General features: G+C 52.3%; 3 protein-coding genes across 17 annotated transcripts; 1 reads left to right on the forward strand and 2 right to left on the reverse strand.

Annotated features, from left to right (window-relative positions):
* Positions 1 to 6,265: 6,265 nt before the first annotated feature.
* On the forward strand, positions 6,266 to 17,399 carry MAFF (MAF bZIP transcription factor F). The gene is given in 4 exon segments (XM_032492239.1): positions 6,266 to 6,518; positions 14,923 to 14,988; positions 15,558 to 15,644; positions 15,646 to 17,399. Coding segments are annotated over 3 exon segments (501 nt in total). The 5' UTR covers positions 6,266 to 6,518; positions 14,923 to 14,952; the 3' UTR covers positions 16,024 to 17,399.
* A 1,675-nt stretch (positions 17,400 to 19,074) lies between these two features.
* TMEM184B (transmembrane protein 184B) lies at positions 19,075 to 63,600 on the reverse strand. 4 transcript variants are annotated; one of them, XM_032492233.1, is made up of 10 exons: positions 63,457 to 63,600; positions 40,757 to 40,993; positions 39,067 to 39,232; positions 29,113 to 29,203; positions 28,537 to 28,612; positions 25,744 to 25,835; positions 24,736 to 24,905; positions 24,092 to 24,286; positions 22,447 to 22,467; positions 19,075 to 21,530 (listed from the first exon to the last, which is right to left on the reverse strand). In XM_032492233.1, the coding sequence occupies exons 2-10, from the start codon at positions 40,946 to 40,948 to the stop codon at positions 21,289 to 21,291; spliced, it is 1,245 nt and encodes a 414-aa protein (XP_032348124.1). In that variant the 5' UTR covers positions 40,949 to 40,993; positions 63,457 to 63,600; the 3' UTR covers positions 19,075 to 21,288. The 4 variants fall into 4 exon arrangements, with proteins under 4 accessions (XP_032348124.1, XP_032348126.1, XP_032348125.1 ...); XM_032492235.1 differs by lacking the exon at positions 63,457 to 63,600 and adding an exon at positions 39,733 to 39,873 and having other exon boundaries at positions 40,757 to 40,891; XM_032492234.1 differs by lacking the exon at positions 22,447 to 22,467.
* A 10,587-nt stretch (positions 63,601 to 74,187) lies between these two features.
* LOC102514263 (casein kinase I) lies at positions 74,188 to 108,102 on the reverse strand. Of its 12 annotated transcripts, none has more exons than XM_032492245.1 (12): positions 96,887 to 97,177; positions 93,416 to 93,503; positions 85,407 to 85,517; positions 85,151 to 85,299; positions 83,680 to 83,908; positions 82,936 to 83,106; positions 81,513 to 81,661; positions 78,207 to 78,267; positions 77,203 to 77,395; positions 76,968 to 77,107; positions 76,201 to 76,266; positions 74,188 to 75,222 (listed from the first exon to the last, which is right to left on the reverse strand). In XM_032492245.1, the coding sequence occupies exons 2-11, from the start codon at positions 93,489 to 93,491 to the stop codon at positions 76,250 to 76,252; spliced, it is 1,296 nt and encodes a 431-aa protein (XP_032348136.1). In that variant the 5' UTR covers positions 93,492 to 93,503; positions 96,887 to 97,177; the 3' UTR covers positions 74,188 to 75,222; positions 76,201 to 76,249. The 12 variants fall into 12 exon arrangements, 11 of the variants coding, with proteins under 11 accessions (XP_032348136.1, XP_032348137.1, XP_032348135.1 ...); XM_032492246.1 differs by having other exon boundaries at positions 74,188 to 75,225; XM_032492244.1 differs by having other exon boundaries at positions 74,188 to 75,367.
* Between the last annotated feature and the right edge of the window lie 23,356 nt (positions 108,103 to 131,458).

The following is a 131,458-nucleotide window of genomic DNA, read 5'->3' on the forward strand; positions in this document are numbered from 1 at the left end:
ACAAGATCAAGGCCAAAGCTCTGAGCATCACTGATCACTGAGGGGTCAAGAGGAACCAGGGATGGAGACTGAAATAGTAGGAGGGAAGCCCGAGCCTTGGAATCCAGGGGCAGAGTGTATCAAAAGGAGGGGAGAGAGCAACTCGGTCCAGTGCTGCCAAAGTACAAGACAGATTAGGATGGAAAGTGGATCCTGGATTAACAATAAAGAGGTCGCTGGGACTCCGCAAGAGCCCCTTCAGAGGACTGTGGGGGCCGAAGCAAGACTGTGAGGGGCTGGGAGGTGAGCAGGAAGGGAAGGCTCTGAGGCAGTGAGTAGAGATGAGGTTTGGTCCATAAAAGGGAAGAAAAGACAAGGGTAGGGCTGGGGTGACGGAGGGGTGAAGTTGGGGTGGTGTTAGAGATGCCAGCCACTTGGGGAAATTTCGGGGCTGAGAGAGAGGACGGGGGGGCTAGAGGGTGGACATGAGGGTCTGGGAAAGAGGAGAGGTGGCTTTGGGGCAAAAGAGGGACAGCTTCTGCCGGGACTGAGAGGGAGGGGTGGACAGTGCAGGGAGCTGAATCGATGGCCCCGCCCCTTCCCAGCGGAGGTGAGGCTAGAGCGCTGGTTGGAGAAGGGAGCGGGTAGATTAGGGACCCTGAGCGCCTGGTTGTCATTAGAGACTGACTTCGTAGTGGATGGTTGTTGCTGTGGGGGCTGTGTTCATAGTGGTTGTTTCTTTCTGAAGCCCAGAGCAGCCGGCGGGGGGTGGGGCAGGGGGTGTAGGAGGGCAGCAAACAAACTGGAGGTGCCCAAGGTCATGGGTTTACAGGCTGGGGGCCTGGAAAGGACTAGACTGGGAACGGCAGATTTCCAAGTATATTGAAGCTGTTGAGGGTGGGAGGGGGAACGTTTTTAGAGGGAACAGATGATATGGGAGCGGGAGAAAAATCAGAATCTATGCAGTTTTAAGTTTCAGGGCCCTAAAATATCAGTTTGCAAACAGAGAACATGAACAGACAATTCGCTAAAGAAGAACCCCAAGTGATGAACAAAAGTAGGGGGATGTATTCAAGCCTACTCGTATTCAGAGAAATGTAAATTTAAATAAGATAGCGTCATTAGCCTAGAAAATTAGCAGAACTAAAAAATGGGAACACCTAATGCTGACAAAGTGGCAGTGAGACACTCATATTCACACAGAGGTGGTGAGGGCCTTTATTCACTGGGGCACCCTGAGCAAATGGCATCGCCTCTCTGAGCCTCAATCTCCTCCTCTGCAAAGTGGGGATAATAAAGACACTCGCCTGATAGCATTTTGTGAAATAAGGAGTCACAAAGAAAGTATCTCACAGACGGGACAACAGTAGTTAGTGTGGTTGTCTGGATTTGTTCACACCCATTTTTCTCCCTGCTGGACAATCTCTAGCCCAGACCCAGGACCCCTGCAGACAGACACCCAGTGCAGGGACACCCTCTGCCAGCCCCTCCCCAGTTTGTCTTATGATTTAAAAATAGGAGGGAAGAAGAGAAGGAGGAAGACACAAATCCCCCCCACAGGAGGAACGACCCATGTGAAACAGCACATCTCTTGCCAGCAAAGCCCAGGGGTTATGCCTGGCGGGGGCCGGGGAGAGGACATGGCCCTTGAAACAGACCAGCCTGAGCGCAAGTCCTCCTTTGCTAGGGACTGGGTGTGTGATTTTGGGCAAGTTCCCTCACCTCTCAGAGTCTCAGTTTCCTCACCTGCAACATAGCAATGCTAATACCTAACTCCTAAAATTGGGGGAGAGGATTCAGGGCAATCAGGCAGGCACACCACAGCCGAAAACTGGGGGGTACTTCCTGGGCAGGTAGTGAACCCGTAAATCAGTCCATTTCTTTAGCTTTAAAAATGGAGCTGATCATTCGTGCACCACCATTTCCTCTCACTAGGGAGGACTATTGTGAGAAGGAAAAGTTGAGTTTATGAAGATATTAAAATATGATAAAAGTACAGATAAATGTTGGAGTGATTGGTTTACTTAGCAGTGGGAGAAAAGAGCTGGAGAAATATATATGATGCAAATCGGTCTTAGGCACTTGGCTCAGTGCCTGGCTCAAAAGAAGCATCTCATAAATGTAATAGGAAAAGGACAGTCAGAAGTAATACGCAGTAATAAGACCAGTAAGGGGCATGTGATGGGTGGAAGCGATAGGACTAGATAACCTGCTGATGGAGGCTGCCCTGCAGAGGGGGACAGGGTAGGCTCACAGGTGCAGGGACAGGAGTTGATGGCGGCCTGGAAATCAAATCTCAGGGCAGGAAAGGCCTCCAGAGAATACCCAACAGGGAAACCGTAAAGCCCACCCTGGTCTCCTCTGGCGAGGCCCAGCTCCTAGCTGTTTTACAAAGCAGGATATGCTGCAGAGTCAACTTTCATTTGAAGAACGTTTACTGTGGCTAGAGATTGTTTAGAAACCACTGACCTAATCCTATGCTCTCACTCTGCAATTGGGGAAACTGAGGCCTGGACTGAGGAACGCCCCACTCTGGGATCAGCCAGAGGTGTGATCTGAGCTGCACATCCTAGCTTGGCTCAAGCCTGCTTACTGAACAGCTACTAGTGGGCAGGGCACTTAAAGTGGGCCAGGCTCCCGCGGGGACCTGCTTGGGTGCTGTGTGGTGTTTTGGACCCTCGGGCAAGTGAACAGGGACCAGCTGGGCCGGTTAGAGGTCTGTGGGACTGTGCTGGCAGAGGGTGGCTCCCTCCCTAGAAACTGACAACAAGGCCCCTCCCTGTTGACAGGAGGTGGGTTCTCTGGGCAGGGTGACATCACCACTGGCTTTGTGTCACTCACCTGGGGAGGAAGCAGGTTTCTCAGAGGGAGTGTGCCAGGGGCCCCCAAATTTATTGATCTTTTATTCCATATAAGGCACTGTGCCAAATGCTTCTGAGTGTGAACCCAGTAAATTGTTTTACAATCCATGAAGCAGGCACGATTAATAAACCCAGTTTACAAAGGAGACTGAGATGGGAGAGTTTAAGTCACTCAGCTGGTCAGGGGTGAAGCTGAGATTTGAGTCTACAGGCTAACTTGAGAGCCTTTACTTTAACCAAACAAACAAAACCCTACTTCTTTACTAAAACAAAAATTGCAGGAATGATAGAGAATTTCTATATGCTCTTCACTCAGATTCCCTAATTGTCAATATTTTATCACATCTTTGTAATTCCCTCTCTCCTGATCTTGTTTTGAACCATTTGAGAGTAAACTGCAGACAGATGCCCCTTACCTCTAAGCACTTCAGTGTGTGTTTCCTAAAAAGCAGGGACATTCTCATACATGACCACAGGACAATGATCAAAATCAAGAAATTAACAGCGATACGATACCATTATCTAGTCTACAGACCTTGTTCAGATTTTACCTTCACGGCAAAAGAGAATTCTGGATCACACATTGTGTTCAGTCATCTCTTTCAGCTCCTTTAATCTGAAACAGTTCTCCTTTCTTTATCTTTCATGATCCTGTCATTTTTTTTAAGCGTACAGTTCCAGTTGTTTTGTAGAATTTCTCTCAATTTAGGTTTGTCTTTTGTTTCTTCACAAAGAGATTCATTGTATCAGTTTATGGCAAGAACACCACAGAAGTGACGCTGTGTCCTTTTCCGCACAACAAGTGTCAATTTATCCCGTTCCTGGTGATGTAACTTTGGTCACTTAGTGAAGGTGGTATCTGCCAGGTTTCCTCACTGTAGAGTTATTATCTTTCTATTGGTAATTAATAATTGTCCATAGAGCAATACGTTGAAGCCATGTAATATCTCATTTCTCACCAAATTTTCCTATACATTGATGATTCTTGTTGGAATCTATTATTACTATGGTGGTCCTAATGGTCATTTTCTAATTCTATCATTCTTTCTACTTGAGGGAGGAACTTTCTCTTCTCCTTTCTTATTTATTCATATTAATATGGATCCATGGCTTCTTCTTTTACTCAATAGGCTATAAGCCATGATTACTGCTATTTCTTCTGATGCTCAGATTGTCCATATTTGGCCATTAGGAACCCCTTCAAGCCAGAGAGCTCCCACCTTTAAATAGACATTGCACCATGTCCCTTGACCTTGGCCAGGAAGGGAGCGACATCCCTGGGGAGCAGTCCCTGCTGGGTGGATACTGATGCACTGAGCCCCTAAAGCAGGCAGGAGGGAGATGGGAGAGAGCATGGTGTCCAGGGGGTGTTGTGCAGATCCCCAGGGGATTTGTTCACTAGTTGAGCATCTACTATGGCTTTGGAAAAGCTCATAGAAAATGGAAGATAGAGAAAACAATCACAGTTGTGCAGTTTTTAAAACTGCGAGTCTTTGTACCCCAAGAGGTAACATGAGTGGCTCTCTTCAATATGTAAATGGAAAGCAAGGGACAATTTTTTGAGGAGAACTATTTGAGTGCCAGACAAAGCTGCTATAACATTTGATCACTTGGGAAGCTAGTGCGACAATTTGCATGTGAAACCCAAGACTTTTGGGATGTAAGTGATGTCACAATCTCAGGTGACCCAAGGCCCAGAGGCAAGGACGTGTAACAAGGGGTCTGAAATGAAATTATACTACATGAAGGGTAGGGGGAGCCTTATGGGTGACCAGGGCTCCACACAAAGATTCTGGTTGGGGAGGTCCTATGCCATACTCAGTAAAACAAGGTAGGTCCTGTGATGTCAGTTTCACAGAAGAGATGGCTCTTGGAGTGACAGCAGGCATTTCAGACAATGCAAACGCCATGAGCAAAGAGAAGAATGAACTGAGACAGCCTTCCATTTTGCCCTCAAAGCCACCTCTTTTGAGTGGAGCTCCAGGTCCTGAATATATCCCTTACATTTATTCTGGGCCTCACCGAGGTGGGCATAGCCCCAAATGTCTGGATCAGGAATTAGTCAGGCCTAGATTCAAATTCCAGTTCTTGTACTTCCTGTCTGGGTAACTTTGGAAAGTCACTTTACCTCTCTGAGCTTCCACTCTTCTATTTCCTCAACATATATTTATTGAGGGCTTACTATGTATCAAGCACTGTTCTAGGCACAGGACATGGAGTGGTCAACAAGATAGACAAGGTTCTACCTTCATGAAACTTACATTGGTTTGGAGAAAGACACTGAATAGTAAGCAAATACATAAGCAAGATAATACCCTTTGGAGATATTAAAGTAATATAAAAACACATTTCAGTGGTGGGGGTGCCTTTAGCCAGGACTGTTAGGAAAGGCCTCTCTGAGGCCATGACATCTGAGCTGACCTGAAGGATGACAGGGAAAAGAAGTGGAAATAGCAAGTGCAAAGGACCTGTGGCAGGAATGAGCTTGATGTGTTTGAGGAACAGTAAGGGCAGTGTGGCTGAAGAGTAGTAGTGAGGGGGGAGTTACAGGAGGTGAGGCTGCAGAGCTGGGTAGAGGCCAGATGGCTTAGGCCCTGTAGGCCACAGGGAGGAGTATAGTTTATATTCTAAATGCAAAGGGAAACCTTTGAGGGTGTTAAGCCACAGGGTGGGATAGCGTGAAACAATCTGATCCTTGTTTTGAGAAATACATTTTCTGGTATGTGAAGAAAGCCTTTAGGGGCAAAGTGAGGAAGCTATCAGGAGGCTGCAGCCTTTGTCCAGGTAAGTTGATGGTCCCTGGACAAGGTGGTATGGCCAGGGGTGACAGAAGAGGTCAAATGCAGGGTAGTGTTGGAGGTAGAATCAACCTGACTCATGAGGTGAGGAGGAAGAAGAAAGGGATGGAGCAAGTCTCCTAGGTCTGGACTTGAACAGCTGAGATGGGGGAGCCTGGGGGTGTGGGTTGCTGAGGTAGGGTTGACGCTCTGTAGTTAGGTTGTGGCCCTGCAGGTGTGTGGTCCCCATCTGGTACCCACATGGAGGCACTGAGGGGGGCAGTCAGATAGTCTGGAACCCAGAGAAGCTGTTTGCTCTGGAAATACAAATTTGGGGCTCCGGAGCTTAGATATAGCATTTAAAACCACGAGACTAGATGAGATCATCAAGGCACAGGGTGTAGGTCGAAAGGAGAAGACGCCCAGGACTGTAAAATGAGACAAATGAAACCTTCACCCGAGCGACTCTGGTGCAGTGTCACGTGAATGCCCGCAGCCAGCGCTCCAACTGGGATTGAAAGTCCGGGGGAGGGGCCTGGTGTGGGCGGGGCCTATCCGGGGCGGAGTTTTCCGGGGGCGGGGCTGAGGAGTCGGGAGGCCGCTCCGAGGCCTGGGGGGAGCGGCCGAGGCGATGACGTCACCGCATGACTGGGTTTTTATGAATGAAAGGAATCCTGTGAGTGAGTAATTCCGGGAAGCTCGCCTTACAACTCGGCGCGGCCCCCTGCGCTACCCGCCCCACAACAAAACTCGGCGCGGCGCTCCCCAGAGCCCGGCTCCGAGCGACCCGCGGTCGGAACCGGAGGGGAAGACGGACGAAGGCGCCGGCCGCGACAGCAGCCGGGACAGCAGTGGGACCCGCGCGTGCCAGGGACGCCAGGCGAAGCAGGCCGAGAGGCGGGTGAGGGTCGCGGGGCCCGGAACGGGACGGGCGCGCGGGGCCCGGAGGCGACAGGGTCTCCGCGACCCGGGAAACTGGCTGGGGCGGGACGCCAGGGCGCGCTCTTTCGATGCTACCATAGATCTCTCGCCCTGACCGCTGGAGTAGGGTGGGGGTCGGGGTGGGGGGTGGTGCAGAGGTCCGGCGGGACCGAGACGCGGCCGAAGCAAGCTTGTCGGGCTTTGGGGATGATGGGCCTCTTTTGGAGGCGCGGGCCGGGAGGCGGCGAAGCCGGCAGGAAAGAGTAGCGCGGGCTGGCGAGCTTCAGCGTCCGCCCAGGCGGGGCTGGGGGCGGTGTGTACATGTACGTGACTCGGTGAGAACAGTCCCTGGACGGGTGCCCGCGGGCTGTGCGTGCGCGGTTTGTTTACGTCCGAGGGCGTGCGTGCATGTGTGTGTGTGTGTGTGTGTTCCCTGGCCAGCGTCCTGTGTATCCTAACCGCTGCATGCGTGCGCCGTGTACCTTGAAGTGTGCGTCCGCGCGCGCTCCCAGGCGGGTGAAGACCCTGGGGCCTGTGTTCCAGCCGAGCGTACCTCGAAGAGAGCGTGCCCACAGGAATAAACACGGAATAGGGACGGAGCGAGGGAAGCGGCCCAGTCCGTAGTCAAAAGGGGTCTAGGAATTCTGGCCCGGACTGTCGCCTTCCTACCAGCCGGCGGCGGCGGAGCCTTTGCTCTCCCCGGAGTTTCCCAGGACCGTGGTCATGTGACCGCGGTGTTGTCCCCCGCCCAGAGCCGGCGCCTTCAGCCACAGGGTGGGGCAAAATATCAAAGATCCCACCGGGCTTGACTGGGGGACGAGGTGAGGGGGCCACCCCGGGCCCCAGCAACCCTGGTGGGTCTGGCAACAAAGTGGGCTGGTGCCCAGGTCCTTGTCCCCAGGTTTTCCGGCTCCCGGAGGATTGCAGATCCTCCCCTCTGGACGCTCCTTCACCGCCAGGGTTGCCCAACCCCTCAGTCTCAGGAGAACAGGAAGGGCCAGAAAAACCCACGGCAAAGGTCGGAGGTAGGAAGGGATACCAGGCTTCCTTCCTCTCTTCGGTGGCTACTCCTCTGGCTGGTCTGGGTTCTAGGGGTTGTACCTGCTGGGTCTGGGAGGGTGAGAACCGAAGGCTGGGGTGGAGCTGGTTTCTGCCCTCCTGGTGGTTTCAGTTCACAGATGGGACTAGTCAGACAGACCTACTCATGGCTGGACCTGAGGAACTAGTTGAAGGCCCGGACCAGCGATGGTCAACAGGCAAAGGGACAGCTGTTCTTGGTGTATGAAGGGCTAATGTAAGAGGGGTGGGGCCCAGACCTCGACCCGCCCCCTCTGAGGGATGGGCTAGGGTCCAGAGATTCTTAGGTCCTATTCTGCCCTCCCTGTCCTCCCACCCACAGGGCTATACAGTCATTGAGGGGTAGGGGGAATTGAGTTTGCTGGGGTGGGGAACCAGGTGATCTTTTAACTTTGACTCTTTGAGCCCTGGTGAGCTCTCCTACCACAGCTGGGAAACTCCATGTCCCCATCTGCAGTATTCCCATCTGCGGCAGGAATTAGGCAACATCCAAGCTGGGGGTGGATTAGGGGGCATATGGCAGCCTCCACAAACAGCCTATTTTCGAGGGGAACTCTGGGAAAGAAAATAGAGCCAGAAGCCCCAGGCTAGGCCAGAGATGTCCAGGAATATGTGGGGTTCAGGTAAAGGAGGTGGCTGCCAGAAGCAAGGAATCATGCAGGCCCATCCTCAAAGCTGGGCAGGAAACATCCCTGAGGAGGGCTAGGGATCAGGGGACAAGAAGAAGCGGCTGGTTGACTCAGTCATAGATGGGAAGGCTAGTACTTAAAGGTTTAACCTCCCACTGAATCATCATCCCTGGGCCTTCAGTAGGGCTCCCTTGGCCTCCATGCCTCCCTCAGTCCTGATGCTTTTAGCTTTCATTGCCATGGAGCCTGTCGAGAACTAGATACTGGGGATAAGATGGTGAGCAAATCAGACCCAGAGCCTCCCATCTGGGAGCTTACAGTCGAGGAGGGGAGACTATGGTAAAGGGGGAGCCACTAAACTAAAGGCAAAAACCACAACTGAGATGGGAGGCATGAGGGGGAAGTCACCGTGGTTTGAAAGATTGTAACAGAGCTCCAACTTAGCCAGAGCAATCAAGGAAGGCTTCCCCGAGGAGACCAGTGAGCCAGGTTGTAAGATCAAGCCATGATGGTCTGTGTAGCCCCTGAGGGCAGGGGCTTTGATTCAATTTGGAGCCTTCAGGGCCCAGCATCCAGCCTGGCATCTACAGAGTAGGTGCTTCTTGGATGTTTGCTGATTGAATGAATGAGTGAGCACTGGGTCAGTGTCCTGGTAGACCTCCACAACACCTGGAGAAAAAGGCCTGGAAGCCCCGGGAGGCAAGAAGCCTGGGCACGGGCTATAGGATTCTTGAAGCAGTCTCCAAAAGCTTGTAGATCCTTCAGGGCCCAGGTGACATCTTCCTTCACACACACACACACACACACACCCCATGTATCCCTTTGGGAAATGTGCAGGGACTCTAGAGTTTACTGTCTACTCATTCATTTGTTGTCAGCACGAGGATCCTAGGAGAGATTGGGAGAGAACAGGTCCCACCATATGGGGTGGAGGGGAGGCTGGGTTTTGAAATGGGCCAAACGTGGTCAGGTTTGTCAGTTCTTGTCAGTCATGATGCCTCTGACAGCTTTTGGGGGAGGATAGATGGTGGAGGCAGGCAAGACTGCCCAGTGAGGAGGTGGCTTTGGCCATGGTTCAGCTGAAAGAAGTGGTCCCTGGCTAAGCAGGTGGAGTAGAGGGATGGTCAAGGCTGATAGTCTCTGAGTTTGTGTTCTCATGCCCCTGGCCCCAGGAAGCCTTCCTTGATTTCTTTTCCCTTCCTCCAGGGCCTCTACTCTGCTGGTGGTCTTGGAGCTCCAATCCAGGCTGGAATGTGACACTCTAAACTCTGAGATTGTCAGTGCTAGGAGGTATTTTAGGCTTGCTGGTTTGGTGTGTTGGGAACCTGAGGCTCAGAGAGAGGGAGTAGTATACCTGAAGATACTACTAGCGAGTGTGAGCAGGTGGTAGAACCAGAGCTGGACCCCTCAGGCTCCTTCTTCCCCACAGTGCTGGGTTCTCCCAGCTTTGCTTCCCTTCGAGCAGGGAGGAGGCTACACCAGTGCTGACTGCCAAGGCCCAGGAAAACACATTTTTTCCCTCTGTCCTCACAGAGGAAGCAGAATGGCTCAGCAGCCAGAGAGGAGCCCATGCCAGTGGGTGGGCCGTCTACAGGATGTCTCTGTAGTGGACTAGGGGGTCAGGGATGTGGCTGCTGACTGGGCAAGGCAGCTATCAATCCCCCGAGAGTAAGTTCATTCTCCGTCCTCCCAAGGAATTTTAGGAACCTACCGACCCTGGAGGTCAGTTCTGCTGGCCTCAAAAGAGAAGGGAAGAAGCACGGGTAGGGGGTCGGGGCCGGCTGGTTGCTGGCATTGAAGAAAGAGCCCTGGGCAGGGGTCGGGACTCCTGGATTCCAGCCCATTACTGCCACCAAACAGCTGCCTGCTTGCTTCAGTTACAGAACAAGGAGGTTGGATCAGCTGATGTCTCAGGTCCAAGGTCTACCAGACTGGCCAAGGCCCCGTGCCCCTTGGCTGACCAGCCCCTGGCCTGAAGTTGGAGGCTGAGAGCCTGAGGTTATTGGAAAGTTCCCCCTTCTCGTGACTTTCCCTCTGTGACTGCCTGACTTTGCTGAGCTAGGACAGTCCCGGGCAAACGTGGGCGCCTCAGCTGACATCCAGTGTGCCCTTGAGGGGGCTGAGGCGAGAACAGGAAGAGAAGGAGGGAAGGAGGGAAAAATAGGTTCAAAGCTTCCCTAGGGCCCCAAAGTACTTAGAACCACAGCCAGTGGAGCGGGCGGGACCCTCAGCCATTATACAGAATGGCCAACATTATATAGATGGCCAACAGTTTCCTCTTGCGCCTACTCTGGAAGACTGTGTTGAAAGGATTCCGAGGTTGTGTCCAAGCTCAGTGGGAAAAAGTGCTGTGATCGAGATTACTGATGCCTGAGTGAGCATGGAAGGAGGGGTGACGGTGAGATAAACCAACCATTTTCCCCTTCTGATCTTGCCTAAGCCCCTTGTATTTTACATAGCTATGATTGTCCCCATTTTGTTTTTTTGAGGAAACCAAGGTCCTGGGAGGAAAAATGACTTGTGTGAGGGGCCAGGCCTCCAAGGTTCTGCATCAGCCACAGCACCCAGTGCTCAGCACCCAACAGGCTCAGTCTACGTAAGGAGAGGCTTCCCCTCTCCCATCAGGTCTCTTTGTGTAGCCCAGACTGCCTGGGTGTCACCTAACATCCCAGATGACTGGATAGGTGGCAAGGGGGCCTGAATCTCTGGATATTCGTTTGCATATCCCTGGCAGACCCAACATAAATGCTGGCACATCAGGGCTGGGCAGCCTTGGAGACTGGCAAGTCCAGCCTTCTCTTCACAGGGGTAGGGAAACAGGGCCAAGAGAGGGTACCCCATGAGGGCCACACTGAGAGGAGACATGTGGCTCAGTGTGGCCTCAGTTTTGGGCTCCACCCCCTGTTAGCTGTGTGACCTTGGACTACCCTATTGACCTCTCTGGCCATTACCTCCCAGGGCTGACAAGAGAACCAGGGTGATGATGGTGTGAAAAGGATCAGGAGTCAGTCCTGGGGCCTTTACAGGTGTTCAGAATTCCTCCTGATTTGGGGGGAGGCAGCCATTCACCTGCTGTGTGACTTCAGGCAAGAGATGCCCCTCTCTGGTCTCCACTTCCCCTTGGGTAAAGAAAGGAGGCAGGAGCCGGTTGGTCTCTAAGGGCCTTTCTTGTGAGACCCTGGCCAGGCAGACGACGCTGAGTCAAAGTGAAGTCCCAGGAATTGCTACAGGCCTGACCCTTCATGGACAGACTCAGCAATTCTAATAACCTTCCAGACACTCACTGACCTCTCTTGTTTACCACTTGTTTCCACCAAAACCCTGTGAGTCAGATACTCTTCCCATCCTACAGATGGAGACCCAGAGAGGTAGAGTGACTTGCCCATGGTCACACAGCCTGGAGAAAACAGAGATGGGACTCAAACCCAGGCGGGACCCTTAATCCCATGCTCCTTTCCTTGTTTCCCACGTCCCATCTGGGAGCCAGTCTTGAGGCTACAATCCTTCTGCTCCCTTCCCAGCCTCCTGGCGTCTGCATACCAGTCCCTGCCATGCAGAAGCAAGGAGGCAGATGGAAAGGAGGAAGAATTGGAGGCAGGGCCAGGAAGTTTTTCTCTTGACAGTATTCAGTGGGGCTTGAACTTGGCACTCAGTTCAGACCCTGACAAGCTGGGTGGTGGACAGTGTCATAGATTCCACCCATCCATACCTGCTCCCTGCTAGGCCCTCAGCATCCAGAGCTGCCTCAGCCTGGTTCCTTCCTTTGGCACTTCCTGTCTGGTGAGGAGACAAGGAAACAGACCATTACAATGTAGGGGAGAACTCATGGGGTGGGCAGGCCAAACAAGTCCCTGGAGTCAGGGAGGGCTTCCTGGAGGAAGAGTTGTCTATGCCTAGGGCAAAAGGTTGAGTAGTAGTAGGAGTCTGCCAGATTAAAGTGGGGGTGGGGGAAGAAGTATCACAAGGTTTGGGATGGCTCAAAGGCAAGAAAGCGTGGGGTGAGAGGAAGTGAAAGAAATTCCTCGTGGCTGGAGTGCAGAATGGAGGTGGGCAGTGATGGGAAGTGAGCCTGAGGGTGCCACACAAGCGGACCATAACTCTGTGCCCAGAATAATAGGGACCCACACAAGGTTTGCATCTGGGTGGTGACATGGTCAGATTCACGCAGTGGAAAGAGCGTCCAGCTGCTGAGTGGAGCATGCGCTAAGGCCGGCAGGGAGGTGTACTGGGACCTCTGAGGTGTGTGTATGTGTGTTGGGGGAAGGTGGCCATTTAAGAGGCCTGTCCTGAAGGGTAGGATTGGTGGGGGTGGTGTATGAGGGTCTCTAGGTAGTATCTGTGAAAGGTTAGGGTCCTGACTTGGGACTACTGGGGCCTCAGTTTCCCCCAGTTACACAAGAAGCTTGAGGGGCTCTGAGGACCCTCTCAGCCCAAGGGCCAGGGGGCTGCCCTCTGTCAGGGGATCTCTTGAAGTGCCAGCTTCCCTTTCCTGCCTCTCTTCTTGCTTCCCTCTGGGGTGACAGACCCACTGGCTCTGTGGGCCGGGAGGAGCTGGGGTGGGGGGCAGTTCCTGAGAGGCCCCAGACTGTTCCCATGTTGGCCTGAGTCACACTGAGAAGTCAATTACCATTACTTGAGCATCTGCTATGTGCCAGGCACTGCTCTAAGCACTCGGGATACAGCAATGGACAACAAGAGCTCCTCTGTTGTGAGCTGACATTCTAATGGGGGGACAGATACTGAACAAATACATAAAATATATGTGAGTAATAACAGTTCTATACAGTGAGAGATGCTAGAGAGACATGAGGTAGGGAAGGGAGACAGGGAGTGCATGTGTGTGTGTGTGTGTGTGTGTGTGTGTGTGTGTGTGTGTGTCGGGGCTGGGAATTCTAAACTGAATGAAAACATGAGATTTGAAGAGAGACCTGAAGGAAGTGAGGAAGCAAGCTTCGTGGCTATCTACAGGAAGAGAATACCAGGCAGAGGGAACAGCCAGTGCAAAGGTCCCGGGGGAGCATGTGTGGTGTGTTTGAGGAACAGCAGGTGTAGCTGGAGCAGAGTGAGGGAGGGGAAGCGAAGCGGGAGCTGAAGTCAGAGGCATCTGCTGAGGCCACATCGTGCAGTGCCTCGTGGGCCACTGTGATGATTTTGGCTTTAATCCGAGTGAGATGGAAGCCAAGGGAGGGTCCTGAGGAAGAAGTAAATGATCTGACTTAATACACAGCTACTCTATGTCACCCATGGGGAAACAGAGGCACAGAGAAGTTAACTGATTTGCCAAAATCCTACAGCTACCGAGGGGGACAACTTCTGAAAGGCCCCAGTGGTTCTGGTGCCAAAGTCCATGTACTTTCCATTTCTCTAGTGTCTCCAAGAGACTCTTGGGCTGGCAGGGATGGGTCAGACGCTGAGCTGAGGCTGAGAGGCCAGCCCCAGAGACAGCTGATGGAACCGGGGTGTGGACCCGGGTTTTACTCCCTCCTGCTCTCTATCAAACTGGGTATTGCTAATGAGAACTGGCAGGATGCTGAGTCTCAGATTACAAAGCGCTTTCCTGCCCTGTTTTCCTTTGCTCCTCACCACCACTGCCTCCCCATAAGGATTATCAGATGAGGAAACTCAGGCTGAAAATGAATGGAGGAGAAGAGCAGATCATCTGGGGACAGAGAGGACTGCTGTTTAAAGGGGGCTCACAGAGACAGTCCCCTTCCCAGCCCAGAGCAATGACCATTGGCCCCTAGAATGTGCCTTCCTTGTCTCCTGCCAAGCACATGTGTGGGTGCTCAATAAGTATCTGCTGAGTGAACATGGGGCTTTCAGGCCCATGGAGGAGGCATTGAGCGCCAGTGTGCCCCTCATTGGTCTAGGTATGGCAGTCTTGTCTGCCAGGGCAGTGTGAATTAGTGCTGGGAAGCCTCCATGTGGCGGAAGCTTTTCTAGAACACAGGTCTGGATGAGGGAGCCCTGGGTAGGGGGAGGGGAGGGGACTGGTTTATATTATATTTTAATGAGGTGCTGGTTGGACTTTGTGAACAAAGTCATTGACTAGTACACATATTTGTGCATTTCTCTGAATGTAGGTTACACTTTAATGAAAACTTAAAAAAAAAATAAAATAAAATCCCCATGTGGAAGAATGGATGGGGGAGGGGGGATCCATTCATTTGGTGCATATTTTTACTTGTGAGCACCTACTATGTGCCAGACACTGATTCAGGCATACTGATGCAGTGGTAGGACAGGCAAGTCCTTGCCCCTCATGGGCTTACATTTTGGTGGAGGAGGTGTGGGAGGAAGAGACAGACCACAAGCAAGTCATCAAACACAAAATGATTGCAGAAGGTGACTTGTATGTGGGTTAGTAAATGGGGTTATGCGATATGGCACAAGGAGTGTTTTAGCCAGATAGTTCGAACTCTTTGAAGAGGTGGCATTGAGGAAAGACCTAAATGATGAAGAGTCACTATGGGAAGATAAAAGGGAAGAGAACAAGAAAGAGAGTAGTAAGTGCAAAGGTCCTGAGGCTGGAATTCAATGAGGCCACTGTGGCTGGACCACTGGGACAGAGGAAAGTGATAAGAGTTCTAAGACAGCATGGGGCTTGAATGCCAAGATAGTGAGTTTGGATTTGAAGTGGAAAAAAATAAACTTACCTTGGCCTCTTCTCTTCCCTAGGTCTCAATCCAGAGGACACCTTCTGCAAACATGTCTGTGGATCCTTTATCCAGCAAAGCCCTGAAGGTGAGAAGGCAGCCTTTACTATCTCCAGTCCTCTCCTCCCTCCCTGCCCAGGCTGACTCCCATCCGAACGTCCCCTTCAGTTTCTGGAATCCCCAGGAGTGGCTAAGCAGGCATCAGACACTCATGAAGCCAACAGAAGGGCTGGGAACCAGGAGGCCTGGGCTGGAGCCATAGGCTGTGTGCCCCGGGGCAGGGCACTTCCCTCTCTAGATCTGCTTCCCCACTGGGACAATGTCCACTTGGCTTAAAAGGTGCTTTCCTGGGTTTTTCTGGCAGAGTGCAGGGCCGGTAGCTGGGTTAGAATCTGGGCTGAGCTCTGGGGTGGCTCCTTTTGTGTTCAGATCAGGGTTTGGCCGGGTTTCCCCTTTCGGGATTTTTGCTCCCCTTCGGAGCCTTGGAGCAAGTCCAGCCACCACCTCAGTGTCGCTGGCGGTGAAGGGGGAGCACTAGTGATGGAGAGGAAGCCGTCCCCAGCGCCTGCTGCACGCCAGGTCCAGGGCTCAGGGCCCCAAGTCCTGGGTGCGACCCTGGGCCTCAGTTTCCCCATGAGCCCAACCTGCTGCCCGCAGATCAAGCGCGAGCTGAGCGAGAACACGCCGCACCTGTCGGACGAGGCGCTGATGGGGCTGTCGGTGCGCGAGCTGAACAGGCACCTAGCGCGGGCTCTCGGCGGAGGAGGTGACCCGGCTCAAGCAGCGGCGCCGCACGCTCAAGAACCGTGGCTACGCGGCCAGCTGCCGCGTGAAGCGCGTGTGCCAGAAGGAGGAGTTGCAGAAGCAGAAGTCGGAGCTGGAGCGCGAGGTGGACAAGCTGGCGCGCGAGAACGCCGCCATGCGCTTGGAGCTCGACGCGCTGCGCGGCAAGTGCGAGGCCCTGCAGGGCTTCGCGCGCTCAGTGGCCGCCGCCCGCGGCCCTGCGGCGCTCGTGGCACCGGCCAGCGTCATCACCATCGTCAAGTCCGCCCCGAGCCCAGGGCCAGGCCCCGCCTCCGGCCCGGGCCCCGCCCCCGGCCCCGCCCCCGCCGCCTGCTCCTAGTGCCCGCAGAGCCCCGCCCGCTCCGCCCACGCCCATTCTCCAAACCACGCCCCTCTGTCCCCAGCTGCCTTCCCTAAGTGCCTAAGCAGAATCTCTGTCCCCAGGTGCCATTTCTCTGCAGCCACCAGCCCCTGTGGTGAACATACGTTCCATCCCCAGAGGCTGTCTTCCTCGTGCAGCCCCTGAAACTGGGCCCTAATGGCCCTGGGGAGGGGTAACTTTGGTGAGAAAGGAGGTAAGGTAGGGTCGGGGTCTGCGGTCTCCTTTGGCCGAAGTTTCAGCCATCTTAGTTTGGGAGGATGGGATACAGAGTGAATTAGAGAAGGGCAGTAGATAGGAAGAGTGCCACCGCTCATTTTGTAATTGTTTGCTCAGATTGTGCCAATGGCCCTTCCCCACCCTCTCGGGTTATAGGACTAGGTTTGACCCTGTATGTGTCTTGTGGGACGGCTCAGCTGGGAAGCTGATGCTCCCGCCTTTGCTTCGGGCCTGGATGCCTGGCCTTCCAAAGCTGGGATTTGCTAGAAGTCATCTAGTGAAGCCCAGTTAACAGATGGGGAAACAGGCCTGCAGCAGACGTGACAATGCCCAAGGTCATATATATATATAGTGGTTGAGCTGGAAGTGAAAACCACATATTCCCACTTCTGCCCTGAGATTCCAGCCATGGTTGTCGAGGGACAGTGGACAGGGCCTGAAAAAGGTGGTGCCAGGGCCTCCCTGGCCTGGGCGACAGCTCTCTGTGAGTCAGGGGGAAAGAAGCAGAGGGAGAGAGAAGGTGATGCAGATGGAAGAGAGGAAAGGAGCTGGCTTGGCTCAACCCTGGGCTCTTCCTGCAGCCAGGGAGTTGGCCAGCCAGAGAGAAAGGGGACCAAGGAGGTGATCATGGTGGCAGGTGGGCAGATGAGAAGACAGATCCTGCAGTCCTGTAGCCACTGGGGTAGGGGTCCTTAAAAGGGAAGGATCCACCTGTGGCTGTCCACTGTGCGGTGGGGGCTGACCACTGCCATTGATCGCCATTCTCCTGGGAAGCCTGGCCCCAGCCCCTCCCGTCCCCCTCACTATACAGCTTCCTCTCCCTGCTGTTTATTTATTGCACGAGTCTAAGTTATTCTCCCCAGCCAGAGCTCCAGTGCCCACTGCCTGGGAAAAGTGGTGTGTGGCCCTGAGCTGGACTTTATATTTTATATCTGCAAGTAAATCACATTTTATCTTATATTTTGGGAAAGCCGGCTGACAAAAACAACCAAAAAATGTTTTTAAAAAATTGCCCGGCCCCAAGAATTTATTTATTTTTCTTACAGTAAGCGAGTTATCCGCCTTCTGTATTTTGTAGACTTTCTGAATAAAGTCAAGTTCCCTTTTTCCACAGTTTAGAAGCATGTCTTGGTCTATTTGAGGTGGGGGGGTGCGTTCTGAATGAGGGGCCCAAGATAGAGTTCTGCTTTCAATCCCAGGCTGGAACCTCTGCTGGGTGGGAGGTTAGCCCCAATCTGCTGATGAGGAAACTGCCCCATCACCAGCTCTTGTACCTGGGCTTGAGGGGTGGGGTGGAGAAGGGAACTGGGAAGAGTGGTGATAAAACACCTATCCTTCCATCTGGTTGCCTGGAGTCAAGGAGCTTCCCTGGGGAAGGCAAGAGCCGGGAGGACGATGAAATGTAGGGTTAAATTCTCTGGGCATCCCTTCAGCAAATACACAGTCCCGCCCAGAAAGGAAAATTCCCTGATTTGAGAGTAATCTTTCCAGCACTTTCACACTGAGGTCGGATAATCTATAGCCAAGTAAAAATATTTTCCTCATGTTCCGGAAGTCACAGGGAGGCAGGGAGAGAAGTGGCTTCCTTAGTCCAAGCCTGCACGCCTAAATTGCAACCCTGTGTCTCACCCTAGGCCCCGAAGTCCCTGGAATTCAACCCAATCTGCCAGCCCTTCTGGGACACCCTGAGGAGTGGAGTGTTCTGTGATCTGTGGATCAGAGAAACTGAGGTTAAAGCAAGGTGTTTTTCTCTAGTTGTATGACCTTGGATGACTTGTTTAGCTTCTTGCAGCTCAGTTTACCCATCTGTACAACTGAAGTACTCTAAGGGCACAGGTGTGACGAGCACTGGGAACCCGAGGGGCTGCAAGCTTTAATGCAGAGTGAGCGTTTACCCCAAAGGCGAGGACGATTTCTGAGTGGCTGGGTATGGAGGGACGGTGGGGCTGGGAGAGGATGCTTCTGTCGAACGTGTAGCATTTGAAATCGGGGGAAGGGTCAAACCACATGGGTTGTCTTGGTCCACAGGCCTTTTTCCCCCACTCAGGTTGAGGCCCAGGACCCTGATCCCGGACACTGAGCTCGGGCCTGTAGACAGGGCAGCAGGAAGCTGCGGGAGGGACAAGCGGAGGTCAGCGGGCTGGGAATTTCCCCCGCCCACGCTGCATTCCTGAGCGCCCCTGTCAGCACAGCCTGCCCGGAAGACATGCCCTGGTGGCAGAAAGGTACCAGGTGTCATGCGATTGCCCACTGCCCTGAAGGCCCCTCTCCCGGCCTCCTCGCCTCTTGGGGAAGGCACCTAGGGTCCCGGGACGGAGGGTGGGCTCAGGAAGGCAGAAGATAGCCTGGAAGAAGGGAGGGGCATCTCTTCAAACCCCTGGAAGACACCTACAGGAGTGGGGCTGCCAGAGCGCAGGCCCCATCTAGCTGGCTGACAAAATGGGGCACAAGGCATCAGCCTGCTGTACACAACAGCCCTGTGGGGTGTTGCGGCCAGTGGACCAAGGAGGCCACTGTGTCCCACTGGCCAGGGAAGGGGGAAACGCTATCCAATGGGGCCCTGGACCCCAATTTTTGCCTCTGGCAATGTGAATCCACCCCCCCAGCCTACACCTACGCCCTGGAAGGAAGGGGGTTTCCTAGGACACCCTTGCCCACAACCACTAAATCCACCCCCAGACACACACACACACACACACACACACACACACACACACACACACACACAGAGCTGGGGAAGAGGAAGGGAAAAAACCTTACCCACAGGCAGAGGAGATTTCAATACAATCTATATTATCTCATATATATATTTCTTTCTCACTTTATTTGCTCACTTCTGTCACGCATTTAAAATGTCACAGAGACCAAAATAGAGCGGCTTTCTGGTGGAACTCATGGCAATCATACACGAGATACAAAACTAGGGGACTCTGTCTTCTCATACGTCATACAATTAATTTTTCAAGTATTTTTTATGTACAAAGAGCTACTCTATCAGGAAAAAAAAATTAAAAAAAATAAAAAGACAAGGTAGGTTATGCATCCTAGGAAGGAGGGATGGAGTGGTCAGGCACGCGATCCCAGCCCCATCTCCCCAGGGGCAGCGAGCTCCCTGCCACTGAGCCCCTCATCTCCCCCACCCACCATGCGAGAGGGCTGGTGCCGCCGGGGCAGGCAAAGACAGTGGGGCAGGGAGTCAGCAGCACACTTTGGCCTGGAAGGAGAATCACAGAAACAGATTCATGAAAGCAAACGGTGGGGGCAGGCCGGAGGTTCTCCTCAGACAGCCTGCACCTACCTGCTGCCTCCAGTACCCGACAGGCAGGCCTCTGTGCCCCCCACCCCTCAGGGCTGGCTTGGTCACAAAGACCAAAGGAGACCCAGGAAGATTGCTGGGAGGGAACCCCTCACTGATCCTTGGGGCAGTTCAGTCCAGGAGTGACCAAAAGGGAAGAGATTCCACGGTGACGTTCTGATGCCACAGGGCAGGGCCCTTCTCCCTCACCCTACCCTTCCTCCAGGCTGTTGTAGCCCAAAATCACGTGCTCTCTGGGTTTCCAGCGATGGGACACACTGCCTGTATGAATATGCACTGTGTCCATCACAAGGCTCTTCCGAAGAAAAGTGGCCAGAAAGGGCTCCGGCTCTGGGAGGCTCCAGGTATATGGGCATGGAGGCGGGTGAGGGGAGGCGACTGGTAGTCCTGGGGCCTGCCCTGAGGCCTGCCCAAGGGCACTTGGCCCAGCACTGCAGGATCCTCTGAGTGCTAGCAGCTTAACAGGGAGCCCCCAGGGAGTGTCTGGGACAGACCGAGGGCCTAGGGAGGGGAGCTTTCATGTGTGACTAAGGCACAGAAAAGATGGGCCATGGGGCCAGATGAGGCAGGACACCAGGCCCTGTGTGGAGACGGGGCCAGGGAGAGGAGTCTGGAACCACTCCCACCTCCTGGCTCCCCACCGCTGCATGCCCCATCCCTCCACCCTCCTTCCCAGCAAGGCTGTGCTCCTCTGGAAGCTGGTCTGAAATGCAGAGACTCAGACCCTCCCCCTGAAGCAGGAGGGAGAAGCCCCAGGGAGAGACCGGGATCCAGCAGATGCTGATCGCTCAGCCTGACAGGGAGGTTTGGGAGCCACTGACCCTTTGAGCAGCTGGGAAGCAAGGGCTCTCCCCAAAACACTCTCAAGAAGGACCCCAAGTGGGAGGGCAGTGTGGGATGCCAGCTGTCCTCAGCAGGCCAGGAGGAAGGGGCAGGAGGCGGGCAGAAGGTGCAGCCACAGAGAGGACACTCAGGAGCCCAGAGACCCCTGCCTTGTGGGGCTTGGAAAGGCCACAACCCAGAAGAGGGGCCCACTTGCTCCCGCACACCCTTCCGAGGTGGGACCCATGGCTCTTGATGTCTGGCTCTGATCCTTGCAGCATGCCAGGCAGGCCTGGGTCAGGAAGAGGGTCCACAGAGAGCATCTGTGTTCCTTCCTCCTTCCTCCTGCCCAGGGTGAGGCTAATCTAGCATCAGACAAGGGTGGACAGAGAGGGAACAGGCAGGTAAGAGCCCAGGTCAGAGTATTGCACGGTGTTTGGGGGAGGGGCTGTAAGTCTCGTGGGGGAAGGGCTGAGAAGGCTGCAGCCGCTGGTCCACAGCACAAGCATCTGGGCCTGGGCACGGCTGGTCCCAACATGCCACCACCTCAGGACGAGCTGCAGGGGCCTGGGAGTCACTCCCAGTGTCCTCTGCCCCTCGCCCAGGCAGTAGAGCCTTGGCATTGTATAAATATTCCTGAAGGCTCCTGGGTGAGCCTGGGCCGGCCCCTGGACGAGCCTGGGCCGGCCCCTGGACAGACAGCATCTGGCTGTTCCTCTGGAAGCGATATGTGAGTGTTTCTGGTCCAATAAATTAAAGGGCAATGCCAAAGCTGTGCCCGCCTGCCTCCCGGTCCGGACGTGAGGCTGGAGGTGGGGCACACCCTGCCCGGGGCCGAGGCGCCAGTCTTTCCCCACCAGCAGCCGCACCTAGAACTCGTCATCGGAGCTGAGCAGGAGAGTCTTCTCGTTGTCGCGGGCACCGCTGAGGCTGTGGGAGCGTGAGAGGCCGTGCGCGCCCCCGCGCCAGGTGGGCCCAGGCTCCAGGGTGGACTGCTGCGTGTACTGCTGGTAGGCGGGTGAGAAATTGTGGATGGCGTCCTGCACGATGTCGTGCGGGTTCATGGTCTCTTTGAGGCTGCTGGAGATGCTCTTCATGGGGGCACAGCGGCCTGCAGGGTGGGAGGCAGGGGGGCCGTGAGGGGCAGGGGCAGAGGGGGCAAGGCTGCTTGGCCCCAACCCTGGTCCTGTACCCCCCACCCCAAGGCTGTGTCATGTAACCAACCACTCCTGGGACACAGTATGGGGTCTGAGATATGAGAAGGGACAAGGAAAGAAATGGTTCCTTTGGCTGGGGTGCAGAATGGAGCACAGCCCCACAGGGAGAAGGTAGGCAGCCACTGGGGAAAGTCTGGCAGGTGGGAAGGGAGCTGGGGTGGAGGTTGGCACCCTGTAGGCGTTTTCACAGAATACCCTGGGGGGCCAGGACAAGCTGCACGCTGACTGAGGACGGGCAGCGTGGGTGAGGGGGTGCCCAGGCTTCAGGGAAGCTGGCCCATGCCCCCCTCACCTGCGGATGCTCCCTTTCACTCTGAGGAGTGGGCCACGGACCCACAGCGGAGCCGACGTCTTTGCTCTGAGAGGGCGGGGGTCACCTGCATTGAAGTGCTCCCCCCTAATTCCCTAACTGTCCCCATGGGCTCTGGGGGTAGAAATGGCCCAGGCCTCAAAACCGAGATACAAGAGGTGAGCCTGACTCTGGCCCCAGGTCTTCAGACTCAAACTTGTATGCTCTTTCCACCTTCCCACTCTCTGCCCAGAAACTAAATGTCTCGATTTCCCATTAACAAGTACTCTGCCCTCAGACTGCGCAGGGCGTATTCCAGAACAATGAGAGACCAGGACGGAAGCAGGCAAGCTCTATGGAGGGCAGCCCTCGGTGGGCGGGTGCTCTGGGTTCTGCCACCCAGGGGTGCCTGTGAGGGAGGAGACGGGGACACAGAGAAGGAACTAGGGGGAGACGCATGCTGATGATTGGGACCAGGACTGACGTGCAGGACAGACGTGCAAACTGAGAGCAGAACCTACCGTAAGGGCCATATGTCGGCACTGCCCGCGGCCAAACCCGGGGCAAAAGCAGGGCGGGGGAGGGGGAAGGGAGCCAGAGAAATAGAGAAGACAAGAGACAGCTGAGTGAACACCACGCGCCCACCACCGAGGCCGGCACCGCACCGCACACCCTGCCCGCCCCGCCCCAGCCCTGCCAGCACTCAGGAGGACCCAGCTGCCCTCTCAGGGCCGGGCAGTGGGGGAGGTGTCCACCTAGGAGATGCCTGTGTGGGGCTCACACTTTCTTCTGGTTGGGGGACAAACAGCAGACACCCAGAATGGTGGTTGGAGTTCAGCCTCTGCACCTAAGTAGGGACCCCCACCCCTGCTCCTCTTTAGGCTTGGCTGGAATTGCTGGGCCGGCACCATGTGCTTTACAGGCCTCACAACACTTCACAGAATGTCACGGAGTGGGTGGCTGACTTGTGCAGACCACACCACAGAGCCAGCTTTGCACCCAAGCCTGACCGGAGGGCTGAGAGGGGCCTGGCGCCTCGGTTAGCGGGTGGACCACATGCCCAGGACCAGCAGGGCGGTGGACAAAGGCGGGAAGCAGCTTTCCCTGGCTGAGCTGGGCTGGCATCTCTGCTAGAGCTGGATTCCTGGCCATGCTGTTTCTCACTGGGGGTGGATGTGTCTGGGGGCAGTGGGTGGGAAGACAGCCAGGCGCCCTGGGAGAGCCTCTGCAGGGCCAGCAGTACAGATACAATGTCTTAAAGCCTGTCTTAAGGGTGCAGAAAGAGTTCTCAGCCATGGCCTCAGGCTCTAGGCACAAGGGTGACCTTCCCAAGTGCCAACAGATATCTCCCTCAACACTGGGTGGGAGTCGCCCAGATCCTTCCAACTGGCAGCCTGGCGGGACACAGGTGAGATAGGAGCAGGTAGAGGTGAACCCTGGCCAGCACAGCGCCTGCCACTAAGTGTAGATTCAAAACTAGAAAAAGTGCCTCGAGAGCCCAGCCAGCAAGTGTGTTGGGAGAACAGTCAGGTGCCAGAGTTGAGAGGCCTGGAGAGCAATTCAGCCACATGCCTCCAGCAGCCTCAGGCATTTTAAGGCCTCTTCCCAACCAGGGAAAGAACATGGCAAGTAAGGTGGGAGGTGGGGGGCCAGGGAGCCCTGTGCCGGCCAGGATGTCGCTTCTACGCTCTGCTCAGCACGCCGCTCCCCAGGGCCTGTGGTGGGCACAGGTGGGGGGCCTGGACAAGTGGGTCCCTCCTCCAGCCACAGGGCAAGGGAGCTGGCAGCAGCAGAACCCTCGAGTGGACATGTTAGACAGGAGGCCCTCCTGCCCCCTCACTGGGTAAGTTGTTTCAGGCATTCCTGCCTCCTCTTCCTCATCCCTCTAGTATCCCCTCTCTGCCCAGCAGCAGCCAGAGGCATCCCCCAGACCCTGCTTCTCCGGGAGATAGATGAGTCTAGCTTCCAGGACCCGCTGTGTACACACACACACACACACACCCACACACACCCTTGTGACAGGAGACAGGGGAGCCTTGATCTCTGTGGCCCCTTTCTTACACATAAGCCAGGGATCTGTCCCTGCAGGACCCTGGGAGGCAGGAGGGATCCTGAGGAGGGGCTGGGGAGCACTCTTCCCGCTGGTCTCAGGACCATGGCTCATACCTTGTGCGTCCAGCCTCTTGTCGGCATAGACCTTGTAGGTGAAGGCATGCCGCAGGGCCAGAGCTGCAAAGAACATCTCCACGCAGATGATGAAGTCCTGGTAGCCAGCAGCCACTGTGCCCTCACCCACTGACACTCGGGCCGAGTGAATCTTGGGGATGGCCCCACACTTCTCCAGGATGGCCAAGAGCATGCCTGGAGGGGAAGATGTGGAAAGAGAGGCATTGACATCTGGCCCCAGAATGGACCCCCTTCGTGGTCTCCCCTCCTCCATACAGCCCGCCAAATGACATGCCCCCAGGAGGATGGAAGCAGGGTCCACAGTTGCTCCTGTTGGGCAGAGAGGCTGACACAAGCCAAGGCCTCAAGAAAACCCCATCCCTCCAGTTCCTGGCTGATAACACCAAGACATCACCTCGAGTCCCCATCCATGAAGCAGTCCCACCAAAGCTCATGGCTCAGATGTCACAGCCCACAGGTGCTCAGTGGACAGAGGTCCCTTGAGCTCCAGGCCAGGATCACCCAGGGACAGCCCCATGGCCTCGGCCCTAGGGTCACTGGGAATGGTGAGCAAGAGGAAGGAGACAAGGCTTAGGAGACAGGGAGGCACAGGCTAGCCTCACAGGGGCTGGGAGGAGGCTCACCTTGCCAGAAGGAAAGAAAGATGACAGACTTGACCATGAAGAACTTGAGGACAGGGCTGTAAGGGCTGAGCAGCTCCCGGGTGGCGAAGTAGAAGAGGAAGAGGGCGTAGAGGGCCAGGCTGACCGAGACGTTGTAGATGATGGTCACGTAGAGGTAGCCGCTGGTGGCACTGTGGGGACACGGAGCAGTCTCTGGCTTGAACAGACCCTCCTTTGGGACAAGGACCCCCCTGCCCTTTGCCCTGACTATATGCCATCCCCATGGCTCTCAGCAATGCTTCCCGAGCCACCAAAGAGAGGGGACAGGTGATCAAAGCGGTCGAAACACTACAGGGAGCGTGAGGGTGAGCACCAGCAGAGCAGGCCGGCCCTGCCACCTGCAGCCCTGGTGCCCATGCTCCTGGCAGAGGACTCCAGGTATCCTCTGGGGCAGGGGCCGCAGCCTGATGGTCAGAGTGACATGCACCTTGGCTCTGCTCTTCTCACTTGAGCCAAGTTACATCCCCCACTGAGTCTGTTTGCTCACTGGCCCCTGGGGGCTGCTGTGCAAGGCATGGGTACAAGTATGTGTGAAGCGCGTGCAAGCTCAGGGCCTGGACACGCGGTCACTTACATTAACCCCAAAGTGATGTGTGTGTGTCAGTTCCTACAGGAGAGGAGACTGGAGACGGGCCTCTCAAGGCTCTAACCCTCTCGTGCCCTGCCTTGGGAATAGTCACTGTTCCTTCATGGCCCACCCCCGGGGCACCACTCTGCAGTCTGTACATGAACATGATGGACGCTGAGTGCTCACTCCTGTGCCGGAGGCGGGGCCAAGCGTGATGGCCATCATGACTCAGGGGTGCAGGGAGGCGTGAGGAAGGCCAGGATCAGGCTTGGTCTCCACTCAGAGGAGGAAATGAGTGAGGGCCAGTCTGTGGCCACCCCATTCTCTTAGCCAGGGCATTAGCCTCTGGGCAGGGCCACCCACTCTTCCCCACACACGCCTCAGGCGGACCCGCTGCTTACTCAAAGTCACCGTCCCGGTACTTGCCGAAGGCCTGGAGGACCACGGTGCTAACAGCCATGAGCGGCTTCACCACGCAGAACTGTAGGGTGGCCTGTCGGGGAGAAGGTCAAGGGTCAAGGATGAGCACAGAAACCATGGAGCAAGCACCTCCACCAGCCAGCTGGGCCTGTGCTGGATGCTAGGGGACAGGGGTCGGGGGAGGCCCCATGTCCTGCCCCTGGGGGAACGGCTGCATGAGAAGACAGAAGGATGCGAAGGAAGAATGGCGGAGGAACAGAGGAGCAGGAGACAGAGACAGCGCCAGGGAAGGGGCCAGCAGGAACATCCCAGAGAGACAGGGGCCGGGCAGAGGGAGCAGCTCATGGTGAGGCCCAGGGGCAGAGAGCAGACAAGTGCGCGGCGTTAAGTGCTGGAGGGGGCAGCCGCGGGAGGTGGCCACACACGGGGAGCAGAGGTGGGTGAGGGCCTCCTCGTCCACCCCAGGTCTGGCTCCCTGCACCATGCTCTGGGCCTGGGCCTGGGCCTGGGGTTTATGTCGAGCTGGGGTCTTCCTAGGGATGGAGATGACCCACAGGAGTGTAAAATAGGAAGCTGCCCAAAGCACAAGGTCTGGAGTCCCAACATCTGAATGTGAATTCTGGCCTCGCCAACTACCAGCTGTGGAAGTTTGAACGGATGGTCACTTAGCCTCTGAGTGGCCACTCATGATAAATGGATGTAACCAGCCCCATGTCGCTGGGCCGCTGTGTGGTGAATGAAGAACCAGACAGCACAGGCTGTCCTTGGAGGTCTCCCACATCTGAGCATTCATTAGAGGCCTCAGCTGCTGAAAGAATCCCTCAGCCAGGTTTCCACGTGTCCCTACAGAGGCCCCAGGAAATGCCAGGGGTACCCATGGCGCCCATAAAATCACTGGAATCACCATTCTCTTGAAACCAAACAAATCAAGCCACGAGGCCCCTTTTGTGGAGGTGGGTGCAGTTTAAAAGGCTAAGCTAGTGTGGCTCCCAATGGGGCAAGGACCCCGGAGCATAGTTACCTGTGGAAATCCCAGGTCTCTGCCCCGAAAGGGGCTCCAGCGAGGTTTACAGGGGAGCCCCAGGTGGCCTGAGTTGTGGGGCTGCCAAGAGGTGAGGCACGTGTGGCGGAGCTGGAGGGGCAATGCTGCGGTCAGTGAACCCCACAAAACTCCCCAGGCCCCTACTCTCTAGAAGCGGGACCAGCACGCTTTGGGGAAAGGGAGTGAGCGCTGCGAGCCTGCCGAGAGGCCAAGGCTGCCCTGGGTCAGCTCACTTGGTGTTCTCAACAGCCCCATGACTAAGTACTGTCGTCATCCCCACAGTGCAGCTAGGGAAACTGAGGCACGGAAAAGCTGAAATGCAGGAGCAGCAAACTCTCCAGGAGACTCGGAACCCCAGGCGCCGCCCTGCCAACAAAGCTGCAGTGTCCTCTCTCCCATGGGAAAGGGGTAAAGAGGCCTCTTCTGTCCTTTCCTTTTACTACCTGTCTCTGCCACCTCCGGGAAGGCAGAACATCTGAGCCCATGGGGCTGGGAAATAATTTACAACAAGGCAACCTAGCTAGTAATCTGGGATCAAAACTTCATACACAATCTAGTCATCAAAGAAAGCAGTGAGTCACAGCTGGGCCAACGGCTGGTAAACAACGGCTCTGAAAGGCCCCACCCCAAACCCAGGACAGTTTGAACTCTTTCCCCCACAGGTCCTGTGGGGAGATTTTGAATTTAGAAACACCCTCGGAAAGGATGGTCTGGAGGCAGAACTGGAGCCTGGGACGTCCAGGCAGTGCTTTGTGGGTGTGCCCGTCCCGCGGGCATGGCCCCGCACAGGAGAGCAAGCCAGCCCTCGGGCAGGTCACAGTGATCATGGGTTTCATTTCGCCTCTTGACGACACTGGGTGATGCTGGAGGGGTTGACAGGCCCTGTGAAGCCCCAGAGGAGATTAAGTCCAGGTCACACTGACTGGGTGTGGTGCTGAGCAAGACAGCGGGCTCTGAGCCAGAGCTGTGTTAAATGCTATCTCTCACCTGTTCCTTAAATCATCCCTTGAGATAAGTATCATTATGCTCACTTTATGAAAGAGGAAACTAAAGTCCAGAGAGGTTGCGTAACCTATCCAAGATCACACCGTCAGAGGAGAAGCTGGAAATCAGACTCACGTGGCCAGTCACCCAGGCCCATGGACTTTCAGCACAACACCACACCGCCTCCAGCCGGGCCACTCTAGACCACAGGGAGGGCAGCTCTGGAAACTGGAAGCTGCTGGCCTGACTGCCAGGTGGGAAATGGGGTAAGAGACCAGAGGCTGCACAGAACTGTTCTGTCACATTCTTTAATGCAGAACCCTCCCAGCCTCTAGCCGCAGCTGATGAGAATTTTTCAAACCGAGATTCTAGAATCACCAGGCAATGCCTTGGATTCTCATGCACAACAAGGCTTGGTCAAAGTGAGCAAGAGCCTGGGACTACTGCCTGCCCAGGGCTGAGTCAGACAGTCGCGGGACACCTGTCTCTGCCCCCTTGAGCACATCCTGCCAATGCAAGTGCATCCCTAACAGCTTGGGGAGTGGGTGCTGGGGCTTGGGGTGCCTCGTAGGAAGCGGGAACCCCACAGATGGGCCCTGCAGCAGGGTCCTCCCGGCCCTAGGCCAGCCTTTGCCACTCTTTCAACCAGGGGCAGGATGGCCCCTGCAGCTGCTACTCCAGGGCACAGACCCAGGCTCCTGGTCCCCTGCCTGCAACTCTTGATCAGGGCATTTGCTGGGGTACACACCTGCTTGCAGAACCGCAGGAATCCAATGGAGTAAGTCTTCCCCCAGAGGCAGCATGTGCCATATACACAGCTGGACCTGGAAGAGACAAGCGGAGAAGGGGCTGGTGAGCAGAGAGCCAGGACTCAGGAGGGTGGGGCTGGAGGAGGCCACCCTCCTTCACATTCAGGGTACAGTGGGGTAGGGTGGGGATGGGGCTTGGACCCTGGGCAGTCTTTGAGCCAAGCATGGGGAGAGACACAAGAGAGCATTTCCATGTGCAGCAGGGCCTGCGGGAGGGAGCAGGGTGACATTAGCCTTGGGGTAACAAACCAACTTGAAAGGCACTAAATGTCAAAACTGCAAGAGGGAAAAACAGGCAAACAGGAAAGGGCAGGAAGAGAGAGGAGAAAGAGCCAAACAGGCCCTTCCAAGAGTCCCAGTGAATGGCCTCACTCAGGAAGTGTGGGAGAGGCACAATAGGTCAAGGTCATGGGCAGACGTGGTCTGTGTGACCAGCTGACGCCAGGACAGCTCAGAGAACGTCAGGCCAAGGAAACAAGGTGGTGTGGGAGGCTCCCAGGGGGCTTCATACTCACTCAATGGGCTTCCCTCTGATCTCTGACATGATGGAACTTTCCCCCCCAAGGTATTCATAGCACAGGCTCAGGAAGTTATAGATGACCAAGGCTGTAAAAGAATGTACAGAGAAAACCACTCAAGTCAACAGGATGGATAAACAGATGGTGGAATTCTAAACAGCAACGAAAGTGAAAGAACCAGTCACAGGCAGCAATGGGGGGACCTCAGGGACAGAAGAATCTACATGGTGAATATTCCATTTGTAACTGAAATCAGGCACAGCTAAATCATGCTGTTCAGGGATGTGTACACACACACTGCTGGACAGACCAGAAAGAAGAGCAAGAAAGTGATTACCACCAAATGCAGGACTGCGTGGGGAGGCCGGAGGAGGGGAGATGTGGATGGGTGCGCTGGGGGCTTGGGGAGCCGGCAGCATGCACATTCTGGGGCTCAATGGGTGTTGGCTTTATAATTATTTATTGGCTTTATAATTATTTCTTAGCTTTATGCACTTTTCTGTTTGTGTGTTATAGATCTCAGTTTTATGACAAAGCAAAAATAAAACATTCTCCAGAGAGATCTCAAGAGAAATTCTAAGCAAGAATGAGACAGAACCTTTATGCATTCAACATCTTACTATGCACAGCACTATGAGCTGTAACAAAACATGATAGATGCACAAAATACAGTGTGAATGTCTTGGGAAGCGGGGCCAGCTGGTTCTGAATCGGGACGTGGTTTGACAACCCCCACAAAGACACAAAATTTGCAACAGCAACATGGCACAGTAGAAGTATGCTATAAATGCTATAAATACAGCATGACGTTGTAATTGGTCTCCTGGTCACAGGACTTCTGCTGGGTCAGCAAAATGAAGGCTGCTGCCTACAGGGAAGCACACAGATGTGCCGGAGTGAGCGGGAGGAGGAGGAGCACAGCAGGGGATGCCGTGCAGGAAAGATGCAGGAGGAAGATCGGGGCCTAGAGCAGGGGGACAAGAGAGGCGTACAGCATGGGAGTCAGGCCAAGGGGAGGGTCAAAGCAGGTGAGGGGATAAGATCAAGGGAGAGGCACCAGCAGCCCTGCAGCCAGAGGGCTCCTCTCATCTGATCCTGCCATCCCTGTGCGGCTGAAAGGCCTGGCTCCACTCAAGGGCTTTCAACCAGTCGCTTGGTCCCCACCCACCCATCACACTTCCCGCCCAGCAGCACTAGATGCCCCCTCTCCCTCTGCAGAACCTTGTGCCTTCTGTGCCTCTGCCCTCACCGACCCCACGGCCTGGGCACCCTGCCCTCTACACTCCTAGTACCATCAACCCATTGGACACACCCACCCTGAGAAGTCCCCAGCCACCACCATGGAGGCCAGTGCATCCTCACCCACAAAACCTGCTGATCTGCAGACGCCGTGCAGTCCTTCCCCTCTTCGAGTGTGATCACTGACTGGTGTCACAGGACTATGGCCCCTGGAGAGAGCCTGCTTCTCCCAGGAGCATGGGCCCAGAACTTGGCATGTACTAAGCACACCACAAACACCTGATTGCCTGGAACTGGAGCTCATAAGATCCTGGCCATACATTTGTAGGTAAAAGCTGGCCTTCAGCACCTTGGAAAGGAATATATTTGAGGGCTGGACGCCACCCAGTCACTCTAATCTATTAAGAGCTCATATCTGGGGCTGGGAACAGGGGCTGTAGGGAGCAGCCTGTGTAAACATGACCCAGAGCACCTACCACACTGTATCGCGGGCATCCCCTTCCAGACACACAGCAGAGGGTTTGCAATGTGGCTCTGCTGTGATACTGAGCCAGAGATAATGTGGCATGTGATGTGAGTATGGTGACGGGACAGGGGAGGCCGCCACGGAGGAGGTGGCTCTCTGTGGCTGTTTCCTCATCTGTTAAATGGGGACAGCAGGAGCACCTACCTGGTTAGGGCGGTGTGGGCTTTCTGTGAGTATGCAAAGTGCTCAGAAGAGTGGCCAGTGCTGGGCCATGCTCTCAGTGCTGGCTGACACGGCCACTACTGTTTATCTGCCTGCCTTCCTTAGGGGCCTGCTGTCCCCTGATGGGGCTGAGGATTCCGTGTGCTGCCCGCCTGGCATGGCAGCAGCTCAGGATGTTTGGTGACTGCAGTAATCTCCACTGACTGGGCTCCAGATCACTCTCCACTGACAACTTTGGGGCATCTGAAGGTGGAGGATGAGGGGGTGGGGGGAGCATCAAGCCAAATCTGATGTCAGCCTGCTAACTAATAACCTTTGTCCAAACCAGCCAAGTAGAGTGGCTGTGTCCATTCCAACCTGGGTAGAGCTACAGTGTGGTGGATGGTATCTTCCAAAGGCAGCCACATCCCGTGGCGATGGCACTCCTCTGATGATATGGGGTCTTCTTCTCTCTTCATGCATCTGGGGGAACTGGGGTGACCACAGTGGAAGTGACATCTGATGTTAACATCTGATGCTGGGGTTAGAAAAAGTCTCTTTTCTCTGGCTTCTCTCTTGAGATGCTGGCCCTGAGATGCCTGCCTGTGGACCCAGCCACTAAGCCACGAGGAAGGCCAAGCTAGCCCACGTGGAGAGGGCGTGGGAGGAACCAAGCCCCCCAGCTGACACCAGCATCAACTGCCCGACACGGGAGTAACCCAGACTTCAGGTGACCCCCTCCCCCAGCCTTCAGGCTCTCCATCTGAGGCCCAGGTATCATGGAGCAGGGCCAAACCATCCCCAGCATGCCCGGCCCCAGCTCCTGACCTGCACTATCTATGAACAAATAAAACTAGTCTGTTTTGGGGTAGATATGTACACAGCCACGGTAAGTGGGATGCACATAAAACCACTTCTGGAGTCCCCAGGACGTGCCACAATCTCTCACACCTCCCCTCGGTAGCACATTCTGGTCTCTGCTAACTCCCAGAGGGAGAACCAGCTGAGATGCCACCTCCTCCATGGTGGCCCCCTCTGTCCTGTCACCTCCCTCACATCACCTACCACAGTATCTCTGCCGATCTGTCTGATCCTTCCAATACAAGAGGCAGTGGCAGCATAAAGCAGTAGGAAAGCCGTGGATTCCGAAGCCAGACTGCCCGGGTGTGGACAGTGGTTCCACCACCGGGAGCCGTGTGGTCTCAGGCAAGTTGTTTTGTTTTTTTTTCAACTTGACATATACAGTTTTTTTTTTTAAGTCTTTCCATTATTGTTTATTACAAGACATTGAATACAGTTCCCTGTGCTATACACACGCAGAACACATTGTTGTTCATCTATTTTATACATAGTAGCTTGTATCTGCCAATCCCAATCTCCTAATTTATCCCTCCACCACCCCACTTTCCCCTTTGGTAACCATAAGTTTGTTTTCTATGTCTGTGAGTCTGTTTCTGTTGTGTAAATAAGTTCATTTGTATCACCTTTTAGATTCCACATTTAAGTGATATCATACGATATTTGTCTTTCTCTGTCTGACTTACTTCTGACTTAGTATGATCATCTCTAGGTCCACCCATGTTGCTGAAAATGGCATTATTTCATTCTTTTTTATGGCCGAGTAATATTTCATTGTGTATAAACCACGTATCTTCTTTCTCCATTCATCTGTTGATGACATTTAGGTTGCTTCCATGTCCTGGTTATTGTAAATACTGCTACCATGAACAGTGGGATGCATGCATCTTTTCGAATTAGAGTTTTCTCTGGATAAGCCCAGGAGTGGGACTGCTGGATCCTATGGTAAGTCTATTTTTAGTTTTTTAAGGAATTTCCATACTGTTTTCCATAGTGGCAGCATCAGTTTACATTCCCTTTTCTCCACACCCTCTCCAGCATGTATCATTGGTGGACTTTGTAATGATGGCCATTCTGACTGGTGTGAGGTGATGCCTCACTGTAGTTTTGATTTGCATTTCTCTAATAAACAGCAAAGTTGAGCATCTTTTCATGTGCTTATTGGCCATCACTATGTCTTCTTTAGAGAAATGTCTATTTAGATCTTCTGCCCATTTTTTGATTGAGTCATTTGATTTTTGTTATTGAACCATATGAGCTGTTTGTGTATTTTGGAAATTAAGCACTTGTAGGTCACATCATTTGCAAATAGTTTCTCCCAGTCTGTACGTTGACTTTTTTTTTTTTTAATGGCTTCCTTTGCTGTGCAAAAGCTTATAAATTTGATTAGGTCCCATTTGCATATTTTTGCTTTTACTTTTATTGCTTTGGAAGAGATACCTAAGAAAACATTGCTACAACTTATGTCAGAGAATGTTTTGTCAGGCAAGCTTCTTAAGCGCTCTGTGTCTCGGTCTTCTCCTCTCTAAGCTGGGGATAACCACAGCTCCTTCCTGGCGGGGCTGCTTTGAGGACAGGGGTCAGGGTGGGAGTGTAACGCCTTATCTGTAAGGCTGTGTTCACACTGAACAGTCCATGGTGTTACCTATTGTTTTGTCAAGACTGTAAATACCTTTGCAGGCAGGAACTGAGACCCACCCCCCACAACTACCAGAGGGCCGGGCACTTCCACAATCAACAGGAAGGAAGGAATGAACAGATAGACACGGGCCAGAGCTCCAGGTCTGAGGCTCAGAGAAGCAGGGCAGATGGGTGTGGACCATACTCAGTCCTGAGCTCAAGAAGCTCACCTTCTCAAAGGCTGAGAAGCTGCACCTTCCCCAAGGTGACCAGACTTCTGGTTGCCAAAGACAAAACCCTCCAGAAAAGCCGTAAGGGTCCAAGATTCATCAGCCCCTCTGTCCAGAACCACCAAGCTAGGCTGGCCAGCAATCCACTCTGGGGAAGCATTTGATGCCTGAGCTCACATCTTTTCCTGTGCCGCAACCTACGTCAGCACACTCCCGGACTACGTGGTTAAGTGGTCTGTCCACGTCCAGCTCTGCATTCAACTGGTCAGAATCATCAGATTTCATCCATCTCTCTCAGTTCAGGATTCCTGACCTTTTAACAGTGCTCTGGGGCCAGCCAGTCTGTAAAACACCAATTTGCTGATGGTTTCCGTTAAAGATACATTAGTGAGTCAATAATGATTCTCAGAGAAGCGAGACAAGACAATCTCCTTGAGATGACTCAACCAGCCCACACCAAGACCCACTGGCCATCTGGACAAATCCATGCCCTTCTTAGGAAATGACAGAGCCATGTAAAGCACCACCCCACACCCTGGCAAGAGTGTTTAAAACAGACAACTCAACACACACCCCAGGAACACACACAGAGACATCAGAAGAGCAATAAAGGTTAGGAGTGGGGTTCTCAGCCAGCAGCCTTGTCACCTGGCCACCCTTCTGACCACAGCTCCAGTTCTGGTCCCTTGGAGAGGCCGCAGACACACAGGTGACCAAGGGACCCACAGGGAGCACCCAGAATGAGGAAAGATGCTCTCTCCCTCCCCCTCCCCGCCCTGAAATGAGAACGAATGGGGAGAAAGGTAAAAACCCTCAAGGACAAGGAGATGGCACCAGAGGCAGCAGAAAAGGGATGCTGACAAACGCTCTGGAAGATGCACAGTGACCACTGAGCCCGGGGAGGGGAGGGAGCCAGTGAGAAGCCCAGGAACCTGCAGCACTGGGTGCACCAGGCCGTTCTAGCTGCTGGGGGGGAGGGTGCAAATGGGAAAACTGGCTCCACATGGAGCTCCTTGGTTTTTACTTTCAAGACAGGTTGAGATGGTTCTGTTCTCAAAAAACTTGGCCCAGCTGAGGGCAGCAATGAGGAGACTTGCAGGAAACACAGAGATGAAGTCTGAATAGGAAGGGGAGATGTCCAGGGCCCCTCCCCACCCTGCACACATAACTCAGCCCCTCAGCTCCTACCTCCCAGGCCGGAGATGCGAACATTATTCTCTGAGGAAACAGGCCCAGAATCAGAGCCTGCAACACCACCGCATGAAAAGGGCAGAGGAAACGCCCCCTGTCCTATCACCCAATTGGGAGGAGGCTCAGCAGCTTTAATCCCCATTCTTAAAGATAAAAAATAGCCAAGGACACCAAACATTTGAGGAGAGCTTCTAACCCAAAGGTCAAAGAGCAAAAGCAAACAAACAGATGGAATGAACTCAGGACAGAGATAATGCAGGGAAAAGACGAGAGCTGCAATCAGCATCCCCAGGGAGAGAAGAACCAACACAGAGAACAAGGGGCTAGGGAAAACGAGCGGGGATGGGCTCCTGACACCCTACAGCATGATAAGGGAAATAAAACCCTCAACAGAAAAGCTCGAAGGTAAAGGGTTTTTAAATAGGAAAAAAAAAATTAAAGTTCCTAGAAAGCAGAACAAAAAAGAGCTGGAAAACTGAAGAAAATCTGAAGCTCAATCCTGAATTGCAGCATCCTACTAACAGGAGTTCCAGAAAGGGATAACAAACCGGAGGGGGAGACACTGTCCAAGAGACAGAGAAGAAAGTTTCCCAGACCTTAGGGCAGAAGTTGCTTCCATACTGAAAAAGCCCACCAGGGGCCCTGCACGACGAACACCCTACCTCTTGTGAGGTGTCAGAACACTGCAGAAAAAGGCAAGATTCTAAAAGCTAGGGGGGGAGAAAAAAGGTCACATACAGGCATTAAGATCAGAATCCAGCAGACTTTCCAAAAAAACACTGGAAGCTAAGAGATAGTGAAAACCAGGCTTTCAAAATTCAGAAGAATGATTTCCAATTTAGAATTACATTCCCACTGAATACCAGCCAGGTAGAACAATATAGTAAAAGATGTTTGTGATAACTTTCAGATTTCCAAAAAAGAGAACTCCCAGGCACCATTTTTCCTCAGGAAGCTTCTAGAAGATGTTTGCTAACCAAAAGGAGAGAGCAAATGGCCAAGGTGGAAAAAAATGGCATCCAGGGAACAGGTGATTCAGGACAGAAGAGGCAACAGGGTTCCTAAGATGGCAGTGAAGGGAAGATCCAGGACAACAGCTGGGCATTAAGGGGCCTGGAGGGCAACTGGACAAGAGCAAGAAGGGCGGGGCTCCAGGAGGACGGCTCCCCGGAAAACCCAAAGCCAGCAGATGCCCTGGGTGGAGGGTTTCTTTTTTCTATTCAAATTGAAGCATTGGGAAATAAATTAATGATAGATACACAAAACACAGAGCAAACCAAAAAGCATGACAAGTAGTAACCAGAGGAAAAACAAAGCTGAACAAGGAAATGCAGTCTTGGGACACTGTAAGGCCCAGCCTTGAACATTTACACACACGAATGCACACACTGAATGCAGATTTGGAAAAAATTATGACCTAGTTACTTTAAAAAGATGAAGGAAAGAAAACTGTGTGTCTGTGTGTGTGTGTGGTTGGGAGGTAACATATCTAAATCAAACCTTCCACAGGAGTCAGCCACTATGTAACACTACAGAAAATTAAAAACTCAAGAAACAATAGTACAAACATATTTTTAGGTTATTCTAGAAAAAGAAACGAGTTTAAAGAGTTGAAAGTATGTGACCTTGGGAGTGAGGAGTTGGGGCAGTTTTGTGTTTCAACCATATGCAGGTGTTACTTTAATAAAAGTAAAATTTTAGTTACTTTTATTAAAAAGCAAATGTCTGTGTGATGCCCAGCAGAGAGCCTGGCTCTGAGCTGGCCTGTGCCATGGGCTGGGTGGGTCTGAAATAAGAGATCTCCAGCATGGTTGATTCCTGTCCCTTCCTGGGTCTTGGGACACTGAGGAGGAAGGGTGGGCAGGGGAATGAATGGGGGGCTCTTTTTGAATTTTAAGGGACACACCCCACCAGCAACTCTACAGGGGCAGCTCATGCAGGCAGCTGTTAGCACCTGGATGAGAGCACAAAGGGAGAGGGTACAAGACAGAGCAGAGGTGTGGGAAAGGGCCAGGCCAGGGCCAAGCCCACCGACGCAGACCCTGGACACAGATACTGCGAGCTGGTGAGCTCAAGGGCAGCCTGAACTTCAGAGCAGCTGCTGTGCTGTTTGCAAACTCCCTCGGAGAGGCCGAGCGGATAATAGCGTTGCTAGGAGATGTGCTTCGCAGGGCGGCAGGCTTCCTGCGAGGACCTTTCCAGGGCTGGGAGGAAGGTTGGGACAGGCAGGGCCTGAACAAAAGGGCTTCTGGAGTGGGGGGAGCCACCAACCATCTGCTGCCGCCGCTGGGGCGCAGGGCGAGGATAGTGCGGAGGCTCCCTGGCTGTGTCCCCCTTTCTGCCACAAGCCCCAGTCCTCAGGGCCCAGCAGAGAAGAGAGCCGATAAATACCCCTCATCATGCAGGAGAGCCCCTCTCCCTTGGCAGAGAATACCTTTTTGCTTCTGAAGGAACCAGCAGGCAGAGGCTGCTCGTGAGCACCCACGCACGGCCGGCAGCTGAACGGAAAAGGGTGCTCAGCCCCACCTTCCCCATCCCCAGCCTTCACAGCTCCCCAGGTGTCCAAAGGTTTCCCTGGGGACTCCACTGCTTCCAGGAACATCGGGCACTGGAGCCTGTCATGCCCTGAGCAGGTCTCCACCCGACAGAGCCCAGCAGGGACTCCAGCCTGGGATTTCAAGGAGGCCCCACGTGGGCAAACACAAGGCACGTAGCAGGTGTTTAATAATATTCCTTATTCATTCCCAAAATCGGAAGGAGTGAGCACCCATCACATCTCCACCCGTTCCTGCTCTCAGGAAGCTGACAGTCCTCACAGGGACGGAGCAAACCAGGCACGCACACTGTCTGCACTTAACTGCAAACTGCAAACCGCAAACCATGGTGAGGCCTCGAGGATGCAGACAGGGCGCTGGGAGCAGGAGAGATGGGGAAGGCCCTTCTGAGGAGCCACTGGAGTCAAGATGAAGGAGGAGGAGGAGGCGCAGGCGGGAGAGGAGCTCTGCAGGCACCCGGGAAACCAAAGGGCCCAGGTGGGCAGGAAAGGAGGCTAATGCGGCCATAGGGGCGGGTGGGGCACACTCTGTAGGCCTGTTAGGTGCCTGCATTTCCTCACCAAGTCCAAAGGCCTTTCCTGTGCCCTGCGGGTCCTCAGGGACACACAGGTTCAAAGTGGGACAGGAAGAGAGACTGGATTCTTTGGGGATGAGCATGCTTCACCCCAACATCCACAGAGCCCAGGGCCACAGGCAAAGCCCTCCTGCATCTGGGAAGCAGACAAGCAGTCATCAGAACTTTCCAGCCACAACATAAGGAAGACCAAACCTGTCACTAGACCCTAAACCAGCAGTGCAGGTACAGGGAGGAAACAGGAAAACAAAGGACCATCACAGGAGGGTGGGCATCAGAGCAGGGGTCTTGAGTTCAAGGGCCCTCCTTCCCATCCCTGCTGGCCGGTTTGGGTGCAGGCCCAAGCATCACTGGCCTGTGACCTGCCTTGGGGCCTCTGGCCTCTCCTCCTTCACCCACCCACCACCTGCAGATTTTCTAACCTGCAATTTCTAATTGAGTCCTACTTTTGTGTATCACCAGTAAAAAGGAAAATCTAAGTTTCTCCACGTGTCCTGCAAGGCTGTGTATGACCCCATTCTTGCCTGTTGGTGCAACCCCCTCCAGCCGCTGCCCCTCCTCCGGCCACGGCCGGCCCCTCCGCATAGCTCCCAGCACATTCCGGCCAGGCACGCTGGGACTGCCCAGAAGGAATGCTCATCTGCAGCACCTCCTGACAGACGCCGACTCCTTCTCTAAGTCCCAGCTCCCCGCCCTTCCCAGGCCAGGGCCACTGAGTGAGAGAGCGTCCCCAGCTCTCGGAACTGAGAAATGAGACCCAGGTGAGGGTCCCTGCTCCCAGATATCTGTGAGGGTGTTCGGGGCCACACCACAAATCGCATCAGCAGGAGAAGCTCTGGCTACACATGTGCTGGTAGCTGGGTAGACACCCTGAAGGGAGTAAAGAAGTGATGGGCGGCCCCTGAGGGAGGAAGCTGGGAAGAGGGGAGGGGTTTCCGGCTCCTGGACCAGGGGGTGTGCAGCCCCCAGCCCAGCTTCGCCCACCCCTTCCCAGTGCCCGCCCCTCGCTGTCCTCACCCTCGTAGCAGTCGCGCACGGTGCCGAAGTACACGTAGTACTGGTCGTTGGTGAAGAAGAGGAGGCTGAGCCAGGAGTCGAAGGCATAGATGGGCACGATGAAGAGGATGCGGACGATGTAGCGCTGCTCATTGGGGCAGCTGTAGCAGCGAAGGTGCATGTAGATCTGGGGGCAGAGGGAGGCCGGTCAGCCAGAGATCCCAGCCCTCACCTGAGCCCGCCTCCGCCCTTCTGCTCCAAAGGAGGAACCCAGCCCAGGGGTCAGGGACAAGCTCTGTAGAGCCCTGCCCTCACTTGCTAGGTGACCCTGAGCCTCAACATCCTTCTCTAAAGTGCAGTGACACAACTTCTGGCAGTGAGGGTGTCGTGAGCATCAAATCAAGGGGTGCAAAAAGCCTGGAGGCTGAGTGTGGCGATGCAAAGACCACGCCCAAGATTGCAAAAAAGTCAGAGACGTGCAGGGATCCACAGCTGTAACAAGCTCCCTGGGGACCCCATGCACAGCCAGGGCTGGGCACCTCGGGTGCGTGGTGCAAAGGAGGCTATGAACAGGCATGTGCGTGTCCCTCCACCCACCAGGCCTTTCTAAACACCTGGCCCCTGGAGCGTGGAGCTAAAACACAGGTGTCCAGGTGGTCGCCCACCCCACCCCATCCCTTAACTAACTTATGGTGTAGAGGACGGAACAGACGGGACCCTCGCTTCCACGGGAGGTGGAAGCGCTTCCTGGCTGAGTGGCTGCAGTGATGTCCTCATCCTGTGTCTCATTTTCCCATCTGTTGAACAGAGGCAGCGCTGCCTGCCTCTCTGGGAAGTTGGGAAAATGAAATGCGGTTTTTAGAAAGCCAGGGAAAAAATTAAAAGCTACACACAAATGCCAAGAACTGCTCTAGCCACGATGCACAGTCCCAGCAGCCAGAGTCTCTCGTCCCGGCTCCCATGACTTCATGCTTGGCCCAGCGGAGCCCTGGGCTCGGGCGGAAGAGAACAAAGTCCTCCCCATCTGCTGTGAGCCAACCGCCCTGGAAGTAGTCGGGTTCTAGAAGGGACGGGGAACACTGGGACTGCAGCAGGCTCAGCATTCCCTCTTCGCTGGGCAACCTTCAAAGTTTCTCCTTCGGGCAGCCAAGCACATCCCAGCCCACAGCAGCCTCCCCAGGAACGGCTAGCACAGGGGGACAGGAGACTTGACTTCTATCCCAGCTCTGTCTGCAGCTCGTACGCAACCAGGCTAGTTCCCCCACCCTCCTCCCTCTCTGGGTCTCAATTTCCTCATCTACAAAGGGGTCATTGACGTCCTGTGTTCCCTCACAGCTCCCAGGCTCCCCTGCAGCTTAGGCAGGACATGTGACCAGCTCTGGCCCACGGAAGGTGAGCAGGAGGGACAAGGGCCGTTTCTGGTTGAGGAGGTGAAATACCCAGAGTTTCTTCCGCACACACCACCCTCCTTGCAGTTGTCAGACGGATGATGCCGCGAAGCTCAAGATACTGGAGCCACAAATGGCACCTGACTTGCACGGGGCTGGGCTGAACAAGAAACCAGGTGAAGCCCCTGAGATTTTGGGCTTATTTATTATTGCAGCTTAGCCTGCCCTGGCCTAACTAATACTTTGTTGGATGACAAACTTCTCAGGAATCCCCCCAGAGGGCTGGGGTTGCTGGCTCAAGGGCTCCTGCATGGCCTGGGTACCTGGTGGCAGGTGATGAGCAAGGCTGTCCAAACAAAGAAGCCAGAGATGGCCTGCGCGGCGGTCGTCATCAGAAACACAGGCTGCTCCATGGCTGTGGGGCTGCCCTCAGGGATTGCAGAGACGCTGGGCGAGGCTGCTGCGGTCGTGGGTGACGCTGGATCCGGGGCCAGCGCGGCCCCCCTCACGGTCATGGTGCCCAGCAGCAGGGGCTCCCTGAGAGAAAGCCTCGAGCTGGCCTAGAGAGAGGGAACCGCAGTGTTAGCCTACTCCCAGCATCAGTGGTGGAGTCATTGGAAAGAAACTTCCAGGTCTCTACATGCACCTTCAAAATGTGACCAGACCCTGACCACATCTCACTCCAGTCCCTAGCATGTCTCCTTTGGATTAACAACCGAAGCTCCTGATCAATCTCTCTGCTTCTGCCCTTGCTCCTGCTATCCACACACAGCAGCTGTGTGAAACTTTCTAAGACGTTAGCCATTTGGGCCCCTCCTTTGCTCAAACCCTCCAACAGCCCCCAGCTCCATCGGGGTATAAGCTGCTGTCCTTACAGAGGCCCACAAGACTGCTGGATGGGCCCTCCATGGCTGTCTGATCTCAAGTCCCACTTCCATCCTCCACTCCAGTCACACTAGCTCCTTGAACATGCCAATCCTGAGCATGCCACAGGGCCTTTGCACTGGCTGTCTCTGCCCAGCTACATTGCTAGCTCCCACACTTCCTTAAGATCTCTGCCCTGACCACCTGCTCAAATGTGGCAAACCCTCCCTCACACCAGGCGCTCCTGATCTCTTTGGTTTGCTTTATTCCTATCCAGAATACTCATTAACCACCTGACTCCATCTGACAAACTATACATTACTCATGTGTTAACTGTCTGCCTCCTGCACCAGACACAAGCTCCCTGAGGGCAGGGGCTCCGTTCTGCCGTGACTGGATCTCCTGCAGGCACACAGCAGGTGTTGGGTAAATACCCTCCAGCTCTACGCATCTTTACACCTCCTGGTCTAGCAAGATCATTTTAGCACTGAGGCAGCTCTTCTAGGGAGGTGTGTCTTTTCTTTGCCGTTTCTCCCTCGTTTCCCTAACGGCTGACAGCCATTCCTCAACATCCAGCTGTGCTATTTTGGAGACTTAGTGGCCCTTCCCACCTTCAAACTGCTCACCTTTTAATTTAGCTCATGCATAACTCTTCCTAAAAGCCTGCCTTGTGCACTTTCTCCAATCAGGTACTTCCATCCATTTTGCCCGCCTCTATTGTTCTACATAACACGCAGCTCTGTCATCTGCTCCTGTTTATCCTCCTAAGAACGCCCACTCTTCGAGGCAAGACCATAGTTCCACCTTTAAACCCCAGCACCAAGCTCAGCACCAAGGCCAATTTATAACATTTACTTTATTATCTACTGCTCTTCACCCTTTATTTCAAAAGGAAGTTGAGGTACTTCAGAGAGGAGCAAAGTACAGAGTTGAGGAAGTCGGCATAAAGGAAGATTCCAGGTGGGAAAGTAAAGATGGGAGTGGGCGGACACAGGACAGCACTTCAGGGTTCGCACAGTTACCCCAGGTGGGCTGTCACATCGGCCCCACACTTCCTGGTGGCAACTTCAGTCCCTGGGGTAACAAAGTAATGGTTTCATGCTAGAAGGTAACCCAGATGTTGCAAGGATGAGCTGTTGTTAGGGTTCTCCGGGCAAGTTTACAAACAGGGACCAATGCCAGGCCGGGGGCTGGAACCACCTTCAAAGAGCAAAGCCACTCCATCAGGACCACCTAGAATTGCTCCTCGGAGGGCTGGCCACTCCTGCATCCATGGGCTTCCAGGACCCATGTCCTGTCAGAAGTCCCTTTCAGTGCTGCCACCTGTCGACAGGTTGGGCAATGCCACCCTACGGTGACGGAGTCTCCCTGCAGCAAAGACCCTGGAAGAGTACCCTGCAATGGACCAGGAGAACATCCAACCACTGATGCAAACAGATGCAAAGCCAAGAGTGGAAAGAACCCTGGCCGGAGGTTGAGTCTCAGCTTCACCCCGACCAGCCATGTGCCTACACAAGTTCCCTGGGCCCCAGAGGGTCTCCACTGCCTGACCCAGAAAATGGCCAAACCCAGCCATCTCAGCCTGAACCCTGATGACCTCTCCCAGTCCCTCCCAAGTCTGAGCTGATATTCTCAACCACAACATTATGACACCAGTGGGAGGTTTCCCTGGGCCTTCCCTGGGTGCATCCGGCCTGACCCGTGATGAAGAAGAGGTTCTTCGCCCACTCTCTCCCCACCCCCAGCCCCTTTCCAGCGCCTCCAGCACCTTCTGCCCCCTAAGCCATGTCTGCTCTTAGCTGTAAGTTTTTACCCTTTACATTTCTGTTTTCCTATAAAAAATAAATGATCTTTAACACACTGATCAAGAGAAGAATCTAGATTAACAACTCAAACTGGAGAAGGCATCTATATAAAGAAATTCCAAACTGGAGAAGGTGTCTATATAAAGACTGGTGGCGCTTTGAAAAAGAGACACAGTGACAAGTCTAAGAATAGTTCCTGTAAGTATGGTTGCAAAATTGAAAACCAGTGCCAGAAATATTTCCTAAAAAAGAAGATTTGAGTTGTAAATCATCATCTTTGTCTATCATCCCAAATTAAATGAATAAACACGGGGAAATTGGGGGGGGGGGAAGGGCTACAGGAAGTACAAACACTCCTCGATCTTGTCCTTCTGCACAAGGGCTGGGTGCGTCTAAGGCTGTTTTGCTCTCGACTAACCACAGTGTTGAGAGGGCCCTGTGCAGACTCCCCAGGTGGGGAGATGGCTGAGCTCTGACCCTGCCTGCCATCCCACCCTCCAGAGGGGAAACCTGCGTGGGCTTCTGTTCAGAAGGGGAAGCTGGTGAAGGCTCCGCCCTGTTTCTTGCTGGGGCTTCGCTTCTTCACACTCAAGTGCCTTCTTTAAGTAGGTCATCTGTTCCCAAGAAGTCTACTCAGAAAGGGTGGGCGATGCCCCCGAATTACACCCAGGACTTAAACCCAGGTCCTAGAGCACACCTTAGGCGCCTAATATCTACCAAGCGGGCCATGGATGCACCCTCCTCAGGGCCGCAGCCATCCCACCAGGGCCCTGAGTCTTCCTGCAGGAAGGGGAGGGAGGTACTTCCCAGGAGGGGAAGCCACAACCTCGGCAAGACTTCTGCAGCCTGACCGCTCTGGCCACACTTCTGTGCTGGGGCCCCATGATTTACAAACCGTTTACTTCACTTTCAGGCAGCCCTCACTGTTTACAAACCATTTTCCCCAACATGATCTCATGTTTTCTCTCACAGTAACTCTGAAGTAAGTAACATTATCTCCATCTCAGAAATGAGGAAAACGATGTGGAACTAGGTTTTACAGCTTCTTGGGCTAGTACCAAATGACTTGAGGGTTTTCATAATATGCCCCCCAAATGGTTGATGCTCTGGCTCAGATGCAGGTCTCCCAGCACCCAGAGAGGCAGGTGAAGGCGGCTCCTGGTAGGCTGTCACCCACAGCTCACCCTGCTCCCAGGACCCTAGGCAGCTCACAGCAGTAGACCCCGCAAACTTCACAGGGTGGAGTGCTGGGGGCAGGGGATGACACCGGGGTCCCGTCCTCTCATATTCAGGACAGGCACCAACCTGGGAAGGATCTTTGCCTTCCCAGGTCCCACAGGCAAGCAGGATGCTGGCCTGGTGGAGCCCTGGACTTGGCAGAAGTAGGGGTTTGCTCCCCGGAAGATCCCCCACGGATCCCCTTCTCTATGTGGTCCACACACCCCAGAGGGGAGAACATGCAGGATGAAGCTCAGAATCCTAGATGCTCTGGCAGGTCCCCTGTATTTTCTCAATCGACTACATTAAACTTCTGCCAGGGTCGTGGCAGAGAGCCTGAGGGGAGACACTGGAGTCACCTTTCCAACAAACACGCCCAGAGGCCTCTGGACGCTGTGCTGGGCATGGAAGATCCAGCCTCAGCCTCAAGGACTCACGGCTCCTCTACACAACAGGGGTACCTGGAGGCCTTGCCCCACCGCCCTGTGCAAGAAGTGAGTGTCCAGACCTAAGAGAGCCCTGAGAAAGCACCAACTGCCTTGGCCAAGGCCAGGGAGAGGGTCAGGGAAGGCCCTGAAACGGCAGGGACTTTGGGGCAGTCTCTCCAGAGAGTAACCAAGCTCCAGCTGTGAAGTCACCGAGCAGGGTTCCCGCCAGACTTTACCGCCTGCGAGCTGACTTCACCTCTCAGGGCGTCAGTTTCCTCACCTATAATATTTGAGGCTGACCACATTGTTGACAAAGGTGTGTACTGCTTTACACAAGTCCCATTAATAAATGGAGACAGAATGCAGCCAAAAAATTGCAACTCCTAACACAAATAACAGACATAGATAAGGCTCATCAATGGATGAAAAACCACTAGGTGAGTGGCTGACAGGGGACTTGGTAAGGGATGGAGCAGGCAGCACCCTCTGAAGCCACAGTCAAGATCAACATCACCAGAAAGGGGCCACCAGAGATGCCAAGCCTCCTAACGGGGTGCACAGGAAGCAGACAGCACCACCTAGGAAGGACTCTTACCCAAAAAGTGATAACACGCTTCTCGAACTCACCACCAGTGTCCAGGATACACAGAGGGTAGTGGGACAGATGAAATGATACCACAAGGAAGCGGCAGCCAAAGCCAGGCCGTGGGACAGTCTATAGGACAAATGACCCAGTTTCTTCAACAAATTAGTGGCTTATAAACAAAGGTGGCTGAGGAGCCGTTATGGAACAAGAGGCGAAGGAGACATTACAATGAAATGCAACATGCGGGCTTTGTTGGGTCCTGATGCGAACAAACCAATGATTAAAAGAAGACATCACTGGATAAACAACAGGGTACTCCTATAGAGCACAGGGAACTATATTCAATATCTTGTAATAGCCTATAGTGAAAAAAACATGAAAAGGTATATATATATGTATGACTGAATCACTGTGCTGTACACCAGAAATTAACACAACATTGTAAACCTACTGCAAAGACGACGACAATGACGACGACGACGACGATGACATCGACATCTTTGAAATAGAAAGTACACAAGAATTCTTGCCAATTTTGTTAGGCATGATAATGGCATGATGGGTATGTCAAAATAAAGGTCCTTGTCAATGGAGGAAGAATGATCTTTTCAATAAACAGTACTGGGACAACTGGCTATCCAGAGGCAAAAAAAAAAAAAAAAAACCCAAAAAGGAACCTTAACCTAAACCCTTATACCATATACAAAAATTAATTCAAAATGGATTATGGATTTAAGTGTAAGGCTACAAAACTTTTAGAAGACACAAAAGAAAATCTTTGAAACTGAGGACTAGGCAACATGTTCTTGGACTTGACACCAAAAGTATGACCCATAAAAGGAAAAACTGATAAACTGGACTGTAAAAGTAAAAAATTTCATGCTGTGGCTCTGTGAAGAGGATGAAAAGGCAAGCCATGTAGTGTAAGAAAATATTTGCAAGCCACATATCCTACAAATGACCAGCATCTAGAATATAGAGTATAGGAAGAAAGCTCAAAGCTCAACAATAAAAAACAAAAATCCAATCAGAAAATGTGCAAAAGATATAAACAGACATTTCACTCAAAAAGGACCATGAACACATAAACAGTCGTTCAACATTAGCAATCAGGGAAATACAAACTAAAACCACAACAAGATATCACTACCTACCTGTAAATACACAACAGTACCTCAAATGCTGGTGAGGATGCAGAAAAACTGATCACACATACGTTCCTGGTGGGAATATAAAATGGTAGAGCCACTCCGGAAGAGAGTTTGGCAGTTTCTTGTAAAACTAACATGCACTTACCACACAACCCAGTAATCACTCTTAGACATTTATCCTGGAGAAATGAAAACATACTTTCACACAAAAACCTATACACAAATGTTCACAGCAGCTGTATTTGTAATCACCAAAACCTGAAAACAATCCAAATGTCCTTCAACCGGTAAACTGTAAAACTCTGGTACAGCCAGATCATGGAGTACTACTCAGCAACAAAAAGGAACAAAGTATGGTTACAGGCAGCAATCCAGATGGATCTCAGGGCATTATGTTAAGTGAAAATAGCCAACCTCAAAAGGTCACGTGCTGTCTGATTACATTTATATAACACTCTCAAAATGACAAATCTATAAAGATGGAGAACAGATGGGTGGTTGGCAGAGGACAGCAAGGAAGATGTGTGCACAAATATAAAGGGGGCATCAGGAGGAGTTCCCTCCAGGTGGTGAGATATTTTGTATCTCGATAGTGGTGGTGGCTACATGAGTCTACAGGTGATAAACCTGCATAGTGAAAACCGAGTAAGGTCTGTAGTCCAGGTAACAGTACTGCATTAACATCCACATCCCAGCTTTGATATTGTCCTACAGCAATACGAGATGCCAAGACTGGGGGAAGACAGGTACATGGGACTCTACACACTATTTTTGCAACTTCCTGTGAGCCTGTAATTATTTCAAAAATTTTTTTTAATTTCAAATTTTTAGTTTTTTAAAAGTTCCTTATCAAGTAGAGATGCATACTGATCTATTTAAGGGTGAAAAATAACATGACATCTAGGATTTTACTCTTCAAAAAGGGGGAGAGGCACAGATGCAACAAGACTATAAGATGCTGCTAACTGTTGAAGCTGAGTGACTGACAGGTAGAAATGCATTTTACTATGTGCTCTACTTCTGTGTGTTAGAAATTTTCTGTAATAAAAAGCTTGAGACAGTAGAACAGGAGAATTTTCTACCAAATTTGTAATGAGATTGGCAGTGACTCAGGAAATCATCTCTATCAGAGATTTACTGGTTACCTTACAAGACAGAAAAAGCAAATAAGAAAAGCAATCAGAAAGATTCATCAAACTTAACAGAGCTCAGCACATCTTTCTTTTACCAAAAAATATTCCAAATTTGCCCATTTTTTCCTATGATTATTGGCATCAGAGATGCTCCCCGGTAATGTTTTCAAAGCATGTTTAATATGTCCCTTCACAGGAAAGTCATGTTATCACAGTGAATGAGAAAGGAACCACTCTTTGAGAGAAACCTCAGCTATGGCCAGAGCCTTCTAGAAAAGTAAATTTGAAAATGTTTCTCTTGTGGGATTTTGTCACCAAAAACAATCTGTCTGTAACTTACAAAAGCCCTCATATCCGAGCTCCTAAAAACCTACGTAACAGAATTTTCTAATCTGTTTAAAAATTTCCAAAGCATTTGAGTGGGTTTTGGACTCATGTGTTAAGAACTTTAAAATACCTTCCATTTAGTTTACAAAAACATCTGATTGGCATCAGGGAAGATGGAAATGTACTAGCCAAGTTTCAACAAATCCTCTGTGTACGCAATGGACGGGATGGAAAAATGAGTAACCCGATTTAGAAAGAAAGCCAGTGATGCGTTTCCTCTGTGTGCAGCTACGTGTCCCAGGCAGGGATCTTCAGGGAGAGCAGCCATTTAAACCAAGTACCTAAACAAACTGCTCTCTCCCGGAGCATTAAAGCACAGTTTCCAAAAATAAGTACGTGAAGCCAGAAGGTTTCTGTACCAACAAAACTTTTTTCATTTTTAAAAATTATTACACCTTTAACTCATCCTTTGATTTCTATTTTTGGTGCAGGTTTTTTTTTGGGGGGGGGTGTTTATGACGTACAAGTAAGTACATCAATAGCCAATACTGGGGGTGCATGCCCCCAAGTTTTTACTGATAGGGATGTGTGAATAAAGAAAGTGTGAAGACTGGTGCTGTAAGCAGTGGGAAAAGCCAGTCGCTGACCCGGCTCCTAACCTTCCCTGCAACGCCTCTGCCTGTCCTTCAGCCTTCCTCAGTCTCAGGCTGAATCAGACAGAAAGCACAGTCAAGGCTTGGTCCCGCCTCTCTCCCAGGGGCCCACCTACCCGCAAGGTGGCTCCACACCTGGGCTCTCACTTGCCCGCCTCCCGGCAGGCTGGGAAGAGGCAGGGCCACAGTCTGCACCTGGTCCTAGGCTCTGAGTCAGGGAAACTGAGCTGGAATCTCGGCACTGCCACCTGGGTGACTGGATATCTCTGGATTTATTAGGTGCACCCTGCTGTAGCCAAGGCCCTTGGGCCAAGAGAGATTAGGAACTCAGAGTTTTTCAGATTTTAGGAAGGATTATGGTGCTGTATATGGCACGTACGTGGTGATACCCCCAAAATCAAACACATAGTATTTCCACAGAGAAAGGTGAGATATTTTTAAAGACCCTAATTAGTCTTGCATCAATTCAGGTCAGATTTTTGCCACGAAATTAGTTTGCTGCAGACTTAGGAAGAACCTTTGGGATTCGGGTGTTCTGGATTCCAGAAAGGTGGAGAAGGGACAAGGGCTTGCACCATCCTCCAGAGCTGCAGGGAGGCTGATGCTCAAGGAAGCAGGAATCAAGTGTGGTTTATTTTTTCACTTATTTTCAAACATGACCACATCCTTCCTCCTGACCTGAAATCTCCTGAGAACATGTCAGGCTCCGATGGTGGGATGCAGTCCTGACTCCTCTGCAGAGCCCAGACCCTTGGCATCTGGGTCCCAGCCTCCCTCCCTGCCTCTCTGAGCACTGGCAACACTAGGTCCCTCCACATGGAACCCCAGCCCCTGTGCCAACGCATCCTCCCCTCTGCCCTGGTCCTTGTGGCCAGTGACAGCTGCACTCACAAGCCATCCTAAACATCACAGCTTCACCCAGGGCCGGCCCACTCCCGCCCAGCTGCCCCATGCTCCCTCCATGAGGTCGGTTCTGACATCGTCTCCCCACACCTGACTCATCTATCTCTAGGCCTAGCACAGTGCCAGAAACACAGCAGGGATCTGGAAGAGAAGAATCAGTCAATCAAATGACTGACTAAAGGCCTGAAATTAAGCCACCTGCTGAAGGCCACTGGCCGCTGGTCTCCTCCACACCATCCAGGGCTCAGCTGGAGGACCTGGACGTTGGGCTGGAGGGAGGGATGGGCTGGGTCAAGACAAAGGATAGAGGCTGAGTCACACCATCTCACACATATCTGCCAACGTGGAGAGGCCACGCCAGTGGGGGCAAAGGGACTTGTCCTCAGTGCTCCATCAGGACACAACCCGGTCCACCTAGTGTGAGCAACAGGAAGGTGAGCGTCTGCCAAGATACAGATGTTTTTACCACCTGGCACAACCTAGCAATGTTCTGGTTGCTTCTAGAATAAGGAAGCTCCTAATGAAACACGGTCAGAAGTCTCCTGGGGTAGGAACACTGATCGCGGAACCTCTGTAGGGTAGTTTACTCATCCCTGTCTTCTACCCAACAAGCTTCTGGAGACCAGAGGTCATGTTTTATGTGCAACCTTGATCCCAGATCTCCCTCAGAGCCTGGACATGGTTAGCACTCAACAAGCTTTGGCTGGACAAGGGGGCAACTGAATGAATGTCTGCCCTTTACAACTCCAACTCTATGACACTCTCCACCGCCACCGTGCCCACCCCAGGGAGCGGCACATTCTCCTGTTCCCCCTACAGACCTTTATCCCCACCTGCCTTGATAGCTGTCACCTTCTACAACCTACTGCAGTTTGCACGTGGCACGTCTTCCCTGGTCTTTCCTAGCACTGACCACAACTGTGATTCGATCTGTTCCCTTAACATCCTGTGAGTCGGGCTTCATGAGGGCAGGGACCGTGTGCTGTGATGAAAAGTTACTTGCTGGATGACTGCTTTGGGCAGGTGTCAACAGACACTGGGAAGGGGTGTGCCCAGAGCAGGAAACCTGCCCTAGGCTGCTGCTGGGGGAGGGGGGCATCATGGCCTGACTGACAGATCACCTGTGGCACTCTACAGGTGACAAAGCACTCCTGACAGCCGTGTGGAGTGAGTCTCACTGCAGTCAGAGCATCCCAGCAGGGGTACTGTGGTCCCCTAGGAGGGCTGTGGGGAGCACCAAGCCACAGGGTGGACAGAGCTCACCTCACAGGCCCAGAAAGCCAGGCTTCAGGGGATCAGGGCCAGGAAAACCCAGCTCACGAGGAAAGGGAAGAGTGCCAGGTTATGAAGGTCCTCCCCACCTCAGCGGCCAGAAGAGTGCTTGAGAGCGCAGGATCAGAGTACAGGGAAGTGGGGGTCACGAGTAAAAGTCAACCAGGCCCTGGCGAGGCCTGATGAACCGTGCCACACCTAGGAAACGACTCAGAGTGATGCAAGCGCTCACCTCCCCTGATACAGCCCCCACCCCACCCTTCTCCACAGAAGACATCTTTTGGCCAACTCTCCTTCTGAAGACACCCACCTTTTCCAGAAAAGCTACAGAGCGACGTGTAGTCACTAAACTCGGCCACCTGCCTTGGAATTTAGGTATTCCAGAGCATCTTACCACCTCAGACAGATTTTATTCTTAGTCATTTCACTTCACGCTTGGGGAATACCTTGTTGTCTTGTGTCTCCCACAAATTTCCTATGTGGAAGGCTGAATAGTGGCCACCCAAAGGTGTTCACATCCTGAACTCCCCACCTGTGAATTTTACCTTACATGACCAAAGGGACCTTGCTGGTGTGATAAAGGATCCTGAGATAAAGAGATTATCCCCAATTATCTGGGTGGGCCAGATATAATCACAAGGGTCCTTAGAAGAGTGAAGCAGGAGGGTGTGCCTGTGAGACTCTGAAGCTGGAGGAAGGGCCTGAGCCAAAGAACCCAAGTGGTCTCCAGAAGCTAGAAAAGACAAGGAACCTCCAGAAGGAACAGAGCCCTGCCAATGCCATGATTTTAGCTCCACGAAATACACTCTGGATTTCTGATCTCAAAACTGGAAGACAATACATTTGCATTTTAAGTCACTGAGTTTCTGGCAGTTTGTTACAGCAGCAGCAGGAAACTAACACACCCAGTTCACAGATGAGGAAACAGAGGCCTGGAGGGCTAACATCATTTGTCTACAGAATTGGTAAGTGGCTCCTCACGCTGCCTGAGCCGTCCTGACAGGTCCCCAGATTGCCAAGGGCTGTTAAGGAGCAGTGGGCTCTGAAGTCAGACTTCTGGACTTGACTTCCAACCCTGCCACTGACTAGCTTTGTGTCTGTGGGCAAGTTACACAACCTCTCCTTGCTGCAGCTTCCTCAGCTGTAAGATGGGGCCGCAGCCACACTGAGCTAGGATAGCTGTGGGCAATAAACGAGTCACTACAGGAAAGCGCTGAGAACAGGGCCCGGCACTGCACTTTGTTCAGTCAGTCCAGCCTAAGGCCAACCAGGCCAGGAGACCACATCCCCAACCGTCCCCGAGACCCAGACCAGCCCTGTCTCTGCTGCTTGGCTCCTTTTTAAACCTTCTGAGGTCATATTTTCATTCATTAGTTTTGGCTCCAAAGCCTTTTGAGCGGCAGCCACGAAGCACCACATGCATGCATGCAGGGGGCTCTGGAACCTGAACGTGGCCTGGGAGGGATTCCGGTTCTTGCATTTAAGACACACAGAGAAACGACGACCTTCACAGGGCTCACCAGGCAGCGCCTGACTTGAGGGCGGTTCATCCAAACTGAATTGACCACTGCTCCAACTTCGGTGGCCAGGACTGGCTGGCTGGCCCTCCGGTCTCCCAGGGCTGTGTACTCTGTGAACTTCTGGGCCGCTGCCTTTGGGGGGAGGCTGACCCACATCAGAGCAGATCAGCAGCCCACAGCCTGGCCCCTCTCCAGAGGGGATTAGAGGGAAAGCGCAGCGGGCCGGAGCAGTGCTGCCCAGTTGGCCTTTGGAGAAAGGATCACGTGCCCTCGTAAGGGGGCAGGGCCTGTCTCTCAGTCCCACTCCCCTTCAATCAACACACAAGCCAGGGCCACTCCAGCGCTCCGCACCTGTCCCTCTTCTCCTGGGGCCAAGTTCCCACGAATCTCTCAACTAGGAAAGAAGAACCATCCAACCGTGTATCATCTATCCTTCATTTCAGGAGGTGGGGTAGTGCAGAAATAAAAGAGAACAACAAAGTAATCCAAAATCCCTCAGTGGGATTACTTAATTCAGCCTTAAAATTAAGTCTTTTTTTTTTTTTTCAATACATACCAGGCCAAATTTTGATCCTTTCAGTTCTCTCCCAAACTGAGACAGATGGGCCAATGCTCAGCTTCTCCAACTGGACTCTCTAACTGTGTTCCTCTAATGAGACCACCTTTCCAGCCAGCTAAACCCCAGTCCTGAGCAAACAGGTCCCCTTCAGATGCAGAACCTGGACCTCAATAGTCCCGCTGGCCCACGGAAACTGGGTGTTTTAGCCAACAACCTGTCCTGACCTCTGCGGCCCTTTTGGTAGGAAGCCCGGCCCCTGCCAGGGTACCCAGACAGAAATCCCAGCCTGAACCTCATTCACACTTTCATGTGTGTACTGAGTTGCGTGAGCCAGTGTTCCACCCTGTGTGTACACCCACAGACAAGAACAAGAAATTTCAAAGCAGCCCTGCTGATAACAGTAAAAGCCTGGACACAACACAAATGCCCACCCTCGGAATGAATAAATAATGACAGCTGACCCTTGTACAGCAGTGGGTTACGGACACTGACCCTCGGGGGTCAAAAATCCATGCATAACTTACAGTCAGCCTTCTGTATCTGCAGATTCAACCAACTGCGGATCATGTAGCACTGTATTTATTGAAAAAAATCCATGTAAAAGTGGACCCACGCAGTTCAAAGCCATGTTGTTCAAGGGTCAACTGTATATTTAAACAGTGGACTTCTACGCCACAGTGCACAAGAACAAAGACTGCCCTACATAACTGGATGACTCTCGCTAGAGGATTTTCTATATGATTCCGTTTACGAGAAGGTCAAAACCAGTCAATACCGATGAGGTGTGAGTAGTGGTTACCTGTGAGGTTAGTGACCCAGAGGAGGCTCCAGGGAGGGGCTGGAAACGGCCTGCAGCTTGATCTGGATAGTAGTTTACACAGGATTTATAGATATAAAAATCCATCGCACTGTACATCTAAGATTTGTGTACTTTACTGTAGTAAGTTAATAAACATTTACCTTTGAGCACCTCCCACGTGCTAAGTCCAAAGGGTATCTCAGGCAAGTCTTTAAACCTTAAGAGCTTACAGCCCCATGGGGAAGAAAATACACTCAAATAACAGTACAAGATTGCCTGTGGCCAGTGGGACAGGTGGTGAGAGGGGCCCAGGGGTCAGTATCACTCACGATGGACGGGAAGTGGGAGAATAAACTGATCAAATGCAGGAGTTCTGGAGGCAGCCAGACCTGTGTCCAAATCCTAATTCTCACTGTGTGACCCAGACAAGATGTTTGCTCTGCTGCTTCATCCGTGTGGGGGAGTCACGGTAGCTGCACATTTCGTGGGTCCTCGTGAAGATGGGAGAAGGAATGCACACAAGGTGCTGGGAGATGAGGCTCGTTATTCCTGCTGTGAGGCTGGGCCCGCCTGTGCCAGGCACCGGGGCTCACAGATGTGAAACAGGCTGTCCACCACAGGGCCTGATCCCGCCACGAAGAGGGCAGCCAGCCTTCACTTCCTTAGCAAACGACAAATCAGGGGCCCTGGACGTTATATGGACTTTGCCTAAAGGAGCCCACAGCCCAGCGGGGAACCAGACACCTAGGACACAATGTAAGAGGCTTTAAGTGCCAGCAGAGAGGAACAGATAAAGAAGCAGGGGAGGTCAGAGTGCCGTGCAGAGGAGGAAACTGAGCTGGGTCTTGAAAGGCGGACGGGATTTGGGCATGTGGAGGCCGCTACATTATGGAAGGAAAGGCCATCAGGCAGAGAGAACTGCGCAAGCAAAGGCACGGAAGTGGGAAGGTGGGGAGGCACGAGGGGGAAAGAGCGATCAGTCAAGTGTGGCTTCACCAGAGATCCAGTAAGTAGGGCCTGGGGCAGGGACTTTATTTATGCGTTACTGGGGAAGCCCCTGAAGGTTTCAGAGGTCAGGAAATAAGCATATCAGAGCAGGGATTTAAAATGACAAGCCAAGAGAGGGACGGTATAGCTCAGTGGTAGAGTGCCTGCTTATTTAGCATGCACATGGTCCTGGGTTCAATCTCCAGTGCCATTAAAAGTAAATAAATAAAAACCTAATCCCCCCAAAAAATTTTTCTTCCAAATAAATAAAATAAATTTTAAAAATAAAATAAAATTACAAGCCACACAACAGCAGTGTTCTGGAGAGACCAGAGGGAGGTGGCTACATGACTCCAGGGCTGGATGAGGGGCTAGATTTCCCAAGAAACACCCAAGACCCCATACCTGGCTCCCTTTGTGAGACCCAAGCTTGCATTTTTGATGAGTGGGCCCTGAGTGAGGATGGCTGGTCCTTGAGGGGGTAGGTAGCCTTGACTGTTCCGCACTGGACAAGAGGTAGGTTTCTTATGGTTCTTGTTGATTGAATTTTGTTCATTTAAATTTTTTGGGAAAGTCACATATTCACATGAATCGGCACTCAAAAGGTACTGAGGGTCTCAAGTGAACTGTCTCTGGGCACCAGCTCCCACCCTAGAGGCACCCCAATCACCAACGTCTGGGAATCCTGAGACCCAAGCACGTATATAAGCAAATGCACTTACCACTTCCTTTTACTTTCGCACAAAGCCACACCAGACACCGCCCTGCACCTGCTCCTTCCACACCAATCTGCCTCGGTGACTGTTCTGTGTGTGTGTGTGGTGCCTCCATCTTCTTTTTTATGGCTGTACACTATTTCATGGTTTGGATGGACAATAATTTGCTCCTGGCCCCCTGCCGATGAACTTTGAGAAGGTTGCTTCCCACTTTTTACTATTAAAAATGAGACAACAATGACTAACCCTGCGAATAAGTCATTTTGCACACATGGTATCTTATCTGTAGGATAAATTCCTAGTAGTGCAACTGCTGGGTGAAAGAAAGCCTTCAAGCATCTATAATTTTGAAAATGTTGCTAGAGAGGCTGGATACAATTTAATCGCTCATCCAAGAAATAAGCCTAATTATTGGGGAAAATACTAACAATGTGTAGTTCCAAGGATGGCCAGAAGAAAGAGAAAAGCCCCGTTTTCAGCAGACAGAGCACTGGGTCAGCAGGTGGCTCTGGACCTGGATCAGCCTCGAACTTACCCAGTGCCCTGGTCCACAAACTCACGTTTCCTATCTGTGAGTGAAGGGCCAGACCCACTCAGCTCCTAGGCCTTTCCTAGCAGACTGGCTGTGGAGCCCTGGTCCCAGGGAAGGTAGAAGGCTGGACGGTGATTGGAGTCACCATGACATTCAGCCTTAATTGGTCTCCCTGGGCAAAGGCACCAGGGCTAGCAGAGGAGCAGGCAGGCCACGGAATGTGCACTAGAAGCAGGCCTGATGGGGAGGGGGTGGGAGTGGAGAGCCCAAGGGGTCAGGTGCTTCCAGTCTGGTCATCCTAAACGAGTGACAAGCACCTCTTTCCATGTCCCCTGCACAAGCTGTAGAGGCACCACAGCCATGCAAGATACACTCCGTCTCCATGACCTTCACTGCTGTGTCCACATGGACCTGTTATGCAACAGCCATGGCCACTTGAACCCCAGTCAACAAGTGGGCAGCTGGCAGAGGATGGAGGCGGACCCCTGGGTACCTAGTGTCCTCCCTGTGAGTGACAGCAGTTGGGCAAATGCAGTGGGCAGGGCAGGGCTTCCTCCCACCCCCACAAATCCAGCTCAACTACTGGGAACTATAAATGGAAGAAATGGTCTCCTGCCCTCAACCGAGTGGGAGACACCTCTTGGCAAACCAAAGCCAGCATTCGAGAGGCAGAACCCCCACCAACCTTCCCATTTCCCAGCCCATGCTCTGCTCCAACAGACTGGACGGCCAGGAACGCCTGAAAATCAAATCATACTAAAATACACTGAGGTTATTGCTATTAACATTTTCTAACCACCACACAGTGCATCTACCTTTGTAAAGCAAATATGTACTGTTCTGGTAAATTGAGACTTTCGTACATCCTGTTTATTTAAAACCCAAGGACAAACTTGTGTAGATGCACTTCTCTTCCTGGAGGTGGGGCAGTGACACCAAATGCTCTTGGAGAGCTCGCTCCCTCCATCCCTCCACTCACCTGCTCCAGGTGATCCCACTACCTGGAAAGCCTTCCCCAGCTTCTCCACCTGCCAACCTCCACTGTCCATCAGAACCCGCAGCTCAGCTGCCCTTCCCCCGGGGGGCCTCAGCTCCTTAGCCCACCGGCAGGCAGAGCAGACTGCGGCCTCCTGGGGCCCCCACAGCTTCCACCTGACCCTCTACTAACACTCTCCAAGTCTAAGCAGCAATTCCACCTGCTGGGCTTCCCAGCGGGACTGCAGGCTCTCTGGGGGTGCAGCTGTGCTAGAGGGGCCACTCAGCACAGCAAGGGCACAGGATTCGGAATGGAAAACCTGGATGCTTCCTTCCACAGGATCTGAGGCAAATTCACCCTTCTGAGTCTCAGTCTACCCACCTACAAAATAGGCACAATAATTCCAGGGCCACTGGAAGGATTAAATGAAACAATATTTGTGAAAAGTAATTTGCAAACTGCAAAGCCCTACACAAACTCTGATGAGGATTCGTAGTATTATTACTAACTAGTATGCTAACATTAATTAATATTAATTTACTCACACACATTCCTTCCCCAACACCTAGCACTGTGCCTACAGGAGCCCAAAATGACTGCTGATGGAATCCCAGATTCTCTGTTCATTCTAGATGGAATGAAAAACACGGCGGCTAGAGATGGAGACCAGGAGCCTCTGCCAGTGGCTACAGCAGCAGCAAAAGCCACAGGGTTAGTTATTTTTCCCTCGGAGTTTTCCCGTAAGTGATGACCCAGAGGACATTGGTGAACAGCACTGCCCAGCAGAGTGGACGTTCTTGGCCACCTGCCAGCAGGACAGGCGCTGCCTGGGTGCAGGCTATCCACAGGGGCTGTAGCAGGAGAGAAATATAGGTACCAAACTCCACACATTTCCCCTGGGGTGGAGAGGATGTCTGATCTTAAAATCCCTTTCCAGAGGGATTTCCAGACTTCCCGAGGTCTCACTTCACCTGTTTCGTTGAGGTGAAGGTAGGGGACAGCCTCCTGAGGGGCTCAAGGCTTTCTAACCTGGGGACTCCCCTGAGCCCTGCGGCATCCAAGTGGGCAGAAGGGGAAGAGTAGCCCACCAGAGGGCAAGTGACTGGCCCAAGGTCATCACCCAGGGTCTCTGACTCTGCAGTGTTCTGCCTGCCCCTCATGCCATAGTCCCATTCAGCAAAAAGGTTGGAGATCTCATCGTTTCCACAGAGACCTTGAAATAAAGCACCAAGGGGCTCTTTTTCAGAACTTGTCTGATTCTTTCATATCTATGGCTAACATTTTCATGTCACGGGTAAACGCTTATGACCCAGTGCTATGTGAATAACAAGGTAATGCAGGATTATGCCTAGAAGGAAAATATGCCCAATCTCCAACAGTGATTATTTCTTGGTTATTGGAAATTTGAGGGGATTTTTATTCTTACCCCCAATCTTTTCTGTGTTCCAAATTTACTGTAATCAACAAGTACTGTTCTCAAAAGCAGAGAAGTCTATTGTTTCTCACAGGCTGAAACTCTGACATCAACACTGTAAACTTTCCATGAAATACTCATTTAGTTGTGTGTGACTGTTAAAAACATGGTAGAGCTGGAAGTGACGCAGGTTAGGCACAAAGGTCTTCTGGGTGGGATCTTCCCCTTCTGGTTTCCGCTCCAGAAGAGAAGGAAAAGGAGGTGACTGTGGGGCTTCCTGCCTCCCAGCCCAGGCCTGAGACCTCCAGACCATCAGACAGAGCCTGCCCTTGGGCATACCCAAGGCTGTTTAATGTACCTGTCAGCTCCTGATAATAAACTCAGTTCTAGTAAGTAATCCTGTTCTGATCAGTCACTTCTCCAGAATAACTCCAGCTCTTTATCCTGAGTGGCAATGATACTAACCCATCCAACTGCTGGTCTGGTCAAAAACTATTTCAGCACCTACTCTGTGCAAGGCATCATGCCAGACACTGAGCCACCATCAACCCCAGACTGAAAAAACGACCCACCAGACAGAGGCCACATGTCATCCTTCCAAGTTCTGCCCAAGCGTAGGGTTTCAGATGCACTAAAACAGCAGCAAACAGGAATGTGAACAAACACTGCCTAATTCCAGTGCCACTCCTCCCAGGACTTAGGCAAAGCTGGGGCTGAGCACCGGTCCCTGATGAGAATGCTGGCAGCTTGGCTGCATGGCACTAAGGTAATTGCACCACATCCCACTGGGCAGAGGCAGACAAGATGGGGAGAAAACCTGGAACCTGGGGACCATCCAAATCTTTCCTCCACGGCCCCTCACACTTCTTCCCCTTCCTGTCGTCTATGAGGCTGATAAGATCACATTCAATTAACGTTTACCGAGGGCCTTTTAGGTGCTAAGGCCCAGTGCCAAATAATTTTGCAAAGAACTCAGACCTTTGCTTTGCACATGCTGTTCCCTCTGCCTGGAACCTGCTTCCTCTCCTTATACATGGTGACGGCTTAAATGTCACCTTAAATGTCAGAGAAGTGCCTGCCCAAGCGGGAATGTTTCCTCAAATGTTCCCTCAAAGCACCCAGGATGGCTGTAACGGCTCCTGTGTGTGTGCCGTCTCTCTCCCGAGCTGGACTCAGTCCCTACACCAGCACACCAGCATGCAACTCCTCTTTCTTGAATAGATTAAACAGCCTGTAAGGTAATAATAAAAGCCAGTGTTTACTGAGCACATACTATGCACCAAGGCTATGCTGAGCTCCACGCAGACGTTAGGACGTGAGAGCCACACGATGGCTGCACTATTATTACTCCCCTTTTACAAATGAAGGAAACTGTGTCATCTCCCCGCTATTTTTAAAGAATGGGAATTAGAACCTGGTAAGCAACTTGTCCAAGGCCACAGGGCTAACAGAGAGTGAAGAAGAGTCAGCCGCATCTCCCAGCTCTCTCTCCAGCTCACAGGGACTGCTGGGCTTATCGCCCTCTCTCCCCAGCTTTGATCTCCTGTGCTCCCTGTGACCATTTTTATTTCCTTCCTGAATTCTCAGCCTTCTCTCCCAAAGCACCCGTTCAGAAGTCTTCCCCGACTCCTCCCCTCACGTCCTACACCCATCAGCTCCCGGAGCCCACGTGGACCGCTCAGCTGTGCTGCAGCACATGTCTTGTGCGAAGACCCTTTCAGCCCCGCAGGGAGGGACGAACCAGAGTGCTCAACACCCAGCCAAGCAGGCGGGCAGGGCAGACGTCCCCTCAGTGAGCCCACACGTGGGATCAGGAGTCAAACCCGGCATTCGGTGCTCCACTTCCCACCACGTCCCCCCTCCCCTCTGCCTGTATTTACAGCACTGATGGGCATGGTGGCCTGCAAGGTGGACAGCTACCACAGTCTCAGTGGGGAACGGGAGCTGCCCACCCGTTCCAGATCCCCAGGGTGAGAAGTCGGTGAGGCCCTGCAAGACCCTGAGAGACCCAGGACAGCCAGGGAGAACCGTGCTTCCAGCTCAGGGAGCCACTCCACAGCCAGCCTCGGAGGCCGGGGGAGTGCAGACATCATTACAGCAGTGGGCTCCTGAGCAGAGGCCTGTCCTGAGTCACCCAGGGCTGTCAAGACCAGAAGCTGCTGGAAGAATAGAAGTTGGAAAGGCAGCAGGGACTAAAAAGGATGCCAATAACCTGACAGAAAGCAAAGGAGAGAAAGGCCAGGAGTTACCTGCAAGAATAAAGGAAGGAGGAGAAGAGCGGATCACTGTCCTGCAACCTCAGGCTGAGGATGTTGCTTCCTTTTTGAAATCTTCAGGGCTCCCTGTTGACCACACCAGGGTCAAGTTCAAACTCCTTAGTGGAGCTTTCAAAGGTCATGCTCCAGGTGCACTGCTGGGAGGTGAGGAATTTCAGGCCTCTGCACCTCTGCCCAGGGGCGCCTCTCCCTCCGGGGGCAGAGCACTCCTGTCCCTCAAGGTGCAAGATGTTTGGCTTCTAGGATGACCATGACGCCTGGCACACCCCAGGGTTAGTGGGGGAAGAGCGTGGGCTCCGAGGTCAGCTCCACCGACCAGACAGCTTTACCCTCCTAAGCTGCCTCTTCTGTTCCCACCTCACTGGTGGTGGGGAGGATGAAATGCAGCTATTCATGAAAGGGCTTTGAACTGTGCCTGGCACACAGTAAGTGCTTAATAAACAAGCTGTTGTTCCTATTGTCCTCTGGCCCTACCAGTGCCCTGTTTCCACCACAAGCAGAGCACTGTCTGGCGCATATCTATCTCACAGTGGACGCCCTCAGCCAACCACAGCCTCTTAGCAGATACAACCCACAACTCTGCACAATGCTGGGCACACAGCAGGTCTTCAGTGAGTGCTCACTGCCCGTGATGGGCCAGTGGCAGACCCCCCAAGACCTCTCCCAGGGCTTGTGCTGGCTTTCCACAACTCACATACCAAATTCCCAGTCTTGAGGCCCTGCAGAGTGAGAAGGGCAGTCACTGTTACTTGGTTTCAAAACAATAAAGGGCCGTACTCTGCCTTCCCAGGCTGCTTCCACTCCAGGGAATTTACCGGGAGAAATGAGCACAGCAGGGACTGGAAATAGCACGGAGCCCCTCTTGTGGAGAGAGCTGGGCCGGCCCGCCAGAAACCAGGAGCAAAACCTCAAAGGCAAAGGGGGAGAAAACAGCCTCCAGACAGAAGCCCGAGCTCCAGAGAACTCAGCCAACACCAGTGAACTAGGACAAGATCACTCAAACCCATTCTGCCTTGTAGATCTTCTTCCCACCCAGTTGGAGACCTTTAGAAGGGGTTCTTGGCATAATCCACTACCATGTGAGAGCACTTACAACACATCCAGAATCCCAAAGGCTGCACGAAGTAACCAGGCTGCCTGTGGTTCTCAGGCGGAATTGCCAATTGACTCCACGCCCACTGGTTACCTGGGCCTTGTGTCTGGATTGGGGTCACTGTCCATCTACTACGTCCATCTCCCCAGCAGACTGGGAGCCCCTAGAGGCCAGACACCAGGTCCCATTCATCTTTAGACCCCTGTACCCCTAGCATAGTGCCTGGCATGTAGTAGATGCTCAGTAAGTTACAAGGCAGCAAGATGTGGCAGCAAGAGAGAGGTCCTGGTTCAAGGATGACTCCATCCTGGTCTGCCATGTACCATCGACAAGGAGTCATGTGCTCCGAGTCTCAGTTTCCTCATTTGTAAAGAGGGATAACACATAGTTCTGTCCTCACATAGCCTCTGAGAGAATTAACTAGGGAAATACAGTGGAAAGCACCAAAGCATCAGAGGAATGCTAGTTACCCTTCGAGCTTCAGCTCAGCTCTTCCTTTGCGTTGGAGTCTTTTCTGCTGGCCACGTTCCCCCTCCCGCAGCACTGAACCCACTCTGCATTCCGTTGTTTTATATTTTTCACATCATCGTGACTACTTGTTTCTAAGTTTGATTCCCCCACTGACCTGAGAGGCCCTGGATCCCAGGGCGGAGGGTGGGGGTACATATGTTTGTGTCCAAAGCCTGATGAAATGTGCACACGAGGGCCCTGACTGCTGCCCCCCCCCATGGTCCCAGCTCTGATACACATAGCCCTACCCAGCAAGATGTCCCAATGGGCAGAGCCTAGGGGGCCCCACCAAGCACTCTGGAAAGGAATGGAGATAAGAAAGGACGCTGCATACATAACCTGGGAAGGAGTCACACCTCTGAGACCTGTGTCTCCTCTGCAGGTGCCTCGAACTTGTTTGCCTGGCTGCGACCGCGGAACAAAGGCCTCCAGGGCACAGATTGCTGCTTCTTTCCTTACCTAAAGCACCAGGCAGTCAGATAAATAATACATGGCCTTCACCTCACACGCAGGTATCAGACGTGAGAACACCGGCTTTGTCCCCACAGTGCCCTGGGTGTGTGTTCGTGTGTATCGTCTGGCCTTGCACAATCCCAGAGGGGATATGGGCTGGGAACAGATACCCATGCCCACCTTTCAACCCCATCACTTTACCCTGGCCTGGAGTCCACTAGCACTAGCCCTAAGCGGTGTGCCAGGGGAGGAAACCTACAGGACGGATGCACACACCCTAAACCAGTCTCTGTGGTCCCTTTCCAGGCAAACATCCTTGGAGCCCCAGGTTCCTGTGGGCGCCCCTCCAGACAGCTGACCAGTATGTAAGGCATGTACACCTTCAGGCATGTATCCCCAAAGCCCTCGTCAGGCCAGCCACCATCCCAGATCACAGCTACCCGCACAGGGCAAAGCTGATTCTCCCACTCACTCGGCCGTGCCAGGCGCCAGCACGCCCACCGGGCGCACACAATCCCACTTGCAAAGGGCCTGTCCATCTGCCTCCCCACTCCCCCAAGCCACCCCCACGGTTAGGTCCAATTACACTCCAGGCGCCGGCCCCGCCACGCTGGCGAGGAGGGGGCCAGGGCACACCCCACGGGTAGGAAAGGCCGGGCCGCGGACACCCTCTCCCTCCTGGCCAGGCGGCCTCCTTCGTCCCCTCCCCGCCCGGGGACCCATAGCCAATGCGACCCGCCGGGCATCCCCTCGAGCGGGCCTCTCCAGAACGGAGCAGCACCCCCGGCCCCGGGAGCCCTAGGCCGCCCCCCTCAGGGCCTCCAGCGCAGGGCTGGCGGGCGGGGTACCTCAGGAACCCATGGTGGCGGCGTGTGCGGGCGATGCGCGGCGGCTGGACTCTGCGGGCGGGGCAAACGGGCGGCACCGCAGCCCTAGTATCTCGCCGCCGCCCGCGCGTCCCTGGCCCAGCGGAGTGCCGCCGCGGCGCGCCTGCGCACTGAGCGCGCCCCCGGGGAGGGCGGGGCGGCGAACGCGCGGCTGAGATCACCCTCCCCGCCTTAAAGGAGACGCGGTCCCGAACTCCCGGTGGTGAGAGCGATCCCGGTTCTCCTGCTGGTAGCAAACTGGCCAAGAGTCGCCTCCTCAACCTTCATCTGACCCCCAGCTCTGCCCGCCACCGAGCTCCTTGGGGTGCAGGGACAGAGTCATGGGGCCCAAGCTCTGTCCCTGGCACTCGCTGGCTGTATGGACTTTCACTTCTTTTAATCCTAGTTTCTTCCCTTTGGGCCTGTTTGAAGAGGAAGCATTATCTATTTGTCGAGTGCAGGGTGCATGTGGAATTGTGGAATGAATGTATACCGAAGTGCTGTGTGCAATAACATGAGGTGATATTGCAAAGCCGAGAAAGAGGTTTTCTTCCCACTCCGCTTATCGGCGCTTCTTTTTTGCCCCACCTGGCTCTCCATGGCTTATCTAGCAAAATTCTTCAGATATCATGCAAACTGCCTAGCCCATATCTGTTTGCCAGGTCCACACCCAACTCGGTTTAACTGAAAAACATAAAATCCAATCATGTTCTAGCTTTGATGTGTTCAAGATCCCCAAATTTATTTTTATTCCCAGCCCAGACTCCTCCCCTGAACTGTGTACTCAACACCTCATTGCTGAGTTCCAGTAGGATCTTAAAGTCAACATACCCACAACAGAATCAACTCCTCTCAAATGCAGAAAAGACCTGTACCCTCACAGCCTCCCAACAACAGCAGTTAGCAAGTCCATCCTTCCAGCCTCCAGCCCAGAACTCCTGGAGTCATCCTTGAAGCCCTCTTCCCACTCCCTAACCAACAGGAGTGGGAAATTATATTGTCTCTACCTGCAAAATATATCTACACTCTGACCTCTTCAACCTCATCTCCACTGCTATCACCCTGTCTGCTTTCCGTCCAGAACTGTTGCAATATTATTACAGACTGAATGTTTTTGTAATCCCCCCCGCCAAATTCATATGCTGAAATTCTAAATCTTGGGAGATGATCGGGTCATATGGGTAGAGCCTTCGTGAATGGGATTAGTGCCTTTAAAAGACAGACCCTAGAGAACTCTCTACCCTTCTTTCTGCCATGTGAGAATACAATAAGAAATTGGCAGCCTATAATCCAGAAGAAGACCATCACTGGAAACTGTTCATGCTGGCAGGCACCCTGATCTCAGACTTCCAGCCTCCAAAACTATGAGAAATAAATATCTGTTGTTGATAGCCACTCAGTTGATGGTGATTTGTTATAGCAGCCCAAGCTGACCAGGATTATTGCAATGTTCTCCTAACCTGTTTCCCTTTTTCCAACCTTGCCCCCTGCCCCAGTGTACTTCAGTGCAGGAGCCAGAGGGATTCTTTTGAAACTTAAGTCAGAACATGGCCTGGCTTTGCTCAAAACCCTCCATTAGCGGCCCGTTTCACTCTGAATAAAAGCCAAAGTCCTTAAAAATCCCTGCAGAGCCTTGCTGCATCTAACATTCCACCCACCTAGCCATGTCTGACCTCATCTCCTCCTCTTCTTTCCCTCTACTCTGACCCTTTGCTGTTCCTAGAACAAATGAAGCACACTTTGCCTCAAGTTCTTTGCAGTGGCTGTTCCCTCTACTGAGATTGCTGTTCCCTCAGATGTTAGAATGCTCCCTCTCTCACCTTCTTCAAGGATTTTCTCACATGTACCCCACTCAGCAAGGCCTGCCCTGACCACCTTAATAAAATAGCCAAACTGCTTACATGCAGTCCTGATTCCCCATGTCCATGCCCTAGTTTTTCCCCACATCACTTAATTTCTGTAACATAGTTTGCTTGTTTTTTTACTGTTTGTCTTCCACCAGTAAAACAAAACTCTACAAGGACAAAGAATTTTGTCCTTTTTGTTTTCTGACATAATCCTGATAGTCAGTCCAAGGGCTGGTGTAGAGAACATGCTCAAAAACCATTTGTAACATGCCAAAGATCCCCTGGAAGGGGTCCCATAGGGAAATTCCTTCCCAGCACCCAGGTAGGAAGTTGCTCAGGGCTTTCCCAGTACACAAACAAGGCTTACTGTCAACTGCATTATCATCATCATTTGTTCAGGACTTCCTAGCTCTCCCTCTAAACACAGGAACCCCTCCAGGGCACAGTCCCTCTCTCAATTATCATCTTATCTTAGTTTAGTAAAGAAACCAGACACAATCTGACATCCAGAGCGTCAGGCCAAACCACACCCAAATTCAGGTTCTTAGACCCTGTTCATCAAGGGCACTCTTTGGGTCTCAACTTACAGAGGCCCCAGGCTAGCAGGGGCAGAAGCAGGTGGTGGGTATATTTAGGCTTGGGTTGCCAGAAAGGGGCTCAAAGACAAAGTCACCTGGCCTGACTGACATGGCAGGTCAGCAGCAGGTGACATTGGGAGCCCTCCTTGGTTGCTCCCTGCCTTTTCTCATCCTCTCCCCTGGCTGTCTAATTTAGACGATAAACATTTACTCTCTCTGTTATCTCCCCACTCCATGCAAATGCCTGTTCACCTAGGCTCAAAGATGCCACTCACATCCGTCCCCTTTCCCTTCCACGCCTGGGGCCACTGTCCTGGTTCAGGTCCCTTTACTTCTGGATAATCATAACAGTTCCCCAGCTCACCAGCCACCTTTACCCCTGCTCACCAGCCACCTTTACCCCTGCTCACTGGCTACTGAAGAAAGACTACCTTTCTCTACCTCCTGCAAACTGTGACTCTTCCTTCAAAGGCCAAATCGGATGTCATCTTTCGGTTCCTTCTTAATCCCCACCTTCCCCACTCTCTCCTCCCCCATTCTGTTTTAATTAATTTTTCCTCAACAAAAAATCACAAATAATCTGAAACTAATCAAAGAACAGTTAAGTAAATTATGCTAGATCCATACAATGGTATATTGTGTAGATATTAAAATAGCCTCCATACACATTTCAATTAACATAGGGAAATCATTAGGAGTAATACTGAGTGAAAAAGGTAGTAATGAATTTGCATGACAGCCTGATCTGAACTCTGTAAAAAAAAAAAAAAAAATTAAGGCTTAGAAGAAAGATTGGAAGGAAATATAACAAAATGTCACCAGTGGGTTCTCCCAAGTAGCAGGATTATGAGTATTGGTTGCATTCTCTCCTCTCTCTCTCTCCCTTATTTTATTTAATTTTTGTTTCTCTGCTTTTCCCAAAATAAGAAAAAGTTATTTAAAGAAATGATTTGTTCACTACCAAAAAAGAAAACTATAGGCCAATATCGTTGATGAACATAGATGCAGAAATCCTTAAAATATTAGCAAACAGAATCCAACACATAAGAAAGATTATACACCATAAAGAAATGATTTGTTGTTCCCTCTGTTTTCTTCTCACTGGGCCTCATAATTCATTTGAATGCATCTGTCTCCCCCACCAGACTAAGGGTCTCTCAAGGATAGGGACCAGGCTGGATTAGCTCTGCATCAAAAATCCACTCCTAGCATCTGTAGGGGAGTGCAGAGGAAAGAGCCAAGGTCTCAGCGTGCACGCTGATGAGTGGCCAGAGCCCAGAGCACTCCAGATCCACTTACCTGCAGTCTCTGTGCCTCCCACTTGTTCCCAAGGATGCTGTGGGAACCTTGGCCAGGTGCCCTGGAGAGGCAGCATGGTGTGGTGGCCGAACACAGGGCCAGCTCCATTTACTTCCTAGCATGACCATATGTGTCTTTGCCTCCGAGCCTCTGTTTCCCCATCAATATGTATAAAAATGTCAGCACGGTATTTTGCACACAGCTTACAATCATGCTGCTGTCTACAGACTGAGACTGCTGAAGGTCCAACTAACTGCTTACCTGAATCTGACCCTTTTGGTTGCAACGCACTAAAACCCAATTCAGTTCAACAAAGGAAAAGAATTTAAGGGCTCACTTAATTAGGAAGAACAAGCAGAGCTGGACTTGAGGCCTCACACACGGTCATTAGGACACTATTTCTCTCTCTCAGTCTCTAGGGAGGGTGTGTGTGTGTGTGTGTGTGTGTGTGTGTGTGTTGGCCTCATTCCTAGGTGGTCTTTCCCCACTAAGACAAAGAGAACATCTCCTTCCCAAGAATTCTTAAAGTTATGTTCCGTAGTTGCCTCTGAGTGGCCCATCTTGGGTCACTTTCCCATCGCTGAGCCTATCATTGTAGCCAGGAACCTCAGTGCTAGGTCATGGCCCTGCCCCTGGACACAGTGGGAGGAGCCAGTCCCTTCTGAACCAAAAGGACTGAGAGGGAGGTTGGGGGCCTTAAGGAAAATGGGATGTTGTGACCAAAAGAACCAGGAAAGAGTGCTGGGGAAGAAAAAAACCTCAGATGTTTGGAAGCTCAGGGAGTTTAAGTGGCTCTCCCAGGTCACCCAGAAAGGAATACCAGGGATGGGGCAGAAGTGTAACCTCAACCGGAGAGGAGATGCAGCGAACTAGGGCAGAGCCAGCCATCCGGAAGGTGTGGCTCTTTGGAGGCCTTTACCCTGTGCAGTGGCCAAACCAGCTGGTTCAAACCCAACTCCACCACTGACAGTCTCTGAGACTTTGGGCAAATCACTTAGCTCCTCTGAGCCTGAGTTTCTTCATCTGTAAAATGGGGTTAATAACCATACCATCATTTCAGGGCTAATGTGAACATAACACAAGGAAGGCTGTTAACTCCAGGCCTGGCACACTATACGCACTGGGAAGTGTTGTTTTTAATATCTACAAATATAAACACTAAGAAAGCCTTTCCTGAAATTCCTGTTTGCAACTGAAAACATAAACAGGCCCTGCTGGGCCGATTTTGATGAACCCACCTCTAACTCTGCCATCAGTGATTCTAGTCCCAGCAGCCACCTTTTGTCTGGCATCAGGGCCTTGCTGCTGCTGTTCCCATCACCTGGAACACACTTGTTCTCACTCCCTTTCCTTTCCTCTACCCCTCCCTCAGGTCCCTGATAAACCGTCGGTTCCCAGGATGTGTCATTAAATGGAAAAAAAGGAAATATCATAAAGAACATTAAGTATTAGATGTATCATTAATGCAAATATATATGTGTGCATCTGTGTGTGTGTGTGTGTGTGTGTGTGATTTAAAACACATAGAGATTTTCTGGAAGTCAGAAGAATGGGCCCTCCCACAGAGGGCGAACAAGGACTAGGTCTTAGTCATCTTTGCATGCTCAGAACCTAACATACAGGGTCCTCGTCTTCATCACAACTACTATTCTTTGAGCAATTACTATGTGGCAGGCAACGTGCTAAGCTCTTTATTGTCTCAGCAAGCAGCAGTGACTGCCATTTAGCAGATGAGGAAACTGAAGCACAGAGAGGCATTGTTATTTGGTCAAGTTCACACATGAACAGCCCGGCATACAGGAGAACCTTGTGGATGTTTATTAAATGAACCCAGGACCACAGCAGCCACCACAGGGAACTAGGAAAATTAGCCAGCAAGAGGAAATGCTTCTGACTTCACAAAGCCTTTCCTGCTGGGGTGGTGACACTCAGGGCATCACTGGCCATCAGCAGGCAGAACAAGGCCATCCCCAAGGGATACCATTTGGGGGGGGTTGTGAATCAGGGATGTGGCTGGTGATGATTTACAGGTTGCTGTGAAAAGAGCCTGAGCTGGAGACACACGAGAGGAGCTTCCCTTTTTGTCTCTGTCAGTCACACACACACATCCACATATGCCTACACCTCCAACGTAGGTGAGATGAGTCCCACTTCAGCTTACGTAGCCAAAACAAACAAGCCAATGAAAACAGGCCAAGGAGAAGGATTTACTGCCAGTATCTTTGGAATCACTAGGAACATGTTTCAGATTCACTACAAAATCCCAGGTTGCAGCAAGCTATCCCGGAGCACTCTCATCAAAAAAGGGAGGCCCACGACAGGTCAGGGACAGCAGAAGTTGGGGCAGCTCGGTCCAGGGTTTCCTCAGAAAGGCTTTAATAAGAGAGAGAAGAGAGGAACAGCAAGAGGCTTGGGTCCCAGTCTCAGAGGTGCAGTGACTCAGGAATCCTGGATGGGATGATTTCAAAGGGGCTGCACCTTAATCATAGGCACTTTGAAGATGCTGGGATCAAAGGCCTTGGGAGGCATCATTACCTGAGATGCCATTCTCCCAGGGACCTGCAAGCCCAAGTTACTATCTGCAGGGATCTGTTGTGGGGGCCCTTTTGGGGCCTTCTTAAAGAGGCAGTATCCCAGGGCTGGGCCCTCTGCGCCCCTAACCCCAGCTGCTGGCTGGGCTGTTCTCCCATCCCATCAGCGTCTCCCTCATGGGCAGCACAGCCTCAGTGAAGCCAGGCTCCAGATGTGTGGTTTCCTGATCCTCAGCGGGCTATGGGACATGGCCTCACATGGGACAGCTGGGAGGACAGGGAGATGCTGTTGGTGCCTCAAGGTTAGGGTGAAAGGAAAGATGGCAGGGAGCAGGCCAGAGGAGGAGGGGAAGGGGGCTCCATGTCACCATGGCAACATTTATCCTGCTCACCAGACCCCCTTTCCCTCACCAACCCTCACGTAGACGGGAAAGCAGGCCCCAAAGAAGCCTGACTGGAGAGAGGGTAGACGTCTGGCAATAGGGCAGCTTGAGGTTGGAGCTTGGAATGTGTTTACTCCTTGAAATGTTAGATGTTCCTGTGGGTGCCTGTGATGCAGGCTCTGGGAAAGAGGCTGCGATGTGGGGGCGCAGCATTCTTAGCTATAACTATTGCCATATCTGCTTCTGAAATAGAGCGTGGATGGGGGAGGGGAAGGAGAGAGAACAAGAAGCAGAAGGCTCCTTTGCTAAAGCTATGCTGGAGGGGCCTCCACTGGAGCTGACTACAGGGGTCAGCTGATCCACAACCCCATGGGATGCCCTGGCTTAGGGGGTATCAAAAAGTGGGTAGGAAAGGATAAGGGATGGCACAACTTAGAGGCAGCAGCCCAGTGGCTCGAGCAGCTTGTGTTTTACGGGAGAAGTGACTGAACTAAGTTCGGAGGAAGCCTAGTCCTACCTTTTGTCCCAGACCAAGTTCTCCCAGTGTCTCCTCCTTCCTTCCTCCTTCCAATCCTCCATCCAGTCTTCAATCCCCCTGCTCAAGGTTTCTTTGGCCTCCAAACAAGAACAGACCTCTTGGATCCTCAAAACAGCCTCTTCTCGCTTCCTGCTCTGACTCTACCCCTGGCTCCGCCCCCACCCCGAGACAAAAGGTCATCTGGTTTTGTGGGGGAGTAGTTAGGTTTATTTATTTATCTATTTTTAGAGGTACTGGGGATTGAACCCAGGACCTTGTGTATGCTAAGCATATGCTCTACCACTTGAGTTATACCTTCCCCTCTCCTGTTAATTTTTAGAAGAGTGGTTACCTGTGTGTGTATGAGGGGGAACGCTGCATGGGAAGGAGCATATAGGAACTTGCTGGGGTACTGACCATCACCCACATCTTCATCAGATGGAGATAACACAGGTATATAGCATCAGGTAAAAACCTATGGGTCTGTGTACACTTAAGATGTGTGCGTTTTTCTGTACATGAATTATACCTCAAAAAAAAAAAAAAAAAAAGAACTAGGGGGAAACAGCAGTAATCTGGCTTTTTGCCAGCCTCATTCCTTCCCCCTGCTCTGTGGATTTGAGCCCACTGACCACACCCTCCTCCCGATGCCCCATCCCAGTTCTGCCCCCTCCCTGGCCGACCCTCCTAGGTTTGGAGCTGAGAACGCGTCTCAGAAAGATAACTTGTAAGTGAGCTTTCCACCAGTGAGCCTGCTGTGCTCCCAGGTGCCCAGGTAGGTAGCCTCAGAGCCTCCAAATCCTCCCTCTCAGTCGTCTAAGAGCAGACTGCGTTCTGAAACGGTTCAGTCATCCTAGACTTCGGGATGCCTCCTGCCAGGATTGTGACCAGGGCTCCCTAACCCCGCTCCCTGTCTCCTCTCCATCCTCCAGTCTCCCTGCCTGCTGTTGCCAGATTCCTATTCCTCAGGTTCACATCCACCCTGCACTCTTCTGTAATCAGCTGTTCCCCAAAGTGAGGTGCCAGCGGATGGAAGTCAGGTGGGTGGGATCTGGCCTCTGCCTCCTCCAGCCTCGGCTGCTCTAGATCTCCCTCTCCCTGTGTGCTTGGAACTCTGAGTACATCAAGCTAGTCCTTACATCTGGGCCTTTGCACATGCTGTTTCCTCTTCTGGAATGACTGCCCTACCCCACCTCCTACCCCCACCCCCCGTAAACTACTCACATTTCAAGTCTCAGGTCAAGTATCTTTGAAATGCCTTCCCAATAACATCAGGCACATTCCTCCCTCCTTTGTCCCTAGTTCACACTGGGCATCTCACGCTGGATTTTGGATTGGGATGAGCCATTTCCTAATCTGAGTCTTTCCCCCAACTAGGCTCTGAGGCCTGGGAAGTCAAAGTCACACTTTGTGTTTGAAATGTGTAGTTACCATTACTGAGCACTTCAGAGATGCCTGGCTACAGTGAAGGTTAAGAGCATGGACTGTGGAGCCAGGCAGTCTCCTCTGTGCCTCAGTGTCCTCATCCATAAAATGGGTATTATAACACACCAACCTCAGGGATTGTTATGAGCAGAGACCTGGGAACAGGGCCTAGCACAATGAGCCTCCAATTAACTCAGCCCTTATGTGCATCTGTGGTTCTATTTGATCCTACAACCTCTGCAGCAGGTATCATCACACCCACTTTACAGATGAGAAAACTGAGACCCAGACAATGCTCAAGGTCACAGGGGGACCAAGCCAGCTCTCTGGACTCCAACCCTGCACTTCACTCCACCTCAGCCTGGCACCTGACATCCACAGGCCCAGTCAATGTTTGTTTCATGAATAAAAATGATTCACCAAGTGGCATGTTTACCCCTCCAGTCTGGGCAAAATTTCCAGGCGATTATGTGGCGTACTTTATAAAAATAAACTGTTTGCATGGTTGACACATCCTGGTCACTCCTCTGGCCTCAGCTTAAATATCACTTCCGCAGAAGCTGTCAGCCACCACCCCCTCCCATATACATTAGCTCCCTGAAAAAGAAACACAGGAAGGAGAAACCAGAAACCAGTGAGGATTGTGCGTAGGAACACAGTGGAGGGGACAGGGATTGGGAGTGATTCTCTAACGTAACTTGACTTTTATATAGCTTGACGTTCATATGCGTAATATCTCCAAAACACAAAATTAAACCAAAAAGGGGTGGGGGATGCTAACTCACTATTAAAATCAATAAAATAACTACACAGAGAAAATAATAATTTCAAGTTACTTTTGGGCACTGTACTCTGACAGCACATCCTTAGATATATTCTAGCGGGGAAAAATACCTGTAAAAAACCCTTCGCTCCATAGGTACACTTCTAGAAGCAATAGTAAAATTGTCATTTAGAAACTTACATATATTATAGGAGACAGCATATAAGTACATTAGTATTAATAGAAACTAAGATTTTCACTGCAAAAAATATGTAATTTTTTTTTAATTGGTGGGGGTACTGGGGATTGAACCTAGGATCTCAAGCATGCTAAGCACACACTCTACTACTGAGCTATACCCACCAATCCTGAGTAAATTTTTTTAAACAAAGATTAGCTCCTTATCTTTCCCCTCAGGGCTGGTTGGTAACATCACTTCCTGTCTGACGTCATATGGAAGGGGTGGAGGGAGGGGCTGCAAGTCCCTGCCTATATAGTCACCCCGCTCCAAGGAAGGCTTGCTGCAGTTCACTGCCTGCAAGGCAGGGCCCTCTGGTACTTCCTGGCTTTGAGTAACACCCCCATCCCTGATGGTTGAGAATAAGGACCCACCTTGGCCTCAGCCTCACATGCAGGGCCAGCAGGAGACCCTTCACCAGGCCTGAGCCAGGCTGTGGGGTCACAGGTCTTCAAATGCCACCACTGGAAAGGGCCTTAATTATGGGAGTTTTGAGCTACGCTCAGGACTTACTCTCAGAACCCTCCACCCTCTCCCCAGACTGAGCCACTGGTCAGGTGGCTTTGCTCTTGCCTACGCAGTAGCGGCTCCTGGGGTAGTGAGAAGCAGGAAAGTAACATATGCTGGATAAGCACGGACCACTGGGCAACTCTGCCTAAGCTGGTCAGACAAAGCAGGCAAGGCTGAGGGCTGTTGCTTTATCAAAGCTTGGCTGAAGAAACTGCCTGAAGTCACCCGCAGCAGTTGCTGGGGCACAGAATCTAGGAGAGCTGTGGCCTCGGGCAGGTTATTTTACCTCAAACTGTTCATCTGAAGGCAAGGAGATTAATATCTAACTCAAAATCCTGGATAAGATAATGCTGTGAAGAGCATTTTGAACTTGCCTATCCAGTGTGGTCCTGGGCCCTGGGCACCACCGGGCGCTTGTGAGGATGCAGACTCTCAGGCCACACTCCAGCCCTCCTGAGTCAGGAGCTGCACTTTGATGAGGCCCCCAGGTGGTCTCTATGTAGCTTTCGAAGCACAGGTTTAAAACAGCCACAGGGAGGTACCAACCACTGCCCATACCTACCTCCCAGGGATGCTGGGGAAAAGGCCCCAGAGCAAAGAGGTGAACCAAGGGCTGCCCATGTCACTTTATCCTTTTCTACTTTATTACTTCAAATTAACAACCACAATAAAGCTCAAAAAAGTCCAATATTTACACAGGAAAAAAGTACAAAATTCCCCCCAAAGTTCTTCAGTATTTTTTTTCAGTTTTTTAAATTACAAAGTAATAAAAAGCTTTGCTCTTTAATTAAAAAAAAAAAAAAAGAAAAAAGGGGAAACAGAGGTAAATAAATTAGGAAATACACACAAGGGAAAAACAAACAAAAATGAAGTAAAAATGGGTGTTAAGGAGGAGGGATGGATAAACCCAGTTCCCAGCCCTGACCCCAGGCTCCTCCTCAGAGAGGCAGAATGCAGAGAGGGGGGACCCCAGGTGAGTGTCAGGACCAGGAAATTAATTTATAACCCAGGAGTCAGATGCTTTCTGGAAGCAGTCTCCACAGATTCTGCCCTAAGACCAGGAAAGGGGGACCACAGGCTGACAGTCTCGGGGGTCAGTGGTGACGAGGACCCTCTGTGCCCTTCTTGAGGGACATGAAAGTCACCACCCACCCCGATGTCCATATTAGGGGGATGAGAACAGAAAGTTGGCCTGGTAGGTGGGTGGTGCACCTGCTGTCCTGGGAGATACATACATACACGCTCACAAGGACTCTCGGCCCCACCACCTCACCATCCACTCAGGGTCTCCACATGGAGAGGCAAAGAAGGGACCCAAACACTCAGGGGGGCACTGGAAAAAGCCCAACACAGAAAGTCGGCCACCATCATCTCAGGGGGGTGGGGGCTGCACATGTCTCCTGTGGTTCTAAGGCTCACGAACACGCAGTGGGACCTGCCTCTGACCAACCAATCCATTCCCCCAGCTCCTTGGGCCACCTCCTGATGGCCCGTGAGGACCCGCTGCATCTCCGGTGCAGAAATGTCCCCCTCCCAGCCATGTCAGGTGTCGGCTGAGGCGGGGGCCTTGGTGTCTGGGGAGCGTTTGGCAGCCTGAAGGTTGTGGGCAACAGGAAGTGTGAAGGGACGAGGATCCTCTGTGCTGAGGGCATCCCATCTTCTTGCCAGTGGCAAAAAGAAAAAAAAAAAAATCAAAACAAAATCCATCATCGGTTTTGTGCTGGGTTTTTTTCTTTTTGTTCTTTTGAGTGGTTTTTTCCCCCCATCTTCTTGATTTTTTAAAAGAAAATACAGTGAAGACACTAGAAAGGGGGAGAGAGAAGACAGATCAGGTGCACATCTGCCTCTGGCCACACATCCCCCAGCCACTGGCAGCTCGTCTTCCTGCCCCCAGGGCTTGGAGCTGGTCCGTCTCTGGGATACATGGTTGGCCCCTCATTCTCACAAAGACATAGAAACTTTCTCCCTCCTCTTTTTGGTGAGCAGCCACCCAGCCTCACATCTGCCCCACCCTGCTCCAGATGGCTGGTTCCTCAGCCTGAGGTCTGCTGCAGGTAAACCCTGATTCGTGTCCCAGCGCTACCTGTGGGATGAACCTCGGCAAAGCAGATCACCCAGGACGTCCTCATGTCACGTTGAGCCCGTGCAATGGAAGCTGCAGCCAGCCATGTATGTATTCTGCAGGGAGCTCAGACCTCCCGACACCCCCTCAAAGAAGCCCCTGCCGTTCCCCCCTACCCAACAGGGCCCCAGAGTGCAGAGCTGCTGTATGCTGCCTCAAGGCCTTGTGCAGCCACAGGAGTCCCACTGAGGCTCACACTGCCCAGAGAGCCTTTCCTGGGCTTATGGAAGCCACCAAGGGCCTTCTTTGACAGCAGATAAAACTCCTAAGTACATGGTCCTGTTCTAAGTGCTCTGCATGAATTTTGGGTTTAATAGCCCAAAAGCTGAGCCAGGGCTAAAGCCAACTTTCCAGAATAGTTAAGGTAAAGCGGGGATGGAGGGCTGGCCCCACACAGCAAAGAGGTTTTCCAGCAGAAACTAGCCTGCTCAGAGCACACACACTGGTCTCCTCCTGGGGTCCTGGGTGTTTCTAGACCTGGCTGGGCTGCATCTGCAGCAGATATCCACTCACCTAAGTAAATACTGGTCCGATGGTGGCTCCTCCTCACTTCCCGAGGTGGTCAAATGGCACGCTTGTCTTCGGGAGGGGAGGAAAAAGGAGGGTGGTGAGCTGCTAGCAACAGCAATTTGGCAAGTCTCTCCTCACTGTGGAGCCCCACTGCCACCCCTACCAGGGACCTCGAGCCAGGGGCAGTGGTGTGTGATCTCGAAGACCCAGAATGCTCCTGCTTTGTAGACAAGAACACTGCCCAGACAGGCAAAGCAGCTGCTCTAGGACCACACGTGAGTTGAGCTACTAGACTTGCAACTCACGGCCTGTCCTGCTGAGGACAGGGTGGCTCACCTCTGCCAGACCCCTTCCCTGGGCAACTCCGGATTCTCCCTTCCCAAGTTTCCTAGCCCAAATGTGGCCCCTACATGTGGCCACCAGACAGAATCCTCCCATCCTTCCCTCCTGTGCTGACTGGGACCTTGCCAATGACAAGGACCATGAGCCACCTCACCCCTCCGCCATGAGCTCCCTAACGCCCACCCTGGGCCCCTGACAGTGAGGGATGGGTCCCAGATCTACCACCTGCTGGGACAAAATTACTACTCTAAGCTTCAGTTTTTGTCTTTGCTCACTGGGGCTACTCAGACCTCAGAGAATTGAATGAGGACACATTCCTGCTGAACCAAAGGGGTGACTACAGAGAATCAGCAGAGAGGAAAGAACAGAACTGGGGGGGTGGTCTCTGGCTCAGCTGGGAGGCACAGAAGGCCTGGAGGGCAGCTCACCTGTGAGGCTGAAATCCGGGAGACCTCTTGCCGCCCAGTGAGGTCGGAGGACGAGACATTGGCGGGCGCACCCCTGTGTAGCCTCATGCTCACCTTCCTCTCTCTGTCGACCCGTGAGATCGCTCTGGGAGAAGTATTGCCTGGAGGGCGAGGCAGGGGGAGGCTGCCCTCAGTATCCAGGGCCCTGGGGGCCCCACCCCTCAGGCCCCGCCCATGGCTCAAGGTGCCCGCTCACCAGCTTGCTGGATGCGGGAGGCAGGGGTGGAAGCCACAGGCTCGGCAGCGCTCCGGAGCCGGTTGGCAGTGGCCCCTGTGGGTGGGCCAGGGGGCAGGGCTCGTGTCGTGGACCCCCGGAGCTGCCCCATCCTCTCCTCGCGCTCGTGTTCTCGCCGCTCCCGGTCCACGTCCTCGGGGTTCCGGGCTGCACCCTGTGGGCATGTGAGATGAGACCTGGTCAGCCCTATGAGGTCAGGGTGCTTTGGGATCCAGTACTCCCACGGGGGCAGAGCAGGGGAAGGGAGGCCAGGTGGGTGTCTCAGGAAAGAGGCATCTCAGAAACCCTCTGGTCCAACCTCCCCCTTAACAAAGCAGGAAGCCCAAGAGACCTGGAAATGACCCATGATCATACAGTACAGAGAAACAAAGCCACATAACTGCCTGGAAGGAGGAAGCTGGACCTGAGAGGCAGAGGGAGGTCCCTGTGCCCTGGTCTTATGAGGCTGGAGTCAGAGTTGGTGGGCTAATGCCCCAGGGTGAACAAGGGCACTCCTTGGCCCTCCTAACCTGGGTCACCTCCGTGTACAGAGGGCCCTCAACTTCTAAAGGTTTCCAAACACAGCACAGCAGATGTTTAGAGGCCTGGAGAGAGAGTTACAAGGCTAGCTGAAGGTGGGGCCAGGACTCGAACCAGGTCTCCCAGTGCCTGGCCAGGGGATCTTTTCAAAGGGCTGCTCTTCTTCTGCCCCTGGACCTGGCAATGGCTTCTGGCAAGTAGAGTAGGGGCCAAAACCAAGAAGCCCAAGGGACCCACACAGATGATGCTTGCCTTGGGATGGGAGCAGAGAAGAAATGGGCTAGATGCCCCATGGAAGAAAAAGAGGCCCAGCAGACAGGCTGGGGCAGAAGGGGTGCATGAGCCCCAGGGGCCCTGCCCTCCAGCCACTGCCAACCCCTGTGCAGGAGGAAAGGAGAAAGGCCCAGAGAGGAGCACAGCGTGGGAGCGGCACCCAGCCGCGTTACCTAGTTGGTCCTGGGGTCGTCCACAGGGAAGGGCGGGGGGCTGGCATGAGGGGGGCCGCATCTGTGGAGGAGAGAGCTGCAGGCTGAGTTGGGGGCCTGCTCATGGGCCACAGGGTACGGGCTCCTCCAACCCTGACTCTCCCAGGGAACTGGCCTAGAAGGCCCTGCTGTTCTTGAGAGATGGGGTAGCCCTCAACTTTAAGCAATTCCAGGAGGTAGTGGCTAGGAATCAGGGCAATCTCTGAATCCTTGTGAGGAACCAAGGCCCAGAGAAGCCATGTGATCCTCCTCCTGGGGCCACACAGCTCAGGGCAGAGCTGGGGTATGAACCCAGGCCTCTGCCACCCAGTCTTGCTCTGCTCTCTGCACCCACAGAGGACCTAGCAGAACATTCTAGGGACACACATCCTCAGTCCTCCCACCCACCAGCCTGTCCAAACAGGCCTGGAAGCACCTGGGCTCCATCCTCTGACCTCCAGTTCTCACTCTAGGCTCCCACCCATTCAGTTACCGACTGGCAAATAGAGGAGCTCAGCCAGCAGCACAGCAAAGTCGAGTGACAAGAGCTGCAGCACCACTCATTAAACACCCTGTGAGCAGAGGGCACACCAACCCTGCAAGGGTTGGGGAAACAGGCTCAGTGAAGCCAAGTGATACACTCAGAAGTGCACAGTCCAGGGGCCATGGCTGAGCAGAGCACTCGAGTCCCTGTCCTTTGTGACACAGCAGGCTCAGGCCACTGCAGCCCCGCAGCAGGAGGAAGTGAGCCACACTCTCCACGTTTCCATCCAACCCAAGTGATGCCTCAAGAAACGCACACCAGGGAGGTCTCTTGGCTTTTATTTGCCCACAAGAAAACACAAAAAGTCAACATCAAAGCCACACAAGCATCCACCCATGTCTGCGTGGACCCATCCTTGCCCATGTTGAGTTTCCACCTGGCCGGCTAGTTGGACCTCGGATCGCAGTGGCTGCATGCTGACAGCAGCATCCTAGGCTCCAGGGATTCCAGGGCACTGATGTCAAATGAAATGGGATGGCTGCTCCGAGGAGGGAAGCTCTCAGTCAAGGGTGGGATCCTTCTCATGGGAGTCTGCCGCCCGTGGTGCTCAGCAATGTGTCCAGTCTGCTGGTTGGTGCTAGTGAAGACTTCCTGCAGAGGAGGGTGATGTGGGAGGGGCTTGGCCTCAGGGTCCCCATCTTGTGTCTGAAGATGCTGCTGTCAGGGACGGCTGGAGGTGGTCAAGCTCACCATGGTGGTGATGGAGTGGAAGACGCCCACTTTCCAGTCCGATGGCCCTCAAGTCAGAGATCCATGCAAGGTAAGGCTACTGGCACCTCTGCTCAGCTTCTGACTTCAGGGCCTTCCTCGAAAGGAACCCCAGGAGTGGATCAGGGTGCCAGCAATGGGTGGAGAGGGTGCTCCTGGCATGGCCTGAGACAAGATCTTGTCAGCTGGACAGTCCCATGTGAGGCTCTGTGAGGAGCCATCTGGAGTAGCAGGTCCCACAAAACCTTCTGTGATGACGGATGTGTTCACCTCTGACTTGCTGGAATACGGTAGCCATTAGCCAGCTACTCGTGGCTCCTAAGAACTTTAAATGTGGCCAATGCGACTAAAAAAGTATGTTTTCAGCTTTGATTAACTTTAAGTAAAAATTAGCCACAGATACCCAGGGGCTACCATACTGGGGAGCACAGGCCCAGACAATGCAAAATCCATTCTTGGAGCTCTACCAAAAGAAACGGCCAAATCTAGCCCAGAACCCGACTCAGGAATGACTTTCTACACGGATGAGTGAGTGCCCGAATGCCCTGAGCAGTGCCCTGGAGTGGGAAGAGCCAGCCCTGGGCCATGCCCCTAGCCAGAAGGTTTGAGGTGAAAAGTGCCCCATCACGCACCTCCCACCCCTAGGGTCCTTTGGCCAGTGGAACCCCCAACCTCTGTCTCATTCCTTAAGAAACAGTACCAGACTGCTGTCTGAGTCAGAGAGACGAGGGGCACAAGACCGAGTGCCCATCCCAGCATCCAGGAGAACAAGGCCTCTGTCCTGAGAATCTGGCAGAGCGGGCCCAGGGCGCCCGCCAAGAAACGAGAGGCACACCAGGATGAAACACGGTCCAGGTGCGGGCATTTAATGAGCTCACGTTCAATATAGAGGCCACCAACAGGGTCTGGCTGAGGCTGCTGCTGGTGCCCGTTCCCACCAGGCCCTCCAGGGCAGTGAACATCATCCCTCCTTCAGGCTCTGTTCATCAGGCAGCTGATTCATCCCCAAGAATCTCACCGCAGGGACTTCTCCACCATGCCCTCTCCACTGTATCCCCACCATGCCAAGGGACGTCTCCTCGGGCCTGGCCCCGATGGGCTCAGGCACACCTGGTGTTGTCAGAACTGGGGCCCTGGAGTCCAGACCACAGGCCAGTAGTTTGGGGGGGGCAGCTCTTCCACCTCCTCCATGGGCCTATCTGGAGGGCCCTGGGTGCCCAGAGGCGCCGGGCACCTGGAAGGGACAGAGAGAGCAAGCAGAGGCTCAGCCTCTTGTGCCCGCTGGGTTAAGCTGGCCAAGTGGTAAGTCTTGGAGAGGCCAGGTCTTGGAGGCTCCTTACCAGTATACGGGTGGGTATGTGGGCCCGGCACAGGGACGAGGGTGGGGACAGGGCAGTGCAATAGCTTCGCTGTCACGGGGCTGAGCCTGGCTGGAGGAAGCCCCCTTTTCCAGCAGAGATGTGAAGCAAGACACAGGATGTCACACATTCCGGAGCTCCAGGCCCAGCTGACGAACGCTTCTCCCCACCCCACCCCCAAGATTCTTAAAAAAGAGAGAGAGAAGAGGCACCTAGCAAGACCCAGGGTCCCATGACCAAGAAGAAGGAAACCACAATGAATGGGTCCAGGCTGGCCAAAGGGGCCTGAGTGAAGGTGGCCACCTGGGATGTGCAGAACAACAAGAGCAGGATGGTGTAGGCCGCAATCAAGACAGCAGGGGGGCCTGCCAGTGCCATCCAGGCCCCGCCACGGGCACCTAGGAGGGATCTGAGGCCCAGCCAGGCCCTCTTGGGTCCGGCGGGAGGTGATGCTCTGCCTGGGCCCTGCTGACCACAGCGGCACATGCCATCAGCATCGATGAGGCTGGGGCAGGGGGAGCACGGGGGCTCTGAGACCCCCATGAGGTCACTTGCACTGTTCAGCTCAAAGCTCCCATCTTCTGGGAGCCCCGCCCGCCACAGGGCCACTTTAGCCTCATGAATCAGGGTCTCCCCAGTCCAGTCCCCCAAGCCCGCCTCGGCCTCCAGGTGACTCACGAATTTGAGCATGTTCCAGTCGAAGACGTAGTCATAGGAGAAGCCCTGCCGGTGGAAGAGGTTGCGGAAGAGCTGGCGCAGGTAGGAGTAGTCGGGCTTGTCGTCGAACCGCAGGGAGCGGCAGAAGTTGAGGTATGTTGAGAACTCAGCTGGTGGGGGTACAGAAGGGGCCGCTGTGAGGCTCATGCTCCCAGGGCCCCCGGCAGCCAGCACTGTCCTACCCAGCCACTGTCCCTCCAAATACTTTTGGTCTAAGAGGGGGCAATACGACATCTAAGACACTGTCCTCCTTAGGACAATCAGTAGCCCAGAGCCTGACGGGAACACTGAGCCACAGGAGGAAAACTTCCATTTCCTCCTCTGAAAATTAGGGGTGAGAGAGGCCCCTTGTGAGACAACAGAAAATAAATATACTGGTCCCTGCCCCTGGATCCTCGCACAGGGCTCCTAAAACCCTTGTAATTTCCTAAGTGGTAAGAGCACTTTTGCTCTAAGGAGGAGACTGTGGGTGGGCTCCTGGAAGGGGCCCTGTCACCAGAATGACCAAGCCATCATTAGACACTTGGAACGTCCAGCCCCCACCCCTACTCACTTCTCTAGAGAAGGGACAGGGGCTGGAAACAGAGTTAGTGATCGCTCATGCCATGATGAAGCCTCCATAAAAATCCCAAGAGTGTGGGGTTTGAAGGGCTTCCTGGCTGGTAAACTCTTCAGGAGGGTGACACACCCCACCGCTATGGGAACAGAAGCTCCTATGTTCCGGACCCTTCCAGGCCTCACCCCATGTATCTCTTCAAGTGGCTGTTTATCCGCATCCTTTATCATATCTTTTCATAAACTGATACTTCTCTGAGTTCTGTGAGCCAGATTGATTGAATCTGAGGAGGAAATCACAGAAACCTGATTCATAGCCAATCGCTCAGAAGTACCGGTGGCAACCAGGACTCGTGACTGGCACCGGAAGTGTGGTGAGAACAGTCTGTGGGACTAAGCCTTTAACCTATGGGACCTGATGCTATCTCAGGTAGACAGCGTCAAAATTGAGTGAAACCATAGGACACCCAACTGGTGTCACACAGAACTGCTTGGTGAGGGGAAAAACCCCCACACCTTTGCAGATCAAAAGTGTCAGAAGTGACGTGTTCTGTAGGAGGAGTGAGGGAGCCCCCCAGGAGGAGAAAGGACTAGAGTTTTCCCTAATACTCAGCCACTGAGAGGGGAGGCAGGAGCGTGGGTCAGGAGACACTTGGTATTTACCAGCCAGGCCTCCTAGCTGTGCCTGAATAGCGACAGAGAGCCTGTGATTAATGTTCTGGTGCCAGGGCAGTGGTGGCCCATGACGGCTCTCTGTGGCCCCATTTGCCCCGCAGGAAAGGCCTCCGGGGTCCCAGGTAACCACCCCACCCCTCCCCCGGCTACTCACAGGGGTAGCCTTTGCAGAGGACCTCGATGGGCGTCGACATCTTCTTCTCGCTGATGCGCTCGTACTTCTGGCGCTTGGTGGCCGCCTTGAGGCCCTGCCAGGGCAGGGAGCCCAGGTTGAAGTACATGAGCACGTAGCCCAGACTCTCCAGGTCATCTCGACGGCTTTGCTCTGCAGAGTCAAGGATAAGGTGAGGGGCAGGGTCCACTCGGGCTCCTGGTTTATGGGGGCTAGGACCCCTTTCTCCAGGACATGCTCCTTGATTGAGGGGAACAACCCACCCTGTGCACCCAGCATGGGTCTCCCTTTGTCACATACCATTTTGTTGCAGCCCCATTACAAACAGGCACAGTTATCACCCTCTTCTGCAGAGAAGGGGCCTGAGGCTGAGCTTTTTAAAATTCAATCTAGGCCTCGTTCTTCCAGCTCAGGCAGTTAATCTTTCAACAGCTGTGCAGTGGGCCCCCGGTGCCTCCTTGCCTGGCCAGGTAAGGCACAAGCAGACAAGAGCTAGGGACAAATCTAACTTGAGCACTTGCTAAGCTGTATGACCTTAAGCAGTCTGTGTTACCCTGTGAGCCTCGCTCATCCAGGCTACTATGGGGATGAAAGAAGGCATGGGACGATGCTTGGGACGATGCTTGGCACGATGCTTGGCACATGGCAACTACTCTCAGGAAGAAGACCTGCCTTGGTGGCCAGCAGCTCACGGGTGCACTTTGCTCCTGGGTCCCTCTCACTCACCGATGCCCAGGTGGGTGTTGATGGAGGCGTAGCGGGCAGTGCCAGTCAAGTTCTTGTTTTCCCGGTAGGGTATGTGCTGGTGGGTGCGGGCATCCCGGTACTTCTTGGCCAGGCCAAAGTCAATGATGTACACCAGGTTGCCCTTCTTTCCCAGTCCCATGAGGAAGTTGTCGGGCTTGACATCCCGGTGTATGAAGTTCTTGGAGTGGATGTACTCAATGCGGCTGATCTGGAGGAGCGGAAAGCAAGTCATTCAGCAAGTGTTCCGTGGAGGGGCTTCACCAAGCTCTCTGGGCCAGGCCCTGGACTGGGGCCATAGAGATGGAAAACATATCCATGGGCGGGGGAGAAAGATCAGTCTGCAACAATGTATAATGATTTCAAGGGGCAAGTCAAGGAAGGCTTCCTGGAGGAAGCCATATTAGAGAGGAACTCTGAAGAAGGAGTTCACCAAGTTTTCTGTGACACAGGGAAAGAGAGCAAGGTAGGAAAGCGAATGGCAAGATCTAGAAATGAAGCCCAGAAAAGCATTCTCCTGCCCGGCTCTATACCCTCGTAGGACATGAGAGGTCCTCAAGGAACCAGAGAGGCATTTCAAAGGTTGAAGCCTTAACTTGGTAGGGGTGACAGAGATGGAGCACACATAGCCAGGATTTGTCCCCTGGCTTCCAGAGGACACCAAAGCCAGACAGACACACAGGCCCTTGTCTTCGTTTAAACAATGTTTTAAAAACTTAAATTAACATCTATACACACAGTATGTCCTCTGGCAGGTTGGTTCCCTCATTGGGACTCAGGCTTCCAAGTATTTCCTAAACCTTTGAGTCTTCTGTCCTGTGAGACTCTGACAATCCTCCTCTGCACACACACACTTAGCCTAAAATTGAAGGATGCTTGCAGACTTTCTGCAGGGCGACCACAGACACAGACCCCTATGCAACACGACCTCCATATACTATTCCAGGGCTAAAATGCTATGCTTTTTTTCTCTTTTTTAAGTTTCCCTCCCTTGAATTTATAAAGGACTTAAGGACTGCTCATCCATGGGTGCTGCTCTGGTCCAGGCACTGCATGGTATCCCACTGGACCCCACAACAACCAAGCAATGGGGAAATGCTCCTGAGATGACTGAGGCCCAACAGTTCACCTACGGTCACTGCATGTGGACATGACCCAGTTCATCTGAGGGCAGAGTCCCAGGCCTTCCCCGGGACTCAGCTCAGTAGGTCTGGAGCTGGAACTGGGAATCTGCATTTTAACACACACTCTCACCCCTACCCCCATGGCTGATGGTCAAAGCTCCCAGGTCCTGGTCCAGGAACCTGGCCTGTCCTGTGTCACTGTCACTGCCTCCTGCTCCAGCATCCTCCAGATGAATACCCAGTGCCCAATAGCACGATGGGGAAGAGGAGGTTGAAAGGGAAGCCAGGAGCCCACAGGGCCCACAGTCCTCAGTCTGGGTGGGACTCACCATCTGGTCGGCCAGGAGCAGCACCGTCTTGAGGCTGAACTTGCGGGAGCAGAAGTTGAAGAGGTCCTCGAGGCTGGGCCCCAGCAGCTCCATGACCATCACGTTGTAGTCACCCTCGGCCCCGCACCACTTGATGGACGGGATTCCCACTGTGGGCCAGATACGGGGCTGTCAGGGGCAGTCACTTCCCATCCCGACCAGCCCCACGGCTCCTCAGGCTCCCCCACCCACCCACCAGGCCCCCTCCGGCCCTCACCTCCCCCTTGCATCATCTTGTAGAATTTGCTCTCGATGTGCAGCTGGGGGTGCTTCGTTTTCACACACTCGAGCTTGATGGCAACTTCTTCACCAGAGGCGATGTTGGCACCTGCCAGGGACAAGAGACCAGGGTCATACTCTGCTGGCTGGGCAGCCCTAGACCAGGACCAACTTAGTGTCTGCCCCTACGCAGCTCAGTGCCCCTCGAGGGAGGCTGGAAAAGTGGCAGAGGGCCCAGCACCATATCCAAGGGAAGCAGAGGGAACTGTGGACATAGAGTGGGCATCTGACCAGCTCGGGTGGGAGGCGAGAAGCTAAGCTGCAGCAGGGGAAGGAATGAGGGGTACGGCCCATTCAGAGAACCAGAAGCTGGGGCAGCAGGAAGGCTGAGTGTGAAGGGATCAGGGCAGGCCAAAAAAGGCTCACACACCAGGAAGGGGAACTTTATCCTGGAGACTGGGAGCCACTGAGGACTCCTAAGCTGGAAAGAGGTGAGGTCAGTGGTGTACGGGGCTGAGGAGGAGAGAAGGGATGGGGCAAGGCTGTCTCAAGAAGTTACGAAAAAAGACCCAAATCCAAGCTGCACCCAGCCTGCTTCCCCAGCTACAGCCACAGGTGGGCTGAGTTGGAGGCTAGGCTGAGATGGTGTCTCCTCGGGGCCAAGCGGGACTACAGCTGCAATAACTAAACAGTGTCGTCTTAGGCCACAGACAGCACAGGAAGTCTGTAGAAGGACACAACCCCTGGAAGACTGAGAACAGGTTAAAGTGGGCACCTTAAATCAGGGGACAAGATGGGACTGTGTAACAAACATCCTTGGAGCAACTGGCAAGGCATCTGAGAAAAGACACCGCAGCTCACACCACGCACCAGGAGGAGTCCCAAGTGGAGCAAAAGATCGAAGAGGGAAAAAGGTGGGGTGTAAGTTGGGCCAACCACTTTGGAAAACAGGTTGGTGTTCATCTAGTAAAGCTGAACACACACAAACCTTTGACCAAGCCAGGCTACCCCCAAGTGTACGCCCTTCAGAAACGTGAGCACCAGAAGGCCACGCCATCCACAACCAGAAAGTCCAGCACCAGAAGGATGGCCACCGGTGGCACAGGCACCCAGAGGTCCCCAGGCGGTGGGAAGGGATGCGAGACGGCTGCAGGCTGCAGCGAATGGCTCCTGGCATCCAAACCCTGAGCACAGAGAGCAAGGAGCAGCACCACTCCCAAGAGCCAGAAGGTGGAGACAACCCCAACACCCATCAAAGGAGGTGGGGATAACCACCGTCTGTCCCTGCAGTGGAGTGTTACTCAGCTCCAGAAAGTTACGGGGCACTGACACAAGCTGTGACATCGATGAACCTGAAAACACTGCTCGGCGAATAAGCCACACGCAAAAGGCAAACACTGTACGATCCACTACATGAAATGTCCAGCATATGTGAGTCCATAGAGACAGAAAGCAGATGGTGGCTGCCAGGGGCTGTGGGGAGCGGGGAACACGACATACAGATGTTCTTCTGGGTGATGAAAATGTTTTGGAACAAGACAGGGATGGTGGCTGCACTACACTGTGACTGTACTAAATGCCACTGAATTGTGTACTTTTTAAATAGTCAACTTTTAAAAAAATTGAAGTATAGTCAATTTACAATGCTGTGTTAGTTTCTGGTGTACAGCACAGCAATTCAGTTACATAAACATTCCTTTTTATATTCTTATTCATTACAGGTTATCACAAGATACTGAATATAGTTCCCTGTGCTATACAGTAGGAGCTTGTTAAAATGGTTAATTTTGTTATGTGAATTTCACCTTATTTTAAGGGAAAAAAAAAGAGGAAGGAAGGGGCAGAAGGCTGCAAGTACAGTTCTCCTTGTCTCAAACACACAATACTGAAATATATACAGTTTAGGGATATAAACATGGGATAAAACTTTTTAACAGAACAGAATAACTTAAAACAGTGATCACACCTCCATGTGGGGGAAGCAGAGGACAGGATGGGGACCAGGAGCCCTGAAGGTGACAGGCATGTCCTCCTCCAACTGGGTGGTGTGGAGGGCTCCTTATACCATGCACATGTTTTATATGTATTCTTCGGGGTGGGGGTAATTAGGTTTATTTATTTTTAGAGGAGTTACTGGGGATTGAACCCAGGTCCTTGTGCATGCTAAGAATGCGCTCTACCACTTGAGCTATACCCTCCCCCCTGTATGTATTCTTTTGTATCTATTCAACATTTAATTTAAAAAAATAAAACAATGAGATGTTAGGAGCATTGCCTTTTAATTTTGGGGAAAGCAAGGCTTTTTATCCCTGACTTAAAATCCAGAAGCCATTAAAGGAAAAGAAAAAAAAAAAAAAAAAAAAAAAGACTCCTCCTCCAAAGGAGAAATCCCTTCTCCCTGGCAAAGACACCAGAAAAAGTCCTAAGAAACAGTACATACTCATAACTCTTATCAGTGGCAAAGAGCCAATATTGCTAATAAATAATGAGCTCCTTCAAATCAGGAAAAAGACTGACGACTCCATAGGAAGTAGGGGAAAGGATTCAAATAGCCACTTCACAGAGCAATCAGTATAAAAATGGCTCACTCATATGAAAAGAAACTCAACCTCCTTGTTAAGAAAACACAAGTTGACACTACCCATTTTCACGTAAGCCAGCATGCCCCCTGTGGGCAGGGTGTGGGCAGTGGGCATGCCTCCCCGGAGTGTGAACTGGGAAAGGCCAGCTGCAGGGCCGCTGGGCTCCCTCCACTTCCCACTTTGGAGAGTTTACTCGACACTCCTGCACAGTGCAAAACAAGGTCTGGACGAGGCGGTCCGCTGCAGGCTCTTTGCAACAGTAAAAGCTTGGAAACAACCCAAATGTCCAGCAGTGGGGACTGGTTAAATAAAGAATGGCCCATCCATAAAACGGAACACAATGGAGAAAGAATGAGGAAGCTCTCTCTGTGCAGAGTGGAAAGATCTCAAAGATACAGGAAGTGAAAAAGCAAAGTACAGAACAGTATGTATTCTATGTGCTCCTTTCAGTGTTAAAAAAAAAAAGTGGGGAAACAATTTGTATCTGTGTTTGGTTGTAGCTACGAAAAGAAACATGAGAAACCAGTAAAGACAGGGTAGGGCTGGATCAGAATGGGAGGGGATAAAGACATTTCACTGATACCATGTTATGTGTCATTTTTTTCAACACTTTTGTTGCAACATAATTCACACACTACACAATTACTCATTAAAAGTGTACAATTAATTCAGTGTGGTTCACAAGCTCATGCAACCAACACCACAATCAATTTTAGAACATTTTCACCAACCCCCAAACCCCTGCACCCTTTAGTAGTCACTCCCCACCTCCCTGCAACCCTCCAGGTATAAACAACCACTAATCTACTTTCGGGCTCCATGGATGTGCCTACTCTGGACATTTCATATAAATGGATTCTGCTTTCAACTTAGCATGTTTTTTGTTTTGGTTTTGTGTGCTTTCATTTCTGAGCCACATAAAATTTAAAAAATTAAAAAAAAAAAAGATTCCTAAATCCAGTAAGCAATGGGACAGGAAATGCTTTGCAAACTGTAAAGTGCTTTTGATACATCAACACTCGATCACTGAGGAGAGCCTCACATGTTTCTGGGGGACAGTGAGGATGTAGAGGTGGGGGGCTAGGGCTCACTGCAGTCTGCTGGCCATGCAGCAGGAGGAAAGGCCACAAGAGCTTCTGCTGTGTGAGCAGGACCGTGCCAGACAGTGGTCATAGCATGTGCAAAGGCCCAGCAGCAGTGGGGTGCAGTGAACTCTGGGTGGTCTGATGCAGCTGGAGCTCAAGATGGCTGAAGACCATGGAAGAGGTGAGCAAGGGAGAGATGGGAAGGGTCTCATGTGCTGAGCTAAGATCCCGACCATCAGCCCGAGACTCCACAGGCCAGGCGTCGATTCCTTATCACCAGGCACTGCTGACATCTGGGCCTGATGACTCTTTGTTGTGGGCTATTCTTTGCACGGTGCGGTGTTCACCAGCATCCCTAATTTCACCCATAAGCTGCCAGTAGTACCCACCACCTCCACCCCTGAGGTGAAACAACCAAAAATGTCTCCAGACCTTGCCAAATGTCCCTTGTGGGACAAAATCCAGCCCCCTTCCTCTTGTTGAGACCCACTGGTGTATTAGAAAGGACTGGAGAGCACTTGAGGGGGAGAGGAGACCCAGAAGGAGGCTGCTGCAGTTGTCCAGATCAGAGCTCGTGGTGGCCCCACCAAGGCAGGGGGCTGAGACCAAGTGACACTTTAGACACAGGGCCCTCAGCACGTATGATTCAGCAGATTGTGCACAGAGGAGAGGTGCCAAGGAGAACCTCCCTGAAGGAAGGTGGAGGGTAGAAGGAGCCCTTTGGCCCTCTGATCTCTTACCCTATCCTGCAAATACTACTGTTTGTATCTCTGTTCGACACATGTGGAAACTGAGACACCAAAGGTCAATGACTAAATACCACACAACTTTCCTGCAGAAGGGACCTAAGCTGTTAGGCAAAGGCTTCTGACTCCCACCGAGTGCTGGAAAGCTGCCACAGTTGCCTCCCCTGTGGTCCCACCACCACCAGATCCCTTCCCTGCCTCTGAACTCTACCAAGAAGCTGCTAGTCTTTTCTCTCTCCTTTTAATTCTCACAACTACTGACCCAAGGCTCAGAGAGGTTAAGTAACTGGTCCAAGGCCACACAGAATTGGCTGGGGCAGAGCCAGGAATTGAAGTTTGAAGCCCGAGAGACCCTGCTTTCTCCTCTGTTCCAATTCCCTAGCATCTCATTCATTCGAGCAACAAACCCATACTGAACCCTGGGCCAGCTGAGGCAGCCCTGCCCTGGAGGAGCTCAGCTCATTTTCCGAGGGAACAACAAAGGATAACTGACTAAGGACCAGGGTGAAGTGGCAGAGGGGGCCCATCAGTTAGACAGAGCAGCCCTGTGCAGGCATAAGTCAGTCTGGAAAAACAGACTTGGACACTGAGAAGGGCTTGGACCTGGCCACCCCTCTGAGACCTCAGCAAGCTCTAGGTAGGGAGCGGGACGACCAACCTCCCATAGGGCTCACTCGGACACTCACAGACACACGGGGACACTCAGGGACCTGGCTGGACTAAAGGCGGGGATGAAGTACCCCTACAATCACTGGCTGGGAACCACTGTCCCCTCCCCATTTAGAACGGAGGACCAGAGACTAAGAGGTCTAGAAAGTCCCCAAGGGCACACGGCTAGTGGTTGGCAGAGTGGGCGGCACAGGCTTGACCACCTCTGGACCCCAAGCAGCCAAGCTGAGGCCCGAACAAAGCTGGGCCCCCTCTCCTGCTGGCCACTTTACGATGCTGAGAGGAGGAAGAGGAGGTGCCGGAAGGGGAGCTGTGGGCCTTGCAGCCACATCCACAAATGTGCTCGCCCACAGTCGATCCTGGAAAGCAGGGCCTGGAGGCCGCGCCCAGCCCCACCTGCAGAGGCCATCTGGAGTCAGGCCCTGGCACTGGCACCAGCAACAAGAATGTGGCCAGAGCTTTGAACAAAAGGAGCCAGCGAGGCCAGCTGGAGAGGCCCTACAATCACCACCGTCCCCACATCAGCGAGAGGGGCCCAGGAAGGAGCCAGGAGGACACCGCATCAGGACAGAGCCCCTGAGCTCTGTGCAGCCGGGGAGGGCTGAACATTCAGGGAGAACTGGCTCCCTGCCCCGATTCAGGCGGAGAGTTGGGGGGACACAACATAAAGGCACCCCTGCTGGGCCAAACACGTGGAGTCTTTGCATGATGAGGATCTCATTACTTCTCTCACCACAGTGGAGGCCTCATGACCCCATTTTACAGACAGGAAGCCAAGACTAGCAGAGGTCATCACTTGCTTAAGAGCATACAGCGAGGAAAAGAAATGCCAGCACCCAAACCCTGGTAGAATTTACTCCGAAGCCTTACGAAGAGGAGTAAACCTGAACCTAGGTTTGAAAATGAACTAGGTAACTACTAGACAAACAGGAAGTGCTGCCCCCAGGGAGGGCCCACCACAGGGACCAGGGACACTGGCTTTCTGAATGATCTTGGGTTCCCCCTCCACCTCTGGGCCTCAGATTCCCTTCTGCAAAGGGAAGGCCTGGGACCGGGTGCTATCCAGGAACAGGATGCATCTGCCCAAAGCTGCCTCTCCATGCCCTCTGTCCTCAAGCCAGTGGCTCCAGGCTTCAGCCCATAGCCCAAAGCCTCCATCAGAGGCTCCTTTACACCCACCCCCATTTCACAAACAGCAAGGAGACGGGTACCCCATTCACAGGTGAGAACGCTGAGGGCTCAGAGAAAGGGACTTATCCCAGGTCACACAGCACATGAGAAGTACACCGGGGACCTGAACTTGCCCCCAGATCCTAACCTATCCTGCCATAAGTGAGGCCACTTCACAAGCCTCTGCATGTGACAGCCCCCATTTCCTCCTTCGTCCATTTGCAAGGCATTCACCGAACACCCACGTGCTGGGCGGTGGGACAAGAGGGACACAGCCTAATACTTGCCTCCCCCGGAGGAGCTCGGGGTCACAGAGGAAACCTTTCAAATAACTCCAGCCTGCACTGTTCCTTCCTTCTGTCCTCAGCTGTGTTTCCAGAGGGTGATCTACTAGGTACCTTACAATGACCTGCACATCCAGCTGGCACTTTACAGTTTACAAGATGCTTTTCCATGTGCCATTTCACTCATGTCTCATGACAGCCCTTGGTCAGCCATGCATCTGCATCACACAAACTTCACAGACCACACAAAGCCAGGTCTGATGTCTCCCTCCCACGTTCTGTCTTGTACACACTCTCAGTCTTGGGGAGGGCTGTGGGTACAAAGAACGTACAGAAAACTAGTTTTCAAGAGTAGCCTCGGGTGGCCAGCTCGAGCTGCTGCACTTGTCTCTTGATGTGTGAAGCGGGGACAGCTCAGCGTATCTCTAGAGGCTGTTGTGAGGGGAGACCACATACAAGTACCGTCCAGAGAATGTGTGCATCTCGGTCTCTGTCCCCTCTGATGGGGAACGAGGTAGCTCACTGAGATTTCAACCCCAAGTAGGCAGGGACCCAGACCACTAGGTAAGAGAAACCTCCCAAGTTTTGAATCAATGAGCAAGGCACACTGACCTGTCAGTTTCCTCTACCCAAGACAGAACTGACTTATTGTTCTTTTCTGAGGGAAAACAGAAGCACAGATGCTTCCCAGGGCACAGGGACAGAAATGGGGATAAATCCCAGTGGCTGGCCAACTTGCCCTAACAACTCTGATTTGTGATTACCAACACAACCTCTTCCCTCCAGACCAACAACTGCAAAGGAAGGGCTGTGACCCCTGACCGTGCCGTGCCCACTTAGGGTAGCTGAGAAAGTGGCATTCTCCCAGGTTGAGGACGGGGTGAGATGTCAGTGACTTGTTTAAAACAACACCATGTGAGCAAGCTCAGATTTTTAACAGGAAGCACACCAGGGGAGAGAGATTCTAAAAGCTAAGACCCCCCTGCCGCCCCCACCTGGAGGTTATGGGGGAGCCTGCGTCATTCCAAAGCCTTCCCGGGCCGAATTCCAGGAGGCCAGACCACAGGGAAGGAGCTTAGCTGGGAGCAAGCGGCAGCCCAGGCCTCTTCTGTCCACCAGCATCCTTCTCCCAGGAGATAAAGAGACAGGGGTGCTAATCCAGCCTGTGCTTTCCCACGCCCAGCTGGAGACCCAGGTCAGCTGCAGCTGGAAACCAGAGTTAAAAATACCGTCTTCTGCCCAGGCTGCAGCAAGCAGGAACCCCACCCTGCCCCAACTGTGTGAGGAGCCCCTCAGCCTGCTTCACCCGCAGCCTGCTGCTTCCCTCCCCACCCGGGGCGACCAAAACATGCCACCAGAGCCAAGTTCTGCCTTCTTTCCTCCTAGCACGAAGCCCTGGCATCTTTCCTCCCAGTCCCCAGGGCTGCCCCAGGGGCTCCAGAACCACTGAGCTAGAGCCAGGAACACTCACCTAAGTAGATATCTCCGAAGGACCCGCTCCCGATCTTCCGGCCCAGGCGGTACTTGTTTCCCACGCGAAGCTCCATGGTTCACTCTCGCTGCAGAAGGAAGCAGAAACACGGGGTCAGAGAGGGGGGGAGCTGGGAGCCGGCCCAGTCCCTGGACCCCACCCCTCCCCCACTAAAGGCCAGGCAAAGCCACAAGGAACTGGAGACACCAACATTCTCCCTCGCACTGTCCAGGAAGGGATTTGGCTTCACTTCACCTGAGGGCAAACAGGTATCAGGTAGCACAATGGCCTCAACCTGTGGGAAATAGCCGGGACAAGCTTAAAACAGTCAGTGTGGCCAGGCAGAAGGGAAGACCAGGGCCAGGAGGAAAGAGTGAAGCAAGTATCTCCTTGGGGGACACTCATTCGGGGACCCTCCAATAGGAGCCTCTCAGGGGCAAGCCAGTCACAATGGGTCAAGACTCTGAAAGGAAAATCAAGGACAAAGTGGATGATGGGGAGGGGGGCATGCAGGAGCTGATCAGCCTAGGTGCTGCCATGGCAACCAACCGGCTTCGGGGATAGGAGGACAGATTGACCACAAGGTGCCCAAAGGAGTTCTTCAGCCCCATTAGGACTCAGAATGACAGGGTCCCCATGTCCCCATCCCCATCCCAGGCTTCTAGCACCAAAAATTGGAAGCCAGGTCTCCACAGCCTTTGCCGGTTTGCAGTGTGCCCTGCAACTCAGGGGGAGGGCAGGAAAGGGGCCCCCAGAACATCCACCTCCCAGTCCTCTCCCTCTCTCAACCTCAAACCAAGAACCTCACACAGGCCTTTCTGCACATAGTTCTTTGGATGGACAGTTTGGCTTCCTTTAAGACTAGGAAGGTCTCTTAAGAGGGCCCTGCAGAGCAACTGAGGGGACCAAAGCCAGGTTTTGAGCCACCAGCTTCTGTGGGGTGGGAGGAAGTCTGGGAGAAAAGTGCTGATCTGAGCACTTCCTGGCTCACTGTGCCCCACCCTGGGTATCCAAGCTCACAGAACATCAGGGGCCACCCTGGTAGGGACCCTTCTGCAAAGGTCTGGGCGCTCTGAGGTTCTGGCCAACAGAGGAGGAAACTCAAAGGCCTTTTCTGCTTTGGGGGATGGGGAGAGTTGGCCTATGAAATAAGGAGAGCAGTGAGGAATCCCTAAGATCTCAGAGTGTCTACAAGAGGGCCAGTGTAGGAAACTCAGGAGGGGCAGCCCCTTGCAGACAGGGAACTCAGGCCCAGGGAGGCCCCACCAGCTGCCCCGCACCCCACCAGCGGCAAGTGAGTAGCAGTTTCCTCCCCTAGGACCCAGACAGGGTTCCTGCTGCCCTACCTGGCAGCCTCCCACCCTCTCAAACAGGACTTATTTCATTCCAGGGCCAGGAGGCAAAACAGGAAGATGGAAGAGCAGCAGTGCAAGGCATAGAGGCTCTGCCCCTTCCCCATGCCAAGCACTACCCGCCAAGAGCCAGACCCACCTGGGAGGGGAGATAGGAGAGATTTACTCCACAGATGGTCAGGCTGGAGCTCTCCACCCCAGCGGAGGCAAGGAGCCAACAGCTCCTGCCCAGGAGAGACGTCCAGCCCCAGCACCTAGTTCCCAGGGAGCCAACACTAGCCCTTCAGCCATGGTCACAAGGAAGGAGCGTCCACCCCATGCTGGCTGAACTCCGGGCTCTCTACCAAGGGCCTTTGCCCACACGCCTGGCCAGTCCCAGCTGAGGTGCCACGGCTGCCAGCAGAACGCATTCCACATTTGCGGGAAACTCACATGCCACACACCTCACATACACTGTCCTGCGTGTCCACTCCAAAGGAAGCAAGAAACGCAGACAGACACCGTCAGCCCCGCTGCGGGGAGGGGGCGGGTGTGTACACACACAAACACCCCCCCCCAGTCCGTTTTCCGCCAACGCCAATTCAGAGACCACACATGGCAGCCGGGAAAGCCGCAGGTTAGGAAAGGAACATAAATATACCCGCATCCTATATTACATAAATACCCACGCCGGGTTATATAAATACCCATGCCCTCCGTCTGGGTGTCTTACATAAATACACTGCACATGACCCCCCAGCCCCTCCCCACTCACCGGGCTGTCGGCAGAGAAGGGGAGAAGAGAGGGTGCAATCAGCCCTGCAGGCAACCACGACTGCTCTGTGCTAGCCACCCAGACTGCCAGCACCTCTCCTACACCCCAGGGATGGGGGGGAGGACAGGCCCCCAAGGAGAGCCTAGATTGTCCCAGCACTGCCCCTCAAAGAGCCTCCCAGAGAGGAGAAAGGATTGAGTCAGGAATGGGAGAGGCTTTCCAGTTCTTTGCTGCTTCTCTTTGGGGTGGGCAGCGGGGGGTACTGGAATTAAAAAAAAAAAAGGCGGACATGAAGATTCCAGAGTTTCAACTGGTTAAAAAAAAATCAGACAAACTACCAAGCAGAACGGCACATGGGCAGTTTTCTTACTCCCTGCCCACCCCCTTCCCCAGCAAAGGCCCTTGTCCCTGGACCATTAAAATAAAAATTGGAGGGACATCCTAGACACCAAGGCAAAAAAGCCCCAAACACAGGCATTTATTGGGTGCAAATTAAGACATTCAGGATCCCCTTCGCCTGTTCCCAAATCCTTCTCTCTCACAAAGGGTGACCCCAGAAGATAATGTGTAAGAAAACTAAGGGGAAAGTTGGGGAGGGGGCTCACCCCACTTTGAGTTTGGGTGTAAAGAGGAGCTTGGGAATCCTCTCTCTAAAGACACCCAGGCACAAACATAGTTTTATGTTTCAGAGACTTGCAAAACATGGATTTCTCACACGTAGAAACGGGAGAATCCGATCTGATAAATAACCCCCACCCCTTTCTCTCTCTCCACAAAGGAAAACAGAATCGGTGACTGGGTGACCACACACCCCATCACCCCAAGGGCTCCCAAGCGCCCCCATCCAACAAGCGTGAGCAGCCTTGCTGACCCCCAGATCTGGAGCACCCGAGCCAGAAGCGAAGGGGTGGGGGGCACTGCTGACGGTCTGGTGAAGCACACAGAAAGAAGCCCAGGGTCTGGCCGAGAATCCCGAATCAACAGTATCCAGTGCCCCCAGCACCCTAGTCTGGGACCCCCACCCTCGGCGTCCCCAAATCACAGTTCAGGGTGTCCGCCTCGGCCGGCTGGGGCCTTGAAGGGTCCAGCTGGGGGAGGGGAAGGCGGGCCGGACTAGGGGGGCCTCTCCCCAGCAAGCCTGCAAAATAATAGTCACCCTCCTCCTCCTCCTCGCCCCCAGCCGCGCCTTTGTCCTCGCCGGGCCGAGCGGGCGGCGCCCGGGCTGCCCCCCCATACCCGAGTGCGAACGCGCGTGTGTCCGCCCTCCCCTCCCCTCTCTCTCGCGCAAAAACAAAGAGGCGGAGGGAGCCCCGTTTCCCCCCGGGTTTGCGCCCCTCCGCGGGCCCGCGGCCCCCCAATATTTACCCCGCCGGGAAGGCGCCGGTGCCGGGCCGCTGCTCGGGGGGCTGCCGCGAGCCGGGACGGCCCGCCGGGGCGGATGCCGGAGGATTCGCAGAGCCGCCCGGCGCGCCAGCCTCTCCCGGCCCAGTCGCCGCCGCTGCCGCCGCTGCCGCGCTCCTATCCGCTCGGCCCTGGCTGGGCTCAAGCACTGGGCTCTCGCCGCCGCCGCTGCAGCCACCGCCGCCGCCTCCCTTCTCCCGGCGCTCCTGCCTGCCCGCCCCCGCCGCCGGCTTGCGCGCTCCCGCCCGGCGCGCGCCCGCGGCTCCCATTGAGCCCCGGGCCCGCCCGCTGATGTCATCCCCGGCCCGCCGCCGCCGCCCCGGAGGATTTAAAGGGCCCGCGCCCTCCGCTCCCGGGGACGCTGGGGGGCAGCAGCCAGGAAACGTGGCCCCCCATCCTCCCAAGGAGCGCCTTGCAGGAACTAGGTCTTACGTATGGGGCCGGGAAGCACACACACAGACAGTGACACCCTGATGCAGTGGGGGCACAAGTGGAAAAACTTGAGTGGGGGTGGGGAGGAGGGGGCCACACAAAAAGCTGGGGTTTCCTAGACCCAAAGCCTCCTCTCCCCTCTGCCAGTTCTCTCCTCTCACAGCCTAGCAGTGGGCCCCTCCAAAGGCCGGTGTTTATGTGAGTTACTGCAAAAGGAGACTGTTTAGAGAGTTGTGGGCTTACTCCACCTCTGGGCTCTCTGAGTGCTGCAGAATACACAGGCCAGGTTGATTCAGGGGCCAACGATTTGACAGGACAGCAAGAGATAGAGGGACATTGACAAAAGGCCCAGAGAGGTAGCTAGGGATATGCTGCAATTTGCCCTCCATGGAAAAATCAAAAGCAAAGACTTTTTTCTTCTCCCTCTTCCAGCAGCTCAAACTGATGGGCACAGAACTGACCTCAAAACCAATCCTGTTCTCCCATGTTTAATGAGGGACCCCACCCTGCCATGGAACCAACACTTGAGTCAGGGTCCCGTGTAGTGCACATTTAGCCAAGGCGCCCCCACCCCCAGCTCTGGGCTTGGGTTTCCTTAACTGCAAATTGGGAAGGGGCACCCTTCCCTCCCCAGGTCACTGAGAATTAATTAAGGCTTCCTACTTGGCTTCCAGAGCAGCCAATGAAAGGTTATTAAAATGATGATATTTACACTGTACCATTCAAAGCTCCAAATCATGACACACATCCATTCACGCACACAACTGTGACTGTGGACACACACAATGCTGGAGTACACTGCATCCAATCCCAGAAGCGTGGATCCTGGGAGGAGTCACTTCCATAATAACCACATCTTCCTTCAAGCCTGAGGGACTTAGTCACACACCTTCCAAACTGGCAGGAGCCCCACAGACCAAGTTCTTCTTTCATGGCCCAGGAAACTGCAGTCCAGAGAGAAGAAGGAGTGAGCCTGGGACCACACAGCACAGCAAGATGGCTCTGTTCTCCCAATGGTTCCTGGGAAACTGAATCTATCATGAGCTCATTTCCAACAGCAGGAGAGTTAGGACAAGCCTCCCAGGAGAGATCTGGGGCAGTCAACTGGGGACCTGCCCTCGGTGTCACTTTTGCCAGAGCAGAGGGTCACCAGCCACAGTGGTGAGCTTTGCTTGGCCTGCATGCTGTTTGTTGTTATTTCTTTGTTTTGTTAATTGACACAATGTTTTTAAATGGGTAAAATTCATATTACAGGTCCATATTCCTTACTTCTCTTCAAGCAAGGGGAAATTTACCACTCTGGGCCCAAACTCACACTCGGCTCTGGCAACACTCAGCTGGCCTGGGTAGCAGCCACCCACCTTAATCACAGCCCAAGGACCCCATTTGTTTACTCACATCAGCCTGTTTTACCCATTTTTATGACTCCCTCATCTCCTGGAAGTTCCCAAGTGTGACCCTGTCCTAGAGGCCACCAGGCTTAGCTACCAATGCCCTTCCCTTTCATCCATTTCTATCCCAACCTCACCAACCCTGAATCCTGCTTCCAGTGTCCAGAGATGCCAGCCCTCCCTGTGGCTGCAGGTTCTCCTCAGTGAGACATGGTGCCCGGCCCCTGGCACTTCTGAGCAGGGTGGAATACACCCCTGTGCCCTCCATCCTCACCACTCCAACCTTCCCACCTGGCCTGGCTTCCCAATCATGGTCCTCTCTCTCTAGGATGGGACTAGTCCTCTTCTAGGACCTACGGAGTCCCTGGCACTGGGAGAAGTGGGTTCTCATTTAATCCTCTCAAATGACAGATGAAACCCTAATCTATTCTTTCCCTGGTTCAGAGAGGAATCTGAGGTTCCTAACATTTGCCTAAGGGTATAAATTCAGATGTCCCAGTCTTCGCTTCCAATCTTATCACATGTCCCTTCCCATTCCAGAACTTGTAACTGACCTCCCCCACTCTCTCTATGACCCTATTGAAGATCCTGGTCAGTCTTAAGACCCACTCCTCCCCTCATGGCCTGCCCCCAGTCTCTCTCCCCTGTCCCCACCCTTTCTCTGCCTTGGAAGAATTCTCCCCACACTCCTTCCCTGACTAGCTGTTCTGTGGGCCTAATTTCTCCTCCTCCCTACTTCCCTCAAGACCATGGGTCCTTCTAAAGAGCTTTGCAGTTCAGCTCTAAGGAGGAACTGAGGGGACACAAAACCCAAGGAGGGGAGGTGATTCCAAAGGAAAGAAATCTTACAGAGTTCCAGCAGCCTCAGGGCCTGACTTCTAGTTCCAGACTGGATTCTCCAAGATTCCTCCTGGGACTTAACTCCCAACTTTAAAGCCCAAGGGTGTGGCCAGCTGGAGTTCCCCTAACCCCTCCGTCCCCACCCTCCCACCCACCCAGAAGATGCAATCAGGCCGAGGACAATAGGCATCAGTGAAGTCCTGATCAGTAGGTCCGGGGGAGGGCTCCCCAGCACTTTTCCAACCTGACAGCTTCTACCTATTTCCCTGGCACCCCAGGCCCTGAGTTGGGGGGTCTTAGTGTGCTCTGGAACCACCAGACCGTGAGGATGACATTACAGATGAACCCAGTGATGGGGAGAAAGATTTTAGTACCACCCAAAGGGACCTACAACTTGAGTCTGGAGGTGGTGGGCAGGGGGTGGCAGGGAAAGTCCTTAAAAAATGACCCTACACAATCTGTCCCCTCAGGCTGTCCTCCAGCCTCAGGGCTTCAGGCCTGGCTGTCCAGCTGCCTGGGGCCATTTTCCCTCAGCTCATTCACAGCTCATTCCCTCACCTCCCTCAGGTCTGGACCCTCAAGCTCCTTTCACAGGGAGGCCTTCCAATCCTGACTCAAGATCCCCCACCCTGGGGCACTGCCTCCCTCTCTTCTGCTTCATTTTTTCCTAACTATTATCACTAACTAACATAATCCATGTGGTATTTATTGGATTTTTTTTTTTTTTTTGGTCTGTGTCCCCCACTAGAATATCAGTTGCATAAAGGTGGGGAGTTAAAGCTATTTGGGGGCATCACTGTGTCACCAGTATCAAGACTAGTGTCTGGCACATAGGACGTATTGGCCAAATATTTGCTAAATGAGTGAATGGTTGGATTGAGAAGGGACAGCCTCAACACGGAGAATACATTGAAAGCTGTCACTCACTGAGCACCTACTGCATGCCAGGCCCTCTATGAGACACATTCCTGCATTCAATCCTCACATCCACCCTCAGAGGAAGCAGTCCCCCAGGCTGGTGGAGAACACAGCTCCGGGACAATCCCTGTCCCTCTCCAACAGACCTCTGAGCTCCTCTACTAGAGAAGCAATTCTGGGCCCCAGTTGAGAGCCCCAAGCCCTCATGGGGCTCATTTATTCCAACTCCATCATTTCACAGGCAGAGAGTCTGAGACTCAGGGAGCCTTGTTCAAGGTCACAGAGGGAATCCGAGTCAGTAACCCACTGGGGTTAAGAAGCTGCCTTCAAATACTGACTCTGTCACTTTTTAACTGTGTGGCCCTCAGAAAGTTCCTTAAACTCTCTGAGTTTCATTTGTAAAAGGGAGGGAATACAGATGATCATGCACAAAACCACAAGAAAACCCTGAGTAAAGGGAACATGCTGACCTTGAACAGCTCTGAGTAGCCGACTGGCAGTGAAGCACAGGCTGCCTGTCTTGGTTTCCCTCTAGCAGCACAGGCAGCATCCACAGCTTTTTCTTTCCTTTTTTTTCCCCAGCCTCTTCTTTCCTTACCTTACCTCCCCTGGAGGAGCCACCACCAGCCCCTTTGAGGTGGTCATGGGTTGGAGGTACGCAAGCCTAACTGGGCCCAGGAGAGCCACTGGCCTTGCCCGCTGTCTACATCTGTGGTCTTGATTCTAGGATACCCCTGCAAGAAGTTTCTCTGGGATCTTCCTCTTCTCAGCTACTGCTGTGTCTCTCCCAAGACCCCCAAGAGTCAGTGGCCCCCACAGGCTCTGCTCTAAGAGAGCCTCCTCAGGCGTGCCAGCCTGAAAACGGGGCCCTGCTCCATTGTCCCTCGGCCAGTGAGGCCTAGGCTCCTTGCCCCCAGACCCTTCCAGGATGTCCCACCCATCTCTGGCTGCTCCCACAGTAGTGCCCTGTCTCCAAGAGATGCCTTGGCCCTGGCCTCTCCAGACTCCACTGCTCTTAGACGCTTCTCCTGGTGACCTCACCACATCGTCATGTCTAGTCAGGTCATTCCCTGCAGTGGTTCCTCCCTCCCCTGCCATCTTCAGCTGAGAGGCAGCGGGGCCGGGGTAGCAAGAGGTCTGAACCATGGGCCAGGAGGCCTGGATTTGAGTGCCACTGATTTTAATGAGACCTTGGAGAATTCACAGCCCCTCTCTAGGGGGCTGGAAAGGAGACCTCCACGGCTCCTTCTTCTGTTTCCCTGTCTGTAAACTCAAGGCTGGACCAAATGGGGAATGGCCTACACACTCCATACCCGGGCACTTTCTTAAGAAAGCTCCTGAGGTCACACACAACTGGGCTCAGTGGGAAAGGCTTCTCTTCCCCTCACCTCCCCACTTTCAAAACATGTGCACTTCCTATCAGCTCTGCCTCCCAACTAAATTCTGAACACAGCCTCCTCTCACTGTGTACGCCTTTCACTTGGAAATTACATCGGTCTGTTAATGGTGAGACCACATCCCTCTGCTGCTGAAAAGACACCAATGGCTCCTTCTGTCCTTAGTGTGAAATCCACATTCTCTCTCAGGCCTGCTATGATATGGCCCCAACTTGCCTTTTAGATCTCATCTTGAGCATCTCCCCACCAAAACCCCTGCCTTTCATTTCATCACACCTCAGGGTCTTTGCACTCACTGTTCCTTCTGCCTAGAATTATCCCTGCCCAGGTCTTCAATGGCTGCCTCCTACTAATGGTTCAAATCACAATTCAAAAGTCACCTCCTCACAGAGGCCTTCCCCGACCACACCATCTTAAGCAGGCCCCCTTGCCCTCCGACCTTCTCTATTGGATCACCGTGACTTACTGTCTTTGTGGAACTTACTAGAGGCCGAAAACTTCAGCTTGTTTATTTTTAATGCCCGTGAACATAAGCTCCAACAGAAAGCCGCCTATAGATGCTCCTGTGGGTGCTCAATTGGTAATAGGTGTCCCATAAATACTTGTGCAATGAGTGAACTCTGCCGCGGGTGTGTGGTCACGGGGGTGGAGGCAGGGCTGGCACTTTCCATCCCTGGGCCAGACGTGCCTGACAGCCTTCCCTCAGGAATAGGCCTGTGGTTTCTCCCCAACCCGCTCCCCCCTTCTCAGCCCGCCCCCTCTGCCGGGCACATCCTCTTTCAGCATTCCCTATGCTGCTCTCTTCTTAGGAGAAATCAACTCCCAGGGGAGTTAGGAAAGCCTGCCACGTGTCCCTTACGCAGGCACAGTGAGCACTAAAAATACCCCAGCATCACCAAAGGACCACATCTCCCTGTCTCCAGCTCCCCCTCCTCCACCGCCTCCCAATCCACATCTGCCTCCTTCCTTCAACTCAGCCTGTCACCTGACTGCCCCTCTGGGCTCACCTGACCCTCTGCTTGCCACAATCTCCCTTGTCTGTACTGCTGCTGACTGGCTCCAAAACTTGCTCCTTCCATCCTCTGGGAATCCAGGGAATCCCATTCTCAGGACACACAACCGCTCATTAGCTGGGCCACGGGAATTACGACGATTGCCACGGCTAATAATCCCAATTCCCACAGCAACACTTCTCAACTCAGCATAGTTTGTGCAATTCATCATCTCCTCACCAGGTCACGTGTCTGTCCACAAACATTTCCTGATGCCAACTCCTCGCAGGGCCTGAGAGGTCCACACTGGACCATGTTGGCCAGGAGTTGACAGTCTGCCTGGGGAGACTGGGCATACCAAGAAAAAAGATGGACTAACATTGCCGGGGAGAGAACATGCTAGCAGTGAGTGCCACAGGACAGGTCCACGTGGCTGGGGGGGCAGTGGAGGCACCTAGGGGCTGTGACCCGCCCCCTCATCCTCCACCAGGGCATTCTAAGAGATGCGCCACCTGGGTTTTCTTTGCTTCGTAGGAAGTGCTACACAAATAAAGCATCCAGACAAGTCTCTGAGCCCCCTTCTAACCAGACTGCTCCCGAGCCCCTTCTACAGAGTGATTCTGGAGTTGGCACTGGGGAGGGAAGGAGGAGGTGGGACTTGAAGTGCATAGAATTATGAGAGTGGAGAGGAAACAAAGCTAGGAAGAACAGCCTGAGTGAATGCTCTGTGGGAGGAACCTCAGATATTTGGGGGTAAGGAGACCATTCAGTTGGCACCCAGGATCCCTCTCCCTCCAGGGAGGAGATTGAAAAGGAAGGTGGAGGTCAGCAGGATCTCCAATTCCAAACAGCTAAATATGGGATTTATCCACTGGTTTTACTCATTGCAGCTTCGAGTTTTGCACTCGGAAAAGAAGAAGAGGGAAAGAACTAATAAATTAGAATTTATTAGGCAGATGACGTGCCAGGCACTGCCCTGGATACTTATCATTGAATCTTGTTTAATTCTACAACAATCCTCTGAGCTGCAGATCGCCCCACCTGTTTTACAGGTAGAAACCCAAGGCTGAGATACTTTAAGAGAATCTGACCTAACTGTATTCAATATCTTGTAATAACCTGTAATGAAAATGAATATATGTATGTATATGCATGACTGGGACATTGTGCTGTACACCAGAAATTAACACATTGTAACTGACTCTACTTCAATTTAAAAAAATTCTTTAAATATGTTTAAAAGAGAATCTGACCTAATATTCATAAAAGTTATGAAGGACTCCAATTTACCCTTCCAGACCCACCCTGGAGCCTCACCCTGCCTCGGGGACTGTGCCCCAATCTGCCTTTGTCTCCTTCTTGCATGCCGACCGGGACCTGCCCCTATATCTGAGGCCCCCACTGAATGAGTTTGCTCACCTGCTCTGGAAGTATCCAGGGGATTCTGGTTTCCACTAAGGTAGCTATCTCTAAAGTAGACACCTGTGCCCCAGGAAGTTTATTATGTGATCCATCAGAGTATGGAAGAAAAAAATTGGAATTTGTATTCTTATTTCATTTTTAACCTTAGCCTTCTAAATATTCTATTTTAATGTATGTTTTATAGTGCACACATTAGCACAGAGGACAAATATTTACATAAGTTATAACCATATATATATATATATTTGAATACAAAATGCATTTTCAAAATAATTTGCACAGACTGGGTGTGCCACCAAGTTTGCCTTAGTGTTTGGGGACCCCTGCAGTGAGTTCTCACTTGAGAGGCAGTGGTGGTAGAGACCCTGCTTTTTCTAGCTGGATGCAAGCCTTCAATCAGCTACTTCTGGGCTAAATAGCTGGACTAAGGCTTAACCTTCCTAAGCCTCTCTTCTTCATCTCAGAAACAGGGGTGTCCAATGTTCATAGCAGCACTATATGTAATAGCCAAGACATAGAAGCAACCTAAATGTCCATCGACAGATGACTGGATAAAGAAGTTGTGGTATATTTATACAATGGAATACTACTCGGCCATAAAAAAGAATAAAATAATGCCATTTGCAGCAACATGGATGGACCTAGAGATCCTCATTCTAAGTGAAGTAAGCCAGAAAGAGAAAGAAAAATACCATATGATATCACTCAAATGTGGAATCTAAAAAAAGAAAAAAGAAAAAAAGGACACTATGAACTCACCTACAAAACAGAAACAGATTTGCAGACATAGTAAACATTCTTATGGTTATCTGGGAAAGAGAGTGGGAAGGGATAAATTTGGCAGTTTGAGATTTACAAATGTTAGCCACTACATATAAAAATAGATTTTAAAAAAAATGTTTCTGCTGAATAGCACAGGGAACTATGTTCAATATCTTGTAATAACCTTTAATAAAAAATGAATATATGTATGTATATGCATGACTGGGACATTGTGCAGTGCACCAGAAATTAACACATTGTAACTGATGGTACTTCAATTAAAAAAAAGAAAGAAAGAAACTAGGGTGGCAGTAGCACTCACGTCAGGTGGATTAAAAGAGATAAATGGACATAAAGCCTGTAGCCCAGAGCCTGACACCTGAATGAGAGATGCAGTTATTGCTACTACCTTGTGGTGGGCCCTGACCTGGTAGAGTGTGTCTGCTGTAGGAGACCCAGAACCCAGAATAAGTCATTAGAAATCGGTGTGACCAGGGTTAAGATGGAGATCAGGACACCAACAGACACGAATGGAGTGGGAAGATTCTCCCAGAGAGCCCTGATGGCCCATGAAGAAGATGATGATGTGGAGATGACGTGCGTGGAATCAGACACCATTTCAGGCTAAAGAGGCAGTGGTAACGGGAGTGCACGTGTGAGTTAGAATGCCTGGGGTTCAATCCTGCCTCCACATGGGCGACTTATTTAACTATACTTGCTTCAGTTTCACCACCTGTTAAACAGGGACAGTAATGTGTCTATTTCATAGTATTGCTCTAAAGCACTTAGAACAAGAGGCTGGCAAATGGGGCTGGCGGTTGAGAATCAACTATCAAGTTCTGGAAGAGACAAGTGGCAGAGGTGGGGATGTTTTAGAGAGTATAATTTCCCAGGCCCAAGGCAGGGACTTGATTCTGGGTCCTGGGGCTGATTGTCACTCTAAAAGTCACTTAAAAATTGTGACTATGCAATATATCACCTCCAGTTTTCTGTGGGTTGGAAGGTAACTTCCCTAATTCTGTCTCAGAACAGCAGAGACCCCAGACACTCAATTGCTAGCGAAATCTGACACCCTTATTACTGTCCTGGAATGACTCAGGCCCAGCAGAAAGAGATGGCCTCAGAGGGCTGTAGACCCTCACAGCAAGATTTTTCTTAACACTTAAGAATTCCCGCCAGGGCACAGAGCTCTTTCTCATCCAGTGGGAGCATGCTGTAGAGACACATTAAAGTAAAACCAAATTAGAAGCACAGAACAAAACCTCCCAGGTCTAAAAACAGATGGCTCAGGGAAGGGTGGATTTCCCATCCTGAGGTGTGGCCACAGGTACTCATCTGGTTCAGCTGACAAGGTACCCAGGGCCCCCTCTCAAGACAGCCAGGAGGTCAAGAAAATGAAGAGTTCAAGGGAGGGTGTATGATCAGAGACTGAATGGGCTCCTAAAAGTAGAAGGAGGCCCCGGCTACCTGTGGATGGACAGGCCTGGCTCTAAGGTACTAAGTAGGTAGGTGAGGAGTTATTATCCCCATTTCACAGATGAGAAAATGGAGGCTCAAACAGCAGAGGCTTCTGTTTTCTTTAAGCACAACTTGGCCTGGTATATGTGCTGCAGCTGATGACTCAGTCCTGACCTCTTCCTCCCGCTGCATTGAGTAGTCTCTGGTGTGGCAGCCTATGGGGGAGTGAGGAGCCCGGGAGTCCACAGGTACTCTGTTACTGCGGCCTATGTGGATCCTGATCAAATCACTTGTCCTCTGAGCTTCAGTTTCCTTATCTGTACAAAGGGTTGATTACTAGCTCCACCTCTGACCCCCCCACACCCCCACCCCCTGTCTTCCAATCTTCTCACTCTGAACTCTTTTCAGAAGCTTGTCTCAAGGAATTGAACCCAGTGAGGGCCTGGCAGTCACCAGGCCTGCCTTAGGGACCATGTCTGTGCCTGGCCCACACAGAGTGGATGTGAGTCCTTCCTGTTGATTCATGCCCCTCTGCCCCAGACTCAGAAACATCTCTATTCAGAGGGTTTTTTCCCAAGAGCCCATCCCCCTCTCCCTAACTCTTCCCTGACTCTGCTCCCTCAACTTCGGCTGGTCCAAAGCCCTCCTTCAAACTCACAAACATGTGGACCTTTTTTCTGCCAGAACCATGGGGGTGGGGGTGAGGGTGGGGGGAAATTTTCTACATAGCTCACTTAATCCTCACAGCAGCCCCAGGAAGAAACTTTACGTAGTCATTTCCCAGATGTGGAAACTGATGCTTAGAGAGAGCAAAGATCTTTCCCAAGATCCCTGTGTTGGAGACGGAGGTCTTGGCAGGTCTGACCTACAGCCCATGTTTTTTCTATTACACCTCCCTGTCTCCCCCTCATGTCCTTCCTCCAAGTGTTCAGAATGGTACCCAACTATGGCCCATCCCTCAAATGTAACATTATGCAGCCATTAAAAATAATGATTACACATACACGAATGACTAATAACAACACGACGAAATGCTTATGACACAATGGTAAGAGGGGAAAAGCAAGACACAACAATTGTAAATGAAGTATGATAACATTATATTAAAATGATTGTTCATAGAAAAAAGATTGAAAGGAAATATACCAAAATATCCAGTTGTTTTGCTTATGTGTTAGTACCATGGGTGATTCCTTTCTTACTTTTATTCATTTGCCAAATAGTCAATCAGTGCATATTACTTTTACAACAAAGAAAAGATATCATGTAAAAAAAAAGAAGTAATAACCTGCTGTTTCCTCTTCAACTTCCCCTCCTTCAGATCCCTCCAAAGCCTACGTTTTCATACAACGTGACTATAAACAAGAGATATGGTAGGAGTTTGGGGAGCAACCAGTACCTTTGCAGACCCAGGACCCCCTCCGTTCTATGACAAGGCTATCCTCTGCGTCCAGTGAGGACTCCCACCCCAGACCCTTCTCACAGCCCGAGTCGGAGCTCCTGCGGACGCTCACCTGACACTCGCGGGTCGGCCTCCGAGATGCGAGACGCGCACACCTGTCCCTCCAGGTGAGGACTCTGCTAGGGCGCCGCGCGCAGGAAGGAGAGAGCCGACCGGAGGCGGAGCCGTGACGTCACCACTCCAGTCCCGCCCCCGGCTTCCCGGCCACGCCCCGGCTTCCAGGCCCGCGGGGATTCATGGTTCTCATGCTTGCGGGGTGAGGTCCTGCGGACTCTTCCCTCGCCGCGCAAGCCTCACGCGGATGTGGCCCCCAGCCATCTGCTGTGCGTCCAAGTGCGGCCCTCGGGGTGGGAGGAGTGATAGGGGAGGTTCCACTCTTCAAGAACGAGGGTCCCCTTGAGAAACCGAGAAAGACCTAGGATCCCCACCACCCCACATCCACCCCCTGGTTTACACAGAACTGTTGGGTCTTCGGATTCCAGGTTCAAATCACCTGGGGGAAGGAATGATCTCCAGAGGGACAGAGGCAGCCTCTGATTCCCCGAGTGTTTCCTTCATTTGTACGTCACTCTCTATACTTCTCCCCATCCTACCCCGAGCCCCCCTGCTAAGGAAGCGAGCCGGGAGTGTGTGTGTGAGTGGCCAGGAAGTGTGATTCCAGCCCTTGGGTTTTGGGGAAAGTTATCCTGGCATCTGACACCTATAGTCAGAAAACTGTTTCCATCTTCTTTGTCTTATCTGAGATTGTTTATATTTGGCAAAGTTCTATGTTGAAAATGCCAGCAAAATGGTGGCAAAAATCAAGGGCACTACTAGGTTCCACCTCCCCAAGAACTTTAAAATGTGCTCACCCTTGCATCCAGCAATTCCATTTCTGGAAATCTATCCTAAGGAAGTCATTCAGAGTGCACGTTCATTATGGAGTCCCTTATAATGGTGAAACTTGGAACCAGTCTAAGGGTCCAACACCTGGGGCAGGTGAACAGTGCAAACACACAATGGAATACTATGCAACCATTTGAGAGTTATGTTTACAAACAGCTTAGCATGTGAGGAAATATGTTAAAATATTAAGAGAATAAAAGCAGGATGTAACTGTGTGGTGACAGCAGGCTTACAGTTGAACTTTAAAGCAAAACACAATTTTATGCATAGGAAATAGCCTGGAAAGAAAATGTGCACTGTGGTTATTTCTGGGGCACTATGAAGCTTATTTTTTAAATTCTTGTTTCATCTAGTAGGTTTATTTCACTTTTATAAATTGAAATAAGTTTATTAAAGTTCCCATTAATTGAGCACTTACTAGAATTTAGAATAAGCACCTGTCGTCTAATCTTTGCAGTAGCCCTGAAGTAGGAATCAGTAGTCTCTCCCTCCCACCCAGGAGACTTCAAGGCTGGCAGGGCACTTGTGGGACCAGGAAGGACTAAGCTTCCTAGAGACCAAACTCCAAGGTTGAGAGGTCAGCTATTTCAACCTCTTCAGTTACTTTGTAGCCCTAGTATATTTTTCTGATTATAAAAGAAACATATATTTATTATAGAAAATTAGAAGTCAATAAAATATAGAGGAGAAATAGAAGTCCATCCCTTCATTGCTTTACCTTTTATTATGGAAATTTTAAATGATACTAAAAAGTAGAAGATATATAGTATAATGAACCCATATACCCATCACTAATTTTCAACAAATATCAACATTTTCCATTCTAGTTTCATCCATCCCCCCACACATACTTTATAGAGGAAAATTCCAGAGATCATATTATTTTCGCCTGTAAATACTTCAGTAATTATCTCTAACAGATAAGAACTTTGTTAAAAACAAAACATACACACTACCATGACTCCACCTAGCAAAAGTAACACCATTTATTTTATTGGATCATTTAATATGCAGTCCATGTTCAAATTTCCCTAACTTGTCTCCAAAATACCTTTTTATAGTTGGTCTGTTTGAATCAGGATCACACAAGGCCCACGTCTTACACATGGTCAATATATCTTTTAAATCTCTTTCTCTTTGTCTTTCATGGAGATATAATTCACATAACATAAAATTCACCATTTAAAAAGTGTCCAATTTTGTGGCTTTTAGTAGATTTACAGGGTTTTGCCACCATTACCACTATCTAATTCCCTAACATTTTTATCACCTGAAAAAAGAAATCCCAAACCCACTAGCAGTGACTCCACATTTCTGCCCTCCTCCAGCCCCTGGTGACCACTAAACTACTTTTGTCTTTTGTCTATTCTGGGTATTTTATATAAATGGACTCACATGATATGTGACCTTTTGCATCTGGCTTCACTTGCCACAATGCTTTCAAGTTTCTACCATGTGGAAGCACGTATCAGTACTTCATTCCTTTTTGTGGCCAAATAATATTCCAGACTGAGTTTCCTACAGTCTAGAGTTTCTTGACTGTATCCCTGTGGTGTCTTTCAACATGCCCCATCAGCCCCCATATTTCCTATAAACTGGTAATTAGATGTAGATTCTGGTAATTAGATGTAGATTCTTAGGCTGAAGGCTCTTGATTTGATTTGAATTCAATTATTTTACCAAGAATATTGTGGAGATGATGTTGTGTCTGTCCCAGCACATGAGAGCAGAAGCCACAGTGCCTGATTGTTCCACCTTTTAGTGATGCTGGGGTTGATCAGTGGCTTTAGGTGTTGTTAACTTCATCCTTCTGTTATAAAGATCCCCAGCAACATTTTACCCAGTGATTTTTAGCATCCATTGCTGATCATGGACTGGGTCTGCTATTACACCTTTCAGTTTCTAGATGAGGAAACTGAGCATAGAAGAAGAGAAATGGTTTGCCCAAGTCACAGGGTAAGTGACTATCAATAACTACCACATACTGGACCCTTGTATATGTTTGGCACTGTACATATATACAAGCGTTTTACATAACTGACTCATTTAATCCTCTCAAAAATCCTTTGTGGTTGGCTTTATATTATGACCTTCCTTTTCAAGTGAGAAAACTAAGACCTGAACTGGTGAAGGGACTTGCCTTTGATGAGTCACTTGGTAATTCATGATTCTGGAGGACGGAAATATGAGAAAACACAGTTCTTGCTCTGATAAATAGAAAAAGTGATCAGAACCATAGAGAGAAGGAGATGGAAGTCATGGAAGTCTTCCCAGAGGAAGCATCACTGGAGCTGGGCCTTCAAGTATGTGTAGGAGTTTGTCATAGGGAGTAAAGGCAGAAGGATGAGGCCACCATATGAATAAGACCTGAGGTGTGATTTGGGCTATGGTCAAGGACTCCATTCCTCACCATGGACATACTCTCACAAATGTCTCCCCTTGGCAAGAAGGAAGAGAGAGAGGGTGTGGCTTAGCTCATCACATACTCAGAGTATGCAGGCATTATTACAGAGTGAGGAGAGCACAGAGTACTGGACTAGGAGTCTGAAGATGAGTGTTACATGGGCTATGAGGCCTGGATGCTGTTCCCAGGTATGGTCCCCTAGCCTCAAAGGCCTAAGAAAAGCTGATGGAGATAGACCTGGGGGTCATTAGCTCCTACTCCAGAAACGAGAAAGGCCACCAGCCCCAGTCCTCAGCTCAAGCTCCAGGATTCTGACAGTATCTCCCTCTGATACTTGGACCGTTGAGTGAAAAGAACTTCCAGCAAACTCGAGTTCAAAATGTCCATTGTAATATAAATGTATTTGCTTCTATGTGCATAGAATATCTCTGGAAGATTCCAGAAGAAAAATATTTACCAATCTTGCTTTCTTTAATAGACAAAGAACACCTAGAAATTAATAAGAAAAAGACCAACAATGTGATGTAAAAATGACTAAGAATGTAAACAGACTGTTCACAGAAAAGCGAATACAAAGATTTCTGAAGCTCAGTAAAGATGGCAGCCTCATTCAAACTAAGAAAAATGAAAATGAAATTAAACCTATACTGAGATTCCACTCTCACCCATCAGGTTAGGAAAGGTACAAAATTTTGGTCACACACTGATGGCAAGGCTCTGGGGAAACAGGAAGCTTCATCCCTAGGAGGGTAAAGGAGATAGACAATATCTATCAAAATGACAGCTGTGCCTTCCCTCTGCCCTCGGAATTCCTAATCTGGGTAGTTATCTTACAGGTATCACCACACAGGAGGGAACTGGCTTATGAAAAGGGTTGTTCGTTAGCAGAGTGTGCACGTGTGTTGGAAACTTATGTCCATCAACAAGGAGCTGATAAAATAGCTCACAGAACATTCATCCGATGGACCATAATGAAGCCGTGTACAGGAATGAGGAAGCTCTTTTTATACAACTGGGGAAAGATCTACATGAAGTATTGTTTAGTGGGGAAAAAGACACGATTCAGAGAAGAGGAGATAGTTTGTGACTGCTTATGCAAAAAGACAGGGAAGAGAAAGAACAGGCACCTGTCTTTTTCTCTGTGATATGTGAGTGTCTCTAGCCGGCAGTATAAGAGGCTGGTGATGTGGTGAGGTCCCCCAGGAGAGGAAATGGGTGGCTGGGGGAGAGGCATGGGAGGCTTTTACTGTACCCTCTTTGGTAACTTTTGAATTTGGAGCCAGGTGAAAATATTTTACAGTCCAAAAAACTACATTAAATTAAAAGTTTAAGGTTCCATTTTACAGAACAGGAAACTGCGTGGGTCAACAGATTTTGCAGGTTCCTCTCCTACAAGACCCAGGGTGAAAGAGGGCGTGAGGGAAGGAGGGTGCCCTTTCTTTGGGTTCCTGTTTTAAGCCTCATAGCTGCCTCCCCATTTTCCAGATGTGGACACTGAGGCTCAGAGCTGGAGAATGACTACCCGGGGGCATAAGCCTGGGGTGTAGGGGACAGCCCACATCCAGTTCACATCCATGGCTCCTGCCCTTCCATCGGGAGTCGTCACACAATGCTCCCCCAGCTGGCCAGCAGGCGTGACGGATTTCTCATTCAACTGGGGCCGGCTATTCTTCATCCTGAACTTTCTGGTTATTTGACCAAAGTGGACTATTGTTTGCCTGAATTACACTTTATTTAAAAGAAAAAAAAAATGCCAGTTGAATGAGCAGTCATAGGACTGGAATAACTCCGGACTAGATTTATCAGGGACTTGACTCGACTGGCCCGTTCATTGGATTATTTGGGAGTTTACTTTAAATTTAGTAGCATTTGGATTCACTGGCTTTTTGAATAGGTCTGGATTTGGAAAGAAATTCAATTAGGTGGTTCTTTGACTAAATTAATGGGATTATTTTTCTGATTGAATTATTGTGGTTTCTTTCAAGACTTAATTTGCCTCCTCTCTGAAGCTTTTCGAGACCTTACCAGGAAGCTCTGGGGGAGATGGAGACTCTGATCACCTCAAGTTCACTCTGTGCAGCAGCTACTGCCTCCTAAGTCTGGTCCTGGGGCTGCTGCCTCTGCGAACCCCTCTAGGACCCCCCTCCTCCCCGACTTCACAGCAGTCCTGCCTCCTTGCCCGGCTTCCCAGTTCACACTGGTGATGGTAAAGGGTTTCCAGAAATGTTTCCCCATCTGGCTCTCAGCTCTCTGGGGACAGAGGCTGTGGACTCTCCTGGTCCCAGCGAGGTCTTGGTAGGGATGGAATGAATTCAACTGAATTGACCCCATGTCTTCTGATTTCAAGACCACAGGACACAGGCCTCCCTCCCACTTGGTTCTTCTGAGAGAAGGGAGGGGGTTTCCAACCCCACCCATGGTGGGGTTATATGCCAAAGCCCCCACCACTCCACTTCTATTCTGGCCAGCATCTAGCATTCACTACTACAGATCTCTAAAGTGCACGATCCTTTCCAGGTTACAAAGAGTTCCCCACCCTCTCTTTAATCTCAGAGCAATGCATTGAGAAGTGTATTCTTTTCCTCCCTTTAGAGCTGACATCCCTGGGGCTCAGAGAGGAGCAAGGCTTTGCCTAACATCACACAGCTAGTGGATAGGTGGGTAGATGTCAGGGCTCCAGGCTCCTCGAGGGCAGGGCTGAGGCCAGGGGGTGCACAGGGCAGTGGAGAAATTGTAGGGAGAGCCTCCTTCTGTGCTTGAAGGGTGGAGGGATGAGGGCTGGGGAGGATCACAGAGAACATGGCCTGAGCTGTGAGCAGGAGCAGCAGAAGGTCAGAGAAGATTCCACAAAGTCCTGGGAGGTGAGGACGTGGCCGGCAGTAGTGGGAGGAGGAAATGGTTGTGGACTCACCCATTCAATCATCAGCAGACCGCAGGGCCTGCCAAGACTAGCCCTGGGCTGGGCCTCGGATGCAGGGAGGGGCCTGGTGAGACACTCCAGCCTGCTGCTCTCGGAAGGGGCACGGTCTGGGGTGAGGAGGCGCAGGGAGGTCACTGGCCCTCACCTTGCAGGATGAGAAAAGCTACCCAGGAAGGGGAGGGCAGTTCGGCCTGGGAGGGTAGTCAGTAAGGTATCAAAGGAGGAGGAGGAGTTTACCTGGCAGGGAGATGATCATTCTGCTGGCAGACCCTCATGGCACGCCCGCTGTGTGCCTGGCTGGGTCCCCTGTGGTCTCCACACGCTGACCGGGCCCTCATGCCAACCTGGGGGCCGGTGCTATTAGGATCCCCAGTTAACGCTGGAGAACTCTGGTATTGAGAGGGCGGTGCCTTACTCAAGGTCACATGGCTAGTCAGAGGCAGAGCTGGCTTTGAACCCAGGCAGGAAGGCTCCAGACTCCTAACTACACTGCACGGCCTCACAAAACACAGGATCACCAGGCAGGGAGACGAGCAAACTGTAGGTGAGAAGACTTGGGCTTAAGTCCCCTCGTGCACTCACAACTGTGCCACCTTGACCTCTCTGAGCCGCAGCTTCAGGTGCAGAAAGAATCCTGCTTTGAAGCCTATGGAGACAGAGCCCTGTGCCTGGCATACACCAGGTGCTCAGGAAAGCGGGGTCCCTTCCTGCCTTGCACGCCTGAGGAGGTCAGGAACAAAGAGTCATAGGGGCTTCCCTCCAACCCTCCTCCCAAGGATCTAGAGAGTTCTTGTCCAGCCTACCATGTATATAGAGAGCAGGCTTGTCTTCTGTGCTGGTGGGAACAGAATTCCCAGAGAAGGAAATTCTTTGAACTTCTGGATGATGATGTAGATGGATGATGGTGGTGATGACAAACATGGTGGCAGTGGTGGTGGTGGTGACAAAGCTCCTCCCCGGCATTCCAGCAAGCCGAGGCAGGCTCAGCTGAGTGCTGGGCATAGCTCTGAGGATGTGTGAGTGTGAGCACCCAGAAAACTCTGCTGTGGGTATGAGGGCCTTGGTCCTGTCAACGAGGGTGCCCTGCCCTCAGATTGTGGCCCTGGGTGAGTCCCTCTGCCCCGCCTCTACTACTCTCTGACTGAGCATATCCCGTGGGGCTGACTGCTCAGGAGGCCACATTTCCTAGAAGGTTGTAACCAAAGTCCAGAGAGGGAAGACACTTGCTTGAGGTCACACAGCAAATCTTGACAAGGCGGGAACCCAGGGCCCCTGACACCTGGCTGTCTCCTGGCCCCACCTGCTCACACTGAGGTAAGAGGGCGGACAGGAAAGATGCTCTACACCAAGCCTTCAGCAGATCTTCCTGAGCCCCTCCTGTGCGCTGGTACCAAGACGGTCCTAGGGTTTGCAGAGACCTCGATCCTCTTCGGGGAAGGTGCCCCAGCGAGCTGTGAGGGAGGCACTCAGAAGAGGAGGCAAGGTCAACCCCGGAGGCTGGGAGAGGGCTTTCCCAGAGGAAGGGAGAGCAAGTGCCCGGGGCTGGGGAGGCAGGCAGGGTAAGGATTTCTAGGAGCAGAGGCTCCTATGGGGCCACTCCTTGAGGTGGGCACCAGTACCCGCACGGCAGATGGAAAGTCTGGTGCAACCCTCGAGGAGTGATGGCAGAGGTCAGCTGGGACCAGGTACCAGGAGCCTCGAATGCTGGCCAAAGCCTCTGTATCCTATCTTGGAGACTGCGGGGGTCCCAGGAGGTTTTTGGCAGAGGATAGACCTGAGGGTTTTCCTAGAGGGCAGGGGTGTGTGTGACAGCTGTGGTGGGTGGTGTGAGGACTGTAAGACGCTAAGATCCCCCCTAAGTTATGGTGACCGAGAAGTCTTGGGAGCATGGTGTGTCTCATCCAGTGTGACTCCACATGGGGAGGTTTGGGGTCTCAGGCTGGGGCAGGAGGTGTTGTGATAAATGGATGACTGTGAGAAAGAAGTCAGGAGCGTGTGGGCTGCACCCTGCCTGCCCTCCCCAGCCATGCCCCCCTTGTACATTCTCTGCTCCCCTTCAGTGCCCTTGCCTTTTGGGGACACACTCTCCCTCCTCTTCTACAATTTTGGGGCAACTCCCTTTCCCCTGCTCTGCTTGTCTAATTCCTGCTCATTTCCTTATTTTTAAAAAATTTAAATGTAATTTTCCACTTTTTTCTCAATTTTTCTTCAATTTAAAATTTTTAAATGAAAATTAAAACTTTTTTTCATTTAAAAATTTTAATGACAATTAAAACAATTTTATACGAAAATTGTGTTTTCAATTGCGGTAAAACATATATAACTTAAAAGTTACCATCTTAGCTATTTTTAAGTGTACAGAACTGTGTTATCAAGTACATTCACATTGTCGTGCAACCATCGCCACCATCATCTTCCCAAACTGAAACTTGGTGCCCACTCAACACTTAACTCCCCACCCTCCTCCACCATCCAGGGGCAACCACCATCTACTTTCTGTCTCTGTGAACCTGATCCCTTCAGGTATCACATATGAGTGGAGCCATACAACCTGTTTCTTAAAGCTCAGAAGACAGACCACCTCCTCTGAGAAGCCTCCTAGACTCCCAGGCAGAGAGTTCCTGTGATACGCTTCAGGCCTCCACCCACTCCCCCGACCCCAGCAGGGGAGACCTCCAGAGGGCTTCTTACCCAGCCTCCTGCTTCCATGCAAAGTCTTTAAACTTCTTCGGAGTCCATGATGATGACGACGATGCTGCTGGTGATGCTGGTGACCGTGATGACGACGACAAGCACTATGAAGAGGAGGCACCTCTGGCCCTCCTGCTGACATACTTCTCTGACTAGGGCAATCCCGGAGGCCAGGATCATGTCTATTACCACTCTCTGGCAAGGTGGTCACTGCGTGGGTCTGAGTTTGGGTGGTGGGGGAGGACGTGCAGCCCCTCATGCACTGCCCCTGCCACCCCGGCCATTGCCCTTGATGCTGGCATTGGTGATACTGATCCTGTTGTCCTAGGCAGTGGCTTTACCTCTCCCTGCCACCTGGGGTTGGGTGGGGTCCTGGAAGTCTGGCCTGTGAAGCTCTCCCCGACACTGGCACTGGCTGGAACACACTAGCCCAGTCGGCGGGAAGTTTCTCTTGAGTGAGTAGGGCTGGGGAAACTGAGGCACAGGGAGGTGCCCTGACTTGCCCAGGCCATCCTAGAAACCTGCTTCCCTTGCTGGTCTCCTGGCTCTGGGCCCAAAAGGGGAAGCAGCCCGCAGGGTCTGTGTGCAGGAGATAGGTCAGCACTCTAGGCTCAGTGCCAGGTGGGAGCCAAGCCAACCTGGTTCCGAATTCTCATCTATTCGTTCGTTCTGGTGGCCATGGCTCAACCTTCATTTGTAAGTGGGACAGATGATGGTGCTGCCTCTCAGAGCGGCAGGAGCACCCAGTGAGGCAGGCACTCCAGGTTGGGGCCCGGCTCGAGGCAGAGTCTCAGCAAATATCCCCTCTGCCCTCCTTTCCTGTTCTGAGGTATGTAGGGGGCAGCTCAGTGGTGTAGACAGCCTGGAAAGAGGGAGGTTCAAGTCCTGGCCCCACCTCTGACCTACTCGGAACCTCAGGATCTTCCTCTGCCTCTCCTGACTGCTGTCCTGTGCATGTGAGAAGGGCCATGCTCAGGAGCTGCAAACACCACCCCCCAGCTCCGTCCTCCCTCTGAGGGAGATGGAAGGGACTGTGTTAGGCTGGCCCTGAGATGGCTGTGAAGGGGGCTGTTTCCCGCGTCCAGGACCTCCCATGGGGCCTCTGGAGCCTCTCTCTTCTGCTGTGCACAGAGTGAGCTGCCAATTCTTACTCCACTTAATTTTCCATGTAAAGGTAAGGGGTGGGGATGGAATTGCTAAGTCCTCAAGCCTCCAGGGAGGCCTGGAGAGAGCACTGGTCAGAGACAGGCTCAGCGCTGCCCTGTCCTCATGTGAGAGTACAGGCAAACCCCCTCCCCTATTGGGGACTCCATCTGTACATGGGGACTCCCACAGGCCAGGAGCTGGGCTTGGAGTCAGGTGTGATCTCAGGGGACTCCCCTCCCGGCTCCTTTTTCCCACCTGGGCCTGAGTGGTTTCTGTCAGACTAAGGCAGGGCCCTGCTTTGTGACAGGGACATCAGGCACAAAAGCCCCTCTTCACTGGTTACTGTTACTCAATCTTGCTCAGCGATTGCCAGGGTCAAAAAGGCCCTTGCAGATCGCCGAGTCCATTTGATAGATGGGGAAACTGAGGCTCCAGGAGCGTGAAGCGACCTGCCCGGGGCCCCAGCGGGAAGTCATCTCCAGGCCAGCCCTGGCCCAGGTCCCTTGTTTCCTCCCATCCCATCCTAGGCTGCCTCCCGGGGCTAGAACTTGGGCGGCGGACCGCGAGGAGGGCGCTCGCCTGCTGCCCCCATGTGGCCTCCGCGGGCGCTGCAGCCTGGCCGCGGCGGTGCCGCCGCGTCCGGGTCACGCGGGGCGGGGGTGCTCCTTGGTGCCAAGCCGGCGCCGACGCGAGGGGCACGAGCAGAGAGAAGATCGGCCGCGTGAAACTCTCTCGGGACTGAGCCTGCGGCCCCTAGAACTGCCCTGAATGCGTTCATTTATTATTGGGACGCCAGGGAGGCGATGTCGCTTGAACAGGTGGCCCTGAGTATGGATGAGCGCCCTGCCTTGGAAGGGTCCAGGCCACGGCTGAATTAGGTGCTGACCCGAAAATAGTGAGGCTTTGGAACCTAGTCGAGGAAGTTCCTCGAACAGCAGTTCAAACTAGAACACTGGTGTGGTCCCACCCTTAAGGAACTTGCAGCTTTGAAGGAGCAGAAGTCAGCTGAACTCTTTGCTGGGAGAAGCTGCAGGACTTAGTGGCTGTGTGTTCAGCGGTGGGGCAAGGAAAGGGCAACTTCAAGGGCGAGCCCAGGATTCTGGCCCAGGAGATGGGGCCGTAGGACTGGACGGATCCTGGGCTGAGTGCAGATGGGGGCCACTGAGCTTGTTTGGGGCTTCTGAGCTGGAGGAGTGTGGGGAGGCCGGGGGAGGGGGGAGGCCAGGGGGAGGAGTCCAGGAGGGTCTGTCAGTGTAGACGCTCTCACAGACATCCTCCTTGTGACGGATCAGATAATCCACCCATTTGACAGATGACATCACAGGCCTAGAGCGAGGAGGAAGCATGGTCAGCCAGGGTCACTGAGCGCTGAGTGTCTGAGCTGTAGGAACCCAGCTATCCCAGCCCCTCCAAAGGCCCTGGGACTTTGCTGTTGGGAGACTCAGGTCCTTGGGGGAGGAGTCCAAAGGAGAGGACAGGGGAGGCTCAGAGCCCCCATGGAGACAAATGGCCAGCGGCTGATTCCCCATGTGGCCTTGAGTAAATCACTTCACCTCCCTAAGCCTCAGCTGCCTCACCTGTAAAATGGTATGAAATATCTCCCTCCAGGGGGATTGGGAAGATTAAGTTTGCTTTTAAAAAGCATGAACGTGCTGGACCCAGCGGCAGGCAGCTACTAAGCCTGACAGGTAATGAGCAATCCTTCCCTTTCCCCTTCTGGCTGGAACAGTCTGGAAAGCTGCATGGAGGATGCAGGCCTTGAAGGTAAGGGCTGATTCAGAGAGATACAGAGTGAGCTGAAGGGCTCCCCTACCACCCTGGGGTCCCTGAACACCAGGCTAATGGGTGCCGAAGTCACAGCTGCCCTCCCAGGTCCCAGAGCACCCAAAACTCCATTCTGGAGAGATCTCTGCCTCAGAGCACAGAGAGGTAACAAAGCCCCCTTCCCACCCTCAGTTCACATCCACTGGCCCAGCCAGCCTATGTTGGAAAAAATCTCCCCGTTCCCATCGTCTCTGTTCCAGGCAAGGCCTTGTCTTCTGGAAGGAAATCAGCATTTATTGAAGAGTCTGCTCTGCTCCCATATTACTCTTGACCCACAACACTGCAGTCCTGAGAGCAGGTACTGATCTAGTCCAGGACATGGAGGCTCGGGGAGGAGGTTCTTGCTGAAACAGGCATCTTGACTGCAGAGCCAGGTGCTAACCACTGGGAGTGCTGCCTTTTGTGAATGGCTCTCCTTCTTGTGAGAAATTCTGGGGGCAGGGCTGGGGTACCCCTGTTCCAGGTGTGGACCCCGCAGGCTCTTAGTGAATTCTGAGTGAGTGAACAAAGACACAAATGAGTGACAGTTTGGTCTGTGAATGAGCCAGACACATCACCTTAAGACTCCAAGAAGCTGTGGATCTGAAAGGTCAGAGGGCATCACATGGGAATGAGCAGAGTAGCTTCCAGAAGGACACAGAAAATGGTACTGGTGATGCCTCTGGGCCTGGGGGTGGCGAATGAGGAGGAAGGAGACTTGCTTTTCTGTTTGAATGTTTATCTTATATATTATACTGTGCGTATATTATAATGTGTTATAACTGTAACACATTGTGTGCATGTTTAATCATGAATTTGGAAGTAAACAATCACCTGGGGAGCTCTTGAAACGACTCTGGGGCTGCAGCTCCAGAGAATGGAAGCAGAAGGTCCGGGGGTGGAGGGGGCCAGGCTAACTTCCCCAGGTGATTCTGTTACAGGTGGCCCTGGACCACACTTTGGGAACAAAATCACCAGTTGGGTCCTCTTCCCATCGGCCATCGGCCAGGCTCATTTGCATGGACTTTTGCATATATTTGCATGGCATCTCTGGTTCTGAATGAAGCCTGTGTCAACCCTTATCCTGAGGAAAGCTTCTCCCCTCCCCACCTCATCTCCTAGCACTGCCCCCATTCCCAGACTTGGTCAGCTTGGACAAGCCCCTTCTTCCTTCCCCTCTATCCACTGGCCAGATGTGTCATTCTTTTACCTGATCCCCACATTCTCTCAGTTCCCCAAGGTGTAACACACACACACGTCACCTCCACCAGAGGCCTTCCCCACCCCCAGCTGAGTCTGTTTCCAATCCCACACTCTCTAGCCACCTCCTCTGAATTCCAGAATACTCATCCCTCTCCTATGTGCATTTCTGTGTACTGAACATTCACTGCACGCCCAGGGCTGGGCCCTTCACCCATCTCATCCCACCCAGTCCTCCAAAGACCCCATGAGACCAGATGAGACCAGACCCCATTAGGCCCATTTTACAGGTGAGGAAACTGAGCCTTAGGGAAATCACATGACTCACCAGAAAGTAGCAACTCTTTCCATTCCACCAACCTGCTTCCTAAAATGCCCTTGTGGTATTTTCACTCTTCTCATAGTAATGTTATTTGGGTATTGCTTTGCTTTAATTGGGTCTTTAAAATTACCTGGGCCATACATACTTACTGTAACATCATGCTAAGAATCAGGAAATATTTGAATAAAATATGAATTTCCACTTCCCCCTCCCCGACGATACTGTCTAGGAAGAGCCACTGTGAACAGTCTGGGGTCTCCTTCCAACCTCTTAAGCATTGACATACAGATGTGATATTGGCAAATATATAGGCATAGCATTTTTATTGTAACATATGCTTGCAAAAGTTATACAGTTTAAAGAAAAACAGTGCAGACACCCATGTACTCACCACCCGTAAAAATCACCAGCACCTCAGAAGCACACCTCCGCAGCTGCAATTTCCTTCCTCCTCTGACTTCCTTACACGTTGGCCACATATATACGTACTCTTAAAAAACACATTTGGGATGAGAATTGTTAAATCATTCTGTGTGCAACATGTTCAACTTTATTAGGCAAGGCTAAACCAATTTTCACTCCCACCCAAAGTGAAGGAGAGTTCTCACTGAGCCACATCCTTGCCAAAGGTGGAACTATTCAACTTCGTAATTTTTGCCAAGCTAGTGGGAGTAAAATTCCAACTCACTGTGGCTTTAATTTACATTTCCCTAATTACTAACGATATTGAATGTCTTCTTGTTTATATCTTCCATATCTTTAGTCATTCTTTTATCTTCTTGATATGTCACTCATTGGAAGAGTCGCGATAAAAATCTCTAATTATGATAATGGATGTGTTTCCTTCTCCTTGTTTTGCTTCATATGTTTCAAGGTTATGTTATCAGGTGCATAAGAGTTTAGAATTATTATATCTTCTTGGAATTATATATTCCTTGTTTCTAATCATGCTTTTGTCTTGAAGCCTAATTTGTCTGTTTATGCAGTGGTAGATCTTTTGATTTTGATCTTTTTCCAGGCAAAGAAGGACAATTTATTTGCCTCCCTCTTTTCTTCTTATCTGGGTCAAATCGTTTCCAGACTACTAGTTGGTCTTAGTGAGAGGTGACTTGATTTCTTATTTTTAAAATGTTTATATTATGGAAACTTTTCAACACATACAGAAGTACAGAATTGTATAAAATGGTCCCCCATGTAACTAACCATCAACCAGCTTAGAGATATACCAAATCAACATATTTAACCCTACCAGCTCCCCCATCCCATTACTTTAAAGCAAATCCCATATGTCATATAAATTAATCTCTAAGTATTTGAACATGTACCTCTAAAAGAAAAGGACTTTTAAAAAAGCTCGAGTCTCATTATCATCCTATAACAATAATTTTCCAACATCATCCAAAGTCATTTTTCTTTTACAGTTTACTTGAGTCAGGATCTAAATAAGGCCTGAGAGAATGTGTAATTGGCAATTTGTAATATCTCCTAAGTCTCATTCAATCTACAGGTTCTTACTTTATCTCTTTTATTTTCCTTACAATTTGTTTGTTGGAGAAAACTGGCTATTTGTCCTTTATATGAAAATATTTTGTTTGATGGGATTATATAAAGTTAATGTTCTTACGCAATGTATATTTGCTATATTTTCTCTCAGTCAACTTTGAGTTTTTAACTGGTGCTCAGAACTCCACAGTTATTTTTTTTTAATGTCTTATCTCCTCTCCTTACCTAGTATGAGCATTAGATGAGGTAATTCACTCAAAAAAATTTAATGAGCACCTACTATGTGTGAGGCCCTATGTCAGATCCTGAGCAATATAATAGTAAACAAGCCAGAAGCATTTCTGGAACTTAAACTCAAACTTCGGTGGTCTGCAGAATCCTTTAAGAGACTTTATTAAAAGGCAAGCCCCAGGGCCTCATCCCAGACAGGCTGTCCCGGGGTCTAGTGTGGAGCCCAGGAATGGGCACCTTTTGTCAAGTCCTGTCCTATGTATATGTGAGCCACAAATAAAGCCACATGTCAATTTAAATTTTTTAGTACCAATTACATAATAAGGTGAAAAGAAACAGGTGAAATTTTCCATACAGAAATTTTTAATGATATGTTTATCTATTTTAATACATAAAATAAAATGTATTTCATATATTAAGAAAACATTTTAATTATGTCTTTTATTTAACCCAATATATCCAAAATATAATTCTCAACATGTAAGCAATAATAATAAATCATTAATGAGATGTTTTGTATTTTAAGTCCTTGAGATCAGGTGTGTTTTACGTTTACAGCACTTCTCAACTGCCACCAGCCGGCTGTCCAGTGCTCCCTGTGGGTCGTGGCTACTGTACTGGACAGCGCAGCCGGTGAGTCTGATCTGGATGCCTGGGAGCCTCAGGGGGAGCAACGCTGGGCTGGATAATGTCTGCGAAAATCACTTAGCAAATTCTGGTGCCCCAAACAAAATATGAGGACAAAGTCACACCTGGGCTCAAATCCCACTTCCGACCTTCCGCCCCTTGCTCACTACATGACCTTGGAAGTGGCTTCACCTCCAGAACTTGGATCTCCGTGCCCAGAATGGACGAATAGTCCTGCCTCGCAGCGGTGGAAGAGCATCTAATGAAACGGTGTGCATACGCCCTCTGGGTGTTGGTGGCAGGGAGGAGTGAGGATGCGGACAGGTTTGGAGACCGAGAGAGGGCTGAGCAGGGCTCAAGCTTCAGAGACCCAGTGAGCGGAGGGCGGGGGCAACCCTACCCCCGGGGTCAGAGTGAGGGGCCACGTCTGCTGGGCGCACTCAGCCTGAAGTCCCCGAGGCCACCACGGGGCGGCGCTGTGGGACAGGGCCCTCGGGGATCGCGCAGGGACCCCCGGGAATTGCACCGGCTGCCGGGGGAGGAGGGGGTGGGGATGGGGGTGTGGAGTGGGGGTTGAGGGGAGAATTAATAACCACCTGTCTGGCGTGGACTTCCCCGGGGAGGGGAGAATGGGATCATTCTGGTTTCCTCTGCAGCAAGAGGGGAAACAGGAGAGGACTGTTCCCTCTCACTTTTTGAAATTCAACCAGCAGCTGCTGTGATGGAAGGAACTCGGGCTTCAGAGTCCCAGTAAGGTCCCGGCTCTGACCAGCTGAGGAAGGGCCATTCAAGCTGCCAGACCTGTTTCACACCTGTAAAACGGGGATACCCTACCTCCCAGGGCCGGAGTAGGACCACCTGCAGATAATGGCTAGAAAGGGGCTTTGCCAGCTGTCTGATGTGGAGCCAGGTTCAGCACGTGCACAGGGATTGAAAGGTGAACTTCGAAGGATGAGGATAAAAATAACTACCATTAGCTAAGTGCTTAATCCCCTTTACATGCAGAACAGCCCAAGAGGTTGGTGCTACAACTGGCCCCATGTTACAGATGAGAAAGCTGAGTCTCAGAGACGTGGAGTGGCTTACCTGAGGTCACACAGCCCACCAGAGCCTGTCCCCTGACTCCTAGGTTCTGTGCTCTCATCTGACCAGATGTTGGCTGAGGCTGGAGAGGGTGGACCCTTTCCTGCCTAACATCGTCTTTTATCACTGGTTCCTGGCTTCCTTCCTCCCTTCTCCTTCCTTCCTTCTCAGCCTCTCTGGCCTCCCCTTCCTCCTCTCCCCAGGTTGCCAATTCCCTCATTAAAACTAGGAGCCTCTCCATTCAGAACTGATGGCTGCTAATCAGAGTGGTCCCTGCCCCTGGCTCAGTGGTGGACATGTGTCTCAAGTCTGGCCAATGAGGCTGGATACTGGGAGGGTTGCAACTATTGGGAGAGAGACTTTCTCCTCCTGCCTGCCTAGAAGCTGAATAGTTGTGAGCCTGGAACCCCAGGGGCTTCAAGAAATGTTGCTCGAGCATCTGACTTCACTTTTAACCCAGAAGAGCTGACCTGTGGGCTCTTGCCCTGGGATGCAGCTGTATCACCTCCAGCCTTCTCCACCCGCCCCACCCTGCCCATCTCCACCAGCTCCCCACCACCGACTCACCAGATCTAGGAGCTGAGAGTTGAAAGGCCCCAAAATGTGGGTTCCTCAACCTCCTGCCTCCACCAGCGAAGTTCCTGGCTTCACATCGACAGGCGAAGCAGGTGTGCTGAGGAAGGAGATTTGCCCAAAGATGCACAGCTGGTGAGCAGTGGGCTTCCAGGCTAGACTCCCATCAATACACTCATTCCGTTCCTCATCTAGCACACCTCTTGAGCCCCTGCCCAGGGGCCAGCTATGAGGGTGCAAGGGTGTGGCTCTGGAGACAGAACCCCCCACCAGGCTCAAATTCCAGCTTCCTCACCCAATGGTGTATGATCTTAGGCAAGCTATTTTCACTTCTCTGTGCCTGTTTCTTATCTGGAAAAGAAGGGAAGGAATGAAGTCCCCTGGTGGCTCCAGAAACCCAAAACATTCTGCCTGATGGTAGCAGTTCCCTTCCTTCATAAGACCATGCATTGTTCACGCCATCCCTCTGCTTAGATATCCTTCCAGAGTGACCACAGAGTGACTAAAAGCGTGGATTCTGGACCCAGGCAGTCTGACTTCCAGTCCCATCTGGAGATGGAGGAGAAGGGCATTCCAGGCAAGGGAGCCACAGGTGCAAAGGCACTGAGACAGGACACTGTAGCACTGGGGAGAAGGCTCTGTGGAGCTGGATGGGCAGGCTGCATGGCTACACTCCTGATTGAGCACCCTGTCTCCCACCTTCTGCCCCCATGAGAACTGCTGCTCTCCCTGGGAGAGGGATGTGGCCTGGCTCGAAGGCCCAGGGGACCTCACTGGAATAATGCAGTGGAGAATTTGGGGATCTGATTAGTACGATGGTCCTGGGCCCTCTGGGAGAAATGGTGTCCAGGTGGAATTGAGACCTTTGGTTGGAATTGGAATTGGAATTGGAACTGAGCCTGGAAGCGCAGGCAGCCCAGCCTTGGTGGAAGGCCTTGGGTGCCCAGGACAGAGGGCAGTGCCCAGGAGGGCAGGAGAGGCCCGAGGGCACAGCTTGGCAGCGCTTGACAGGATGTGGGGGGGTTGGTACAGGCCCTCAGCAGCCAAACACCCTCGCACCGCGCTCTGGGCCTCTCCACAGAGGAGCTGGAAGCTAAAATAGGACTCTATTTTGGGGGTCTGAGCAGAGTTGGAGTCACTTCCCTGTCAGACAGGAGAGGCTGCCTTGGTGTCTTCAAGGCCAGGCTCTCCCCCCATGCCGGGGTGGAGAGGTGTGGGCACCAGTAGTGGGGTGCGAAGCCGGGGGCACGGGCTGAGAAGAGGGAGCAGACAGCGGCTCCTGAGGGGCCTGATGCTGCGTTCCGTCTCTCCCTCTGTCCTCCCGGCTGCCTGATGAGGGGGGCTGGGGCTTTCCCCATTTCACAGAACAGACCAAGGTTCTGAGAGGCCAAGTCGCCTGTCCGAGGTCACTCAGCAGCAAGAGTGGCAGAGCCTGGACGACACCTGCGCCTGTGCTCCTGACCACGGCGGAGTATCTGAGTGGGGCCTCAGCAAGCGAGGACAAACCATTTCCTGAGCACCTGCTTTGCAACAGTCCCTCTCGCACATTTGCTCAGTGAGCCCCTGTGCCCTCCCCGGCAGGAAGCCACCATCACCCCCATTTCAGAGACAGGTCTGAGGGTGTCCCAGCCTCAGCTGGGCATCCAAGTTACTGCCCGACCACAGCCATCCCCTTTCCTGGCCCCAGTCTCCGGTCTGTAATTCAAGGAGATGGCCCCGGGTCTGTGACCTGTGATGTGTCTCCCAGGGAGGCTGACAGAGAGCTGGGGGTGGGAAGGTGACCAGGATGACAGAGGGAGTTTTTCAAGCCTACCTTCCCCTGCCCACTGCTTCCTGCAAACCCATCTTGCAGATCTTCAAGTCAGGCCCACCTGTCTCCAAGGGAAGAGAAGGAACTCGTGTTTCCTGAGCCCAGGCTGTGCCTGACGCTATGCTGCCTCATCCACGTGCTCTGTGCCATTCGATGGCCTGTGGTTATCAGGTCGTTCTTACAGAGGAAGCCCAGAGGCAGGAAGCAAACTGTCCAGGACAGCCCAGAGAGGAAGGGGCACCAAGGCTGCAGGTTCCCCAGCCCTGACTTTTTTGCTGCCTCCTCCCTGATGCAGCCAAGAGCATGTCTTAGCTGAAGGCCGTCCCCTTCATCCTCAGTCTGGTTCCTGGCTGCCTGCAGGCGGCAAGGCCATTTGAGGGCTCTCTCCTCACCCACGCCTCCCCTGCAGAGACTGGGCCATAAATAGCCCTGTCCATCCTCTCCACGTGTTCCCACCTTTGCGGCTCGCCACGCTCAATTGCCCGTGTCCTCCCTCCACTTACCTGTCATGGAGAAGATGGGAGCTGTGCCATTCCCCTGTCAGGATTCTGTCCCGCTGTCCCCCACCCCACCCCGCCGAGGCTCCTCTGGTGGCATCGTGGGTTCTGTCTCGTTGCTATGCCCAGAAAACTGCCCCATCTGTTCCTGCTGCCCTGTCCAGCTTCCTTCAGAGGCCCCAGAAGCAGCTCAAAGGTTGCACAAAGGGCGGACACCACCAGGGCTGCCACTCTGCCTGCCCTGGTCTACAGGCCCCTGTCCCTGCCCACTTCCCACTCCAGCCCAGTACGGCCACGTGCAGCTTCCTGAAGGCCTCTTCCATCTTCACTTCCCTGCTCCACTACCCAGATCTCCCCTCTACCCGCAGGGAAAGGCCCCTCTGTCTGCTGAACTCACCTCCTCCCCTGGCCCAGCCCCCCAAGAGAAACTGTCTTCCCCCTACCTGCACCCCCTTCTCCTGCTGCCTCGCTCTCCTATCCACCAACGTCCACCGTGGCTCAGGGGCTGGGAGGCCAGAAAGCCCTGGGGTGGAGCGCTGAGTTGCTGCATGACCTTGGGTAAGACGCCTCTCTGAGCCTCCTCACCCGTAAAATGGGGATAATAATAGAATCCCCCCTCACAGGGCTGATGGGAAGATCAAATAAGAACTCAGAGGTTAAGGGGCTTTGTAACCTGTAAAGTGCAGGCATTTAATTGTTAGGGATCGTTGAGATTAACCTCATACTATAAAGAGGCAGTGTGCGCGCGCTGGGGGTGAGGCAGCAAATCCACAGGGGGGAACAGAGTTGCCGTCTGTCTCCACCAACGGGCTCCAGGGACCAGCATCCATATCCCCATCTTGAAGATGAGGAGAGACGCTCGGGTCCCACTGCTGCTAAGTGGGGACTGGTGGCAGGCCCATCCCCAGCACAGGAGCAGGAGCTGGGCAGCGGGCTTCTTTGCCCTCTCCAGCCTCTGGGATTTTCTTCATCTCTGATTTGGGTTTTATTGGCCTCATGGACCAGGCTCTGCAAGGCTACAGCAGGGAGTTTAATGCTGCAGGGGGGCCCCAAAATGTCCCCGCAGCCCCACTGTGGTGCACAGTGCTCTTTTTCAGGGGCTCCATTTGCAAGGCTGCCTTGACCTCTCTGCCTTTTCCTTCGAGCACCCAAGCACCCGAGCACACACTGCCTCTCGGCAACCCGAAAGATTCTCTCTGGGGAGGGGTCCCCACTCTCCTCTCTGCCTGGCTGGATGCAGGCCCGGGGGGCCCAGAGCATGTGGCACTTCCCTCCAGGCCTTGGGCAGGGGTGAGAGGGTGCCACCATCTATCACTCCACATTCACATCCCCCAACCCCAACATACCCCTTGCTCCCCACCTCAGACTTAGTGAGTGTCTCTCTCTCTCACCAGTTGGAGTCCTCCCTCCCTCCCTCCGGAACTCCGTGTAGCTCTTCTCTTGGTTGTTCTGAGTTTCCCTCCCTCTGACTTGCTCTGGGCTGTGTTCTTCTGTAGCCTCCCTCTCTCAGCCGTCATCTCTGTCTTTCTCTGTCTCCGACCCTGTCACTGTTTGTCTGTCTCTCCCCTCCGCCTCCATCTCTGTCACCGCCTGCTCCCATATCAGTGTATTATATGCCCTCTGTTCCATCACCACTCCCTGGACTCTCTCCCACCTCTGTGGACTCACCCTCAGCCCCGTAGTCCAGGTGTGGACAGGGAGGCCCAGGAGGAGGAGAGGAGGGAGGGGCTCAGACAGGCCTGGAAACCAGCACGAAGGGGAGGACAGCAAGCTGAGCCTCTGCCCTGCTTGGCAGGGAAAGTCCTGGAAGCATGAGGCAACGGTGCTGGCCTCTGGATCCTCATTCCAAGGGGCCACATCCCAGGAAAAGGTAAGCCGAGTGACAGGTTGGGGGTCAGAAGCCTGATTCTGGATTGGGCTCTGCACCTTCCTCTCTGTATTATGTCTCAAACCCCCTTCCTGGGCCTGTCTTCCCCCGTCCATGGGTGCAGGGGGTCCCCTCTTGGCCTCCTTCTCGCTGTGGGCACTGTGAAAGCTGACACCAGCCTCCAGCCAGCGAGGGCTTTGGCCTACCTGCCCTGTTGCCATGGTACCTGCAGCCGCAGTGGACGGTCATGGCGACTGTAACCAAGGAGCCCTGCCTGCTGTCCCAAGCTGGAGCATAGAGAGACGGAAATTGCCCACGGTCCAGCTTGGCATTGGCAGCTAAGGCCAGAGGCCTCAGGACTTCCAGTCTAGGGCTCTTTCCCAAAGCCCAGCCCAGGCCCCAGCTACAAATTTGCCTGTTTGGCTCAGTGCTGAATCCCTCACCTAGACCGGGCTCTTCCTTGCTCATAGCAGGTGCTCAACAAATATTTGTTCCATGAAGGAATGGATGACACAGAAGCCCTTTGAAATCTGTAATGGGCGGGGCTGTTGTGCGAGCTGATGGCAGACGCCTCTGGTTGTAATCCCAAAAGGCTTGTGTAGGAATTTTATGCCAGATTTGAGGCAGTGAATGGAGTGAGTAGGGGGCCCTTAAGGTTGCTGGTGATTGCAGGAGGGGGCAAAGATAGATGTGGGCATTTTCTCAATTTTGCCAAGTGCCACTTCTGTCCTTTCCCACCATTTCCTCAAGACCTCCAGCTGTGTTCTGAAGCACACAGGGACGGAGTCTTAGGTTGTCAGATGTGTCAGGGCCTGGAGGTCATTAGGTCCAGTGTCTTACTTTGAAGATGGGGGCAATGAGGTTCAGAAAACTGAAGAGATTATCCAGAATCACACAGTTAAGTCAGAACCCAAGTTCCTTCTCTAGCCTCCTAGTCCTCATACGTTGAGAGCTAAGTGATCTATCACATTTCCCTTTTTTGTTTGGCTGCCAGGAAGCTCACAGGTCAGTTTTCAAGCTATGTCTTATATGGTAAACCCATCATAATCCTGACTGGAAGTCAGCTTACACTTACTTGGGTCCAATAATATGGCCAACATCATGCCATGCTGGTCACATATGAGATCTCATTTAACCCAAACAACAAGCATGTGACATGGGAATGGCCCTCTTTAACAGATGAGGAAACAGTTTCAGAGACATAAATCAGCTTGCCCAAAGTCATGTAGCTAGTAACTGATAGAGGCAGAAATCATACCTAGGCCCCTGTGGCTCTCACACTCATGATCTTTCCTTCTCTATAAATACCTACATAAAGGCCATTGCTTTGGCTCCATGTCCTGGTACCAGTGCTGTGCCCATTGCCAGCCATTTGTCCTCATGTGTGCTCACCCTGCCAACAGGGAGCCCTTTAAGAAGCCGTGGAGGAGGAACTTGGTTTCAAAACTTTTCCCCTTTCTAATCCTGGGGACCCAATTCTACACTGTCTTTGTGGAAGGATTCAGATGCTGGGGGTTGCATTTTTAAAGAGTCTGGCAAACACAGCCCAGATTCTGTTAGTACTTAGCCTGAGCAAGTAACCACAAGAAGAAAAAAAAAAGGTAAAAAAACCAAACAAACCAAACTGTACAAAGATGTTGATTACAGCATTGCGTATCCTGGAGAAAAGCTGGCATTCATCTGGTTATAGGAGGGGAAGGATTGGCCAACAGAGCTCCTCAGAGCACTGGCTTCATGGGAGGGACCCAAGCTTGGTCTCTATCTGGAAATTCTTAATTTTATCTTTGAGCTTGTGTTTTGTAAGTGAAGTCCGGTGGGACGAGGAGGCCTGCGCATGAGCAAGGGAGGTAATCTGAAGAAAGGAAAACGTCTTATTTTCAGTGCCTTTAATGGCGCACAT

The sequence above is a fragment of the Camelus ferus genome, chromosome 12 (assembly GCF_009834535.1).
Source record: "Camelus ferus isolate YT-003-E chromosome 12, BCGSAC_Cfer_1.0, whole genome shotgun sequence".
Lineage (NCBI taxonomy): Eukaryota > Metazoa > Chordata > Mammalia > Artiodactyla > Camelidae > Camelus > Camelus ferus.

Excerpts from the sequence above, each read along its gene's own strand:
- TMEM184B (XM_032492233.1), bottom strand. The coding sequence starts at position 40,948 with ATGACCGTGAGGGGGGCCGCGCTGGCCCCGGATCCAGCGTCACCCACG. Across the intron at positions 39,233-40,756 it reads TGCTCATCACCTGCCACCAG|ATCTACATGCACCTTCGCTG; the intron begins GTACCCAGGCCA and ends CTCTGCCCCCAG. Across the intron at positions 22,468-24,091 it reads CAAGAGGCTGGACGCACAAG|TGCCGACATATGGCCCTTAC; the intron begins GTATGAGCCATG and ends GGCCGCGGGCAG.
- LOC102514263 (XM_014550788.2), bottom strand. The coding sequence starts at position 93,491 with ATGGAGCTTCGCGTGGGAAACAAGTACCGCCTGGGCCGGAAGATCGGG. Across the intron at positions 85,518-93,415 it reads CTTCGGAGATATCTACTTAG|GTGCCAACATCGCCTCTGGT; the intron begins GTGAGTGTTCCT and ends TGTCCCTGGCAG. Across the intron at positions 83,909-85,150 it reads TGCTCCTGGCCGACCAGATG|ATCAGCCGCATTGAGTACAT; the intron begins GTGAGTCCCACC and ends CCGCTCCTCCAG.